The following is a 144,179-nucleotide window of genomic DNA, read 5'->3' as shown; positions in this document are numbered from 1 at the left end:
TTATGTGATTATTCATTGTTTGTGTTTAATCAACGAGGAGTTTACTTGATCTTACTTGCCTACGTGGATGATATTCTTCTTACCGGTAATAATGATAAACAAATGCAATGGTTGATCACGAAGCTCGGCACTTTGTTTTCTATGAAGGACTTAGGACCGTTAAGTTATTTCTTGGGTGTCGAGGTCACTTATTCTAGGTAGAATATGCATCTTACACAGTCCAAGTATGCGTTGGATTTGTTGAAATGCACAAAGTTTACTGATGTAAAACCTATTTCCACTCTTGTGCCTACGGGACATAAGCTAAGTCAGTATGATGGTGAACTTTATTCGAATCCAAAACAATATCAAACGGTTGTTGGAGCGTTGCAATACTTGACCATCACCAGGCCCAACCTTTCTTATGTTGTGAACCAGGTTTGCCAGTTCATGCATATGCCTCGGACTACACATTAGATGGCGGTTAAGAGGATCTTGCGTTATTTAAAGGCCACGTATGACCATAGTTTTGTCTATAAACCTGGAGATGTTCGATTAAATGCTTTCTCTGATGCTGATTATGCAGGAAATCCAGATACTCGTCATTCGACCGGTGGTTTTTGTATCTATTTGGGAACAAATTTAATTTCGTGGAGTTCAAAGAAACAAAAGACTGTTTCAAGATCAAGTACAGAGACCGAGTATAGGCAACTTGCTTATAATGCAGCTGAATTATCATGGTTAGGTAGCTTGTTTTGAGTTCTTCATATTTATCTTCTTCGGCCGCAGATATGGTGTGATAATGTTTCATCGATTGCTTTGGCTTCCAATCCTATGTTCCACGCATGAACAAAACACTTGGAAGTGGACTACCATTATGTATGAGAAAAGGTGGTACGCGGACAACTTTTGGTTCATTTTATTTGTTCCCAGGACCAGATTGCTGATTTGTTCACAAAGGGTCTATCTTCTTCTCGGTTCAAATGGTTAGTTTCCAAGCTTCCAGTGGTTGCTCGACCTGTTAGCTTGCGGGGGGATGTTAGACTAAGTCAATCTTATCAGAAACTCAGCTCCGAAACAAAATCTTTATAGGATAAGATTGCTAGGTCAGGTTTTAGTTTGAATAGTTCAAAGATAAGTTTGTTGTGATTTTGTATTTTGAATTCAAAGATCTCCGTGTAAATAGGGTATTCAAAACCCTACTTGTAATATGAAATTGATGTGCATAAATATATAGCAACCCATCATTATATGGGCATGCAACTGAGCTGAAAACCATAGTATTCTAAAGCTTTTACATAATCACCCACATACCATCTCAAAGTACTCTTTAACACATCTGTGGCACTCAGAATGCCTTTCCAAGCTATCAAATGATTTAGGAGGGTGTATTCAATTGAGAATTTGAGAGATTTCAATAGATTTATAAATCCATGGATTTTTATGGAGTCTAATTGATTTGTAGATATTCCATGTAAAATTTTAATTCATAGGGAGATGTGAGATTTGTGGATGCTTAAAATACACTACAAAATCTCTTCAATACCCTATAATTCCTTAACTTTTTCAAATTCTTTAAAATCAAATTCTAATTGAATACACCTGGAATGTTATAAACTTATTTAAAATTCTAATTGAATACACCTATATTTCTAAAGATTTTAATAAATTATCTTAAAATCTTGATTGAATACATATTAGATTTTAGAGAATCACTTAAAATTCCGATTGAATACGCTTAGATCCATTAAAAGAATTAAAATCCTTTAAAATCCTAATTGAATACAACCTGCTAAAGTCTACTTAATATCTCTCTCAAATGAAAACAAAATTGGAAGGCGGTCGTCAAAACACTAGTAACGACGTGTTTAAACGAAAATAGATTCACCTAGCCCAAACCAGAATCTAGAATATCAGACAGCACAGTAGTATGAAGTGTCAATTAAAACCCTAAATTTAAATGTGGAATCTCATCACACAGTAGTCAGCTCGTCAAAATCTACGGCCGCGATCAAAGCGCCAACAGATTATAAAAGCACCCGATTCCTCTGATTCCGCAGCCACACCTTTCACACTCTGCCATTTTCCTTCACCGTTCCGCTCCCTCCGCTGCGCTTCGCCTCGCCGCCGCCACCATGTGTGGGATTCTGGCAGTGTTCGGCTGCATCGACAACTCCCAGGCCAAGCGCTCCCGCATCATCGAACTCTCGCGCAGGTACGCATTTCCATTTCTTGCTTCTTCTTTTTTTTTTCCCCTGAATTTTGTTTGATTTCGCCTGGATGGATGAGAGATGGAGAAATGTTTGGGTGCGGATGAATGTATTGTAGGTTGAAGCATCGAGGTCCTGATTGGAGTGGATTGCACTGCCATGGAAATTGTTATCTTGCTCATCAACGGTTGGCGATTGTCGACCCTGCTTCTGGAGATCAGCCTCTTTACAACGAAGACAAGACCGTTGTTGTCACTGTACTCTTTCTCTCTCTCTAGCGTTGTGTTGTTGGTAATTTGTAAGCATTGCATGTTCTAGTCACAACCCTGTGATTTCGAACTTCGATTGATCTTGAAGTGGCTGCAACATTAGCCAGCTCAGATTTTTTGTAGTTTTTATTTTGATTTTTTATGTTGGATTGATTGTTGGAGCTGTGCGTTTAGGTTAATGGTGAGATATATAACCATAAGCAATTGAGAGAAAATCTGAAGTCGCATCAGTTCCGAACCGGCAGTGACTGTGAAGTGATTGCACATCTTGTAAGTAAATGAGCATTGCTATGAATCTGGTAATTAAATTACTTTATTTAAATTGGAATAGCAAAAATGGTTCCCTCTTGCATTAATTTATGTAAATTGTTTTCATATTTAACTACTAACGTTTATCTTTGGCAGTATGAAGAACACGGAGAAGAGTTTGTAGACATGTTGGACGGCATGTTTTCCTTTGTCCTCCTTGACACGAGAGACCAAAGTTTTATCGCAGCTCGAGATGCAATTGGTATCACCCCACTTTACATGGGCTGGGGTCTTGATGGTATGTACTGTGTCAGTTTCTAAGGCTTATTATTCACTCTCCTGTAACTCCATTTTGATCTCACTTTGCCCCATGTAACTCAAAAGTCACCACTTTACTCCTTGAAACTCGAAATTCACTCCACTTTGACTTGTGGACTCTCTCTTCTCCCTGAAACTCATAGGTCGCCTCCTAAACATACGTGGGACCCAACGCCCAATAAGACTATGCCACATGTGCAATAAATTTTATTATAAATCTCATTATGCGTTAACATTCAACAATCAGAGAATATAAGTTTAGAAGAAATTGAACAGATGAAAAAAATAAAAAATAAAATCATTAGCCTAGCGCACCCAAATCAACCCTAAGATATTAAAATTGAGTTCTGGGGGCAAAACGGAGCGAACTTTGAGTTTCAGGGAGTAAAGTGGACACTTTTGAGTTACATGGAGCAAATTGAGTTTAAAATCGAGGTTCAGGGGGTGTAACTAAAAATAAGCCTTTCTTAAACTCTTCTGACCAAAAAAGAAAATTACATATTATTTCCTAGACTGTTGCTTGATTATCATTATCATTTTTAAGCTTTGATTACCTCTCAGACGCACATTTAAGGAGTATATATCTTTTCGCAGGATCAATTTGGTTTGCTTCAGAAATGAAAGCTTTAAGTGATGATTGCGAAAGATTCATATCTTTTCCTCCTGGGCATATTTACTCTAGCAAGCAAGGTATGTATATGCCGAGCTCTTGTTAGTAGCAATGACTTTTATTGGTGAATCATATGAGATCTGCATACAGCCCTTTTATAATGTCCTTGTTCTATTTAAGAAAAAGGTAGAAGAAATGATTCTATTTACTTAAGGAAACTAAGACATTTTGCACATACTTGGAGGGGTAGGACATGTTTTTTTTATCTTATTACCTTAAAAAGGTTAAGTACTTGTGTACCGAGTGTTGTCTTTTTAGATTTGTATAACATGCATGCAAAATGTTGACCAAAACAAAATATGCATGTATAATTCTCAAGTTGTGGGCCTTTTAGATTTTGTATGCACTACTAATTTTATTAATCCATTTTATGTTTGCAGGAGAACTTAGAAGGTGGTACAATCCACCCTGGTTTTTGGAACAGACACCATCGGCTTCTTATGATCCCATAGTTTTACGTAAGGCTTTTGAGAAGGTATGCAATGAAGAACTTTACATTTCTGTTTTCTTCATTATGATTTATGAGTTAGTGGCAATATTTGTAAAGAATCAAAGTCCATTTTTGCCTTTTTTGTTTTTGTTTTGTTTTGAGAAGCATGTTACTTGGACAAATATACCTATCATATAAATTATTTCTTTCATTTACTCATAACCTTGTTCGTGCATTTGGTTATGCTATGCTGGGTGTGTTAAGATGGATCGAAAAAAAAAAGTGTATCATTTTTGTGTTATCCCTTCTCCCTAGTGGGGCCTCATGTCATAATATGAGTGTATTAGTTCATTTTAACTCAAGGCTAGGAATGGTTTTCAGATAAGTGGTTTGTACAGATGAATTTAAATCTATTTAAAACCAGGTAGTAGGTCAAATTGTCCTGCACATCTCACTCTTATACCACGTTTATTGTATATAATTTCTCATTTATCTTCTACTTCGATACGGAAATCTTGTAGGCTGTGGTGAAGAGACTTATGACAGACGTACCATTCGGTGTTCTTTTGTCTGGAGGACTGGACTCATCACTTGTTGCTGCTGTGGCTTGTCGCTATTTGGCTGATTCAGAAGCTGCATGTCAGTGGGGATCACAGTTACACACTTTTTGCATTGGCTTGGAGGTAATCTTTTTAGATTGTCAAAATTGGTGCTTACTCAGTGTAGTGCTATCTTGTTTAGATAGCTAAATGTGATGCCCTCTAAAGGTCCCCACCCCTTCCCCTTTTTTCCCTTGACAGCGTGGCTTGGTCAATTGGAGTACCACATCTGTTCACTTTGCGTACAAAAGATGTCCATTTAGATATGTTATATCTTCATGCTGCCAATCTGTTTTTTTATCCTTTTAAAAACTTGTACAGAACCTGATTTCCAGTTTGAAATAAGTATGTATTACACTTTGTAGTAAAAAAAATCAGAAAAGGGTGGGCTTAGTCCGTTTCTTATGCCTAATGACATAAAATCTCACTGATAAAAAGTTGTACACATTTATGTCTATAATGAGCAGTTGAGCCGTTAAGACGTTTATGATATCTGTATACTTGTATGGTTCATTAAAGTGGCAAGTTCAAAGAAATAAAAGGTCCTTGTTGTAGATGCTCAATCGTCTTTCCCATGTAAATTCTGGCACCTGAGAGATTTAGACACTTTATTGCAATCAATCTTTTACGAGGCTTTATCTAGTGATGGTTTTTCTCTACATTTAAATGCTACATTTTCAATCTTCAGAAATCACCAGATTTGAAGGCAGCGAGAGAAGTTGCAGAGTATCTTGGGACTCGTCATCATGAGTTTCACTTTACTGTCCAGGTAATTGACAAAGGATGCAAGATGAACATTTCTACTCAGGCTTAAGTTTATGTCTGAAATTTTGGAATGAGTTTATCTGTTTAGGGATTGAATTTTAAGGTTAATTTGCGATTCCAAAAATTTGTTATCCTTTGTATTTAATGATTTTGAATTGCTTATAATAGCCTTCACATTATTGGTATATTGATTAAAATTACAATATTGTGTTTATACCGATTTGTTTCTCCATAAAATTTTCTGTCTTTGTCTTTCTCTTCTTGTATTCATTTCTATACTTTTTTCCATTTTCTACATTAACTTTGTCCTGCATCCGTAATCTGAGGACAAAAATACGGATCTTCATTCCTAAGATTCAAACAAATAATTCATCTTTTTACTTTGATGTTTCAGGAAGGCATAGATGCACTTGAGGAAGTTATTTACCATACTGAAACATTTGATGTAACGACTATCAGAGCTAGCACTCCCATGTTTCTTATGTCTCGAAAAATTAAATCTTTGGGAGTAAAGATGGTTCTTTCTGGGGAAGGTTCAGATGAAATTTTTGGAGGTTACTTGTATTTCCATAAGGCACCAAACAAGGAGGAGTTTCACCAAGAAACATGTCAGAAGGTACCCCATGAAACCATCTCTACCCCTAGTTGTTTCTTTTCTGTTTCATTTGTCGCAAATGGTTATGTACTTTCAACATTTGTGAAAAAAAATTTCCTACTTATTTAATGGCCATTTTGACATTTTTTTCCCCTTCTTGAACTGTTGTAACTAATGGACAGATTAAAGCTCTTCATCTGTATGACTGTCTGAGGGCCAATAAATCAACTTCAGCTTGGGGTGTTGAGGCCCGTGTGCCCTTTTTAGATAAAGAGTTCATCAATATTGCCATGAACATTGATCCAGAATGGAAAATGGTATAGCACATATATCGCTGGTGTTTCCCTGTATTTTCCAAGTTTTTATGTAGCAGCTCGTGTATCATATACCAAGTCTACTACAATTATTTGGCATAGCGGCTTCCATCCATAAAACAAAGTTAAAGATTGCCTCAGTCTCATTGTATTCTTTAATTTTACACCCATTTTATTCATTCCTAGGTGCAAAACCTGTCATATTGGTTTGTTTCATTGTATGTAACAGAGAGTTTTGGTGGTCTCTGGTCACTCTTTTAGATTTATGTTCCTATAGTTGCACTTTCGAAATTTTTGGGATTATATTGATTATTATTTTTTCTTTCCCCTTACAAAATCAAACTAAAAGTTATCATTGGCTTCCTACAGCTAAATATTTGCACATTTAATTGCAGATCAGGCCTGGGAGAATTGAGAAGTGGCTCTTACGCAATGCATTTGACGATGATCAGAAGCCATATTTGCCAAAGGTCTGTAACTTTTGGTGTTTGTGTCAGTAATCGTGTTCTGCATGATACAAAATGTTCAATATGCAATATATATACACAAAATTTTCAAGTATGGATGGTGAGAGGCGGCCTCTCAGCAATGCATGGTTGGTTGACCAGCCACTCACACTCCGCAGTGTGGTGGTGCCCTATTTATGCAATATATAGCTAACTTGTTTGTACCTTGTGTTTTTTGTTATAGCACATATTGTACCGGCAGAAGGAACAGTTCAGTGATGGTGTTGGCTACAGTTGGATTGACGGCTTGAAAGATCATGCAAACAGTCAAGTAAGCATCACCTTAAGTTAGAGTTATCTTTTTGAACGGAAATCCGTTGTCATCTGTGTTTTCTGCCACTTGCCAGGTTATTAATTTGGACTGTTGATTAGGCATGTCCTTTCTGAATTTGTGCTCCATATCGAGAGTTTAACGACAGAACATGTCATTGCAGTTCAATTTAGAGTTCTGTCTGTACTTTGTTCCAAACCAGAGTCAGAAAACATTAGAGATACTTCTTTATCTGCATATAATTAATTAATCGTCTTTTGTTTCTTGTAACTGGACAGGTAACAGATTCAATGCTGAGCAATGCTAGCTTCGTTTACCCTGAAAACACTCCTACGACAAAAGAAGCATACTATTACCGGACAATATTTGAGAAATTCTTTCCAAAGGTGAGATACAAATTCTAAGAATAGCCAAGTAGGCTTGGCTACATGAAAGAGATTTATTCACTTGCTTTATCATTATATCTTGCTTCAATTTTTTTTTTTTTTTTTTTTTTTTTTTGTTTATCATGATGGAAGAGGTCGCACTTGGTGCGATGGCAAGTGTCTTCGCCCATAAGCGGTAGGTCTCGGGTTCGAGACTTGGGAGCAGCCTCTCCATAAATGGGGGTAAGGCTAGCCGACATTCACCTCTCCCAGACCCTGCGTAAAGCGGGAGCCTTGTGCACTGGGTACGACCGACCTTTTTATCATGATGGAGTTGGTGAAAGATTTCTCTGCACGCTTATTCTAGAACTAAACATGCCAATAGTATCTAATGAGAGTACGACGGGCATGCCATTTCTTTGCTCTCATCTTTAATCGTGCACCTTGATGAAAAATGGATAATGGTTGATGGAATTGACTATTTGCCATTTCTGAACAGAATGCTGCCAGATCGACAGTTCCGGGTGGTCCAAGTGTGGCGTGCAGTACAGCAAAAGCTGTGGAATGGGATGCAGAATGGTCAAAAAATCCTGATCCATCTGGCCGTGCTGCACTTGGTATTCATACAGCTGCATACGAGGAAGCAGGGGATGCAGAAAATGGAAATGTTCTTAGTGGCTCTAAAAAAGTACGAGAAGGGATTGTGGAGAAAGCTGCCGCGGTTGTTTGAATTCAACTCAATTTCAAAACTTACGGGTTCAGGTCTTAGCTGTAGTTAATTTGTCCAGGTCTTGGTTGGTATTGGTTTCTATTCTTACACGTCTAAAAGACCGTCTTAGTTGGTATTTGTTTTGCGTATAAGAAACACATTGTGAACCAGTATAGTATTTACAATGATTACTACCTAATCAAAATCGTCGTACAATGCTAAGGTCGTGTTTATGTACATCGAGTGACTTTTATGTAGAATCGTAATATACTCGCTGCTCCAGATAGCGTAATTAACCTTCTGGTCCCTCACCACCGGAGAAGAATGCCATTAATGAAGTAATAAATTAAAAAGAAATTAACCTCCAAAATTCCATATCTCAAGGAATAATTACTGAGGCAGGATGGATCTCCCAATATTAAGAACCTAAAATGCATACATGTTCACCCAATACCAATAGAGATTCAAGATGAATCCACTTCCACCGATTCCAGCCACCCCATCTCTATTCTCTAACCCATCCATCGATTCCACTGATTCCAGCCACCACACGGCTCAGGCACTGTACTCACTCCATGGTTTAGATTAGATAAGAAAATTACTAGAGAAGAAATGGGGCAGGGTAGGGCCGGATGTAATTGTGGGGCGGGGCAGGTTTAAAAGTTAGAAAGCATGGCCTCCCGAACCCCGCCCGTTTATAATATAAGCAAGGTTCTAAAAAATGCTAGGCGCTAGTCGGGCGGCGGACTAGCGCCTAGCGCCTAGGCGGCTAGGTGGCGCCTAGGCGGCTAGGTGGCGCCTAGGCGACCTAGGTGGATTTAGGTAAATTTTTTGTATATCTTGTAAATAAGTGCATATTGACACCTAAACAAAACTACTTGTATGGATAATAAAATAATGATAAAATGCAAATTAGGTACACTATTTCCATAAGTATTGGATGAACTTGTAGTAAATCCATCATTTGCAAATTAGATACACCATTTCCATAAGTATACCACCATGAAACCAAAAAAGAAAAAAGCATGCAATTAATAAAAAAAATTAAAAAAAACCTCCTAGGACCGCCTAGGACCGCCTAGCCCGCCTAGCTGCCCAGCCCGCCTAGGCCCAACCCGATTTTTCCTCCCGATTTGCCTAAAAACGCCTCGGTTGCTAGGCGCCCAGTGCCTAGGCGGCCACCTAGGGCGTTTTTTAGAACACTGAATATAAGTTATAACTAGTCTCTTGTTATATGTGTACGAGTGTGGCAATTTATTTTTTGACTTTTTATTTGAAAAAACAAAAAACAAAAATAATAATATATCTTAAAAAATAATAAATGTTGTAAAAATTATGAGAATGATTGAATGCCCACATGGGAATAGTAGTGAATAGTAGGGAATAGTTTGTTGTGTTATGCTTTTTCAAAAGTGGTTTATCACGGATGATTGTTTGATTTATCACGGGTGATTTTCATTCTCTATAAACCTACGGATGTGACTATAAATAGAGCACTATGCGGGTGATCAAGACAGCAACTGTGCGGGTGATCAAGACAACAACTGAAAGAGAAAAGAACTCAAAGCAATAATATCAATATCCCTCCCTTCCTCTTTTTACTTGCAATCCTTTTGTGTTATAGTTGTATATTTTGCACCCGCTTTGTCCTTGTCCTTAGCAAATGTTATCTCTCTAACTTTTGCCTATTTATAACACGTTATCAGCACGACTTTCTAACCCTAAATAGTTCTTATCTCCATTTGCTGAAAAATGCTTCCTCCAAGGATTTTACTATTATTCTTTCTCCTCTGCCTCACCTACTAGATGTACCCTCGCGAAGAACTACTAGCACCATGCCTGCTTCTAGTTTCAATATAACAATTACTTATATCTTTGATTTCTTGTTTGGTGTAGCTTCTGATTACTAACTCAGTGTTCATTTATGTTAATTTTACTGCGATTGAAGATGGTGCGGTATCATCGCCCATCTTGAACTGCATATTTAATTTTACTGCAATTTTAGGTGGTGTAATATAATCGTCCACACTGCTTTGCATATTTAAATTTTCCTGCTGCTTGAGTGGTGCGGAATCGCCCATTTTATACTATATTGTTTCAACGAGAGTGGTGCGGTACAATCACCCTTCTTATTAATCATGTAAAGCTTGAGCTTGAAGTTTCGAGTGCTTATCATTTTGACCTAAAGATCAAAACAAAAAATTTGTAAGAACCAGAAGTTCTAACACTATATTCCTCCAAAATACATATTATTGCAAGTTCTTACACATCTCATTTTTCTTTCAGAAAGAAAATGATGAACTTGGCAAAGCTTGATTTTGTTGCCCTAGACATTACTGGGAAAAACTACCTTACTTGGGCAATGGATACCAAGATCCATTTGGAGGCAGGGAATCTTGGAGAAACCATCAAGGAGGAAAACAGTGCATTCTCTCAAGATCGAGCAAAGGCCATGATCTTTATCCATTGCCACCTTGATGAAGGACTGAAGAGCGAATACCTAACGATTAAAGATCCATTAGTCCTCTGGAAGGCTTTGAGAAATAGATACAATCACCAGAAAACGATGATTCTTCCAAGGGCTCGTTATGAGTGGACTCACTTAAGGATCCAAGATTTCAAGTCGGTGGCTGAGTACAATTCTGCAATGTTCAGAATTAGCTCTTAGATGAAGCTCCGTGGGGAAACCATCACTAAGGAAGATATGCTAGAAAAGACTTTCAGTACCTTTCATGCCTCCAACGTGCTCATGCAGCAACAGTATAGAGAGCGAGACTTTATCGAGTACAATCAGCTGATATAGCAAAACAATCAGCTTCTGATGAAGAATCATCAGTCCCGACCTATTGGATCGACACCATTCCCAGAAGTGAATGTTGCTTCCCTTGAAGTGAATACTACATCCTCTTGTGGCAATAATTATAAACGAGGACGTGGCCACAAGCAAGGTCAGTGGAACTGGAAAAGCAAGAACCATGGTGTCCAGTTTCATAACCAGGTTCCAAGGCATAATTCAGGCCCGAGCTTTAAGAATGCAAATCGCCATAAAGGCAAAGGTCATATGAACACTCCTAGAAATCCTGAAAGATTTTGCCATAGGTGTGGTGGCAATGGGCACTGGGCACGTACCTGTCGTACCCCAAAACGTCTGGTGAACCTATATCAAGCCTCTCTCAAGAAGAAGGGTGTCGAAACCAATTTCCTCGACCAGGTTAAACAATGGATATACCTGATCCAGTGTTCGATTTATCAGAGCAGTTGAATATAACCCACCTAGATGTCTCAGACTTCATTGTGGAAAAAGGGAATGAAGTGTATCGGTCCGATTGAATCAATTCTATTTGATGTACTCTTATTATTCTAAAATTGTAGTCTAATGCTCGCATTTCAATTCAATAAAAGTGGCATTTCAATTTCCTTTTATTATGAATAAACTGTTTTTAATTGTGATTCCCTTACTCAGAGAGCATGGATAAAAATTATGGTTATTCTCAAAACAAGAGCAATGGCGAAGATATTTGTCTTGCAGACAGTGCAACCACGCATACAATACTTCGAGATTGAAAATATTTCTCAAGCTTGATGCTTACAAATGTAAAGGTAACAACAATATCAGGCTATTCAGATGTAATTGAAGGCTCATGAAAAGCCTAGATCATGTTACCAAATGGAACGATATTGTCCATACAAAATGCGTTGTACGCTACTCGATTTACTCGAAATTTGTTGAGTTTTAAAGACATACATTTAAATGGATACCACGTTGAAATGAGAAGTGCATAAAATATAGAATACCTATGCATTACCTCCAATGATACCTAGATGCGTATATTGGAGAAGTTGCGTGGTTTATCGAGTGGATTGTATTATACATACATAAAGACAATTGAAGCACATACTGTCATGAACCAGAAGTTCATTGATTAAAAAATTTATATGCTTTAGCATGACCGTCTGGGTCATCCAGGATCCACTGTGTTGCGAGAATCATTACCAACTCTAATAGACATCCATTATTGAGCAAACACATTGCTATCTCAAATGATAACCCTTGCAAGGCTTGTTCTCAAGGGAAGTTGGTAATTAGATCATCACAACTAAAGATTAATGATGAATCCCCATCATTTTTGCAAAGAATTCAAGGGGATATTTGTGGGTCTATTCAACCACCTTGTGGATCATTTCGATATTTTATGGTTTTGGTTGATGCATTTACCCGATGGTCACATGTTTGCCTCTTGTCTACTTGAAATGTAGCTTTTGCGAGACTTCTTGCTCAGATAATTAAGTTGCGAGCATAGTTCCCAGATTACCCCCATTAAGTCAATCCGACTTGATAACGCTGGTGAATTTACGTCTCAAACCTTTGATGATTACTGCATGGCACTAGACATTGATGTTGAACACCTTGTTCCTCATGTCCATACTCAAAATGGTTTAGTAGAAGCATTTATCAAGCAGTTTCAATTAATAGCTCGCACTCTACTTATGAAAACAAAATTGCCAATCTCTGCATGGGGACATGCCATCTTACATGCTGCATCATTGGTTCGATTGAGACCTATAGCCAACCACCAATACTCCTCAGTACAACTCATATTTGGCTATTAGCTAAACATTTCACATTTACGAGTTTTTGGTTGTGCTGTTTATGTGTGTTTGTACCATACTTGACCAATCCTGAAACTACTGAGCACCAGTCAAGGACCCAAAAGAGTTTCCCTCCAACCAAGAGGCCAATCACAGCGCGACACGTGTCGACATTAGAAGCCAATCATAGCGCGACACGTGTCAACATCAGAAGCCAATCACAACACGACACGTGTTAATGTCAGAATGAAACTAGAAACTCTCTTCTATAAATAGAGATCATTCTCTCACAATATTTTCGAAGGTCATTGGAACTAAATCATTCACTAGTACTCACTAAAGGAGAGCTTGAACCTATGTACTTGTGTAAACCCTTCACAATTAATGAGAACTCATCTACTCCGTGGACGTAGCCAATCTGGGTGAACCACGTACATCTTGTGTTTGCTTCCCTATCCCTATCCATTTACTTACTTATCCACACTATGACCGGAGCAATCTAGTGAAGGTCACAAACTTAACACTTTCTGTTGTACCAAAGTCCTCGTTGATTTTGTGCATCAACATTTGGCGCCGTCTGTGGGAACGACACTTATTCCCACTCTCTTCAGCTTTGCCAAGCTGGTTTCCACCATTCATATACTCTCTTTTGACCAGGCATTCCTCTCTAACATGGAGAGCGAAGGAAGCCACAACACACAGAATGACACCCCTCTTGCACCTAGTGCGAAGCAACAAAAGAAGAAAGGAAAGAGGGTTACTCTTCAAGCTAAAGTCGATGAGCTAGAAGCTTAGAACAACAAGATAGCAATGAAGAATGAGGTCCTCTAGGAGCAGTATGAGAAGCTATTTGAGACGCTCCACGAAACTAAGCATACTCAAACACGCGAGCATGTTGCCCCTGTGGACATCAACCATTATCTGGGTGCCCCCTAACACGGAGGGTCACCTCCATTCGACATAGGTATCCCTGATGAGGAGCGAGCTAATCATCAAAACATTGATCAACATGAGACTTTTCTTAACCCAGATGCTTCGACCCGAAGTAGAAGAAGTGAATGAAGACACCTCATTGCAGAAGGGTTGGAAGGATTGAAAGCCGTTTATCGTGACTGCTGAGACTTCCTAAAGCAACGTCGAGAGAATGCTCTCCACATATGCTCGAAGATCAATGACCCAAGGGTTTTTGAAAGACTCGGTCCCTTCCCACGACCCAGGCCATCTGCCAATCTAGGGAAGGAACGACAGGTCCCAGAGGAACATGAAGGTATAGGGGACTCTGAGGTATTCCGACAGACTCGCCCTAGAAGTCAGTATGGCGAGTCCAAGAAAAAACCACACGCCCTTGCTCAAACTTTCCTACTTCCAAGACGCGATGGAGACTTACGAAAGAAAATTCTAGTGGTACATGACTCCACTCAAGACCCCTTTGTCCTACAACTCTTTAAGGAAGTAAACAAGTTAAAGGCCGAACGTTAGGCCGAGATACCTGACTGGAACCAACCCAGGCCTGGTCTTCTCACAAGAATGATCTTCGACACCCCCTTCAAGCGAAGACAAAACAAAAGCTTGGTTTACAACTCTATACTGGAAGGGATGACCCAATTGAACACCTTAACCTCTTTGAGTCCACCATGGCATATCGGATGCACACCGACGAAGAGTGATGTCTCATCTTCCCCTCCACTCTCTCTGGCGGAGCTCTAAACTGGTATTGCTGTCTTCCACCTTAGACAGTAGACTCATTTGAGGAATTGAGGAAACTGTTTGTCTCTCAACACATCTTCTAGACTAATCATTTGCATTCTGCAGATGACTTGTACACTATTCGCCAGAAGCCGGATGAGTCATTACGAGAGTATGCCAGTCACTTCAGCCATGAGTATTCTCACTGCGCTGAGGCAGATGACAAGACCATCCTTAAGGCCTTCACGGCAGGCCTACGTGATTGTTTCTTCAAGTACATGATCAATGCCAACACTTGGAAGACTTATTCTGAGGTGATGGCATAGGCTTACAACCATGCCTCCGCCGAAGCAAGGACATACCAAGGGAACCCCCATATGGTTAACCCCTATCAACAAGTGGGAAGTGGAAGTCAAGTTCTACCAAGTGAGGAGATATTGGCCATTCAGACACCCATTGCATCATCTTCTGCCTCATTTAGCCACTCGCTAAGTCACCAAATGTATCTGTCTCTTGATAAGAGGAATGATTTTTACTCTCAGCAAGCCCATTATAACAAGAGGGATAAAAGTTCATATCAAGACAACCAGGGGTGAATGTACCGTCGACTATTATGACTATGGGGCCAAGCCTTACTCCTTCAAAGTGGAGGACTAGGTACTGAAGGAAATGCTATTATAAGAAGACATACACATTACAAATGTTTTGACTCTCAACCGCTTGAGATCTTTTGTCACATAGCCATTCTGAGTCTTTTGCGTTCCTAGCACTGGAACACTTGGTCTACGCTGACTTACCTTTATACTCCAACTCAGAGCTTCAACATGCGTACTTTGACATAAAGTATGTGATACTAAGTGTAACAACTAACATGGTTCACATATCAAAAACATGGATCCCTTCATGCATACCAAAACATTCATAAGCATCACTCATATTAATCAACATAAACATTATACATTCCAACACATTCATACATAAACGTCATACATTCCAACACATTCATACATAAACATAATACATTCCAACACATCCATACATAAGCCAATTGTGCTTCGAAAGGGTTCAACATACTTTGTGTCTCAGACATTTGTTACAAAGTGCCTCGACACCTTGCCCTTATTCTCACCAACCAGGTGATGAAATGTACAACCCGTGCTCTCCTTCATGCCACCAACCAGGTGATGAAATGTACAACCCGTACTTTAATATCATTTGGCAACTTGCCGCTCATGCCACCAACTATGTGAAGAAGGAACTCATCTTCGTGCCACCAACCAGGTGATGAAATGTACAACCCGTACTCTCCTTTGGCAACTTGCCACTCATGCCACCAACTAGGTGAAGAAGGAACTCATCTTCGTGCCACCAACCAGGTGATGAAATGTACAACCTGTACTCTCCTTCATGCCACCAACCAGGTGATGAAATGTACAACCAGTACTCTAATATCATTTGGCAACTTGCCATTCATGCCACCAACCAGGTGAAGAAGGAACTCATCTTCATACCACCAACCAGGTGATGAAATGTACACCCCGTACTCTCCTTCATGCCACCAACCAGGTGATGAAATATATAATCCGTACTCTAATATTATTTGGCAACTTGCCATTCATGCCACCAACCAGGTGAAGAAGGAACTCATCCTCGTGCCACCAACCAGGTGATGAAATGTGATGAAAGGTGATGAAGGAACTCACATTTGTACCACCAACCAAATGATGAAAGCAACGCACCATTCATTCCACCTACCAGAAGATGAGTGGTACAACTTGTACATGTGAACTCCTAGCATTCACAAATAATAAAAAACCCTCAAGCTTGACAAATCAACTAGGGGAACACTTATGCCCAACAAGAGTTATAGTCACCAACAAAGTCTTATTGCAAGCCAACAACAATTTCAGTGCATGGCATGCGAAGATCAAGCTATTCAGCCCTCTTGCATCTGCTTCAGACATTTCCCCTCTGTAACAATGCAAACACTACAACTCGTAGAAAGCTTCACACTGTTGATCAAGACAGTGTGAAGCAAAACCAATTTATGGTGCCAACAAAAACTTCATCAAAGGAGTTCAACCACAATTCTCAAAAGCTTCACACACTTTTGATCAAGACAGTGTGAAGCAAAACTAATTTATAGTGCCAACAAGAGCTTCATCAATGGAGGACAACCACAATTCTCAAAAGCTTCACACATTTTTGATCAAGACAGTGTGAAGAAAAACCAATTTATGGTGCCAACAAAAGCTTCATCAATGGAGGGCAACTACAATTCTCAAACATTCGAGGCAAATTCAAGACTGTTCAAAGCAAATTCAATTTATATGGTTCATCCAAACCTTCGACTACTACAAGGTGTGGCTTGCATCACAATCTCTTGCTCAACAGTGTGGAAGCAAAATTTGTTTATGTTGTCTCTCCCACATTTTCAAATTTCAACAAAGCTTCATCAATGGAGGACAACTACAAATTCTCAAAAGCTTCACACTATCTTGATCAAGATAGTGTGAAGCAAAATCAATTCGTGGTACCCAACAAAGCTTCACCAAAAAAGTTTCATCAACAAAAGCTTCATCAATGGAGGACAACTACAAATTCTCAAAAGCTTCACACTATCTTGATCAAGATAGTGTAAAGCAAAATCAATTCATGTTACCCAACAAAAGCTTCAACTCCAAAGCTTCACCTACAAAGCTTCAACTCCAAAGCTTCACCTACAAAAGCTTCACCCACAATAACTTCACCTACAAAAGCTTCACCCATAAAAGCTTCACCCACCACAAAAGCTTCACCCATCACAAAAGCTTCACCCATCACAAAAGCTTCACCAACAAAAGCTTCACCCACAAAAGTTTCTCCCACCACAAAAGCTTCACCCACAAAAGTTTCCCCCACCACAAAAGCTTCACCCACAAAAGCTTCCCCCACCACAAAAGCTTCACCAACAAAAGCTTCACCCACCACAAAAGCTTCACCTACAAAAGCTTCACACTATCTTGATCAAGATAGTGTGAAGCAAAATCAATTCATGATACCCAACAAAGTTTTAACCTCAAAGCTTCACCTATAAAGCTTAAAAAATATATATATATATATATATATATATATTTATACTTTCGGAAATTCAAAAATTCAAAAATTCAAAAATTCAGAAATTCAGAAATTCGAAAATTCAAAAATTCAAAAAAAAAAAAAAAAAAAAAAGCCTAGGACTCCTCTTCTTTGGGCCTAACAACTTTCATTACAAATATATATGAATGAGGAGTTTTGGGCTACCACTTAGAAAGGAAAATGGTGAAGTTTTGTTACTTTGGAAACTGGGCTACTAGCAAGACACCTCATCCGTCAACTCCCTCGACCGGAGACTTGGGGGACTCTTACCATACGCTACTGCACCTTGATACTTGGAAGTCTCATGACCACTCAGTGACTTGGATTTTTTCAAGTCTCCAATTGAGAAGTTTTCTTCACTCGGGAAATTAAGAGAGCACTACCTCAACCTACATGCTTCACTCACAAAGCTTCAACATACAAGATTCAACAAAAGGAAAAATTCAAAGAACTTAGTGAATAATGCCTTGGTGTATTTAACACAATACGTTGAAATGAAGCAAAACTTGTTTATTGATATCTCCGATAAGTTACAAATATGTACACATACATGAATCAAAATAAACAAACAAGAGGGAGCCTTCACAAAGGTTGCTCAGGAGAAGTCCCAGCAGTCGGCAAAGCCTCAGAAAGAGGAGGCACCAGAGGGTGATTATTCCGAGCCTCAGTACTAGGCAGAACCCCAGAAGGAGGAGGCACCGAAGGTTGATCATTTGGAGCTTCATTACGCGGTACAACCCCAGAAGACGAAGGCAATAAATGCCTTTGGAACAAACCCACAAACCTCTGATGATCAAGTAAAATCTGACCATCAGATTCCTGCAGCTGGTCGAGCTTCCTTTTCATGTTTGTAGCATAGTCATGTGCGAGCCTGTGCAACTGTTTATTCTCATGCTTAAGCCCTCTGATCTCCTGTTTGAAACTTATCACTTTTGCCGCCAATGATTCAACTTGGCGGGTTCGAGCAAATAGACATTGAGCCATATTAGACATAGAACCTGCACACTGAACACTGAGAGCTAGAGAATCCTTAACAACCAATTCATCAGACTGTTTGGAAAGTAGTCTGTTATCTTTAGGAGTGAGAAGGTTCCTGGCCACCACTTTAGCGGTCATATCATTCTTTATCACAGAGTCCCCAACGGTAAGAGGACCAGTAGGGGATAAGAAGGATGGGCGCCATATGTTGTCTTGAGAAGGCATGGCTACGTCTTCATTAAAGTTCAAGTTAAAATAACGGTCGGATGGGCCATACATTCTCAGAAATGATGAAGGAGAAATGAGGTGCAATAAATCTTTGAAGTAAGGGGAAAATTTTTACAAGCAATAACTCTTTGAATGTACTTCTTGCACACAATTGGTGCCCTTATAAAAGAAAGGGCAACAGGGCCGTTGGTTCAAAAATCGAAGAGGCACCACTCTCCGGATTCCGAAGAGGCACCACTTTTCACATGCAACATTAGCTCATCAGGTACCACAGATAACTTTGCCAAAGATCTCTGACAAAGTTTAAACACATAAATTTTGAAGGTCCAGCTACCCTACTATTACCCACAAGGGTAAAGGAACAGCACCGCTGCTTGATAACTAAAAAGTCCCAATGTGTGTCAACCTCTGTGCTCCGTGGCAAGGCAAACTGGCAAAAATGCCCAACCTTTACTCACATTCGAGAAAACACTCCCAACAAGATTGCTTGCTAAAAAATCGAAGAGGCACCGCCCTCTGAATCTCGAGAGCCAGACTCCCAACAGGATTACTTTCTCAAAAATTGAAGAGACACTGTTCACCGAATCTCAAGAGTCAGACTCCCAACAGGATTGTTTTCTCAAAAATCGAAGAGGCACCGCTCTCCGAATCTCGAGAGCCAGACTCCCAATAGGATTACGTGCTCAAAAATTGAAGAGGCACTGCCCTCTGAATCTCGAGAGCCAGACACCCAACATGATTACCTTCTCAAAAATCGAAGAGACACTGCTCTCCGAATCTCAAGAGTTAGACTCCCAACATGATTGCTTTCTGAAAAATTGAAGAGGCACCATTCTTTGAATCTCGAGAGCCAGATCCTCGACAGGATTGCTTGTTCGAAAACCGAAGAGGCACCACTCTCCGAACTTTGAGGGCCAGATTTCCTTGGATAAAGCTTGTCTGCTATCTTCACACGTAACATCAGCTTTCCAAATACTAAAAACCACTTTTTCAAAGTGCTCTGACAAAGTTAAAACACGTGAAGCTTGCAGCTTCCACTACATTGCTATGACTAAGAAGGGTAAATGAATAGCACTACTACTTGTTGTTAGAGAGACTCCTATATATGTCGACCTCCATCCTCTACAATCAGGCAGACCTGCAAATAAAAAAAATGCTGAACTTTTCTTCACATCCGAGAGGGCACTCTTAGCAGAGTCTCTCGAAATACTCAGCTTATTTTCTTCCCGATAATACCTCTGCAAACAAGCCACACCAGAGCAAGAGTATCTCATATCATCAAGGTTAAAAGCAAAAGTATCCCATATCATGCTTTTTTCCTGTCTTTTCCTTTGGCCTTATGCTTACTTGCAAGACAAGGAGAAAAAGGGCAATCAGTTAGCACTTGGAATCAAGCTTCCAATCAGGAACTGACTGCTTGTAACCCCTTACCTGATTACTTACCTGGCATTGCTCTCGAGTACTCATCTTCAACATCTTATGCTTCCAAAGAAGATACCACATGTGCCTGAGGAACAGATAGGGCAAGTGAGAAGGATACGAGGAAGCATGTGGAGACAAGCGTAACATAACATGTGTCGATATATCCACTACTTTGTCAACAACAAAAGTATCCCATATCATCAGGGTCGAACGTACTCTAGATTTGATGGACTTGTTTTGACCTTCAAATTCTTGAGTCGGCCTTATACTCTGGAGGAAACCAGAAAACCCTCCAACCCAGTTTAAGAATTAGCTTGTGGAAAGTTACTTCTTCAAAAGCAAAAATATCTCATATCATCTCTTCTCCATTTGCTTCTCTTTATCCTTGTTGCTGTTTACGACACAAGGAGAAGGAGAACAATCAACCGGAAGCCGAAGTCGAACCTTCAATCCAAGTTGCTTGCTTGGAAGTCTAATTGTTTACCTTGTCTGTTACCTCCTTCAGCAAATCTCCTAGCTCGGCGACTTGGGGGACTCCTACTATAAGGTTTGTATCGCACTTGACCAAGCCTAAAACTACAAGTAAGCTTCAAGTGAAATTGATACATTACCTTGTGCATCTTCATCGGTTAAAGATACCACCCCTGGATGGAGGAAAAGTACTTCCAGAGAAGATGCCACATCTACATATGAGATTGATAAGGCAAGTGAAAATGATACCATACTTTGGTACTTAGAAGTTTCGTGATTACTTAATAGCTTGGATCTTGCAAGTCCCCAACCGAGGAGCTTCCCTCACTCGGGAACTTAGGGGAGCACTGTTTGTACCATACTTGACCAATCTTGAAACTACTGAGCACCGGTCAACGTTATGCTATCAAGGACCCAGAAGAGTTTCCCTCCAACTAAGAGGCTAATCACTGCGCGACACGTGTCGACATCAGAAGCCAATCATAACGCAACACGTGTCAACAGCAGAAGCCAATCACAACACGACACGTGTCAATGTTAGGATGAAACTAGAAACTCTCTTCTATAAATAAAGATCATTCTCTCACAATATTTTCGAAGGTCATTGGTACTAAATCATTCACTAGTACTCACTAAAGGGGAGTTTGAACCTATGTACTTGTGTAAACCCTTCACAATTAATGAGAACTCCTCTACTCCGTGGACGTAGCCAATCTGGGTGAACCACGTACATTTTGTGTTTGCTTCCCTATCCCTATCCATTTACTTACTTATCCACACTATAAATTGAGCAATTTAGCGAAGGTCACAAACTTCACACTTTCTGTTGTACCAAAGTCCTCGTTGATTTTGTGCATCAACAATGTGCCTATTGCACTGCCACAACGCACTAAAATGGGACCTTAGCGCAAACTGGGAATTTATGTGGGTTTTGATTCACCATCTATCATTAGATATTTGGAACCCTTGACAGGTGATATGTTTACAGCTCGTTTTACTGGTTGTCACTTTGATGAGATAGTTTTCCCATCGTTAGGGGGAAAAAAGATTTTTCTAGAAGAACAACAAGAGCTGACATGGGTTGTACCTACCTTATCTCATTTTGATCCACGAAGCACTCAATGTGAAAATGAAGTGACAAAGATCGTTCACCTTCAAAATATTGCTAATCAAATGCCAGATGCATTTAATGATGCTATGAAAGTGACAAAATCACATATACCAGCTGCAAATGTGCCTGCAGAATTGATGTTCCTGTTGGACAAAATAAAGTCGCAGCAAATGATTCATCCAGTGCATGCCTGAAGCATGGTAAACCCCTGGGTTCAAAAGATTTAGCCCCTCGAACGAGAAAGATGAAGGCACAGTTAAATCTAAATGAAATCATTCAGGAAAAGAAAATGAATGACAAATCCACAATTCATGATTCTGAACTTTTAGAAAAAGAAAATGTCCTTGATGAGACACATGTCCCTGAAGAGACAGAAGTACATGAAAGCAAAGAAATCTCAATAAATTATGCATGTACTAACGAATTATGGGATCGGAATGAAATAATCATCGATGACATGTTAACATTCACAGTAGCTAGTGAAATCATATTAAACGATGATATTGAGCCCCGCTATGTTGATGAATGCAAATGGAGACAAGATTGGCTTAAGTGGAAAGATACAATCCAGGCAGAATTAAATTCCTTGGAAAGGCGAAATGTTTTTATACTTGTAGTCCAAACTCTGCCTGGTGTAAACCCCGTGGGTTACAACTGGGTATTCATAAGAAAACGCAATGAGAAAAACAAGATTGCAAGATATAAAGCACGACTCGTTGCACGAGGTTTTTCACAAAGACCTGAAATTGATTATGAGGAGACATACTCTCCTATAATGGACGCAATTACGTTTTGTTACTTAATAAGTTTAGTGGTTTCAGAAAAACTTGACATGCGACTTATGGATGTCATCATCGCGTATCTATATGGAGAATTAGATACTAACATGTATATGAAAGTCCTAGAAAGACTTAAGTTGCCTGAAACGACTAACGAACCATGAGGTATGCTCTCAATCAAATTAAGGCGATCATTATATAGGCTGAAGCAATTTGGACAAATGTGGTATAACCGTCTCAGTGAGTATTTGATCAAAGAAGGATATGCCAACAATGTCATTTGCCCTTGTGTGTTCATTAAGAAATCAAATTCTGGATTTGCTATAGTGGCAGTATATGTCGATGATATGAACCTAGTTGGAACCCTGAAGAGCTCAATAAAACTGCTGAGTATCTGAAAAGCGAATTTGAAACGAAAGACTTTGGAAAAACAAAATATTGTCTTGGCCTACAGATTGAGCATTGTGTTAATAGAATTTTGGTCCATCAAATAACTTACAATGAAAAAATCCTGAAGCGATTTGGCATGGACAAGGCTTATCCATTCAGCACACCAATAGTCGTTCATTCTTCGGACATTAAGAAAGTTCCATTCCATCCAAAAGAAGATGATGAAATGGTCCTTGGTCTAGAAGTACCATATTTGAGTGCAATAGGTGCTTTATTGTATTTAGCACAATGTACTTGACCAAATATAGCTTTTTCAGTCAACTTGTTAACAAGGTATAGCTCTGCTCTAACAATTCATCATTGGAAGGGAGTCAAAGATGTATTACGATACCTTTGTGGGACAATAAACATGGGCCTCTTCTACTCAAAGAAATCCACAAATGACCAGATTCTTGTTGGATATACAAATGATCAGCACAAAACCCGTTCACAAATTGGATATGTGTTCACTAATGGAGATACATCAATTTTATGGTGCTAAAAAAAGAAAACATTAGTTGTTACATCTTTCAATAGCTCGAAAATACTTTCTTTACATGAAGCAAGTCGTGAATGTTCTTGGTTAAGATCAATGATCCATCATATCCGGAATTCATGTGGTCTACCTTCAAAGACAAACACTGTAACTATTATTCATGAAGATAATGCAGGCTGTGTTGCCCAAATGAAGGAAGGATTCATCAAGGGCGATAAGACTAAACATATATCTCCAAAGTTTTTCAGTGCACATAAGCTTCAGAAGGCTAAAGTTATTGAAGTCAGACAAATCCGTTCCAATGAAAATCTGGCAGACCTGTTCATCAAATCTCTACCAAAATGCACGTTTCAGAAGCTAATGCAGGGTATCAGATTACGTCGGCTTACCAATCAGTTAACTTTGAAGAATGCGGAATCAAGAGGAGATACATGTCAGGGGGAGCATCCATGATACATGCCTGTTGTACTCTTTTTCCTTCGACTAGGATTTTTCCTACTAGTTTTTTCCTATCAGGGTTTTAACGAGGCAACATAAGCATGCTTAACACTATATCAACAATCCAGGTAAAGTTGTACTCTTTTTCCTTCGCTATGGTTTTTTCCCACTCGGTTTTTCCAAGCAAGGTTTAATGAGGCAACTGATGTTGATATGTGGGCATCCAAGCGGTATTGTTGTAAAAATTATGACAATGATTGAATGCCCACATGGGAATAGTAGTGAATAATAGGGAATAGTTTGTTGTTTTATGTTTTTTCAAAAGTGGTTTATCACGGATGATTGTTTGATTTATCATGGGTGATTTTCATTCTTTATAAACCTACGGATATGGCTCTATAAATAAAGAACTTCGCAGGTGATCAAGACAACAATTGAAAGAACTGAAAACAATAATATCAGTATTTCTCTCTTCCTCTTTTTACTTGCAATCCTTTTATGATATAGTTGTTAGAAGTATAAGATTGTAAGGCTAAGATGATGCCACATGTAAACAGATTAGCTTGTTTGTTATATCTGTTAGAAGAGTCGGTTAACTAGGACAATAAATACTCTCTCTTGTAATAGCTTCTTCATTAAGTAAGATATCAATTCAATCATATTTCTCTATCTCTATCTCTCTCTCTCTCTCTCTACATTCATATAAATTGAGATACTTGGTTAAAATGGTATCAAAGCCATTCTGATGTGTGGTGCAAGTATACTGACGAGGACGTCGGGCCCCTAAGGGGGGTGGATTGTAACATCCCACATTGACCAAAGGAGAGGGGGTGATGTGCCTTATATGTACATGCCCACTTCCATCTAGCACAAGGCCTTTTGGGAACTCACTGGCTTCAGGTTCCATCGAAACTCCGAAGTTAAGCGAGTTTGGGCAAGAACAATCCTAAGATGGGTGACCCACTGGGAAGTTCTCGTCTGAGTTCCCAGAAACAAAACCGTGAAGGCGTGGCCGAGGCCCAAAATGGACAATATTGTGCTACGGCGGAGTAAAGACTGGGATGTGACAGAATGGTATCAATCACCATTAAAGCTTGATCAGCTTCTTCGATCCTCTCTTTTGCTTCCGTTACAGGAAATTCTTTCTTCTTTTATCTTGTGGATGTATCAAGATTACCCAGTTCTTCATTCTTCGCTTTGAAAGTTTGTGCACACAAGGTGTTTGAGTCTTTTCCTCAGGCAGATTTCTCTACAAATTTTCGAAATGGTAACGGCGAATCAACTTTAAATCTTGCAATCACCGATCACTAGTTATTTGATAAGCTTCGTTGCAAGCTTTTTTGATCCTTAGTTCTTTGCTTCCACTACCTATTTTTTTCTTCTACGATCTTTCTGTGATTTCTTTTCTGAATTTTTGGGTTGTGATTCTTACCCATTTCTACCATCTGTTTTCTGCAAGTTCTTACACACTAAGTGTTTATTTTAAGTTCACTGCGAAAACTGATCAACATGGTTACTGCGAGTCAATTGCAGATCTTGCAATCACCGATTACGGGGTTAATTTCATCCATTTCAACATCGATTTCACTCAAGTTGGATGAGACCAACTACCTTTAATGGCACTTTCAGATGCAATTGATGCTTGAAGGTCATGGGATTATGGGGTTTGTTGATGGCACACATATGTGTCCTTTCCAATTTCCTTCTACCTATTCTGGAGATTCTGAGGTGATGAATAATGTCTTATCTTCAAGAACCGAGACAGATGAATACAAGGTCTGGAAAATGCATGATAGGACACTTATGCATCTCATTACTGCAACCTTATCCTTTTCTGCAATTTCTTGTGCTATTGGTAGCATAAGTGCAAGGGATTTATGGGTTAGGCTTCAAGAACAATTATTTATCGTGAGTAGGACTACAATCTTTCAAATGAAATCAAATCTTTATACCATCAAGAAGGGCACTGATTATGTGACTCAGTACCTGCAAAGAATCAAGGAAGCAAGAGAATTTCTTGCTGCTGCTGGAGTCACATTTGCAGATGAGGACATTGTTATTCTTGCTTTTAATGGCTTGCCATCAGAGTACAACACCTTTAGATGTGTGATTCGTGGCAGAGAAAATGTTATTTCTCTCAAAGATTTTCGATCCCAATTGCTTGCAGATGAAGCTTTTGTTAAAAACAATTCCTCAATGCTATGGTGGCACATGATCAAAGACAGGGTTCCAAAGACTCAGTAACTGCAAATTATGGTCATGGATCATTTGCATCAAATGGCTCTACACAAAATTTAGGTTTTCAAGGCAATGGTCATTCTAGTTTCTATGCTAGTCCTGGATGCAATTGAGGCAATGGACACAATCAATCCTTTTAATCAAAATCAAAGGGGCACATGCAAGTTTCAGTATAATCAAGGCCAAAGGTATTCTAATACTAAATGTGTTGTACATGATTTCACTTCACAGTTTAGTAATGGAGCTTCTTATTCTACAATCACTTGCCAATTGTGTGCTCAACAAGGTTATAGTGCACCTAATTATATTTACAGAATCACTGATTCACCTGAGCCATGTCAAATTTGTAATATAAGGAACCATAATGCTGTCACTTACTTGTACAAAATATATGACCTATTCATCTGCACCTCTAACAACTACTATGCTTACCAGTTTCACCGGACAAAACCAATTGTATGTAATCTATGCCATCTCACTTGTCTAATGTGGTGCGATGTGGTAAAGGTCAATTCCATTACAATAATGGTCCAACGTTTAATACATACAAGTTTTTTCCTCAGTTTTCACCAGGAGTTCTTGGCTCACCTCCATCTTCATATCCTAATTCACAGAAGGGTTATTTTGCTGCTCATTGTTGTCACATACTTAATACTCACTTTTCAGTTTCAGCCCCTGAATCATGTCAAAGTACATTGAAAATATCTCAAGGAATTCTTGGCTCTCATCCTCCACTGACAGAATATTATGAATATTGTTGGCCCAATGATGGATGTTTCAGTGGATGTAATCATGCTTATGGCAGGAAGAGAGATTATATTCCAATAGAATATGATGTGACTAACGACATGACTAGTGAAGGAGCTGGTAAGGAAAGAATAGAAAGCATGTTTGGTGAGAAGCTGGAAATGGTGGCAACAAAGAAAGCTATTTTGTCTATTGAGTTGTATGATTTACAAAACCACATTCACCATACTCCATTAATACCATCATTTCAGTGGTCAGATCATGAAATCAATGTATCAACTTCCTTGTGCCATTCTACAATTTACCTTCCATCACTCGAATCTGATCTTACCATCAAATCATCTGATGAAAAATTAACACGATTACCTTTGGGAAATTTAGAGACTGGTGGCATTCTTTTGGAGACAAGTAATGCCTTATCAGATATATTCTCTTATCACTGGCAAGAAGACTATGACAACATTGGAAAACTTGGTGAAATGCATACCTTGAGTAGGTTATGTGATGGTGTAAGTATTGTTGATCTTAAGCTAGCATATCATATGCTAATTACTGACAAAGGTGGAGGCCCCAAGTTTTTGTTCAGAAGCATTTATCTTGGATGTACTTTGAGAATGATTTCTTATTTCTTAATTGCTGGGTTGCTGAGTTAGCTTTTTAAGTTTGAATTTCTTGTTGCTATAATTAGATTACTTGTGCAAATGGTTGGAAGAATTCAATCGATCTTTCATGACATATCAAAATATGTTCTTCATGAATTGCACTAAGTCTAGAGATGTTGATCACAAAGGTAATACTACACTAATGTTCTTTGACAATCTGACTGCTTCAACCTCATGATTGGGTGCCCCAATCTTGAGTTTGAGGGGGGGGGGGTAGAATGTTAGAAGTATAAGATTGTAAGGCTGAGATGATGCCACATGTAAACAAATTAGCTTGTTTATTATACCTGTTAGAAGAGTCGGTTAACTAGGACTATAAATACTCTCTCTTGTAATAGCTTCTTCATTAAGCAAGATATCAATTCAATCATCTCTCTCTCTCTCTCTCTCTCTCTCTCTCTCTCTCTCTCTCTACATTCATATAAATTGAGATACTTGGGTAACAATAGTTACGAAACTAGACAATGTGATATTTTGCACCCGCTTTATCCTTATCCTTAGCAAATGTTATCTCTCTAACTTTTGCCTATTTATAACAATAAACTTAATTACTAAACACTCAGTGGGTTATTTTTATTTTTATTTTTATTTTTTATCTGAAATTTTGGAAAGGCAAATTTTAAAGTTAAGAATGTTTCACCATTGTTGGTTTCTCCCTATGAATGGATTGGATTGAATAAGGCAGGGGACTTAGGGGAGATCATGATATTTCAACTCCCCAGTTCAGAGGCTTCTCGTGCACACTCGACTCTCCCTCTGCCTGACTCGTCCTCTCCTCTCTCAGACCCAGCTCCGTCCACCGTTCATCCTTCGTCGTCCTGACTGGCTGACGCCTCTCGTCCATCTCTCAGATTCCCTGAACTCCGCTTCTCTTCTCCGACCACCAGGCACAACCATCATCTCCTCTCAAGTTTCAACTCCCGACTCCGACTACCTCCATCATCTCTTCTCTGTCCCGATTCCGACCACCACTAACCATCATCACCTCTCAACTGAAGTCGATAGCTCGAACCCTCCACTACCGAGTAAGGTATTCAGTTTTAATTTATATATGGATATGTTAGATAGGCAATGGGATGTGAGTGATGGATGGGTGTATGTTAGGGATATTTCTCTTTCTTGTGATATCAGTATAGGTTTTGCAGAAGGGGTATGGAACTATGGATGGGTGGACATGAGTGATGAGTTTTGGGAGGGTTAAGTAGTAGTAGGCAATGGGGCATTGGGGTAAAGGGGGATTTGGATTACTATCTCCTACTAGTAAGTAGTCAGGTTTAATTGGACACATTCTCTCGGGAACTGCTACTTTGGTCTCAAAGACGATTATAAGCACATACATTTTTCTTATCAAATTTATGTGATTTGGTCAGAGTCCACATTACCCAAGAGTTTATATAAAGGTAAGCTTTGATCCTTACCTTGCAATATTCTGTGATCCTTTCTAATATTGTTCACTTCCTGATTTATGTGTTTATGTGGTTGTGATTTATGTGTTTGATAGAGATTGTGATTTGTGTGGTTTCTGTGATCCTTTCTAATACTATTCACAATCGGAACTGCTAAAATTGAGTGGACATGTTGGACTAGTTAAGCTAATATAGATTATTGTTTGATGCTTATAGGTAAGATGATTATTTAATGCCTGGCAATTAGAGTAGAAAACAAAGCTTGATCCTCTCGCCTTTCACTTTCTCTGTGTTGCCCCTCCCTATTATTTATTTCTTGTTCTTTTCCTACAACTTTTATGCTTTTAGAACAATGGTTCTGTCTAAGCAAGAAAAATCTTGATGGACAATCTCTAAATTACTTGGGAAGTTGATGAGATTCTTATATTTCTTTCTCCTTCGCTCGTTGTTTTATTTATTTATTATTTTCTTTGTGTATTATCACATTTGTTCGTCTATGTTTGTTCTTGGGATGACCGGGCTTTAAAGCGGAGGCATAATTCTTTTTAGACTACTGTTCTGGTTTCTATTCCCTGACAAAGTTTTCATTTAGAGACTAAGAATAGCCATATAATTGCTTATGTTTCTGAACACACTTAGGTGGATACTTATTGAGAAGTAAAGAATGGATGAGACCATGAAGCAATTCCAAAAAAGCTTAATTGAACTCGAGACTGAAGCTGAGCATCTCCTCCTAGCTCGGAACCAGGTAATTTATACCTCTAGCTTCTCCTTTATAGGCTTGTATGTTTTACCATTAACAAAGATACATTTTGACAAGTAGCTGTGAAGTTGGAAAGTTTGCATTCAAGCACGACGTCAACGGTACATTTCATAAGTTTCAATAATGAATGATTAGATTAAAGGATTGGAAAGTTTCAATAACAAATGGTTTGATTAAATGATTGGAACCATAAGATTATTTTAGATATTGCAGCCCGTATGAAACTGTTTGGAAAAATTAATCTATTATAATTTAGTTACTTGTCGACATTAAAAAAAACCTTGTTACCCGGCTTAATTTTTCAAAATTCCTTTGGTCGGTTGGTCCCTTTCTAACTGATATATTTATGTTGGGTTTTGTTAAACCGTCATTCCCAGTAGTGTTTTTTTTTTAGGTCAACAGTCCCAGTGCAGTTGAGTGGCTTTATTATGTGAACTAATTCAGTTTTATTAAAGTTAGTATTCTATTGTGTCTTGTTAGTAATACAATGGAGATTTGGTGTTTTTTTATGATGGAAACGCAGATGGTTGAAAATGACAGGGTGAGGAATGGGAACAGAGAAGCACTTACATCTCTGAGGAAGATAGCTCAGACAACCAAAACTAGTGTTCCATCTCCTTTTGAATCAATAATGAAGGAGATTGGGGGGCCTCAATCAAGACCTCTGGTGAAGGAGGTATGCCCTACCTGTGGCAACCATGATTCAAATGAGCGCACTTGGATGATGTTCCCGGGAACTGATGTCTTTGCAAGGATTCCATTTCATGCTGCCCATACCATCTTGGAGACAGGTTTTCTCTCTGGCCGCTTTTTATTTTTCTTTTTATGCAACTAATTGGGACATATACCAACTGTATTATTAAGAAGTGCAGCTCTTTCACATATCAATATATTCATATAACCATGGATCACGAAGGATTAATGAATAATCTCGAGTGTTCACTGTAGTAGCCCTTGTGAGCAAAATGGGTTAAATAAACTTTTTAGGATCTTTAAACAAATTGGTTGAGCTATTTATGAATTCTTAAACCTTTGAAGCTCTAGTGTTTTGTTTAAAAGGCCTATAGATGTTCGTGAAGATGCCATCTTCCCTGATGCAACTTCTATTTATCTTACAAAAGGAAGCTATGCTTCAGATTACATTGGAAAATTTGAAATAAGATCAGAGGGATTTGTTCAGCATTAAGTTTTTGTTATTAACTCAGTTTCTCCTACTGAAAAGTTTCAAATTTTTAATGTGTCAGACTTTATAGTGTTCTTGCTTGTCAATCATAATTTCTCAAACTTAACCATTGACACTTCTTAGAGGAATTCATTCGAGTTTCTAGACGCTTCTTAGATGTTTGTGTTTTGCTGCGTTGCTGTCCTGTCACTTATTACTGCCAAAGTTGGGAAGTATGGCTCATGAACTCTCAGAATTCAAGAGTTGTCATCTGTGCCTTCTCATAAAAAATATATGTTTTTATAGATTTAAATAATTTTATAAGTCGAATGCTTTGTAGCTTCATTATTTACTTTTCAGAAGAAAAAAAAAAGAGAACTTTTTGCTATTGCCTTTGGGATGCAGAACAAGAGCAACTTGATTTAGACTCTAGAAGGTTGCAAGGCATTGTGAAGGAGAAATCCCTTGTGATTTCGGACAAAGGTGCCCTTGCTGACAAGATCTGTCCGGGTGTGCTGAAGTCCTTGGTAACCCTGTCAGACAAACCAAAGTGAGTTGTGCTTGATGTATTAGTAGTCAATTCTGTTATAACCTCACATCCACCCCCAAGTAAGGAGAAAAGGAATAAACGTTAATCACTCTGGCTATCATCACAGACAGAGCTCTGTGTAGGCTAGTGTTCATAATTTTTCCAGTGTAGCTCTAGTGCTGTTAACATGAGAATTTTCTTCGAAACAGGGATTGATTGGAATGGAAAAGCTAGCAATTGTCACTACTTGCGGAATAGGAAAAGTGTGATGTATCTTATTTAGATTTCACCTCCCTCTTACTTGTGTTATAAAAAGTTGTGATATGATGTGTGGTGTAAGCAAACTGTGTTTCTCTCGCTGCGGCGGAGGACAAGCGTGCTTGTCTTGGGAAGGAGAGGAACTGAACCGTGGATCACTTTGCAGGCAGAGAGGCACAAGAAATGGTGGGTTTTTTTTTCCTACACTTGTATTGTTGTTGAGTTGATTTCTCGTAGTTTTGTGGGCACTCTAGTATAACGCAATACAAACGTGATAGGTTATTAGCCGTCAATCCAGATGGATCTAACTATGAATCAACATCTGTTGAAAGTCTAAATTTGGTTGACGTAAAATACCGTAGCAGTGGCATTTTGTTTACGGAAGTCGTCATTGACACATCTTTCCTTAGCCACTCGCTCTATTTGAGAGTTTGTCTAGTACGGACCCGCTCATACCATGAACATGATAGTTGGAATATTCATTGGATTCTTGGCGTATTAGTCGTTGAATTCTTGGCGTATTAGTCATTGAATTGTTAGCGAAGAATCCAACAACAATGAATCTTAGTCGTAGTTTGAACCTGAGATCAATCCAACAACAATGAATCTTAGTCGTAGTTTGAACCTGAGATCCATTATCGTTGAAATTGTTATTGGATTCTTGCCTTATTAGTCATTGACTTTTTTGCTAATAATCTGACAGCCATGATTCATTTATAAAACTTTGCACTAAGAAAGTGGAACATAGCTGACAAGGGATTTGTGGGAACACCCTATACACTCATTGAATATTTATTGCAAGCATAGGTAAGCAAAAAGTATTAAAGGTTTTTTTTTTTAATTTTTAATTTTTATTTTCTATAGCTTGAGAAGGCATTCCACTAGAGCAGTTCACCGTGGGTTAATCCCCTAGGGGATTGGCTCTTTAATCCCCAAGGGTAACAATTTAGTACGCATGGCATTTAATGTAAAGTATAATTGATCAGATATGATTCAAGATGATAATCTAGAAGGATTATACTGTTATTTCTTTTGTTACTTGATTTTATGGCTTTAGGTAACCATTTATATAGGAGAAGAAAATTAATATCATTTTTTTCTTCTTTTTTTTTTTTGCCTTGTATTTAGGAAACTGTGTTTGTGTTGCTTTGTTATTGTCTTTGAGAGGAAGAGAGTTTTGTTTTTTAAAGATAATTTAACTTTGTACTTTGTAGTTCGATATAGATAGATGTTTGAATCTGTACTAGCAACCATTTGGACAGAATTGAAAACTTATTATAATTGTATCAATGTATATTTTCAAGAAACCATACTCAGGTTGTTGTCTTAGTTGACTTTGCAGATTATGGTCTTTTGTTTCAATTGATTTTATATTTTTTTCTTTCTTTTTGGGTTTGTATTGAGTGGACTTACTAGCATTTTGACCTTGTATATATTATTGGAAATCCTAGGGTACTTGTGACTTCCAAAAGAACAAATGGCAGCAAGAAAGAAAGCATTTTCAACAGTCTAAGAGGTTTTTGAGACGCATGGTGCCATAACTGACACACCCCGTCCCGAAGGAGGGCATGCTGGCCGTCACGTAAGAGTGACGTAATCATTTACACAATTTGGAAGCTTTAAAGATACAATTATTAAGATGTAACACCCGGGGGTGAGTCCTACTTTTGTGAATTCTGTCAGAACACCGTTGGATTCCTCGTGGCCACCAAAGCTCTGCTATCTTGAACCTGGAGAGGCGCAAAACAAAGTTGAGTGGGTCAGTAAAACAAAGTTTTTCGAAAACATTTCATTGAACAACATTTCTAACCCCTCGCTGTAAAACCTGTATAATTTCCCAGAAAATAGTATATATATAACCATATATAATCTCAAAACACAAATCACAAGTCTTTAATACTTTTCAAGAAAACATGACATGCTATGCATCAAAACATAATGAGGATGCAACATTATAACAGGTGAAATAAGGAATCAACCGGAGACTCTGCAGTTGGTCTTGTACGGTTAATTCTATAGCTCAATATCCAATCCAACTGGAGTCACCAGCTGTGACCTGTACGGCACTGCTCTGCACATAAATTGGAACTACCTGAAGTAGTCTGTACGATAAGAATTGTGTAATAATACGCTCTAGTGCTTCTCTCATCAACAACTGTATAATAATCTAAGTTCACCTACAAGTTGGAACCACCTCTCATGGTTTGTACGACATGCACCTACTTGGATCCAAGGTGAGCGTGTGGTGCGGGGTGAATAATATAAGCACTAACACCAGGGGTGCAGGTTATGAGCTCTCAACATAATTCACATCATCAATAAATCATATGAACAATATAAACTCACCTGATACTCACATGTGCGTCCATAACACCATTAACATATATATGCGTAAATTACTTATTCATATATTTCATATATATGTATGTATGGCATTTTAAAACATACTTTCATTTAAATTCAATTTCTGGGAAAATCAATAGTATATAGGTAAATACAGAAAATACTGCCCACTCACCTGGAGTTCGCCCTACAACTCCCTAGCACAACACATCAAGGCGTCATGATGATCGGCGCCTAGAACAATCATCAAATCAAACCTTAGAAATAATATCGATAGAATAAATAACTTATATAAAACACGTCACTACGCAGTTTGATCCGGAAGATCTGCAACTCAGATTTCCAATCCATAACTTCCAGAGGTCCACAATATATCTCTAGAACAACATCCTAAAATTTCCTTACCATCCAACGGTCGGATCTCAGTCAATTGTCAAAACCAAGTGACGGTTAACATTCTATTTTATGAACTTACAACTCCAATTCCTGAAGATCCGTAAATAGGATTCCCAATCTATAAGTTCCTATAATCCTCAAATATTACGTATTACAACGTATCAAAGTTTGGTGACGATCCAACGGTCGGATCGTCAATTCACATTTTCACCTAACCACGAATCATAACGAACTTAGGTTCAATTACTCAATTTACGTCAATCAATTATTAAACTGAACCTAGAACATTAAACACATGCTAAGAATGACATTGGTGGGTCACTAGCCATGCGTCGCCGCACGGGCCGCCGCGGGTGGCGGTTGGCCGCCCCAGCTCGCCGAAAAATCCAACTATCTTAAAAAATTACCAAAATTTACAAAAATGAAGATCTCAATGAATAGAGTAAACTTTATACCTGAGGCCAAGGCCAATTTGGCTTGGAAACACTTCAATTTCACCAAAATCCGTGCGGACCTAGAAATGGGTGAGTTCCAATTCGTCCTCAAATCAACTCCGCCGTCCCAACCAATGCTTGGGATTTGTTCTAGGCCTCAAGAGGAAGCTATGGGTGGTGGCAATTGGAAGAAATTGCTTCGGGATTGGGTGATTCGAAGACAAAGCCGCTGCACCCCTTTCTTGCGGTTTTCTCCATTTTCAAAGCCAAATCTCTCCAATTTTGAGATGGAATGGATAGAGGAAGCTCCTAGAGTGTTTCCCATGAGGTTTCTTGAAGCAATTCGCCAGAAAAACAGGTGAAAATCATCGAAAATCGGCATGGGTGCCGACCGGGTCAAGAACGGGCCAAGGGGATCCGGCCGATCCCCCACGCCACTCTCTCCCTCCTTTCCTCCTTTCTGGTTGGCCATCCTCTCCTTCTCCCTTCTCCTGATTCGCCAGCTCTCTCTGCTTTCTCTCCCGAAGCTCCGGCTCTCTTCCTCTGGTTGGGCAGTTCTGCCTAATCTCTTCTTCTTCCTTTCTTTCACCAGCCACGCACACACACACGTAACCTCCTTTCTTCTCATCCCAACCATCCATTTATTTCTTCATTAAATCTGGGCCGTCTACTTTCATAAAAGAAATTCCAGATTTTACTAAAATTATAATTCCTAAAATGCCCAAATTTCAAACGTTAATAACTTTTTCGTTATAACTCCAAATCACGAACCGTCTGCTCCCATGCTTCCATAGCGACGAGTACTACGAGAATATGTCAAGAAAACAAATCTTAGATGGCACGACATGATGATTAATCTCGAATAATGTGCGTGCCTCAAAGGGCATTTTTGTAAAATCCTTTATTAAAACTTTAAAAACTCTTAAAATCAGGGACGAGCTGTCACAATAACCCTTGAAACTCCACTTTTGGAATTGAGAGAAACTTTTACGGCAAAATATGGGAAAGATTGGGAATCGATTGATGATCTTCCCGAAGAGGTATTTCTCAGTTTCAACTGTTGTCAACTTGAGGGAAGTTTTGTTTTTATTTCCTGTAGTTAATTTCAATGTTTTTCTTGTCGTGACTCATACAAATGTAGTGTGAAGAGAGGCATGGGTTAAAGGTTTAACTTAGTTTGATTCTTAGCACACGCTCTATTTTAGCCAAAGATCACTCTTTTTGTACTTGGAGGTCTTTGATGATCTTTAGTATTTCCAAATATGGTACATTATTCCAACCAAGAACAGCATTCCCAAGAATAATAAATTTCAAGTAACAAACGAAATTCAATTAGTTAACAACAGTATAATCTTTCTTTATTATCATCTTGAATCACATCTAATAAATTATACTTTACATTAAATAACACAAACATAGTTCCCCAAATAAAGAGGTAAAAAAAAAAAATGCTAGAAATTTTCTCCTACATGTTGAATAAATGGTTACCTAAAGCCACAAAATCAAGTAACAAACGAAATTCAATCAATTAACAACATTATAATTCTTCTTGATTATCATCTTGAATCATACGTGATCATTATACTTTACATTATATGGCATGAGCATCGGATCTTACCATTGGAAGTCTTCCACTCTCATTGCTTTCTATTGTTATCTCCGCCATTGTCGAAGCTCAGAGGGGGAGAGAGAGAGAGAGAGACTATGTGAGGGGTCATAGCAGGGTTATGAGTTAGGGATTTTCTTTATGTGCGCTAGGGTTCCGCTTTCACATCGTTGAGAAAATAGGGCTTAGGGCACAAGGTGATTGGCCTGATATAATAAAACTGCAAGAGAGCTGGTAATGAGAGTGGAAGACTTCCAAAGGTAAGATTGTAGTACTCATGCCATTTATGTAACGTATAATTGATTGAATTTTGTTTGTTACTTGAAATTTATTTATTATTCTTAGAAATGTTGTCATTGGTTAAAATAATCTATCATCTTTCGAAATACTAAAAGATAATTGAAGACAACCAAGTACAAAAAGAGTGATCTTTGGCTAAAATAAAGCTTGTGCTAAAAATCAAACTGAGTTAAGCTTTTATCCCCACCACATTTTCACACTGCATTTGTATGAGACATGACCTAAAAAACATTGAAATTAACTACAAAAAAATAAGAACAAAACTCCACTTGAGTTTACAACAGTTGAAGCTGAGAAATACCTCTTCAAGAAGATCATAAATCTATTCCCAATCTTTTCCGTTGCCGTGAGGGTTTCTCTCAGTTCCAAGGGTGGAGTTTCAAGGGATGTGGCACCATGCATCTCAAAGAACTCTTGAACTGTTGACAATGCTTTCTTTCTTGCTGCCATTTGTTCTTTTAGGAAGTCACAACTACCCTAGGATGTCCAATAATATATACCAGGTCAGGATGCTAGTAAGTCCACTCAAAACAAAAGCCAAAATAATAATAATAATAATAATAATAATAATAATAATAATAAAATCATAAAATCAGTTGAAAAAAAATACCACAGTTTCCCAAATAAAAAGGTAACCAAAAAAAAAAAGGAATGACTTTAATTTTCTTCTCTTACATGTCGAATAAACGGTTACCTAAAGCAACAAAATCAAGTAACAAATGAAATTCAATCAATTAATGACAGTATAATCCTTCTTGATTATCATCATGAATCATATCTGATCAATTATAATTACACGAAATGGCATGAGTACCGGAATCTTACCTTTGGAAGTCTTCCACTCCCATTGTTTCTACTATTATCCCCACCATTGTCATAGCTTAGAGGGAGGGAGAGACTGTGTGAGGAGTTGTAGCCAGATTATAAGGTAGGATTTTCTATACGAGCGCTAGGGTTCCGCTTTCACAGCGTTGAGAAAATTGGGCTTCCGGCATAAGGTAATTGGCTTGATATAATAAAACTGGAAGAGAGCCATTTAATGTAATGAGAGTGGAAGACTTCCAAAGGTAACATTCCAGTACTTATGCCATTTAAAGTAAAGTATAATTAATCATATGTGATTCAAGATGATAATCAAGAAGGATTATACTATTGTTAAGTGATTGAATTTCGTTTGTTACTTTAAATTTATTATTCTTAGGAGTGGTGTTCTTGGTTAGAATAATCTATCATCTTTGGAAATACTTAAAGATCACCAAAGACATCCAAGTACAAACTTTTTGGTTGCATGATTGAACTTGCAATTCATGCTTATGAAATTCCGGTGTCGACACACACGCAAAGGACAAAATTGTCCAAGAAAATGAATAAATATGAATGGAACCAAGCCAATGTTTTTGAGGTTTCTGAGTGCATCACATAGTGATAGAAAAGAGAAATAGAGGGAAGCAAGAAGATAGAAAATTAGAGACATAACAGAAGACAAGGATGAACTTCGACACGTGAAGTTGTTTATTTATAGTGAAGTGCTATAAAAACTAGAGAAACTGAGATCCAAATTACCAAACATAAACATTAAAAGGCAACACCAAATGAAAATAAGATAAATCCCTGGTAAATAAAAGCATATATGATAGTTCATGAAAAGGGACCAAACGTGTTCCTGATCCGTAGCAAGTCATTCACCAAGTTGGAGTGCCTCCTTAAGCAATCTCTCAAAATTATTGTATGATGATCCTCCAACATCAATAGCTTCATCAGCTTTTATCTTCCATTCCTTTGCCTTTTCCCTCATCTTTATCCCTTCTTCTCCTTCCAGCATTTCCTTAACCAGTGCTTCAATTTCGTGGCGCTTCACATCAGGGCTCACCTCCATTCCAATCTCCCACGTTGTGCATGAGTACCGACAATTCGTTTGTTGCTCCGCAAAGAAAGGCCAGCAAATTACAGGCACACCATGAGATATAGTTTCAATGGTAGAATTCCAACCACTATGTGTTAGGAAAACCCCAACAGATGGATGAGCCAACACTTGGTCCTGTGCACACCAACCTGTAATATAACCCCTATCCTTAATCTCCTCCAAAAATTCCTCGGGCAAAATTGGTAAGTCGCCCTTTACCACGTCAGCCCTAACTATCCATAAAAATGGGTGCTTGCTATTTGCCAGCCCCCATGCAAACTCAATCAAATGCTGGTCTGTCATCATTGTTACGCTGCCATAATTGACGTACACAACTGAATTGGGTTTCTTTTTATCAAGCCATTCCAAACATTTTGTGTCTTCTTTCCATAAGCTTGAGTTAAGTGACTTGCTTTCGGGGAAATGCCTGCCAAGCAAATTAAGGGGGCCGATGGTGTATATGTTGGGGAACATTGTCAATATTACCTCTAACACTTCGTGTTCAAATTCGTCAAATGTGTTGAAGATGATTGCAGAAGAGTTCAAACAGTTAAGTGCTTCGGATCCCAAGTAATTAAACATTATGTCGTTGAGATCAGTAACTCTAATGAAACTCGGGATGTCCTTGAGCCGAACATTTTTCATACCTGGGATCCAATCAGTTGGTGTATCGAGTGTGCCATCATGCATGAAATTCTCATCTGAAATGCATGGAAGGTGAAGCATGGGTGATGATAGATAATTATGTTGACAGTTAGTTGATAAAATAAAATAAAATAAAATGACATCTCATAGGTTTATAGGTGATTGGTGCAAAATCCCATAATTTAATCCAACAATTATTTCAACTCGGGCAGGACTGACTCTTACAAAATTAAGATTGATTTTATTAAACCAAGTGATCACTACAAATTGATTAATCTTCCCCAATAACATAGCAGAAAAGATTTCTGAACAAAATTAACGCATTGATGTACCATATTTGGCAACATGTTTATTAGACTGGTCCGCTTCTATTAGTAGTGTGATGTGATGCTGGACTAGACCCAATCACACACTAGAAAACAGGACCAGAATCTATAAGCCCCATAAATTAATAATACATCAAAATGAACACAAGAATATAAAGGGTAACACAGGAAAGATCAAAGTGTCACAAATTATCTTATCCTTTGGACATGCTGGATTGCAGAGAAGATAAGAGGGAACACTGGAAAGACTAAAGCATCATCTTGGTAAACAAAGGAATATGCACTTGGAGAGGAAGGATGTGGATGATTTAACTCAAGTGTGTCATGATAATTTATGCATACAAAAATGTTCATATACATAAATAAACTGACTAACGACGAAAGCATGAAAAAAACAAATGGAAATTAAAGAAGTACCTTTGAACGGAATAATTCCACGTTTGACAAGTTCGCCGTATTGCAAGTACCCCATGAAGCCACAAGCAGAGGCCGTCCATAACGTGACCTCCGGAATGCCTAATTCTCTAGCAGCTTTGCTCCCAAAGGTCATGATACCATCTGCAACTATGCAAGTAACTTGTGGCACTTGAGATGAGGAATTGATCTTAGTCACCAGCTCTTTAAACGGACCAAGACAAGTTTTCTTAATGGAGTCACATAAAGCTGGAACATCTTGGGTTCCATCCTTATCCGAAGGAGGCAACCCGTCTGGTAAGGTCTCGAACACAAAATCCGATAGACCCTTAACGGAGTCGGGACCTTTTGACCGGATTAAACGGTTGTGGTTGAACTCGGTGTTGACAAAGGTTATGTGGAAGTCCCTTGAGTGAATAAGCTTGGCCAATTGCATCATGGGGTTAACATGGCCTTGTGCTGGGTATGGGACAAAAACTGCATGCCGTTTTTCGGTTGCTTGTTCTAATGGACTCATCTTCTGTCTTTCGTCTTTACCGAAAACTCGGAAAGTGCTCAGCTTCGAGGTCTTACTCTTGTGTAGTGAAAGCTAACCTTAATCCTGTGCTATTTATAGAAAATGTGTGTCAACCTTTTCTTTGGCACGTGAAACTGACTCTGGAACTATTTTGTATAATGCTTTTTCACTTTAGAGACGGTCTGATAATCAGTTTAGTTTTTTTTTTTTTTTTTTTTTAATGTAGTTTTGATATGAAAAATAATATATAATACATTTTTCTCCGCTTACACACCATTGGTCATAAATAAATAAAAAGTGTGTAAAAATAACTCCCTTTTCAAGTTTATAGCAAGAAATTTTTGCCAAACATCTAATTTTTGTTGAAAATTATTTTTGTCACAAGTTTATAGCAAGAAATTTTTGCCAAACATCTAATTTTTGTTGAAAATTATTTTTGTCACATCTACTAATTATCCTAAAAAGAGCCTACTAGTCTATTATCAATTTTTTTTATCTTAGCAGACTTTATAGAACATAATTCACATTTAAGTGGGATTCGGGTCTCATCATCAGGTTTACAACTTGTCCAGGTGGCATTTTCATAATGAGTATTTACACGTGTATTTATGGACCAATTGGACTAGAATGTCAAAGTCAGTTATATACATGGCGAAATTTTTCTTTGTGCGCGTAACACAAATGGTACATCATGTGTTATTATGTAAGTGGTGGAAAATTTTATTTTTTATGTTATTAATTTTTTTTAACATAAGAATCTCATCATTTATGTAGAGACACGTGATATATCATCCCGTGTTCCAAATGCATTGAAATTTTCATGTATTCATCTCAACTTCTTTTCTTCCCTTTCGCGGAAGCTAGGATCTGGATCAGCTCATCAATATTAATACCACTACTCTCTATAAGACGTATTACGTTATTGGTGTGGTCCTTTCCTCTTTTGTTTTTTTTTTTATATCCAACAAATCATTGAATACAGTCAATGAAAAAATCTAATCGATTGGCGTGTCCCTTTCCTTTTTGTTTTTCTTTTATTTTTATTTTTTATATATCCAACAAATTATTGAATACAGTCAATGAAAAATTCTAATTGATTTACGTGGTCCTCATTGAAGGGTATGTATTCCTACCAAGACTTTACGTACCAAACTACGAAAAGAATGAAAGGTTGTTAGATTATCCTTAATTGATCCAGAATCATCTTGGTACAGAATTGTAATTTTCAATTATAATTAGGGTAAGATTTTCTATTTTAAGAGGGATTGATATTACTTCATATATATTGTAATATTTTATACACATCAATACAAGAAGTCATAATTCTACATGATACAACTCATCTAGGTTTTCTATTGAGTTCATCGGCTTCTCCTTCACTTTCTGCTCTCATCCACCATATTAGGCTTAGGGGTAATTGGGCCTTGTCTTTTATTGTTGGAAAAAAGGGTGTAATTGCTATATTGAACCACATAAAAAACCAAAAAATAATTCATGCAATTATATATCAAAGTAATGCATACACATAAGTAACCATTGTTAAATGAAAATGACATAATGGATTAGAAAAAACCTAAAAATATGGTCTAGGCCAATGTTAGGCATTCTATTCTTGAGAAAAGTTTACGTCCACTATAGTGCTCATGGTTGATCGGTAGTTGTCTCTCAGAATACAACAACAACATCCTTGTAATAGTAGCACTCCAAATCGCAAGACTCCAATGAATCACAATTTTGTTGAAAACTCTCTCATATAGACTCAATGAGACTCTCTAATGTTTAGTGCACTCTTTCTACTGTTATCTCTACCATTGTCGGAGCACAATCGGAGAGAGAGACTACGTGAGGGGTTGTAGTCAGGTTCTGAGGTATGGTTTTTCTATATAAGCGCTAGGGTTCCGTTTTTGCTGAGTCGAGAAAATTGGGCTTAGGGCATAGATGGTGTGAAAATTAACTTGACACACAAATTAAACCCTATGGATGACAATTGTAGTATATGAGCAAATAGGGATCGTTCTAGACCGGGGATTAACTAGGGCTGCTAATCTACTCAAATTAAACTTTAAAACACTAAACTAGACTTAAAAACACAAGAATAGACTCTAATCTGACCTAAGACATTCAAATCTGCAAAACTTAGTGAAATTGACTCAATTCTAAACCTAACAAGTGATTTAGACGAAATTAACTCTTACTTTGACTCAAAAGATTAAAAGAAAACAGATTGTAACTTAACTAACTCAAAAAACACTTAAAAGACTCAAAACAGCACACTACTAACAATTAGACTCAAAACAGATTCTAGAGATGAACTTGGACGAATTTAAGACTAAACTAAGACTCAAACAATGTTTATGGACTAAACCTAACCTATATTGACTCAAAACACTCTAAAGAACCTAATTAGGACAGATTCTGACCTAATAACATAAAACAGAAAAGGGTGTTTGATTTGTTGACGAAATTGAATTAAAACTAAACAAATTGCAAATCAAGCAAACTAAAACGAAATTGAGATGAATTCAAGGGTGAAAAGCTAGTTAGAGGACCCTTATCCACACATGAACATATGCATATAATTTGATTCCCAGTTATGACTTCAACAAACTATGAATGTCAATGCTCCAAGTTTATTAGCTCCGCTTAAATTCACTTTCCGATTTCCCTAGATTCATTGGATTGAATGGAATACGCATTACAACCAAATTATTCCTCATCAAAGTCCCTAACTATGGAATACGCATGATAGAGACATTCAACAAAGATCATTAAGTTCAACGGAAATCATAAACATCGACTAGGCATTCATAACTATGGAATACGCATGTTAATCCAGCCTAGGGTTTACTTAACACAATCGTGACTAGCGACTTTTACTACTTATGAATATAAGTTAATAACGATTAGGTGAAACTCCCTTATATCCTAGCATCAAGTTTAGGCATGCAAATTAAGTGTCGACCCTCAACCCACATACATAAACATGTTATCAATCAAAACAGAAAAGTAAACCACATCTAAAGTTCATGAATTCATAACTAGAGTAAATCAAATCATAACCAACATATGTCCATGGCTTCAAATTCGCCTCTAACTAAAAAGAAATTAGTTCCACATGTTTAACATAATTGAACAGCAAGTTAAATTAAACATGCAAACAGAAACAAGAGAAGAAAGAACTCCAAACACTCCACTAGTTGCAGATTGCATGTGCAAGGTTTCTTCCTTCCTTTGGACTGCACGGCACTACTCCTCCTCTCCTTCAATGGTGGCGACACAAGGTGATTATGGTGGTGGGAAGGTGCGGCTATGGTGGATGAATGGTTACTTGGATGGAAGGTTGCGGCAAAGGTTGAATTTGGGCAGAAAGTTGGGAGTTTGGGGGTGGAATGCTGCGGCAAAGTCTTGGTATGAATTTCTGGCGTGAATGGTTGATATGGGAGGTGGTAGCCGGCCAAAGGATGTAAAAACACATATATATATAGGCACCACAAACCCTAAAGAAATCAGGTTAGACAATGGGCTAGGGTTTAGGTGCGGCTAGGGTTGAAAATCCACAAGGAATTAGGGTAAACAATCAGATTTTTGCATGGGAAAAGGCCTAGGGTGCGGCTGATTAAGTGGGCTAGGGTTAGGGCTTCTAGAATGCCTTGCAAGGCAAGGAAATAGGTGTTCTAGAAGGGGAAAGGTGTGGCTGATTAGTGGCTAGGGTTAGGGCTTCTAGAAAGCCCAAAACCAAGAAGAAATAAGCCCAACCCACGGCAAGGATGAGAAAATGTTCTAGAACCACTCTTCGTGTCTTTCAACGCTTAGGAACCTTCTAATGTTGCTAAAACGCAAGGCCATTTAGGTTTAGGAAAGATCAACCCAAAATGGAAACTTTTAGGCTTAGCTTTCCTACTTCAAGTAGGAAACCTCGTTTGAGTAGGAATCTTCGTTCTTCTCGGAATCCATCTTCAACTAGGAATCCCTCGTTGATTAGGAATCCTTCTTCAATTAGGACTTTTCCTCGGACTAGGAATCCTTCTTGTACTAGGAATCCTCAAATCTTCAACTCTTCAATTTCATCCAAACCTTGTGTTCCAAGCATGTACTTTTCAATCCAAGCTCACTTTTTGCTCCAAAAAGCTCCAAATTGCCATCTTTTATGTAATATGCCCTTTAAACCTGAAAACACATGAAAGTAGCTTAAAAGACTACCTTAACGAAGAAAACATAACCAAAATGCATAAGAACTAGCTAACTAAGGCGCATAAATATGCTCCTATCAATAGAGTAATTGGCTTGATACAATAAAACTGCAAGAGAGCCATTTAATGTAATGAGTGTGGAAGACTTCCAAATGTAAGATTCCAGTACTCATGCCATTTAATGTAAAGTATAATTGATCAAATATGTTTCAAGATGATAATGAAGAATTATTATATTGTTATAAATTTCGTTTGTTACTTGAAATCTATTATTCTAAGGAATGTTGTTCTTGGTTAGTATAATCTATCATCTTTGGAAATACTAAAAATCACCAAAGACATCCAAGTATGAAAAGAGTGAGCTAAAATAGAGTGTGTGCTAAGAATCAAACGGAGTTAAGCTTTTATCCACACCCACTCTTCACACTGCATTTGTGAGAGTGACGATAATAAATGACACACCTCGACCTAAATCAGGGCATGCTGGCCATCACGTGAGGGTGACGTAGCCATGTGCACAATGCGGAAACAATAGAGATATAAAGAATTACGAATAAACAAAAACCAAATCAACTAGAGTACTAGATAAGATAAGGTGCAAGTGCGAGATTAAGTGTGAAATACACAATCAGAGCATAAATAGCCTAAGTGCAGTCAGGCTGGACAAGTAATAATTATACAACATCCAAGGGTGATCCTACATTTATGATGTTCTGTCAGAACCACCGTCGAAATCCCTGTGAGCCATCAAAGCACTTCTACCTAAAACCTGGAGGGGCGCAAAACAGAAAGTGTGAGTGGGCAAAAACAAAGCTTTTCCAAAATCATTTCATTTCTCAAAAGTTCTAACCCCTCGCCATAAAACCTGTATAATTTCCTAGAAAAAAATATATATATATATATATAATAACAGAAATCATGCTCAGGATGAAAACCCATAGAAATATACCATGCCAAAGTATCTCAATGAAATGTCATAATTAATCTAGTTAAAATATATCAATTCCAGACATCATATCAGCCGGATCCACCTAACGTCACCTGCGTGGCTTAGTATATAGCTCATAACCAATCTCAATCATATCAAATCCTGCACACGAGTTAGAACCACCTAAAGTGGTATGTACGACAAGACTAGGTGTAAAATAAATATGCTCTAGTGCTACGATCATGTGAAGGCTGTGCAAATGATTGCGGGTCACCTACGAGTCGAAACCACGTAAGGTGGTATGTACAACAAGCCTGTGCACCTAACTTGGATCCAAGGTGAGCATATGGTGCGGGAGGTGAACATCACGTGAAGGACTGTGCCCTGACTTTGGGCAGGAGCACTAACACCAAGGTGTAGGTTTATGAGCTCTCAATACATCACATCATATCTCGCATAACTGACGTAATCTCATTTCTTTAATTTATGAACTTACCTGGCACTTACCTGTGCGTCCGCAACACTAATCATAATAATATGCAACTACTAATGCATAAATAAAATAGGCAGAGACTTTGAATGGCATTTCAAAACGTATAATCATTCAAATTTGTTTTCTGGAAAAAATCTCAAGTATATAGGTATATACGGAAAACCAAAAGCCCACTCATTGATATGTCGAAGGGTCGTAGCCCCTGAACCTCGATTGATGGCGCTCGTCCTCATGATAGGTCTCACCTATATGCGAAATAACTGAATAAACGTTATTTAAAGCACATATACAAAACTAGAAAATAACTTCTCATAAAATGCTCAAATGGTGTTTGAATATACCAACGTGATCTACTCAACACTACGAACATCCCCATATTTTTAGAAAAATTTTCTCAGTACCCACGCGCTTTCACGCACCGGTCAAGGCACGGTCAGATGTGCATGCACTTGCCTGGCACACCAAACGGATTCCCTAACGGCGTTAGGGAATATTCTATTAAATATAAGCACATACCGTTAATTATACCTGACGACGTTAATCACCGTTAGGAATATTCCGTCAAAGTTGACGGAATATTCGTCTTCTTCTCCGGCAAGTCACCAGATTCCATCACCGTCGCCGGAAACTGGGAAAATTTTCTAAACTTCATATCTTCGTCATTTCTGAACCAAAATTCATGAAACTTAAAACAAAATGAAGCTTACAACGAGTAGAACAAAACCTTACCAATTTTAATCCCTAAAATCCACGAGATCTTGCCGAAAAAAGGCACGATAATCTGGCCACCTCTGCAACTCGTTGAACGCAAGCCTCCCGACATCCAAAGTTACTCCTCGAGCTTCGTGAAGATGTTTTAAGGCTTCCTATGACCTTAAAACTTGCTGAAAGGTCCACATTTACGACTGCATGAACAATGCTCACGATCGGGGTTTTCTGGTTTTCGGGTTTTCGAAGGTTTCACGTCCAACTAAGGGTATGGATGAGCTTCTGAGCTCACAAAGAACACGAAGACCACCTTCATAGCCTTGATCCGTGACTGGAAGTGAAGGTTTGAAGTTTGTCTGTACAATTGTACGGAAATGGAAAGAAGTCCGAGAGAGGGAGGAGAGAGAGAGTCAACGGGTTGATTGGTTGTGAGTGTATGGTCCTAGTTTGGGCTACCAACCAAAACAAACAAAAGTTTAAGTTCTAATTGGGTCCAAAAACTTAGGAACTTAACATATTGGTCCACCTCTAAAAGCATGTCACACACAACACACCTCAACGTCCAAGAGCAAAATAGACATTTCACACTGACGATAAAATAATTCGAGATGGGCTGTGACAATAAAAACATTGAAATTAACTACAAAAAATAAATACAAAACTCCACTAAAGCTGACAATAGTTGAAATTGAGAAATACCTCTTCAGGAAGATCATAAATCAATTCCCAGTGTTCCCCATATTTTGCGATAAGTGTTTCTCTCAATTCCAGAGGTGGAGTTTCAAGGGTTGTGGCACCATCCATCTCGAAGACCTCTTGGACTGTGGAAAATGCTTTCTTTCTTCCTACCATTTGTTCTTTCGGAATGTCACAAGTACCCTAGGATTTCCAATAATATATACAAGGTCAGAAAACAAGTCCATGCAACACAAACCCAAAAAGAAAAAGAAAAAAAATCATAAAATCAGTTGAAACAAAAGACCATAATCTGCAAAGGCATGAGACAACAACCTGAATATGGTTTTTTGAAAATATACATTGACACAATTACAATAAGTTTCCAATTCTTTTCAAATGATCACTATTACATATTCAAACATCTATCCGTATCGAACAACAAAGTACAAAGTTAAATTATTTGAAGAAAAAAAAATCTCCTTTCCTCTCAAAGACAATAACAAAGTAATACAAACACAGTTTCTTAAATAAAAAGGTAAGAAAAAAGATAAGAAAATAATAATATTACTTTTCTTCTCCTACATGTTGAATAAATGGTTACATATAGCCACAAAAACAAGTAACAAACGAAATTCAATCAGTTAACAACAGTATAATCCTTCTTGATTATCATCTTGAATCATATTTGATCAATTATACTTTACAGTAAATGGCATGAGTACTGGAATCTTACATTTGGAAGTCTTCCACTCTCAATACTTTCTATTATTATCTACGCCATTGTCGGAGTTGAGAGGGAAATAAACATTGTATGAAGGGCTGTAGCCGGGTTCTGAGGTAGGGTTTTTTCTATATGAGCGCTAGGGTTTCGCAGTGTCAAGAAAATTGCTTAGGGCACAAGGTAATTGGAGTGATATCATAAAACTACGATTGCCATTTAATATAATGAGAGTGGAAGACTTCCAAAGGTAAGATTCCATTACTCATGCCATTGAATGTAAACTATAAACGATCACATATGATTTAAGATGATAACCAAGAAAGATTATAATGTTGTTAACCGATTCAATTTCATTTGTTACTTGAAATTTATTATTCTCAAGAATGCTATTCTTGGTTAGGATAATCTATCATCATTGGACATACTAAAAGATCACCAAAGACATCTACGTACAAAACGAGCGATCTTTGGCTAAAATAGAGCGTGTGCTAAGAATCAAACTAAGTTAAGTTTTATCCCCACGCTTTCTTCACACTGCAATTGTATGAGTCACGACAAGAAAAACATTGAAATTAGCTATGAAAAATAAAAACAAAACTTAATTTAAAGTTGAAAACAATTGAAATTGAGAAATACCTCTTCAAGAAGATCATAAATCGATTTCCACTCTTCCCCATATTTTTTGCAAGGGTTTCTCTCAATTCCAAAAGTGGAATTTCAAGGGTTGTGGCACCATACATGTTAAATACCTCTTTGACTATTGAAAATGCTTTCTTCCTTGCTGCCATTTGTTCCTTCGGGAGGTCACAAGTACCCTAGGATTTCCAATAATATATATAAGGTTAGAATGCTAGTAAGTCCACTCAGCACAAAACCAAAAAAATAAAAAATAAAAAAAAATCATAAAATCAGTTGAAACAAAAGACCATAGTCTGCAAAGGTAACTATGATAGCAAACTGGGTATGATTTCTTGAAATATACATTGACATAATTATAATGAGTTTTCAATTCTTTCCAAATGATCATTATTAGAGATTTAAACATTTATCTATATCGAACTACAAAGAAGAAAGTTAAATTATCTTAAAAAAAACTCCCTTCCTCTCAAAGATAATAAAAAGGTAACAAAAACACAGTTTCCCATATAAAAAGGTAAAAAAACAGAAGATAAGAAAATAATGATATTAATTTTCTTCTCTTACATATCGAATAAATGGTAGTACAAAGCCACAAAATCAAGTAACAAACAAAATTCAATTAGTTAACAGCAGTATAATTGACACACCCCGACCGAGATCGAGGCGTGCTGGCCGTCACGTGAGGGTGACATAGCCATGTGCACAGTGCATAAACGATAAGGATAATAAATATGCGAACAAATAAAAACCGAAAACTACTAATGTGCACTAATAAGCAGAAAGTGCTAGGAGTGAGATACAAGAGTAAATACTCCTAATCAGAGCATAAAAAGTCTAGGTGCAGTCTAGTAGGACAAGTATTGGTTATACAATACCAGAAGATATCCTACGAATATTTTATTCTATCAGAACCGCCGAGATCCTCAAAGTCACCAACAGCAAGTCAACTTAAAACCTGAAGAGGCGCAAACAGAAAACGTGAGTGGGCAAAAAACAAAGCTTTTCAAAATCATTTCATTTATCAAGTGCTCTAACCCCTCACCGTAAAACATGTATAATTTTTCTTAGAAATAGAATATAAATATATACATACATACATACATACATACATATATATATATATATATATATATATCAATTCAAATCATGCTTCACATATTCATAATCATGAGTATGCCATGCCAAGATAATAACAGAATAAGTAAAATAAATTCATGGAAAATAACACATTAGCCGGAACTCCTGTAAAAGTTTGTACAGCTGAATTCATAGCTCATTAGTCAAACTAGCCGAAGTCATTGCAAATGACCTATACAGCACTACACTGCACACGAGTCGGAACCACTGTAATGGTCTGTACGACAGGACTGGGTGTAATATAGTTCTGCTCAGTGTTACTCTATCATGATAACTGTGCGATAAATTGCTAGTCACCTACGAGTCGGAACCACCTATGATGGTCTGTACGACAAGACTATGCACCTAAATTGGATCAAATGTGAGCATAGGGTGCAGGATGTGACATTATAAACAGGCCTGGGCCATATCTCTGGCTAAATCACTAACCTCGGGGTGCAGGTTTATGAGCTCAATGTTTCTCAATTAATCACAACCGTTATTCACATTCACAATTCATAAACTCACCTGGGCTTACCTGAGCGTCCACAACACCACAATTATATATAATGCATCATATACTAATTCATATACTGAACATAAATTTATATGCATGGCATTTCAAGGCATACTTTCATTTAAACGCATTTTTTGGGAAAATATTAATTATATAAGTATATACTAAAAACCAAAAGCCCACTCACTGGTATGTTGAAGGGTCGTAGCTCCCGAGTCACCCTTAATTGTGCTCGTCCTTGGGATAAGTCTTCCCCATATGTGAAACAACTATAAAAACGTTAATTTAAAGCACATAACCAATACTAGCTAATAACTTCTCATACATTGCTCAAATGGGATGTTTGAATATACCAATGTGATCTACACAACCTCATGAACATCCCCATATTTTTAGAAAAAATTTCCGACCCCTCACGCGCCGCCCACGTGCTGGCACGTGCCTAGCACACTGACGGCGACAGTTAATGTCGTCAGGAATATTCCGTTAAAATATAGGATATTCCGTCTAAAAACTAACAGCGTTACCTTACGCCGTTAGCATATTCCGTCAAAACTGACGGAATATGCTTCTTCCTCCCTAACGAGTCACCAGACGCCGGCGACTGTTCACTGGTTTCTGGAAAAGTTTCTAACCCTAATTTCTCTCTCATTTTAACACCAAACTTCATGAAACTTGAACCATTTTGAATGTCTCACCAAGAAGAACAAAATCATACCTGAGTCGAGCCTTGAAACCACTAGAAACCCGCCGAAAAAAGCCTCGATATTCTGGTAAATCTTAAAACCCATCGTTCTCGATGATTTGACATCCAATTTCTTCCAACAAACCACTCCGAGCTTCGTGAGAACCTCCTAAAAAAACACACGATTTTACGATTGCATGAATAGTGACAAAAATCGAGTTAGGGTTTTCACGAGTTTTCGAAGAAGTTCTTACCTAAAAATGGTACCATTCAACTCGTATAAACCTCAGGAACACAATGGTGCCCTTTGAACCCTCAATCTGTGCGTGTATGGTTAGTTTTGAAGTTCGTCCGTATGTTTTGTGCGGATTTTTTGAAAAATCCGAGAAGGAGAGAGAGAAGGCACGGAAGAGAGGGAGAGTTTGTCTGTGTGTGTGTGGTCCACGTGGGTCACCAACCAAAACTAAAGAAAACACTTTGAGTCCTAAATGTTCCCAAAACTTAGGAAAAACTTAGAATTTGTCCAAATGAATTTAAACTTAAACCACACCATCATATAACTCAATTATATCTCAACGTCCAAAGGCAATTTAGTAACTTCCACGCCATCGATAATTTATTTTGGGAATGGCTGTGACAATCTACCTTCCTTATAAAAAAATTTGTCCTCGAAATTTATACCATCTTTACAATCCACTAATAATCATAAAATAGGCGTGGATACATCTCTCTCATCTGGTCATCTGTCTCCCAAGTAGCTTCTTCCATTGAATGATTTCTCCATAAGACTTTCACCAAATGCATTGTCTTATTCCTCATAACCTTATCTTTCCAATCCAAAATAGTCACTAGTTCCTCATCATAAGTCAAATCCGAATTAATTTCCAAAGGCTGAGGAGGAATCACATGTGAAGGATCTGAGATATAATGTCGAAGCATCAAAACATGGAATACATTATGCACTTTAGACAATTTTGAAGAAAACTCAAGCCTATAAGCAACTTGACCAACTCTTTCAGTGATCAAATACAGCTCGATGTATCTAGGACTTAACTTGCCTTTCTTTCCAAACCGCACAACACCTCTCCATGGTGATGACTTCAAAAACACCCAATCACCTACTTTATACCTCCGGTCAGTGGCATGCTTGTCTGCTAAGCTCTTTTGTCAATCCTGTGCCGCTTTCAGGTTAGACTTAATTACCTAAATATTCTGAGTAGTCTCCTCCACTATCTCAAGACCCATTAAAACTCTTTCACCAACCTCTGACCAGCATAATGGAGTTCGACAAGACTTGCCATAGAGTGCTTCAAATGGTGCCATACCAATACTCGAATGGTAACTGTTGTTGTAGATGAACTCCATCAAATCCAAACAATCATGCCAACCATCGCCAAACTGCAGCACTGAAGATCTCAACATATCCTCTAATGTCTAAATAGTCCTCTCAGATTGTCCATTTGTCTAAGGGTGATATGTTGTACTATAAAGTAATCTCGTACCAAAAGCTTCCTGGAATGCTATCCATAACTTAGAAGTAAATCTAGGGTCCCGGTCTGAGATAATATCAACTGGAACACCATGGTACTTCATAATCTTCGATATGAATAACTTAGCTAATCGGCTTAATGGATATTTTTCCCTCACTGGAATAAAGTGTGCTGACTTAGTAAGCCGATCAATTATCACCCAAATGCCGTCATAACCATTCTGTGTACGAGGAAGCTTGTACACAAAATCCATTGTAATATTTTCCTATTTCCACTATGGAATAGGAAGTGACTGCATCAACCCAAACGGCTTCTTCCTTTCAGCTTTAACCTGTTGGCAAATGGCACACCTATTCACATATTCAACAATTTCCCTTTTCATACCTAGCCAATAATAAAATGGGCGAATGGTATGATACATCTTGGTACCTCCTAGATGCATTGCATATGCCGAAATATGCGCTTCATCAAGGATTTCTTTCTTTAACTCTGCATTATTCGGCACATACATTCTGCTCTCTTGCATAAGCATGCCATTAGTTTCTCGATCTCTGAAATCTTTCTTTTTCCCCTGATTCCTTGCTTGAATTATTTCCTGGGTCTCTTCATTATTCATCTGTGCCTCGAGCACACGATCAATTAAGATTGGCCTGACTTGAAAATTAGCAAGTAAGGCTTCTTCTCTATCTTCCACTCCTAACTCCACTCAAGTGGACCTCAAATCCGCAAGAAAATGAACATGACAATCATAGATGGCATTAAGTCTAGCTGGAGTCTTCCTACTAAGTGCATCTGCCACTGCATTTGCACGACCAGGGTGATACTCGATTGTGCAATCATAATCACTAAGCAACTCAATCCACCTCCGCTGTTGAAGATTGAAATCTTTTTTAGTGAAAAGATACTAAAGACTCTTATGATCTGTGAAGATCTTACATTTCTCACCATAAAGATAATGTCTCGAAATCTTCAAAGCAAAAATGATAGCCGCTAACTCCAGATCATGAGTAGGGTAATTCTTCTCATGAGGTTTCAATTGTCTCGAAGCATAAGCAATCACCCTACCATCTTGCATCAATACACAACCCAGACCATTCAAAGAAGCATCACTGTAGACCTTGAAATTACCATTATCATTTGGGAGTGCTAAAACAGGTGCATGAGTGAGATAATACTTCAACTGCTGAAAACTTTGCTCATAATTATAATCCCACTTAAACTTAACATCCTTCTTGGTCAACCTTGTCAATGGTAAAGCAATCACTGAAAATTTCTTAACAAATCATCTATAATAGCCTGCAAGGCCAAGAAAACTATGTACCTCAGTGACGGTTCGAGGTTGTTCCCAATTCTCCACAGCTGCCACTTTTTAAAAATCCACTCGGATACCTTGAGCTGATATAATATGTCCCAAAAATGCCACTTGATCTATCAGAATTGGCATTTGCTAAACTTAGCATATAACTGGTGTTCCCTCAAACTTTTCAACACCAATTTAAGATGTCTAGCATGCTCTGCTCTAGTCTTAGAGTATACCAGAATATCGTCAATGAAAACAATAACAAACCTGTCTAAATATGGCTGGAATACTCGATTCATTCAATACATGAAAGCTGCTGGTGCATTAGTTAACCCAAATGGCATCACAAGAAACTCATAATGACCATATCGAGTCCTGAAAGCTGTTTTAGGGACATCTTCATTTCTAATCTTCAACTGGTAGTAACCAGACCTTAAGTCAATCTTAGAGAACACACAGGCACCTCGGAGTTGATCAAACAAATCATCTATACGAGGCAATGGATAACGGTTCTTAATTGTTACCTGATTCAATTGCCTGTAATCAATGCATAGCCTCAAGGTTTCGTCTTTCTTCCTCACAAGTAAAACTGAAGCTCCCCAAGGTGAAGTACTAGGTTGAATAAATCCTTTATCCACCAATTCCTGCAACTGAACTTTTAATTCCCTCAACTCAGTAGGAGCCATTCTATAAGGAGTCAAAGATATAGGATCCGTACCTGGAAGCAGATCAATAACGAACTCCATATCTCTGTCTGGCGGCAATCCAGGTAAATCGTCAGGGAACACATCCAGAAAAATGCCTGACCACATGCACATCCTCCACACTACTAGGAGCATTATCATTCAACACCACATGAGCCAAATATCCCTGACAACCTTTCGACAACAATCTTTTGGCTTTCATGGTAGAAATAACACCATACCTCACCCCGCTAGGCTCTCCTACAAATGTAACTTCAGGTAATCCGTAATCCAGGACGATGAAAGGTGACTGCCTTTCCATAACAATTTATTTTGGCACGATTATAATGTAACTAATTAGTGCTCAAAATCACATCAAAATCAACAATGTCTAACGGAATAAGATTAGCTGGCATAACAACATCCTCCACCATTACTGGACATCCTAGATATACCCGATCCACATAACATATCTCCCCTCTAGGCATAGAAAACTCTAAATCATATCCTAGAGGTGTAGGATGAGGTTGCGTCATTTGAGCAAATGCATGAGAAACAACAGAATGCGTAGCACCACAATCAATCAATACTCTAGCAAAATGACCAAGAATATTTAACGTACCGATGATTAAATTAGGATTGTTCTGAGCATCTTGCAGTGTCATGTTGTGGATACGTCCCTGATTCTGCTGTCGTCCACCACGACCTTTGCTAGCATGAATATCTCGCCCTTGTCTTGGCTGACCAGGCTGCCTCGAAGATCCTACACTGCTAGCAGCAATCTTTACCTGCTGGGGCTGTCCCCTTGGTACCACTGGGATCCACCTGCTGAGTGTGGCTGATATGGCATAGAACCTCCCTGATACTAAGGGTACCCACTATGATAATGAGGGTCTTGTGAGTACTGATACTGCCCTGTAACATAAGGAGCGGCGTCGCCCTGATAATGATAAGCACCTCCACAACCAGTCTGGCTATAACCATTAAATCCTGAAGTTTGCTGGGTCGACAAAGGTGGTGGTAATGAAGGCTGTTGGGGCCTTTGCTGATTCTAAGGGCAATGTGCAGCCTTATGCCCCATCTGTCCACAAGTATAGCATGCACTGCTGCCTCTCCTACACTCCCCAAAATGTCTATTATTACACTTGTGGCATAAAGGAGCACCTGAACCACTAAATCCCTCTGCCTCTGAAATCTCAGGCCTCCAGAAAATCTACCACCTCTCCTCTACACATTAGAGCTCAAACCTCCATTAGAAGAGCTGGAACTAACACCACTTCTCTTAAAATTCTGGGTCTTACAAGGTCCCTGAGATGATTGACCTTTACCTTTATCATCTCGCCTCTGGTTCATATTCTTTTCTTCTTCATCTTCACTTTCACTGGGCATGTTCTCTAAGTCCTCAATCCGCAGTAAAACCTCATAAAACTCCTGGTAAGTGGCATAAGGAGTTGATGCCATTTCTTCTTAGTACCTAACCTGAAGCGATGGAGCATCTCGACCAGATTAGCAGCAACCTCCGGATCATATCGAGACAAATCAGTGAACCTCTTGTAATACTCATTCGATGACATCTTTCCTTGTTTCAAATGCGTAAACTCTTGTTTTTTGCGATCAATATACTCAGGGGGAATAAACCTTTTACGAAACAACTGTTTAAACACTTCCCAATCTGCTACAACCTCTAGTGGCATCTGATGTGACTCTTGTCTCCACCAAGATGCAGGCTCCGGACCTAAAAACCAGGTAGTCGTCTCGACCCACCTATCATGAGGAAGATTCGCCTGACTCTGCATCACAAGGAAAGTCTTCTCGACATGATTAAGCCATTTCTCCGCTCCTTCATGTCTTTCATTTCCCATGAAATGATTAAGCTTCAAATTATACATAGTCTCAAGATGTGTCTTTTGAGGAGGACAGAGTGAAGACTGAATGGCATTAGCTATAGCTTCCCCTAACTGAGCAATATCAGGGAAACTAGGCTCAGCTGAGTGACGTGGCTCTCTACGTGGCAGCATAGTTCTAACAAAAGACACCACAATGATTAGATCATTCACAAGATATACAGGACCTTTAAACCTAGACTCTGATACTAAACTAGCACACCCCGACCGAGATCGAGGCGTGCTGGCCGTCACGTGAGGGTGACTTAGCCATGTGCACAGTGTGGAAACGATAAGGATAATAAATATGCGAACAAATAAAAACCAAAAGCTACTAATGTGCAATAATAAGTAGAAAGTGCTAGGAGTGAGATACAAGAGTAAATACTCCTAATCAAAGCATAGAAAGTCTAGGTGCAGTCCAGTAGGACAAGTACTAGTTATACAGTACCAGAAGATATCCTACGAATATTTTATTCTGTCAGAACCGCCAAGATCCTCAAAGCCACAAACAGAAGTCAACTTAAAACCTAGAGGGGCGCAAAACAAAAAACGTGAGTGAGCAAAAACAAAGATTTTCAAAATCATTTCATTTATCAAGTGCTTTAAGCCTTCGCCGTAAAACATGTATAATTTTTCCCATAAATAGAATATAAATATATATATATATATCAATTCAAATCATGCTTCACATATTCATAATAACAAAATAAGTAACTCAGGTGAAAATAAATTTATGAAAAATAACATATTAGCCGGAATCCCTATAGAAGTCTGTACGGCTGAATTCATAACTCATTAGTCAAACTAGCCGGAGTCACTGCGGCACTACACTACACACGAGTTGGAACCACTGTAATGGTCTGTATGACAGGACTGGGTGTAATATAGTTATGCTCAGTGCTACTCTCTCATGATAGATATGCGATAAATCGTTAGTCACCTACGAGTCGGAACCACCTATGATGGTCTGTATGACAAGAATGTGCACCTAGATTGGATTCAATGTGAGCATAGGGTGCGGGAGGTGACATTATAAACAGGCCTAGGCCATATCTCTGTCTAAATCACTAACACCAGGGGTGCAGGTTATGAGCTCAATGTTTCTCAATTAATCAACCGGGGGTGTAGGTTTATGAGCTTAATGTTTCTCAATTAATCATAACCGTTATTCACATTCACAATTCATAAACTCACCTAGGCTTACCTGAGCGTACACAACACCACAATTACATATATGCATCATATACTAATTCATATACTAAACATAGATTTATAAGTATGGCATTTCAAGGCATACTTTCATTTAAATGCATTTTCTGGGAAAATATCAAGTATATAAGTACATACTAAAAACCAAAAGCCCACTCACTGGTATGTCGAAGGTTCGTAGCCCCCGAGTCGCCCTTGACTGCGCTCATCCTCGGGATAAGTCTCCCCTATATGCGAAACAACTATAAAAACTTTAATTAAAAGCACATAACCAATACTAGCTAATAACTTCTCATACATTGCTCAAATGGGATGTTTTAATATACCAACGTACTCTACACAACCTCACGTACATGCTTATATTTTTAGAAAAATTTTCCGACCCCTCACGAGCAGGCCAAGGCACGGCCAAACAATCCACTCACGCGCTGGCACGTGCTTGGCACACTGACGGCGGCAGTTAATGCCGTCAGGAATATTCCGTTAAAATCTAGGATATGCCATCTAAAAACTAATGGCGTTACCTTAGCCATTAGCATATTCCGTCAAAACTGACGGAATATGCTTCTTCTTCCCTAACGAGTCACCGGATGCCGGCAACTATTCGCCGAATTTTTGAAAAGTTTCTAACCCTAATTTCTCTCTCATTTTAACACCAAACTTCATGAAACTTGAACCATTTTGAAGATCTCACCAAGACGAACAAAATCATACATGAGTCGAGCCCTAAAATCACCAGAAACCCGCCGGAAAAAGCCTTGATATTCCGGTAAATCTTAAAACCTGTCGTTCTCGATGATTTGACGTCTAATTTCTTCCAACGAATCACTCCGAGCTTCGTGAGAACCTCCTAAAGCTTCCTGTGAGCTTGAAATCCTCAAAAACACACGATTTTATGATTGCATGAATAGTGACAAAAATCGGGTTAGGGTTTTCATGAGTTTTCGAAGAAGTTCTTACCTAAAAATGGTACCATTCAACTCGTATGAAACTTAGGAACACAATTGTGCCCTTTGAACCCTCAATATGTGCGTGTATGGTTGGTTTTGAAGTTCGTCCGTACGTTTTGTGCAGATTTTTTGAAAAAATCCGAAAGGGAGGAGAGAGAGAAGGCATGGGAGAGAGGGAGAGTTTGTGTGTGTGTGTGGGGGGGGTCCACGTGGGTCACCAACCAAAACTAAAGAAAACACTTTGAGTCCTAAGTGTTCCAAAACTTAGGAAAGATTTAGAATTTGTCCAAATAAATTTAAACTTAAACCACACCACCACATAACTCAATTATATCTCAACATCCAAAGGTAATTTAGTAACTTCCACGCCATCGATAATTTATTTCGGGACGGGCTGTGACAATAATCCTTCTTGATTGTCATCTTGAATCATATCTGATCAATTATACTTTACATTAAATGGCATGAGTACTGGAATCTTATCTTTGGAAGTCTTCCACTCTCATTGCTTTCTACTTTTATCTATGCCATTGTTGGAGCTTAGAGGGGGAGAAAGACTATGTGAGGTATTGTAGCCGGGTTCTAAGGTAGGGTTTTTCTATATGAGAGCTTCGGTTCCGCTTTCGCAGCGTCGAGAAAATTGGGCTTAGGGCACATGGTAAATGGCATGATATAGTAAAACTGCAAAACTGTCATTTAATGTAGTGAAATTGGAAGACTTCCAAAGTTACGATTCCAGTACTCATGCCATCTAATGTAAAGTATAATTGATCACATATGATTCAAGATGATAATCAAGAAGGATTATATTGTTGTTATCATTGGCTAAAATAGAGCATGTGATAAGAATCGAACGAAGTTAAGCTTTTATCCTTACTCCCTCTTCACATTGCATTGTATGAGTCACGACAATGAAAACATTGAAATTAACTATGAAAAATAAAAAAATAAAAACTCCACTTACTTTGACAACAGTTGAAGTTGAGAAATATCTCTTCATGAAGATTGTAAATTGACTCCCAATGTTGCCCATATTTTGCCGTAAGCGTTTCTCTTAATTCCAAAAGTGGACTTTCAAGGGCTGTGGCACCATGCATCTCAAAGACCTATTGGATTGTTGAAAATACTTTCTTTCTTGCTGCCATTTGTTCTTTCAGGAAGTTACAAGTACACTAGGATTTCTAGTCATATATACTAGGTCAGAATGATAGTAAGTCCACTTAGCACTGTCACGCCTCGAATCCGGGGTCAGTAATAAAAACTCGAACCTGAATCTGAAACGTGAGTTAAAAGCTCAATAAATTAAAGGAAATTAAAACGGGTTGGAAAATAAATTTTTTCTTATAAAATAACTCATGATTCTTAAACAAATCAAGAACTCTTTAAAATTCTACAGTAAAAAGATGAATAAACATTTTATTCTCACAACTAATTCGATCTCATCTTGCCTACCTTTTTGAATGTCTAGTTCGTAAACCTACATAACAATAGAGGGATGAGCTTCAATAGCTCAGTAGAGACATAACATTATCACAGTAAATAGACAATATTAAATTAGGTGTCATGAAATCATATGGCCAAATATCAAATTATTATTGATAACAATGCATGAATGCAATGCAATGCAACCTCTTCAACTATTCCGATTAACTAATATAATAAAACACGCGGACCTGCACGTCCCATACCGTGCATTTTACCACTACAATGGTGGTTTGAATATTCTATTATACAAATTAACCCCCATAAGATATCCCGAGTTCATAAACCTCTTTTGTTAGTCATCTTATCTAATTCATTGATCTCCAGCCCACATCAACAATTTATCTCGCCGATATCCTATTCTAATGTGCATACCGGGCTCGCCTGGGACCAAGGAAGAAAAAATCGATAATATCGGCGAAATATCGCCGATATTATCGTTTTTTTGGAGATCCGAAATTTTTTTTACTATCCAAATGATTTTCGTCAAAATATCGCAATATTATCGATAATATCACGATATTTTTAAAATTATCGATAATATCGCAATATAATATTCAAAAATATTTAAAAATGTTGAAAATCTCAACATATACTACACTTGATCAAAGCCCCCAAAGGCTAACCAAGACATGCTTTCTCACCATGTGAATGTGCCTTTTATAGGCGTTCTTGGCTTGCTCACTGCCCTTGCTGGGCGATGTGGGACTCGACCAAGGAAGAAAATAGGAATTTCGGCCGAAAATCCACACCCACTTTAAACGGCCATAACTTTGTCAAAACTCAACACAATCAAGCAAGACAAAAACAAAAGTTGTAGCACTCGAAGAGACGAAGAGAATGGAACCTCACACGACATCTGAATCATCGTGGTTTGGCCGGAAAATGCCTCGAAAGTCACTGAGGTCGCCGGAAACTGGGTAAGATTCAAATGAGTATAACGTTTTCAATACTCAACGAAATTGAGTGAAACAAAAATGAAAGTTGTACTACTCGACGAGACGAAGAGATTGATACCTTGCACGCCGGCCAAATCGCCGTGGTTTGGCCGGAAATTTCCTCAAAAGCCACTGAGATCGCCGGAAACTGGGTAAGATTCAAATGAGTATAACTTTTTCAATACGCAATGAAATTGAGTGAAACAAAAAGGAAAGTTGTAGCCCTCGAAGAGACGAAGAGAATGGTACCTCACAAGACATCTGAATCGTTGTGTTTTGGCCGGAAATTTCCTCGAAAGCCACTGAGGTCGCCGGAAACTGGGTAAGATTCAAATGAGTATAACTTTTTCAATACTCAACGAAATTGAGTGAAACAAAAAGAACAGTTGTACTACTCGACGAGACGAAGAGATTGATACCTTGCACGCCGGCCAACTCGCCGTGGTTTGGCCGGAAAACCAAAACGTATTGCCTCAAGGGCTGGTACATGTGAACTTATGACTCCAACTAGGTAAGAGCCAGATCTAATTTGGGGCCTTCTATCCTATATTTGTGGACAACCATCAAATGCTAAAGATTAAACAAACATAATATGTTCTACTGCTTAGCAAAAAAAGCTACAAACCCTTTGCTTATCAACAAAAAAAAGACAAGTCCTTGCACTAGATATACTTTCAAATTACGTTGAGTAGCAACCTGATATATGTATTCGGACGAATTATAAAACAATTGACACACTCCTGACTTCCAAAATTCAATTCTTTTACTTTATATAAACTTGAAAAAACATAATCGGCATCCAAATTAAAGTTTAGTCTTATTCAATGTATTGATTTTCAATCGTTAATTGATATACTATAATTTGGAACTTCAACGCCTAGACGCATGCTTATGTGTAAGAAATTTAAAGTGTCAAATTCGGCACATTATTCTTCATCATTTTATTCACTTCCCTTTTTTTTTTTAATATCCTAAATAAAACCTCCAAATATTGTACTAATTCATTATATATAAATGATTATGGTGTGTTTAGACTTCTTTCATTAATTACTACATATTTTCTACACTCACAATGTTTGTCAGCTCACTATATAATCAACTTGATAATGTTAAATCCATCATGCAATGCATTTCTTTCCAATTTTTTGTGATAAACTAATAGATAATTGACTAAATAAACATCCTACAAAGTTTCAATAAAAATTTCCAAGTTTTTCTTACAATTTCCGTGGTTTCCATGTAATTTTTATCGATATCGATATTTTACCGATATTTCCATCGATATTTCCGTGTTTTCGGACTACCGATATTTCCGATATTACCGATATTTTCTTCCTTGCCTGGGACCTAGTTCACAATGAATAGATTCAACTACACAAAAGATCCTTTCCAATTACCCTCATTTCCAAACCAATGTCAACACTAAAGTTCCAACCACATCAACATGAATGATGCACAAATAATGTCATTCCATCTTTCACATATATCACAGTATATTCTCAACGAATAACATTTCAGCAATAATTCCATAACCAATAACAAGTGAACACTCAACTGAAGCAATTAGCCAATTAATATCCAACCACATTAATCAATAAAAAAATCAAGAATATTATAACATTTCACGAAATAACTAAACTCTGACGTATTTTCCCTACTTGAATTCCAAAGCTAAACTAAAAATCTACATCACTACCGAAATAACTAAACTCTACGTACTTAAACAAGCTTCTTGATCATGTCTAAATACCATGTATTTCTTCCACTCTTATCTTTTCTAATCTCTCTCATTATATATAAATATATAAAAATATAGACATAAATATTTATATATACACACACACACATTTTTTTGCATGGTTTCCTGAATTGCACAACTTATCCTTTTCCTATTGATCCTAGGAATCTCGTGATCGTGATCGTTCATCATACATCGTGCGGTCAATTTTTGTTAGGTACTATTTATATTAAATTTTAAATTTTAAATTTTAAAATAATTTATAACTACACGATATACAATAAACAGTCACGATCACGCGATCCTCATAAAAAAGATCCGACAAAGATCATTTTCCGGATTAACTTGACAACTATTCAGAATGGGATAAAGAAAATGGATGGAACACTCAAGAAATTGACGCATGGCTATGTAGTATTAGGATTCGACACTTGGTATACATGTGTCATCATAATACGAATGCTGGAGGCTTATCACAATGTTTGCAGGAGGTGTACTAACCTAATGCAAATGCATGAAACTGTAGATATCTATACCACTAGGGTTTAATTTATATAAAGACATATAAAGAGGCACAAGTCAAATTGACCATTCAAACTTGTTAATATCCATACGTGTAAAAAGAGGCACATATCAAATTGGCCATTCAAACTTTCAGTACGTATACGTGTAAACAAAGGTCGCCTCCTACTTATATTTGTTTAGCAATTTGGCTACCTTATCTACTCACTTTCCACCTAGTATACTACTAACATGACGAATGTCTTTGGACTGGCATGTTGGCTAATCCCACGTGGAAAACTTAGCAACTCAGGTGCTGCTATGTGTCATCAATTCATGGGTCCAGCTGTAAATTCATAACAATTCCTACTATCTTCATAAAAAGACCTTTTCGATAAATAGTTTCCAAATAATAAATTCTTGCAGCCTCACAAGCACAAAGTACAAACCCAAAAAGTAAAAAAAAAAATACCATAAAATCAGTTGAAACAAAAGATAATAATTTGCAAGGGCAATTGAGATAGCAACTTGAGTATGGTTTCTTGAAAATATACATTGGCACAATTATAATAAGTTTTCAATTCTTTTCAAATTATATAATAAATTTAATTATTTTTATAAGATATATAATAAATTTACTTTAATCTACATAGACCTGTGCCTAGGTGTTAGACCTTAGTCCGGTGTTCGACTAGTATCTAGCGTCTTTTAGAACCTTGTCATGATCCATTATAAAATTTTGCAGTGCAACATAGCTGACAAAGTATTTGGTGTACAATAAGAGAGGCTAGATTGCAAGGTATTTTGCACTTGTAAACTCTTATTTGTTGTATCATTGGCAAGGACCATATATAATGATGTTGTACAATGCTAAGGTGTTGTTTATGTACATCGAGTAACTTTTATGTAGAATCATAATATACTCGCTGCTCCAGATACCGTAATTAACCTTTTGTTAAGGTGAAGATACAACCACCATCACCATCAGAGAAGAATGCGAACTAAATTAAGCATTCACCATCGGCAAATCCCAGGTGACTCCATACGGCTTAGAGCGACTACTTCCTCATACTTGGTAGCATATACAAAGCCCCATAACTGCATTCATTACACAAAAGCATATGCATTTGTAACATTTTCATCTGTTGAATCGTTCAGTGAAAATTTGTACACACCTCAACTTGTTTAACCTCAAAGTCTTCCGAGTGTGCAAGACAAGGTTTCTGAGCATGAACTCGACCCAGTCAATCTGAAACCAAAAAAGCAACAATTAAACAAAATTGCAAATGCATATAATTCACTTTTTGAAGAAGGCTTGCTCAATGCAATGTTCTATTAAGGTAAACAAAAATATTATTAGAAGAATCGAAGGCAAAATTCTCACAGCTCACTGTCCAAATATAGCGCAAACTCAGGCCAGGCCAAAGCATACTTCTTCTGTATAGGGTTGTCAGTGATAAGCTATGCCGCCATGTGCTGCAGGACCCGAGGAATACATTTGTGTGATGTTGCATTAGGCATGAGGTTGAGGAAGGCAGACAAAGTGGGCAGCTTTGCTCCGAAATGACTGAGGCCTACCTACCCATCTCTTCCTTTGTTTTTTTGAACGACACCCATCTCTTCCTTTGACCTCTATAATCTATACAACCAATCAACCATCGTCACTATCAATCATCCCACGGACTCCATTGATTTTCCCAATTTCTTGTTTTTCTTTTTCGGCCAGTTGGTCAAAGTGTCGATCAAAAAAGAAGGAAAGCTTTGAGCTTTATCAAACAGAGAAATGGGGTTTTTTAAAGGAGTGGGGATTCTCGTCGGATCCTTTTTGTGAGGATTCCGGAGATTCTCAAATCACATCTGTATATCGTGCAGTTAGAAATTATTATAAATTTTTTTATTTAAAATTTAATATAAACAATACCTAACGAAAACTGGTCAAAGATGATCCGGCGAGGATCCTCTCACTTTTTAGAGATGGGAAGAAGAAAGAGCGACGTCCAAGCAATAAAAAAAATGTGGAAGGTCATGGGTTTAATGCTCCGAGCTAATAAGTTTGTTTGATTGTTGCTATTGTGGCTATGGAAGAGATAGATAACAATGACTTTCCATCAATTGTTCCCTTTTTTAAAAAAAAAATTTATATAATAGTTTGGAATAACAAGAAGGAATTCATGTCCCAATGGATAAAGGCGAATTTCAATGAAAGTCACGCGTCTGGGTTCGGTCCCTGAAGGAGTCGATTCTCTTCGTTTTATTTTCATGTTTTTGGAAGAGGATCCTCTTCGGATTCACTTTGTGGGGATCCTAGGGATCCTCACATCCTAGCCGTTCGTAGTATATCGTACGGTCAGTTTTCATCAGGTACTATTTGTGTTTAACTTTAAATAATAAAAAAAATCAAATGATTTTTTACCATACGATGCACAATGAATTACTAAGATGTGAGGATCCCTATGATCCCCACAATTTGGATCTGGATGGGATCCAAATCCCATGTTTTTATGCTTCCTTACATACGCAGCATTTCGTTGATCTGAAAATCATCAGATTCTATGGGCACACCGCGCACGTGGCAGACAACTATTTGTAATTTCTACTCATCAAGTCGGCACAAAGCAAAAGAATAGAAAAAAAAAAAAAAAACATGTCAAAATCAAAACGCACAGACAATATAGTCAGATGAACAAATAGGCGAATATATGATGTTACACAGATCATATTTTTTATTTTTTAAATTATTAAAAAGAAGGAATTTGGATTCTATCCGGATCCTCACATTCTATCTGGTCATCATATATCATGTGACCATAAATTATTTAAAATTATTATTTAAAATTAAACATAAATAGTACCTAACGAAAGTTGATCTCACGATGTACAATGAGTGAATAAGATGTGAGGATCTCTAAAGAATCCTGAGAAGATCCTCATCCAAAACAAAGTTCAATTATTAACCCATACATCATGATATTTACAAATATAATTTAAAAAGATGAATATTCTAGCATTTTTTTTATACTTTTTTATACTTTATAAATGTGCGTTTTTTGATGTGAAAAAAGAAAAAGACGAGAGAAAAACATGTAAACTGTTGTGGCCTTTTTTATCTGACAAGGGAAGGAAGGCCAGCAGCACAGAGAGAAAATATAGAGAGATATGTGTTTGTAGGGTTGTAGAGGAATGTGTTATTCCTCATACGCAGTGTCTTTATTTATAGTAATAAGAGAGAGAAGAAATCCTTCATCCCCAAGGAATACAAGTCCATATAGGAAAGAATAACTAGAATCAATTCTAAGCTAGGATTTACACAATCACACTTAAACTAGAAGTTTACAACACTCTCCCTTGAGTGTGTAAATACTCAAGAAGATTCGGCATCATGTAGAGGTTTGAGGAAGTCGACTCGTCGGCACTGATTATGGGAACACGCTATTCTCAACAAGGTAGGAACTTGCATAAGGAAGTAAGTCTCAAAAAAAAACCCTATGCCTATGGTAAAAACCCAAGTAAGGATAAAATCCATAATTTAAGGAAAATGCGTGAGTAATGCAAAGTCAAATGAAACATCTACAGGACGTCATCAGGGATATGATCAACCCAAGGTGGGTGCCTCGTTAAAACCTAGTTAGGTAGCAAAAACCTAGTGGGAAAAATGCTCTTAATCTTAAGAATTAGAGTACATTAAGATCAAGCGAGTATACTTCAAGATACTACCCCTGAGTTTGACACAATTCCAAAGAGAATTAGCAATGTTACAACTCAGAAAGTTTACGCATACAAATTTAGCTTCTAAAACGTCGTCTTCGGTAGTGATTTGGTGAAGAGGTCGGCCAGATTGTCTTGTGAACGGATTTGCGTGACTTTAATCTTCTGATGCTCTTGTTGTTGATGTGAGAAGAAGAACTTTGGTGCAATGTGCTTGGTGTTGTCTCCATTGATGTAACCCTTCTTGAGATGTTCAATGCATGTTGCATTGTCCTCATAGATCGTTATCGGGACATCAACAACGAGGTAAAGATCGTAGGAGCATCAAATATGGCCCACAACTGCTCTCAACCAAAAGCATTCTAGAGTTGGTTCATATAAGGTGAGAATTTCAGGATGGTTAGACGAAGTGGCAAATAAGGTCTCTTTATTTGACCTCTAAGAGATTGCGGTGCCTCCAACGGTAAAGCCATAACCCGTTTGAGAGGTCACCTTGTGTAGATCAAATAAGTATCCTGCGTCGGCATAACCAACAAGGAAGGAATCAACTCGAGATAATGATGATGTGGCATCACTCGAGGATCCATATGGATAAAACAAGCCAAAAGATTGGTGCATTACTATATCTTGCCAAATGATGATGTGCCCTTAAGGTAGCGGAAAATGTCTTTAACACCAGTCCAGTGTCCACATGTTGGTGCATTAATATATCTTGCCAAAAGATTGACAGTGAAGGAGATGTTAAGTCTAGTGCATTGAGCTAAGTACAATAAAGCGCCTATCACACTTAGATAAGGAACTTCAGGCTCCAAAATCTCTTCATCATCCTCATTCGGACGAAATGGATCTTGTTTTGCATTAAGCGATCGAATAACCATATGAATACTCGAAGGCTTCGCTTTATCCTCGTTAAAGCGGCATAACACCTTATGGGTGTAGTTCGTTTGATGTACTAAGATTCCATCTGAATGGTGCTCTATCTTGAGACCAACACAGTATTGAGTCTTTCCTAGATCTTTCATCTCAAATTCCGACTTCAGGTGCGTGACAGTTCTCGCAAGCTCTTCAGGAGTTCCGATGAGATTCATGTCATCGATATATACTGAAACTATCGTAAAACCGGAATGTGACTTATTAATAAACGCACACGGGCATAGTTCATTGTTCACATATCCCTGACTAGTCAAATACTTACTCAGACGGTTATATCACATTTTTCCTGATTGCTTCAAACTGTAGAGTGAACGCCAAAGCTGAATTGATAGTGTGTTTTGGGGTTTAGAAATATTTGATCTAGTCAATGTAAGTCATTTGGGAACTTTTAAATAAATTTTCGTATCAAGATCCCCAGAGAGATACGCAGTTACTACGTCCATCAGCTGCATACTCAGATTTTCGTAAACTACCAAACTGATAAGGTAGTGAAAAGTAATCACATCCATAACGGGTGAATAAGTTCTGTCATAGTCAATCACAATGTGTTATGAGAAGCCTTGTGCAACAAGACGAGCTTTGTAAAGCACACTTTCGTTCTTCTCATTACGCTTCCGAACGAAAACCCACTTGTAGCCAACGGACTTCACATGTGGAGGAGCAAAAGCTATAGGTCCAAACACCTTACGTTTCGCAAGTGATTCGAGTTTGACTTGGATTGCTTGTTTCCAATTTGACCAATCGGTTCTACATCGACATGATCTCAGTAGCTATTGCATATGCTAATACATCATCGATGATTATCTCATTTTTTACACCAAACATCATTTAAGCTAGCATAATAGACCGAAATCTCACGATTCTCATGAGGTGGATTTGTCTCTTCAAGGACGCTTTCGTAATCTAGAATTTCCTCATGAGTTGGATAGAATAAGTAAGCGACAGTCAAATTCACAGTAGGCTCTTCAGGTGCCTGTATTGTGGGTTTCCTCTTCCGGGGGTGTGAATCCTTTGAACCAAGTGGTCTACCACACTTTTGTATAAGGGCCAATGATTGGCTAGCTGTTAATGTACATGGATCAGCCAAAGTGGTGTCCCGAGCCTCCATGAGGGAAATCTATCGTATATTTGGTACATCCATCTTTGCAAGTACATTTGCAGCTGTAATATGTGATCTTGTCACTCACACTAAATCGATGAAAGCATTTGGCATGCTCTGAGCTATGCTTTGAATATCTAAATAAGACAAAGTAGGAGTCATCTACGATAATTTGTGTCGTTCATCACAAATGTTGACGTTCTTATCTCCCCTTCATGACAGGAAGACTATCTCATAGAAGTGACAATCCGTGAAAATAGCGGTAAACAGATCGCCTGTCAAAGGTTTTAAGTAACGAATAATCGAAGGAGAATCATATCCGACATAGATTCCCATCATTCGCTGAGGCCCCATTTTTGTACTTAAGGGCGGCGAAATCGACACATAGACCTCACAACAAAAAACGCGCAGATGCGATATGTCGAGTTCATATCCGATAACCAACTGAATGGCACTATATGGTTAGGTTGCAATAGGTCTCAGGCGAACCAACATGGCTGTGTGCAATATTGCATGGCCCCAAGCAGCGATCGAGAGCTTGGTACATATGACCAACGATCGAGCAATCATTTGTAAGCGCTTAATGAATGCCTCTGCCAAGTCATTCTGGGTGTGAACATAGGGTACATGATGTTCAACTTCAACCCCAACAGACATGCAATGGTTATCAAAAGTTTTAGATGTGAATTCTCCAGCATTCTCTAATCGAATATATTTGATCAGATAATCAAGATGGTGAGCCCTGAGCTTGATAACCAAAGCCAACAGTTTAGAGAATGCAGCATTCCTTATGGACAACAAGCACACGTGTTACCAACGTGTGGAAACGTCAACCAAAACCATAAAATATCTAAATGGTTTGTAGGGAGGGTGAATTGGTCCACAAATGCCCCCCTGAATCCTCTGTAGAAAAATAGGAGGATTCGAACAAATCATGTCATAAGAAGGCTTAATAATAAGCTTTCCTATATAACAGGTTTGACATGTGATTCCTTGAATCGAACCTAAACTTCAAGTTAGTGGATGCCTGTGTGATGATTTGAGGATACGGCGTATCACTATTCATCCAGGGTGTCCTAAATGATCATGCTAAAGTGTAATTTCGTGCACGGTCCAGAGGTAAGGCTGGCCACATGTGGCTTTCTATGGGGCGTATGGTCGTAGTATACAGACAACTCAAGATATGCTGCACCTTCTCTAGAATACGCTTCTGGCCATATTCCTAGGAAGTTATGAACATAAATTCAACTTTGTTTTCTACATAGGTTTCAGCGTGGTAATTATTATCTCTAATGTCCTTAAAACTCAACAACATTCTTCCGGAACGCGGAGAATAGAGTGCTTCATCAATGGTCAAAATTGTACCATTGGACAATATTATACGTGCCTTACCGTATCCTTCAATCAGGTTGGATGGACCTGAGAATGTTGTCAGAGGTGCATTCTTAGGTATGAAGTTGGTGAAATAGATGCGTTCACGCAAAATGGTGTGCGTGGTTACACTATCTGCCAAACAACTAACTTTCCCACTAGTCATACCTAGAATGAAAATTAATTTGAATTGGTCACTTGCATAAAAGTTCTAAAAAACAAATATCATTCAAAATAATTTAAGTATTCAAGGATGGTAATTAATTAAAAAACTTAATATCCAAAGACAAATCACCAACAAATAATCCAAACATAAAGGAAAATTGTTCAAAATTAACCAAAAACACAAGGGGGGTTCGGCCACTAGGTGGAATTCGGCCCCAATGTCGAAATTTCAACTAGAAAAATAGTTTATGTCTAAGATTCTAATCTTCCATAAGGGTAACGACCTCTTGAAAGTCAAAAACCTCCATCTTGGTACTCTCTGGTTCATGCACTTGCATAAAGTTTGATTCAAACTTTTTACGACGAGAATGATATCCAGCTACAACCTTCTGGGGAGCTCGGAAAACACGGGACCAATGGTCCTTTGAACCACAGCGATATCACATATTTGCATCCATGGTTTTGGCTGCTTTGCCTTTATTCTTGAAGTTTGGGGCCTTGGGAGCGAGGTTAGGGCGCTTCTAGGCTTTGTTTCCTCCCTTAGTTGGGCTTTGGTTCTGTTGACCTTGTCGGGGTGGCTTCTGGCCGCCCCTACCACACCTATTTGGCGTTTTGGGCGTTGGTTCGTGCTATAATGTGCTTCAGGCACAACAGTCACCCCAGTAGGTTGAGCTTGATGATTTTTCATCAATCACTTATTCTTCTTTTCAGCGAGAAGTAAAATAGAGATCAAATCCGAAAACATAGTGAACTTCTGAACCCTATATTGTTGTTGTAGACAATATTAGTGGCAAAGAAGGTTGAATAGGTTTTCTCCAAGAGATCTTCTTCGGTCAAGGTCTCGTTACAGAACTTGAGAAGTGATCGGATTCAATAAACTTCATAATTATATTCATTCACAAACTTAAATTCTTGGAAGCGCAAATTTTGCTAGTTATGTCTTGCTTCAAGCAAGAAGATGTCTTTTTGTGATCAAAACGATCAGCCAAAGCGACCCATAGTGATCGTGGATCTTCCTCAGCAAGGTACTTGGTCCGCAATGTGTCATGAATATGTCTTCAGATGAAGATCATGGCAGTGGCTTTCTTAGCTTCGCCAACCGGATTGTCTGTCTCATCTTCAATGGCGGGACGCAAATTCTTTGCAGTGAGATGGAACTTCACATCTTAGACCCACTTGAGGTAGTTTCTTCCAAAGACCTCCAAAGCAGTGAAGTCGAGTTTGTTCAAATTCGACATGTTCCCATCACAAAGTAGATAGACAAGATGTGGTTAGTGTGTTTGTATCATACTTGACTAATCCCGAAACTACTGAGCACCGGTCAATGTTATACCGTCAAGGACCCAGAAGAGTTTCCCTCCAACCAGGAGGCCAATCACAGCGCGACACGTGTCAACATCAGAAGCCAATCATAGCGCGACACGTGTCAACATCAGAAGTCAATCACAACACGACACGTGTCAATGTCAGAATGAAACTAAAAACTCTCTTCTATAAATAGAGATCATTCTCTCACAATATTTTCCTAATGTCATTTGTACTAAATCATTCACTAGTACTCACTAAAAGAGAGCTTGAACCTATGTACTTGTGTAAACCCTTCACAATTAATGAGAACTCTTCTACTCCGTGGACGTAGCCAATCTGGGTGAACCATGTACATCTTGTGTTTGCTTCCTTGTCTCTATCTATTTACATACTTATCCACACTAGTGACCGGAGCAATCTAGCGGAGGTCACAAACTTAACATTTTCTGTTGTACCAAAGTTCTCACTGATTTTGTGCATCAACATAGTGTAATGGAGAAAAAAATCAATTCATTCACATAGGAGTAGAACATTTAGGTTCTAATAGACATGTATTGGTTTAAATTTACATGAAAAAACTTCGGGTTTTCATGGGTGATGTTTTTAAGGAAAACTTCAGGTTTTCTAAAAAGGCATGTTTTCAAAATAATTATGAACTTCAGGTTCATATGTTCTTACAGATAAACACAAATATATATACATAAATACGCAACAAGAAAATATGCAAATAGAACTTCAGATCTATAATTATAATTGAATTAATTATTTGGACTTTGGGCCAAATTTAAAGTGTGGGTGAAAAAAATATAAAATCCAAATTGTCTAAAAAAAATAAACAATTAAGCTTGGGGCCCAAAAACATGGGCCAAAGCCCACGGGTGGGATGAGCAAATTGAAACATGCGGCCCAGACCCAAAAATTAGGTTGGGTTGGACATGAGTTGATCAGGCCCTCAATAAAATGGTTGGGCTGCAAGCCTAATAGCAGCAAAATGGGCTGCAAGAAGGCTAGGCCCAAACTGGGGTGCTGATTAAGCATGGTGCGGTGCAGGTTCACCAATGCACCAACTGTAGGTTAGGATCCAGGGTATCACAGACATGTGGGACACCATAGCACTCGAGCATGTGGGACATTGCAGGCATGTGCGATCCGGTGCATGGGCTCGACTTTCTACCCTCTTGCATAGCCTAAGACAAAATGTAGATAATTATGTGGCTTCGACCCCAACAGTAGGTCTTTTGTTGGTGAAGTTGATGGCAGCACATGTGGCACAACACATAGTGCACTTATAAGGTCGAAGTTCTAAACCTCCAACTTTGCATGCTTTCAACGAGTAGCTATCAAGATCCATCAATGTTTTCGCTAATGCCCTTCATATTTCTTCGGGCAGTTGCAATGCTTCTTCCATGCTAAAGCGCAAAGGTACACCTTTTATTTGTTGAGGAATCTCTTCTTGCTTATTGGTAGAATCACTTTCACTTGAAGGTTTTTCCCTCTCAACTATGTAACAAGTGACTGTGATTAGACTGTGTTTAAGGAAGCTTTTGAGAAAGTACTCTTGCAGGGCCACTGGAGCTCGCGGCTTCCAAACCTTAGGTTATTCTCTACGTGTTGGCTTTGTCATCCTTGAGGCAGCTCTTGGCTAGGTCTTCGCAGCATGATGGTGATGACTTCCTTCTTGCCCTACCTTCCTTGCATGAGCAACTTACGGTCGTCATTAACGTGCCTTCCTTCGTCTCACCAACGTCCATCCTTCATCATCATTAGCTAACAAGCCATTAGGGAGGTCCATGTTACTAAAGTAGCTTGCTTCGTTCGTGGTGTTTGCTTTTTTCACGTGAAGCACTTCATGTTTCCTCTTTGATGACTATGGCCGAGGCTTGACTGGCAATACACAAAAAGGCACCGAATCAAATGATCCAAACACAATGCTTATCATGTTTACCGTTACGACCTCCTCAAGATTTAGCTCGATTTTTCCTTCCCGAGCAAGTTTTATGATCAACTCGTTTAGCACAAAGCACTTGTCTATTGAATGACTGATGATGCGATGGTACTTGCAGTATTTTGGATCATTCACCTAGTTCATTTCTTCCAGTCATTTACACTCAGGCAGCTTAATCACCTCTTTGTCGAGCAAATCTTCCAACATAGCAGCCACATTAGAGTCAGAGAATGGGTAGGTCTTTTCTTCAAGCTTCTACAAGTTGCGCTTACGCCTCTCCTGGTCACGAAAAGGTTCATTCCATTTCACTTCCTTTTTCTTGTCTCTTGAAGAGATCTTGACGTGAGTTGTGTCTCGTGTAGAAATTTTGATGAGTGCTACGTTGACCGTCATTGCTTCCTTGGTGGGTTTCCTAGCAGCCTTCTCCCCCTTTAGCCGAAAAACTTTGTCCTTCTTGTAGTCGGTGATCAACCCTTTCTTTCCATGGATGGCGATGCTTAACTCCATGTCATGGGTGCGGGTAGATAACTCTTTGAAAGTTCAAGGCTTAATACGTTGAAGAATGTAATGTAATCCCCAATGCATGCCTTGTACACATATCTTGATGAAAGAGATCTCCAAGAGTCTATCTTTATAGTCAAGACTTATAGTGTGTCATTGGTTGATGTAGTCAACGACTGGCTCATCCTAGAGTGCGCCATTGGTTGATGTAGTCAACGATTGGCTCATCTTTCTAATGTTTTATACTTGTGAGCTCCATCATGCTGACAGTGCGACGAGTACTATATAAACGGTTCAAAAACTTCCGCTCCAATTGCTCCTAGCTATTGATGGACTCGAGCTCTAGGTCCGTGTACCAATCAAACGCATTCCTGTTCAAATAGCGGATAAACTACTTCGAGAGGTAGTCTCCCTTAGTTTCCGCATTGTTGCAAGTCTCAACAAAATGAGCGACGTGCTGCTTTGGGTTTCTTTTTCCATCAAATTGCATAAACTTATGTGGCTGGTACCCCATCGGCTTTCACAAGCCATCAATCCGTCTGGTATATGGCTTCGAATACAGTAGTGTATCCGGCGAAGTGACTCCCACATGTGCTCTGATGGTGTTCGCGATCATGTCCTTGAGTTGCTGGATGGAAAGAGAGCCCATCGATGTAGCTTCAGTCTCCGGTTTCTGCTTGTCTCTGGCCTTGTTTGCTTGACTCTTCTCTTTCTCACCAGACTTCTGGTCATTCTGATTCTTCCTTGGGTCAGGACCAACTCTTTCATCATGATACGCCTCCAACTTGTCCATGCCCATAGCAATCTACAAGTCTTTTTCTTTGAAAGTTTTGGTCATTTTTACAATCGCCTTATTCATTTGAGCCAGCTGTTCTTCAATGAAGGTAGCGCAAGTGGTCATGACTTGCACAACCAACCAAAGGATGTGACTCTCTTCTAGACATCGAGGATGTTGGCGAAGTCTCCGTGCAGCGATTGCTGGTTGGTGATCTGTAGTAAGCTCCCAAGCTTGAGTCCGCGTTTGAAGCTGGTGACAATGAGGGTTCTGGTGAACCCTTTGACGTGAGTGAACCTTGCTTACTGCTCTAAGGTGTCCTCGTGCGTGCCACAGTAGCATGCTTCGATGTGCCCAATGATGTCAGGCTGATGATGGGCTCATGTATCTGACGCTCCCCTTGTTCCCTTAGTGGCACCAACTTTGAAGTGGCATGTTGAAGAATGGTGAATGCCTTTGCCTTGCTTCAAGTTGTGATGCTAATGGATTCTCCGCTCGATGCAGAAGTACTCAAGCTCTTTCCCTTGGTTGCGAGAACGACTTGTCTTTTCTTTGATGCCATTGCGTTTGAAGTGTGCTTGGATGTGTTGACTTCCAAACGGAGAAAGAGATGAGAAATAGAGATAATGCCCACCAAGCGTGCCAAAATTGTAAACACGAAAATCTTACCACAAATGAAATAAGAACACGTATACAAAGTAAATATTTGTATTAATCAATTTGTAAGGTTACCATCTCTTTACAACTTGATCCTCTGATTCGATCTCCAAAACGTGTAGATGTGTAGCGATGACCTGATCTTGGATGAATGAAGGCCGCAAGGTTTTGGCTCTTAGCAATGGAGGAATCGGCACATGTAGGGGTGCTTGGTGGTTCTTCACAGGATTTGACAAAGAACATGAATGATTTTTCGAGTCTTCTTGAGTGTTTGAGTGTTTGGGGGTTTGAGTGCTTAAGAGCTGCAGAATTTCAAAGCTACAGTGTCTGGGTGTGAAATGATTTTTGGACCATTCTTTGTCTTAGAGCCTCACATTTATAGACTTTCCAAGCCTTGACTACGAATGAATTTGGCCTTGATTGTGGGTTTGATTAATTGACGAAAGAATCAAGACTTGATTTTTTGGCCAGTTCGTGATTTAACTCCATCAATTAGCATTTGATTTAATTAAAATCAAATAATACCTTTCTGCCAAGTGTTGACATGTGTCCTTGATGACTCATCCGATTTTGTTGAGTCACACGCCATGTGTACAATTTGTGCGACACATGGTGCATGCCACGTATACCTTGACACGTCGAAACTTTAATACATTGGTGAACATTTATTTCACCGAAATTTCGATGTCTACAAAACCGTTAATTTATTTAATTTATATAAAATTGTTAAATTTTTTTATAAAGACAATATTTCCTTATACAACAATATATATAAAAACAAAGGCTTAACTGTCAAAATGGTCCCTGTGTTTTACTCTATTGCCCAATTTAGTCCCCGTGTTTTCAATTTAGCCAAATTGGTCCCTGTGTTTACATCGGTTAGCCAATTCAAGACATTTCGTTAAAAGACTGGTAAATTTGACATGTGTCAGGCACATGAGAGGACAAAAATGTAATTTTATGTACACCTACTAAACAGATACAATGTCTATCTTTAGAAATTTACGCTTCGGTCAATTCACTTGAGTACTATGCGATTTAGGACATTTCAATTTTAACCGTCTTTTCACAGATTGTGGCTAATAGATGTAAACACATGGACAAGTTTTAATCAAATTAAAAACATAGGGACTAAATTGGCCGATAGAGTAAAACACTTGGACCATTTTGACATTTTGTATCAAACGCGTCATCTACAAAATTTGAAGACCTCTCATTTCAAAAAAAAATAAAAAATAAAAAGTTGCAAAATTTTTCCTTTTTTCCTATTAAATACCATTTCAGTCCCATAATTTCCTACTTTAGTTACAACTCAATTCTCTCTCTTTCTTCCGATATAAAAGAATCATATTTCTTTCTCTACCATACATTTTGCCATATCGCATGCAACGTGCCAATGCGGCAGTTCTAGTGCGTCACCCTGGAATTGTAAAATTACTATAAAAGCATGACTCGTTGTAAATACTACCCTCTCCGCAAGCTGCATTTGTGTCACATCTCGACTCCCCCATAGCATAATATTGTCCGTTTTGGGCCACGCCTTCACAAATTTGTTTATGGGCAAGAGAACCTCACTACCCAAAACGCACCATGCTAGGAAGAGAGGGGCAAGTACGTCAGGGACCAACCCTTACCCCGCCAATGTGGGATACTACAATCCCCCCTTAGGGAGACCGACGTCCTCGTCGGCACATCTAAAATGAATGGTGAGTCTGCTTCTGATACCAAAATGACACACCCCGACACGGAATGTCCACTTGGACTCCGAATCGAGTCTAACTCACGTCCACGCGTTCGTGATGACGAGTACTAATTACATACGAAACTAGGAAAAGAAACCACAGTCGAAAACAACGTCCACGTCAGATTCCACTTTTTCCCCAAAAAGGGAAAAATTGTCAAAACACACCATTGAAAAAGAAATTCCAGTTAAAATTAGGGATGGGTTGTCACAATTTGAGTACAAAAAGTGCATATACATACATTGTATATTTTATATATATGTACATATCTCTTTTTTTGTCACACTGCACTACCAAACACCATCATTTATTTCAATGAAAATCACAAATTATTGACTAGTGTGGTTTGTCCTGATGATCAGGAATTTCTCTTCAATATACTTCGTTTTGGGTCAAACCCTCCACTTTTTCTTACTATAGAATAGAAATATCGTTTGTATTAAAAAAAAAAAAACATTATTGACCGGCATTTCAGTAATTTTTGTTTATTTATTTATCATATTATCCATTCTTAATTCTTAAAATACGAATAACTCACATATAAAATTGTGATTTGTCGATAAAAAAGCATGACTGATTGATTACAGAGAGAGAAAGAGGTAAGAAAATGTTTCCAAATGCATGTAATTACTAAGTATAGTAGTCAGATTAACAAGACTGTATTTAGTCTATATAAAGGCCAAGCTCCACACTCTCGTATATATCATCACTCTCTTCTTCTTCTTCTTGCATACAAAAACACAGAGAGAGGGAGAGAGAGTGGCGAGTTGCAGAGTGCCAGATGTGGTTCCTTCTCCAGTGGAAGACGCTGAGCAGCTCAGGAAAGCTTTTGCAGGTCTCTTCTAACATGACACACTCATATTTTAATCCAATCATTCCAATTCCATATCATTAATTAATTAAATGCAATTAGATGTTTAGTTAATATCACTTTTGCTATCTGATCAACCAAACTTTGATCCATCCATCCATCCATCCATATGATTCAAATTCTACTTTGTTTAACTTTGCAATTATCTTCTTTTTCTTTTCTGGGTTGGTAATCTAATATGACAGATTGATAGAGATATGATCATGGTGAATTTCTTTCTGATTGGTTATCTTAAAATTCAATCACCTCAATTGGCATCATTTTTGGTGCATGTCAAAGTTTAGATCTGGATCGTTTACTATTCATTCACTGATCTTGTACATGTTCAATTTAAGTTAAAGTGTTTGATCTACTTCTTGCATATTCTTTACTGTTCAAGTATGTGTTTTTTTGGATTCTAAGGACAATGAGGTAGGGTTTTTCTAGACGAGTGCTAGGGTTCCACTTTCGCAGCATGAGAAAATTGGGCTGACGGCACAGGGTAATTGGCTTGAAATAATAAAACTGAGAGAGAGAGAGAGAGAGAGAGAGAGAGAGAGAGAGGGGTCCATTTTCTTATTTAGTTGGTCGGTGCGTGATTTGATCATGCAACTTTAATCTCCGGCTGGCGTGTATTTGGGCCTTGGCCCCAGATCAAAATTGGAGAATTAAATTTGGGGAAGCTTTTTGGGCCTTAAAATGAGATGAATTGTGTGATCCACGTAGGGATGGCAACGGGATGGATTGGGTTCGGATGTGTCATCCTCATAACCAAACCCAGCTTTTACAATTTTGTTACTTAAGGCCTTGGTTGGCAATTTGATTGTACTTACTATTTCAGTCCGATAGAATAAATAGTCATCCGATATTACTGGCTAAATTAGTCGAACGTTCGGTGTAATATACTTAATTTAGTTTGATACTCTATCGAATAAGAAAGACTTAAAAATATTATTATTTTAAAGAGAACATTTGATGATTGATGAACATGGAACAATGGTGAATTTACCAACTCCAGCTTTTTACAGCATATCCTTGGATATGTTCTCCAGATCTTGTTGCAGCCAAATCAGCACCTGCACCCAGCATGCTTGATATTCCAGATGGCAGGAGTCTATAAAATAAATTAAATGCACTTTCAATTTCCCCTTGTTGAATATAACCTGCAACGTACAGATAATAACCAATTCACCAAAAAGCTCAAGAAGTCGGGAAAAATCGTCCAACCCATTTCTTCAACTGGGTTCAAATTTTCAACATAACTAACTCAGGATCTTTACAATTCTTGCCAAAAAAACCCAACCAAATTGATTTTTTTTTTTCAAATGATTCGACCCATACCAGAAAAACAAACCGGGTAGGTAGTGTTCTTCTGGCAGGGGAAATGGCACACATGCAAGATCAATTTTTTTTTTTTTTCAGATATGAAAACTGACAAACCTTACATTTTAACTAGAAGGCAAAATTATAATAAATTACAAAATTAGGGAGAACAATAACCAAATTCAATCAATTGAAAGAAATTTGCAAGAAAAATAGAAGGAGGGTTGGAGAGAGAGAGAAATAGAAGCAGAAGAGCGGAACAAAGAGGAGGATGAAGAGGAGGAGGGCACAACAACCTGGGATTCAGATTAAAGAGCAAGCGATGCAAGAGGGACAGAGATAGCGAGAGGGGTGAGTTTTCTACTTGACCAAATAATCCCGTGGTTCTGGGATGTATAATTAAGCGGGTGTCAGCCAGATAAAATAGGTTGGGCCGGCCTATTAATACGGTAACTAGACATGGCAATTCCTAACACGACACGACACGAAATTAATAGATGTTTGGGTCAACACGATAATGAATCGGATTGTTATCGGGTAACCCGATAAGTACCTGTTAAGATAACGGGTTGATTCGGGTATACACATAAATAACACGATACATGATAAGCAGAAAATTAATTTTATAATTTTATAACCATAAAAAAATACTATAATAATGATATATATATATATATATATATATATTAATTTAACAATTTTATACCCCTAAAAACTATAATATATATTAAATTAACTATAATAATTATAATAATTATATATACTATAATAATTATACCCCCAAAATATTAACTATAATAATTATATATATATATTAAATTTTAAATTAAATTTTATAAAAACTATAATAATTAATAATTACTATGCATCCATTGATTCCATAATTCCATTCCATTCATGCCGCACCCTTTGAAGAAAAAGGGAGGGAAGATGAAAATTATAAGAAAAGCTGAAAATGAAACAAAAAAAAAGAGGGAAAGATGGGTAGGCTGCTGCCCTTTGAAGAAAAAGAAGGGAGGGAAAAATGAAAATTATAAGAAAAGCTAAAAAGGAAACAAAAAAGAGAGGGAAAAATGAAAATTAATAAAAGTGGAGAGAAATTTTATTTTTTTTAAGTTATTAACTTTTTATCACACATATGACATGTCCCACTATTTTTATAATGACACGTGACGTACTACTCTGTGTACCGGTCAATTATACGTACAAATAAATAGATTTAAATCTACTTAATAAATATATATATATACACACACCATTGAACTTGATGGGATACGAATAATACAAAACTAATTTCAATGATCAGCAAAAAATCGCAAAAAACAAACATTCAGAGATTAAGTAACCAAACAAAACTTTTCGATGGTTATAAAACGAAAAATCACGATTTAACGGTTATTTTAACTCCGATTTTGATTATTTTTTATAGCTACACTCCTTAATCCTATATTAATACAATGAATGAAATCGATCTTCAATTTAAAATATTTACACTAGTGGATACCACAAAATCTTATGTTATACTTAATGAAAGTATGAATAAACTCTTAAGTATTAGTGAATCTATTGTTATAGTGGGATACTCATTCTACAAAATTAGTTTCAATGATCCAACCGTCAAACATGTTTGTATATACTTCGAGATCGCATACGCCAAAAATTACAAAAAACAAATATTCAGAGATAAAGTAACGGGACAAAACTTTCTGACGGTTATAAACAAAAAATCATGATTTAATGATTATTTTAACTCCGATTTTGATGATTTTTAACAACTACACTCCTTGATCCTATATGAATACAATGAATGAAATCGATCTTCAATTTAAAATATTTACACTAGTGGATACCACAAAATCTTATGTTATGCTTAATGAAAGTATGAATAAACTCTTAAGTATTAGTGAATCTATTGTTTTGATGGGATACTCATTCTACGAAACTAGTTTCAATGATCCAACCGTCAAACATGTTTATATATACTTCGAGATCGCATACGCCAAAAATTGCAAAAAGCAAACATTCAGAGATAAAGTAACGGGACAAAACCTTTCGACGGTTATAAACGAAAAATCACGACTTAACGGTTATTTTAACTCCGATTTTGATGATTTTTTACAGCTACACTCCTTGACCCCATATGAATACAATGAATGAATTCGATCTTCAATTTAAAATATTTACACTAGTGAAAGTATGAATAAACTCTTAAGTATTAGTGAATCTATTGTTTTGATGGGATACTCATTCTACGAAACTAGTTTCAATGATCCAACCGTCAACACATGTTTGTATATACTTCAAGATCACATACACCAAAAATTGAAAAAAAACAAACATTCAGAGATAAAGTAACGGGACAAAACTTTTCGACGATTATAAACGAAAAATCACGACTTAACGGTTATTTTAACTCCGATTTTGATGATTTTTTACAGCTACACTCCTTGACCCCATATGAATACAATGAACGACTTAACGGTTATTTTAACCCCGATTTTGATGATTTTTTACAGCTACACTCCTTGACCCCATATGAATACAATGAATGAATTTGATCTTCAATTTAAAATATTTACACTAGTGCATACCACAAAATCTTATGTTATACTTAATGAAAGTATGAATAAACTCTTAAGTATTAGTGAATCTATTGTTTTGATCAAGGAAGAAAATATCGGTGATATCGGAAATATCGGTAGTCCGAAAACACGGAAATATCGATGGAAATATCGGTAAAATATCGATATCGATAAAAATTACATGGAAACCACGGAAATTGTAAGAAAAACTTGGAAATTTGTATTGAAACTTTGTAGGATGTTTATTTAGTCAATTATCTATTAGTTTATCACAAAAAATTGGAAGGAAATGCATTGCATGATGGATTTAACATTATCAAGTTGATTATATAGCGATCTGACAAACATTATGAGTGTAGAAAATATGTAGTAATTAATGAAAGAAGTCTAAACACACCATAATCATTTATATATAATGAATTAGTACAATATTTTACACTTTAGTACCACATAGAGTTCCTATGAGGTTCAAATTTGTCACTATCTTCATCATCTCTATGTGTAGAATGAGTGTATTGTGAAGAGTAGTTATCAAATGATAAATCCCCAAAATAGTTTTGCATGTAATTGTTAATATGCCACCCATATGGATCCGAGATTGGTTGAGGTTGTCCATAAGAAAAATCATTTGAAGATTGAGGCTGGGATTGATTCCATGAGTCGCTCGATTCCATCCCAACAGGAATGGGATATGAAGGGTAGGGAAATGGTTGGTTATGAGTATAACCATAGTTACTACTTCCCAATCCAAAAGAGTCTGAAGTTCTAGATAACGAGTCATCTTCTTGACTTGACAAAATCCCTTTGCCTCTTTATCTGTGAGTATAGTCCTTCCCTATGGCACCAATTCCTGGTCCTGCCCGCCTACTGCCATGGTCATCATCTTGTGTTGCATGCGTGAAGTTTGCCTCACCAGTGAAGGGGCTCATATATCCGGGAGGTGGTGGTCCATAATAGTTTCCATATCCACCACCACTACCTCCAGCTCCACTACCTCCAGCTCCACTATTTCCTTCATCATTCCCACCTCCGGTGGTAGGTGAGTCTCCTGATCTTGTACTAGAGCTATCATTAGTATCAGCACGATGTTGTGGTTGTGTAGGATTGGAAAAAGGTGGAATTCCAGTGTTGCTTGGCATTGGGTGCAAAAGTTCTTCGAAAGAGTCAGCGCTGCTAGATCCCACCTCCTCCTCTAATACTCTTTCTACATTTATCCCTTCATTACGTGCTTCTTCAGCAACTCTGGGAGCTGGGTTGCCTTCATCATCATCTAAATGAAGAGGTCTAATCCATTGAAAAAGTTGGTTACCCTCCGTATCATCATCTTCACCAACAATATCAAACACATCTAGTGGGTCACCACGGTCGACATGATCGATTTCTGCTTCCTTATCTCGAATTTGAAGCTTCATGTTGTAGTAGCAATAAACTAATTTTTCCAAGCTACTATGAGCCAACTTATTTCTTTGCTTTGTATGGATGAGTGCAAATGTGCTCCAATTTCTTTCACAAGCTGATGAGGAAGCTGTTTGTGATAATACTTTTATTGCTAACTTTCTCACAGTTGGTGCATCGGTCCCATACATGATCCACCATTCAGCTACAATGAAAAATAATGTTGATAAGCCTAATAACTCCAACAAATTCTATTATAAACTTATAGTGAAATATGTTTATACTCACTAGGAGACATATTTGTTCGAGCAGCAACTGATGTTGGTTCTCCAAATGTTCTTCTTGCATCTTTAAACCATGTTAGCTGAATACAATAAATTGTGTTAGTTTAATCCAACAAAGTAATTATTATAATTTAAGTAATTGTGTACCTCATTTCCAAATTGGCCAACTGCTGGTGATGCAGGGTCTAATTTAGAGTATACATTATGTACAGCACGTATAAGGGTACCATCATCTCCAACACCGGGTCTGTATTGGTATCGGGGATTCAAATAATATGCTGTTCAAAGAAACACATACTCTAATAAGATAAATAATACTTATGCAACTAAAGAAATGAATTGCAAATTATGACATAATTTATATCTGCTGCATGCAAATCGTGGTATAATGTTTTATACCATCGGTCTTCAATTATTTTTACGACCCACCTTGCACCATGTTTTCTTTCCAATTCATCCTTCACTACACGCATCAACTCATATACAGCCCCCATAGTAGGATACACTTCTGTGTCAACGATCCGTAAAACTTTGTAAAGAGGTTCAAACACTTGACACACATGTTCTGTTTGACTCCAAAAAGCATGATCAAGCACTATACTTTCCACCAAACGACCTGTATTTGAGCGGCTAAAATTGTGGTTGGCCCAATCATCACTGGTGAATAGTTGCTTCAACCTTGCTTTCTTCTTGAGTAGGCTGTTTAATGCAATATAGTTGGTGGTGAATCGAGTGGTAGCTGGACGAATAATTTCTCCTCTGCAAAATTCACGCATCTTTGCCAACAACCAACCGTGATTGTAAATATAATTAGTGATCGTTCTAGCTCTTTTGACCACAGTAGCAACATTCTCTCTCTTCCCCATTGCCTCAAACATAAGATCAATACAATGTGCTGCACATGATGTCCAAAACACATTATGATGCTTCATTAACTTTTTTCCAGCTTTGACAAATGCAGAACCGTTGTCGGTCACGACTTGGACAACATTATGCTCTCCCACCTCCATGATTACATCCCTCAATAATTTGTAAATATATTTGTAATTCTTTATATGGTCTGAAGCATCAACAGACTTCAAAAAAATTGTCTTGCCCTTGGAATATACCATGAAGTTGATGATAGATAATCTGGTCGGGCCGGTCCATCCGTCACACATGATTGTGCAACCATTAGTTTCCCACTTTGACCTTAACTTGTTAACATACTCGCCAATGTCTTTATACATATCCAAATATTTGTTTCTTATCTCATAGGGAGTGGGAGGTTGTACTCCAACACCGGCCTGTTGACATCCCACTACCATATTTTTGAAATGATGTGATGAAGCCTTCGCAGCAGGGACATTTTCATAGATAAAGAACTTGCTAATTAGATGCCCCATTCCCTCCTTCACATTACCTCCCTTGAAATAACTCCAAACACTCTTTTGACGTGCGTTGGATGACTTATATAAACTTGGGGCTATTGGTGGTGTTGGTTGTGATTCTCTAAGACTGCCTCCCCGTCTCATTTGTGCACCACCACTTGTCCCGGAACCTTGTCCCCTATTAGGAATTTTATGAAGGTGTTCTCTTTCCCATGCTGACTGTTTGGAGGCACGTAATGCTTGTTTCAAACTGCGTCGTTCTTCAGGTCCTATGTCATCATCACATTCGTCCTCATCGTCATCATCATCACTGTCAACCGTTTGGCCATAGACTTCTCCCCGTAGCTCAGCTCGAATATTTTCCATTCCTTGTGTCATCTTTTCCTTCTGCTGTTTTTTATTTTTTAATAATGTGCTGATGAATGCCTTCACTTCTGGGGGGACATTATCGCATCGTTGGACATTTTTTGATGGATCTAATCCACTAAGATGATACTTCTGTCGTGTCACTCCGCCACTCTTCATTACCCGACCACAATATTTGCAAATTGTGCCATGTTTGTTTCCGTCTATTGGGTCTCCATGTTCCCAAGCTGGATCACGTTTACTTGACATCTTAAATGTACCTATATTTATTTTTCATTAAAATTAGACAATTATTTTTTGATAAAAATAAGAGAACCTAAATAATAAAGTTATTCTACAGAAGAATTAAATACAAAGTAAAGAAAATGATTGTAAAAAGTTAAGTAATTATACAAATAATATGGAATAATAAAACCTAATATTAATGAATAATAATCCAATTTGATAATAATTCAATTTAATGAATAATAATCCAATTTGATAAAAAAAAATCCTAATATAAAACATGGTGATGAATAATAATCCAATTTGATAATAATAATCCAATTTGATAATAATCCAATTTAATGAATAATCCACCAATTTGATAAAAAAAAATTCCTAAATTAAAACATGGTGATGAATAATAATCCAATTTGATAATAATAATCCAATTTGATAATAATCCAATTTAATGAATAATCCACCAATTTGATAAAAAAATTATCCTAAATTAAAACATGGTGATGAATAATAATCCAATTTGATAATAATAATCCAATTTGATAATAATCCAATTTAATGAATAATCCACCAATTTGATAAAAAAATTATCCTAATATAAAACATGGTGATGAATAATAATCCAATTTGATAATAATCCAATTTAATGAATAATCCACCAATTTGATAAAAAAATTATCCTAATATAAAACATGGTGATGAATAATAATCCAATTTGATAATAATCAAATTTAATGAATAATCCACCAATTTGATAAAAAAATTATCCTAATATAAAACATGGTGATGAATAATAATCCAATTTGATAATAATCCAATTTAATGAATAATCCACCAATTTGATAAAAAAATTATCCTAATATAAAACATGGTGATGAATAATAATCCAATTTGATAATAATCAAATTTAATGAATAATCCACCAATTTGATAAAAAAAATTCCTAATATAAAAGAATAATAATCCAATTTGATAATAAAAAAACCTAATATAAAAGAATAATAATCCAATTTGATAATAAAAAAATCTAATATTAAAGAATAATAATCCAATTTGATAATAAAAAAACCTAATATTAATGAATAATAATCCAATTTGATAATGAAGATGGTAAGAGAAATAAAATAATAAATAATATTAAACATATTAAAATTATCCTAGGGAATAATTATACAACATTACTTAATTACTTAAAACAATTAATATTAACATTACTTAATTGCTTACAAAAATTAACATGCAAGTATTAATTACTTAAAAAGATTCACATACGAGTCCACACAAATTTGTTTGTTGTTGTATAAATTACAATAATATAAATTTAAGTTTGTAAACTTACCTTAAATATTGAAGCCTTTGTGTTCAAGCTTTGGAATGGATCTGGAATGACTTTGAAAATGGTAAGGAAAATAAAATAATAAATAACATTAAACATATTAAAATTATCCTAGGGAATAATTATACAACATTACTTAATTACTTAAAACAATTAATATTAACATTACTTAATTACTTACAAAAATTAACATAATTAACATGCAAGTAATTACTTAAAAAAATTAACATACGAGTGCACACAAATTTATTTGTTTTTGTATAAATTACAATAATATAAATTTAAGTTTGTAAACTTACCTTAAATATGGAAGCCTTTGTGTTGCTTGGCTTTGGAAAGGATCTGGAATGGTTTTGAAAATGGTATGGGAAGAAGAATGTAAGTTAAAATTCAGTGAATGCCTCTGATGATGAAAGAATGTAAGTATATAACAGACATTGACACTGTTTTGCATGTGAAAGACTGTCACACGCTTTCATTATTAAAGCAGTAGTATTTGTTGTGCATGTTCTGAAATTGCAAAAAGTTCTTTGGATCATTGGATCAGAGAGGTAGACATAGGTTTGGAATGATTTGGTTTTGAATAATTTGGAGCATTGGATGCTTTTTTTTCTTAGACACCATCACTCAGACAGTCAAAAAGACTGAAGAACTCACACTCCACCACACACACACTTCGAGACCCCCCCCCACCACACCACACACGCACACCACACACGTACACCACACACGGAGGTCTCTCTCTCGATCTTTCATTTCCCACTCCACTACCATATTCTCGAATCCTCTCAGTCTCTCTCTTCTCTCTTCTCTCTCTGAGGTCGGTCTGAGCCTTCGTTCTCACCGAGAAGTTCTCAGTCTTCTCCCTCCCTTCCCCCTTCTCCAGTTCTTCCACACACACACAGAGACATCATCTCTCGAATCTCGATCCTCCTCGTCCGTGTCTCCGTGTCTCCGTGTCTCCCTGTCTCCCTCTTCTCCTCCCATCTCACCCGCCCTAAACTCAGCCGTCGACACCACTCCATAACCGTCCGTGTCTCCGTGTCTCCCTGTCTCCCTCTGTCTCCGTAGTCCAAGCCGTCGACACCACTGAGGAGCACGAACTTGTCCCAGCCGTCTTGGATTCGTGAGGAAGACGATGTTCCAGGCTCCTACTTCTCTTCTTCCCCTCTATTACTTTAAATTTTTGTACAGATTTCAATTTTTCTGCATGTTGCACCTTTGTTGTACTGAAATTGATTTTAGGGATTTAGGAATTAGGGTTTCTATTTTTGTACAGATTGCGATTTATCTGCATGTTGCTTGATTTTTGTACTGAAATAGATTTTAGGGATTTAGGAATTAGGGATTCAGTTCAGTTGCTTTGAATCCGAATTTGGGGATTTAGGGAATCGGTTCATTTGCTTTGAATTTTGTACTGAAATCGTTCTTCTCGGAATCCTGTATTGTAGATTCAGTTCATTTGCTTTGATTTAGCATTTGGGGATTTAGGGTTTCAGATTATTTGCTCCGGCCGTGTTCTCCGATGAGTCCATACCAAATATCGCGATAGTTTCGAAAATATCGCGATATTATCGATATTATCGATAATATCGCGATATTCTGCCGAAAACAAGTTGGATAGTTACTAAAATATCGGGGTCCCAAAAAAACGATAATATCGGCGATATTTCGCCGATATTATCGATATTTTCTACTGTGATCCTATATGAATATAATGAATGAATTCGATCTTCAATTTAAAATATTTACACTAGTGGATACAAAAAAAATCATATATTATACTTAATGAAAGTATGAATAAATTTTTAAGTGTTAGTGAATCTATTGTTTTGATGAGATACACGCATTCTACGAAACTAGTTTCAACGATCCAACCATCAAACATGTTTATATATGCTTCGAGATCGCGTACGCCAAAAATTGCAAAAAACAAACATTTAGAGATCAAGTAACGGGACAAAACTTTTCGACGGTTATAAAACGAAAAATCACGATTTAACGGTTATTGTAACTCCGATTTTGATGATTTTTTACAGCTACACTCCTTGACCCTATATGAATACAAAGAATGCATTTGATCTTCAATTTAAAATATTTACACTAGTGGATATCACAAAATCTTATGTTATACTTAACAAAAGTATGAATAGACTATAATAATTATATATATATATATATATATATATATATTAATTTAACAATTTTATACCCCTAAAAACTATAATAATTATATATATATTAAATTAAATTAAAAAATTGATGACTATTGGATCGGCTAAGATCAAGCCAAAGTTCCAATACAATTTCATGATGATCGATGTAAATCGAGGATTTTGTAAATTGAGGTTTAAACTTTTGAAAAAGACTTCACAACCTTGAAAACAATTTTTCATTTTGCATATCCTTGCACATTTAATATTTGTAATATATTAGTAGTGTATGTATTATTTTTTTATTAGACACTTATTTTCGAGTGTAAATGTAGTACTTAAACGACAAATGTGTTTTAATATTTTGAAGTAATATTTATGTGGCAATGTGTGGTATGTGCAAATTTAAGAAAAAAAAATATTTTTCTTAACGGGTCATAACGGGTCGGGTCACTTTACCCGTTGGGTAAAGTGACCCGACCTGTTAAGGACCCGTTAAGATAACGGGTGTGACACGACCCGACCCGTTATGATAACAGGTGTTACACGAAAACGACACGAACACGACAGACAGACACGACCCGTTTGCCAGGCCTAACGGTAACTATTTAATACATATGGACACCAAACATCCAACTTCGTATTATTAGTCATATCCGGTGTGTTATATGGCGTCCCAAACAAGGCCTAAGTTGGCCATATAAATAGAAGTATTAGTCATGTTGCTTTCTTCTTGTTTTGGCTAACACTTAATTATATTGCTTTCTTCTTAATTTTCCGTCTTGGTGTGTTGGTTTTCTTTCTAGTGTGATTTATGTGTGAAGTCGTGGAGTAGTTTGATTTGATGGATCTAGTAGATCATTTGAGGCTAAAATCTTCATTTTTTTTACTGGAAATTTGAAGGACAGGTGATGAGTTTTTTCTTCTTCAATTTTTTTTGTAGAATTGTAGGAATATTTTTCAGAACATATCACACGGAATACGTTTTGTCATAACGCAACCAAGTTTTATTTAAAAAAAATAAATACACAACACAAGTTAATAGTGGAATGATATAACATGTAAGATTATGAGATAATATTTCTAGTATCTGCAAGGAAAACTTAGGCATCAAACTATCTTTAATTATGAAACAGAAAACGTGATTAATCATGATTTGCTTAAATTCCTCAAGTAATTATCAACGGGTTTAGGAACTAGAACCAAGATTACCAAGAATACCAAATGTAGGCGTAGACTCTTGTAACAAGTTAGATGAGAATATAGAGCCCAAAACTAGACATATTAGTGGTCGATATTTACACCCCAAAACTCGCTCGATAGCTCTGCTGCTCTGCTGCTTACAGCGCACTTGTATTGTTGTTGAGTTTTTAAGAATTCAATAGCTGCTGGTCCCTCGTTCTATCTTTCTTGCCTTAGGTGTTGGCAAGTTCGCTTTTCCAACAAATTTGTTGAGTTGATTTCTCTTGTAGTTTTGTGGGCACTCTAAACAAATATAAAAGCAATACAAGAGTTGGATCTAACTAAGAATCAACATCCATTGAAGGTCTAAATTTGGTTGACGAAGGTACCGTAGCAGTGGCATTTTGTTTCATGGAAGTGGTCTTTAACACATCCTTGGCCGCTCTATACGAGAGTTTGTCTAGTATGGACCGGCCCGTAGCGTGAATCAGATTCATGATCGTTAGAATATTCATTGGATTTTTGACGTAATATTATTGAATTCTTAGTGAAGAATCCAACAACGATTAATCTTAGCCATAATTTGAACCTGAGATCAATTTTCGTTGAAATAGTAATCAGATTCTTGGCTTATTAGTCATTGACTTTTTATCTAATATTCCAAATTCAATGGCTATGATCCATTTATAAAATTTTGCACTTAGAAAGTGGAACATAGCTGACAAGGTATTTGGTGTACAATAAGAGAGAGGCTAGAAGGCTGAGGCCTACCCATATCATCCCTTGACCTCTATAATCTATACAACCAATCAACCATCATCTCACTGACTCCATTGATTTCCTTTTTCCGCCAATCGGTCAAAGTGTCGATCAAAAAAGAAGAAAGCTTTGAGCTTTATCTGAAACAGAGAAAAGGGTCTTTTAGAGATGGGTAGCTAGCACTTAGCTATTTTGGCCCTCTGGGAGGAGCTTGCTAACCGGCGCGACTCAGGTAAACAAATAAATTTACATAATACTTTGAAAAACACAAGGGACCCAATGGATAAGGCGATTTTCTACAAAAATCAGAAGACATCCTGGGTTCGATCCCGATTGAAATCAAATCTCTTCTCATTATTTTTTTATATTTTATGATTTCCTTACATACGCGGCGTTTCGTTGATCTGACGCGTCATCAGATTTTATGGCCACACCGCACACGTGGCAGACAGCTATTTGTAATTTTCTACTCGGCCGGCAGAAAGCAAAATAACAGAAAATAAAAAACAAGTCCAAATCAAAACGCGGAGACAATAAAATCAGATGGATGGATGGATAGAGAGATATATGATGTTAGACAGATTTTATGCTTTTTTATATATGTATATATATTTTTGAATTCTTAAAAATAAGTTTCAATTATTAACCGATACATCATCTTATTTACAAATATATTTAAAAAGATGAATATTTTATAATTTTTTCTAGACTTTCTTATACTTTATAAATGTGTGTGTGTGTGTTTTTTTTAATGTGAAAAAGGAAAAAGACAAGAGAGAGAGTAATATGTATAAATATTATCCACACCGAATACAGATAATGCTCATCATTCTGATCAACATTTGTCAATAAGTGACATTAAACAAATGATTACAAAGCACACTTTAATTTTGTTTTTAAATTTTTTAATGTACACCAACTACTTTAGAGAAAGAACAAAGAAGAAAGCAATAAAAGCAATAAAAGCAAGAAGTGATTATTTTCTTTAGGTTTTTTAGCTAAAATAATCTTTAAAAGTTGTATAACTCATCATTTTGGTCCCTGAGATTTGAAATCAATAGAAACAGTTTTTGAGTTTATCCACCATTAATCATTTTGGTCATTCTATGCAAAAAAATCTCTATTAAATAAGATTAAAATGACAAAATTACCCTCAATTTTTGTCAAATAATTTGGCCTATTGTTTGTTAAATTGAGGGTAATTTTGTCATTTTGGTCCTTATTTAATATAATTTTTCACGAAAGGACCAAAATGATTGATGGTGGACAAATTCAGGAATCACTTCTATTGATTTCAAATCTCAGGGACCAAAGTGATGAGTTGTGCAAATTTCAGAGAACATTTTGGCTAAAAAAACCTTTTCTTTAAGATCTAAAGATTATTTAGTCATTTCAGAGGTGTCCAACAAATTAATGGTTATAAGAACAACCATTGTTACGATAAATCATTAATTAATTTAATTTATATTAATTAAATAAATATTTTTAATAAAGGTAATATTCTTGTATGTAACAATATATTAAAAAATAAATTAGTATCGAACTCATCATTTACAAAATTTGAAGATCTCTTATTTAAAAAAAAAATTGCAACAATTTCCTTTTCTCTTATTAAATTCCATTTAAGTCCCATATTTTCCTACTTTAATTACAGCTCAATTCTCTCTTTCTTCCGATAAAAGAATCATATTTCTTTCTCCGCCGTACATTTTGCCATATCGCATTGCGCCAGGATAGGAAGGTGCCTACCTAAAAAAGATACAACGAACCAATGCCCGGATTTGTAAAATTTCTTTTAAACCATGACTTCTTGTGGTACTACCCTCTCCCACACGTTGCATTTGAACACAAAATGTGTACATATACATACATACGTTGTATATATTATATATTTATATATTTAGCTATCTATCTATCCATTTATCTATCTGTCTATCTTTTTCTGTCACTGCACTACCAAACACCATTATTTTATTTCACGTAAATCACAAATTATTAATGGTGGTTTGTCCTGATGATCAGAAGTTTCTCTTCAATATACTTCGTATTGGGTCAAGCTCCATTTTATCTTATTTTAGTTTAGAATAGAAATATTGTTTGTATTAAAAAAGTTAAAAAATTATTGACCAGCATTCGAATAATTTTTGTTTATTATTTATTGCCTTATTCATTCTCAATTTTACGTTGACGGTAATGAAATAAACAACATCATTAATCCAGACATATACAAAAATTATTCGTCTAAATACGAATAACTCACATATAAAATTGTGATTTGTCGATAAAAAAAAGTATGACTGATTGATTACAGAGAGAGAAACTGGTAAGAAAAAGTTTCAAAATGCATGTAATTACTAAATATACTAATATGGTAGTCAGATTAGCAGGACTGTCATTAAGTCTATATAAAAGACCAAGCTCCGCACTCTCTGTATCTTCACTCCTCTTCTTCTTACATACAAAAACAGACAGAGAGAAAGAATGGCGAGTTGCAGGGTGCCAGATGTGGTTCCTTCTCCAGTGGAAGACGTTGAGCAGCTCAGGAAAGCTTTTGCAGGTCGCTTCTAACACTCATCACACACTCATATTTTAATCCAATCATTCCAATTCCATATCATTAATTAATTAAATGCAAATAGATGTTTAGTTAACATCACTTTTGCTATCTGATCATCCAAACTTTGATCCATCCATCCATCCATATGATTCAAATTCTACTTTGTTTAACTTTGCAATTATCTTCTTTTTCTTTTCTGGGTTGGTAATCTAATATGACAGAGTGAAAGAGACATGATCATGGTGAATTTCTTTCTGTTTGGTTATCTTAAAATTCAATCACCTCAATTGGCATCATTTTTGGTGCATGTCAAAGTTTAGATCTGGATCTTTCACTATTCATTCACCGATTAACTTGTACTTGATGATGATGATGATGATGATGATGATGTTCAATTTAAGTTAAAATGTTTGATCTGCTTCTTACATATTCTTTACTGTTTAAGTATGTGTTTTTCTGGATTCTAAGCACAATGAGGTTTTAAGTTGTAACCTTTCTACAATTCATTACGCTAATCATCATGATCGATCGCTTGGTCTTTGATTTTTCTTTTTATTCAATTTGTTTGGCTTCAGTTTTTGTTGGATCGAAATAATATCACCATAATCTTGATCTGACTTGTGCTCTCTGGATTGTATTACTAATAAACACAAAATGGGGATTACACTTTTGCTCATTTTTCACTCGTTGCCTCCAATCTTATTCGAAATATCTTTGGTTATGTGAATGTGAGATCGTATCATTGATAAATATATCCATGTGCAATAGATGAAGAAGATTGAATACTTATTGGCATCTTAAGTCATTGTCATGGTTGTATTCTGAAAATTAAATCTTCATTGCTGCGAAATTGAATACATGTTTTCATATAATTGTCTCAAAGAGATTGTGATTCTCTGATTACAGTAGAGGAGAGGTGATCTATAAAGAGAGTTGCATGCTTCTATTTATATTAAAACCATTGCTTACTATCCCCAAATGTTTGGTCCCTCGAATAATTAGCTGCTTGTCAGGCCGAAAGAAAAGAAAGATTACTTACCTGCTTTGGTTGTTTGTGTGCAGGATGGGGCACAAATGAGGGATTGATCATATCCATTCTGACTCACAGGAATGCAGCTCAGAGAAAATTGATTCAGCAGACATACGCCGAAACCTATGGGGAAGATCTTCTCAAGTCGTTGGACAAAGAACTCTCAAGTGATTTTGAGGTCTGAATTTGATGCATTATTTCTCAAAGTTTAATATACGTGAAATATTTGCCGAAATAAGTATTTAGCAGGCCATCAGAGTTTCTGGTGCACCTCCTTTCAAGATAATTAAAGTTACAAGTACTTTTCAATTTATAGATTATGCAATGCACCTGATGATCCCTGCCATTTGTGCCTGAATTGTCATTTGCCACCCTGGTCTAATCCAGGGTTATAATATGTCGATTAAGTTGTCAAGAAAAACTTAAAATGCTATTGTTTTCTAGTTCTGTTTTTGTTTTTGTTTTGGTTATTTGGTTCAGTAAAACTTCTGATTGTGCTGTTTTTCCTATTTTGTTTCATAACCAGAGGGCTGTGGTGCTGTGGACTCTGGCTCCTGCTGAGAGAGATGCATTTTTGGCTAATGAATCTACGAAGTTGTTGACTAAAAACTATTGGATACTCTTGGAAATAGCTACAACTAGGTCTTCACATGACCTGTACCAGGTAAAGCTGGCGTATCATGCCCGTTACAAGAAATCCCTTGAAGAGGATGTGGCATATCATACATCTGGAGATGTCCGCAAGGTAAAACCTTAAACTTCCATGGTCATTAGTACCCTGATTGTTCCCTAAAAGGTCAAGTTGGTTCGTTGAACTCTATCTTCTTTACTTTCTATTTTGTTCAAATTCTTGTATTCGAATTAATTTCTTCACACATCGTCAACTACATAGCTTTTGTTTTAATTTCTTTTTTGTAGTTTGTTTTCAGAACTTGACCTGTTTTTTCTGCCTAGAATTGTTTTCTCTACTTTCCTTCGGTTGCAGTTTCTGCAATGCGTGTCAAAATGTCTTAAATAAAAAGTGTTAACTATGTTGCAGCTTTTGGTTCCTCTTTTGAGCACTTTCCGATACGAGGGAGATGATATTAACGTGCCCTTGTCAAAGAAAGAAGCTAAGATACTTCATGAGAAAATCTCAGACAAAGCCTACAATGATGAGGAGCTCATCAGGATCCTCACTACCAGGAGCAAAGCACAGCTGAATGCAACCCTCAATCAGTACAACAACGAGTTTGGAAACGCCATTAACAAGGTACTGTAAACAACTATAAACATCTGTATGGAATACATGTACTGTCACGAGGGCCGGGAATTCGAGTTGAAAAATTCATAAGGTTTATGTTTTGAGCATTTCCTTTACTATCAAACAGTTGTGTGACCATTACATGTCCGATATGCAGGATTTGAAGGCTGACAAAGATGATGAGTTCCTCAAACTACTAAGACAAACAATCAAAAGCTTGACCTTCCCTGAGAAATACTTTGAGAAGGTTCTTCGACTGGGCATCAACAAGCTTGGGACAGAGGAAGGGGCGCTTACTAGAGTTATTACCACCCGGGCAGAGGTTGACTTGCAGCGCATCAAAGAAGAATACTACCGGAGGAACAGCGTTCATTTGGACCACGCAATTGTCAAGGACACTTCCGGAGACTATGAGAAGTTTCTTGTGGAACTGGTTGGACATGCAGATGCTTGAGTAATGCTGCTGCTGATCCCATAAGGGTTACAAACTCGGTGGATGTTATTCTCTATGAGTTATCTATCTTTGCTTAAGTGTGGTTTTTATGTATTTATTTCCTCTGGTTTTGTGTGGAGTTTGTTGAATAAATCTTGCTAGTACGTTGAAAGTAAGGATCGTGGATGGATTTTTGTTTTGTATGTTCTTGTTTCTGGCTAAACGAGTTTTTATTTATTTAATTGGATAAATTACAAAAAACTATCTCAACTATTGGTGTCATGACATTTTCTTACCTTATCCTTTAAAATTGACAATGTTATACCTCATCTTACGAATTTGTGCTAATGTCAGACCTCCGTCAGTTTTTCTGTTAATTTCTCTGTTAAATGCTGACGTGGCCAGAGAAGGGACCCACTCACTAATCCAATTGGATTAGAAAATAATTAAATATATTTTTAATAATAAAATATTCAAAAATTAAAAAAAATTAAAAATTAAAAAACTAAAAACAATTAAAAAATGGCCCAAGGGATCCGACCTTCCCTTTCCTCCACCCTCACGAACCCTTTTTCTTTTTCTCTTCGACAGCCACCAAACCCTTCCTCATCCCCTAACCTTCCTCCACCACCCTCTCTCTCTTCTCTCTCTAGGATGCGGTCTCCCTCCTCCGTCCCTCTCCCCACTCGCACTCATCCTTCCCTCACCACCACCTCCCAACCCGACCCATCCCTCCCCTAGTCCCTCCATACTCAAGCTTCCTTCACCACCCTCACTTGATGCCTAGCTCGCCGCTGGGAAGCTCGATCCGGAGGAATTGAATCTCGTTGAAATTCTTCAAGACTTGGGTCGGGGAGTGGTGGGTGACGCTGGATTGGTTGAGGCTATTGTTGTCGGCGGCGAAAGAATCTGGGTCATCGACGAAGAGAGCGGAGTGGGACCCATTCGAAGATCGCTGGTTAGGTCCCAGGAACTGGCCGAGCGCCTGCAGAGGCTTGACAATGCCGCTTAAGACAAGGCGGACCAGAACTCCATCCCTTTCTTCTCCAATGAATCCACCAACCCAATCCTTCTTGTCTCCGGCTACCCCACCTCAACCTCTCTCTGCTCCAGCGAATGTCCTTCCCTTCTCCAATGAAACCCAACATCTCTCGTACAGACCTCGTCATCCCATCTTCCAATTTATCGATAGGGATGGCAACGGATCGGTTTGGGGACGGAAATGCTATATCCATCCCCATAACCATATCCATAACCGCAAATTAACCATCGGGTATTATCCATAACCATACCCACCGGATAACGGATTTCCCATCGGTTAACGGTTATATCCATCTTCATTAATATAAAATATATATTTGCCCAATTGACGCATGATAATTTAGTAAATATTAATTTCGTCATTAAATATTTGATGTATAAAATCATTTAATTAATGGATCTTGTGGAACATAAAAATTAAAGCTAAACATTGATAATGTTGGTTGATCTTTGATATCTCGCATAAATACTATTAAATTCTCATAGATTTTGATTCATATCAAAACTTTTGAACCTTGCCACAAAATAAAACTCACACAATGTAATTTTTGTATTCTCAAGGTAATGAATTTTGTTGATGCACAAAATCGGAGGTCTTGGAACAACGTAAATCCGACCGTGAATCTGCAGAAATGTAAATAACACAAGATGTATCGTGGTTCACCCCAAGGTTTGGGCTACGTCCACACTGATTATGTATTTATTTTGAGGGAATAGAGAGGGAGAGGGTGAAAGCTTTTGAGAGCTTCTGAGGATGAGAGAGGGGATCTCAGGCCTAGGAATTGGCCTCCGAGAGTGAGAGTGAGGCCCTCCTCAATTGTGAGGGTGAGGGGTCCTTTTATAGAATAAGGACTCCTCACTTATTACATATCTGCCCCTTCCTTTATCCCATAATTACATTTAAGTCCCCTGAGTATTTGTACGAGATCTAAATACGAGGCCCTAAATATGGTATAAACAGTAGTCCCCCAAGTCTTCAGTCAAGAGAGTCTTTTGGCTGGAGACTTGAAATTCAGTCCATGTGTGGGCCGAAGTAACTAGATGTCGTCTAGAACTAATGCTTGATATGAGGCGGTGCCCAATCTGAAATGATGCTCAACTAGAAGTAGCACATGTTGCGAGGCCGTTCTGCTTGTAGCTTGTGTTGCCTTGGTTGGCTCGGCTTGTGGCGTTTCAAGGTGAGGGAGTCCCTTTTATAGAATAAGGGCTCTCTCCTCAATACATAAGTGATGGGTTAGAGTTGATGCTCGCAGTGAGACAGTTGCTCAGTAGACGGCGATGCTCTCTAATGGTGGTGAGGGAGTCCATTTTATAGAATAAGGGCTCGCTCCTCAATACATAAATCATGGGTGATCTTTCAATGAAAGTGAGGGAGTCCCTTTTATAGAATAAGGGTTCGCTCCTTAATACATAAATAATGGGCTAGAGTCCCCCAAGTATTTTTCATGAGGCCCAGTTGAGGCCCAATATATGGTACATAATGTAGTCCCCCAAGTCTTCGGTCAATAGAGTCTGTTGGCTGGAGACTTCAAATTGAATCCATGTATGGGCCGAAGTGGCGGTTGTTCGGAGGCGGTATTTGTATACCCTGCACTGAAGCTTTGTAGGTGAAGCTTTGTAGGTGAAGCTTTGCAAGTGAAGCTTTGAAGCTAGAGCTCTGTAAATGAAGCTTTTAAAGCTAGAGCTTTTGTAAATGAAGCTTTTGAAGCTAGAGCTCTGTAAATGAAGTCTTTGAAAGCTAGAGCTTTTGTAAATGAAGCTTTTGAAGCTAGAGCTCTGTAAATGAAGTCTTTGAAGCTAGAGCTCTGTAAATGAAGTCTTTGAAGCTGATTGACATGAGTGATGCTCATGCATGTTTATGTTGATTGACATGAGTGATGCTCATGGATGTTGTCATGAGTGATGCTCATGAATGTTAACATGAGTGATGCTCATGAATGTTGACATGAATGATGGTCATGAATGTTTATGTATGATTGTCATGAGTGATGCTCATGAATGTTTATGTATGAATGACATGAGTAGTGCTCATGTATAATTTGGAGTACTAGGCGTACTTTTGATCACCTGGTTGGTGTTATTTTGGGCTTATGGGCCTTCGCCCTCCACAACATTCCAGTCCAACCCATTATTTTTTTTTTTTTTTTTTTTTTTTTTTTTTTTTTTTTACCCTCTGATGGGGTTTATACATATGTGTCCGAAAGATAAGGAAAATAAATTACATCATTCTGGTGGGGTGTTTATTCCATGCTTTTGCAGTGTTTTTCTGCTGCACTCTCTTTGGTTCTTTATCTGGCAGACATAAGGAATCATAATAATAGGAAGATCGTTTGCTTTTCTTCTTTTCTCTTTTCCTTTTCTGTTTTTCCTTTTGCTTTCTCTTTTCTGCTTTGTTCCCCCTTGCTTTTTTGCTTTTTTTCTTGATCTCTGCACCTTTGTTGCTCTAGCCTTGCTTGAACCGACTTGGTGATAGCTTGCATCTCTCTCCTTTGCTTTTTCCTTTATCTCAGTGGGTAGCCATATTTTCTGCTTTGCTCTTTTCCACCGCAAATCTCATGTTGAAAGGGTAGCCATGCTTTCTGCTTTGCTCTTTTACTTTGCTTTGCTTTTGCTTTCCACTTTAATTATTCAATTGCTGGTTCTTGGTGGAGAAAATAGAGGCGGTGGAAAAGCAGTCAAAGTCTTGGAACAATTGGTCCATTCTCCTATTCCCCGCAACTTCACCGTCTGATCGTCGCATGATGTGTAAAGCTCCGCTAGTTGATCTCGGCTTCCCCCACCAACACCCAAGTTGATTCTGGCCTGCATCGCCAACACCACCTCCTTCATTGCCACGTCAGCATCCATTTTGTTCCTTAGCAGGATCTCTCCTATCTGGGTCGGCGTGAGTACCCCGCCCGACCTCACACACCAGTCTACTGCTTCGAAGAGTGGGTGGGCATCGAGCCTCAAGTAATTCTTTGCCAGCTGCCGGAAGGTGAGGGGACCGCATGTACCGAGGCTGACGTGGACGTCCATGCGTTCGCAGTGCAGCAGTGCCGTGTCGTTCATCTCCGCAGCAAGACCAGTGGCCGTCAGTGAAGTTGAGTAACCTCGACAGCGTCACTCTCCCTCCGCTGTTTTGCTCGTCGTTATTTTCGAGGACAAAAGATTCCTCGCATGTGTCACGGATCGTCATTGCTGCAATCTGGTTTCGGGATTTTGGCTTGTGCTTGCTGATCATCTCCGTCTACTACAATTTCTGCGCTCAAAGCTGGTACTGGAGCATCATGGCGGCTGGTGTTTGCGGCGGAGAGCTGAAGCGCAGATCTTGGAGAGGAGATGGTGTGGAGAAAATGACGAGGAGCACATGTGTGGGGTTCGTGGTGGCGAATCCGAGAGAGGACGAAGATGATGGTCCTTGTTAATGGGCTCCGGGAGGTGGGTGCGGGCCTGGGTATATGTCTGGGCTCGCAGCTGCTGAAGCCTGAATCTTTTGGTTTGGATCTGCTGAGGCGTGATGGGTGTTGAAGCTGGAGAGGTGTCAGATCCGGATCATCGGGCGAGTTGGGCCGGGTTAACGAGTCAGCAGGCTCGAAGGTGGAGGGAACGTCTAAGAGAGACGGAGGGAGAAGCTGAGACCGTGCAGCAGAGAGATGAAGAGATGGGATTGGGAACAATTGGTCCATTCTCCTATTCCCCGCAACTTCACCGTCTGATCGTCGCATGATGTGTAAAGCTCCGCTAGTTGATCTCGGCTTCCCCCACCAACACCCAAGTTGATTCTGGCCTGCATCGCCAACACCACCTCCTTCATTGCCACGTCAGCATCCATTTTGTTCCTTAGCAGGATCTCTCCTATCTGGGTCGGCGTGAGTACCCCGCCCGACCTCACACACCAGTCTACTGCTTCGAAGAGTGGGTGGGCATCGAGCCTCAAGTAATTCTTTGCCAGCTGCCGGAAGGTGAGGGGACCGTATGTACCGAGGCTGACGTGGACGTCCATGCATTCGCAGTGCAGCAGTGCCGTGTCGTTCATCTCCGCAGCAAGACCAGTGGCCGTTAGTGAAGTTGAGTAACCCCGACAGCGTCACTCTCCCTCCGCTGTTTTGCTCGTCGTTATTTTCGAGGACAAAAGATTCCTCGCATGTGTCACGGATCGTCATTGCTGCAATCTGGTTTCGGGATTTTGGCTTGTGCTTGCTAATCATCTCCGTCTACTACAATTTCTGCGCTCAAAGCTGGTACTGGAGCATCATGGCGGCTGGTGTTTGCGGCGGAGAGCTGAAGCGCAGATCTTGGAGAGGAGATGGTGTGGAGAAAATGACGAGGAGCACATGTGTGGGGTTCGTGGTGGCGAATTCGAGAGAGGACGGAGATGATGGTCCTTGTTAATGGGCTCCGGGAGGTGGGTGCGGGCCTGGGTATATGTCTGGGCTCGCAGCTGCTGAAGCCTGAATCTTTTGGTTTGGATCTGCTGAGGCGTGATGGGTGTTGAAGCTGGAGAGGTGTCAGATCCGGATCATCGGGCGAGTTGGGCCGGGTTAACGAGTCAGCAGGCTTGAAGGTGGAGGGAACGTCTAAGAGAGACGGAGGGAGAAGCTGAGACCGTGCAGCAGAGAGATGAAGAGATGGGATTGGCTTTTCTTTTTTTTTTTCTTTTTTTTTGTATCTCAGAGAGATAGAGAGAATGATCTGATGGAGAGTTGTGATTTTTGTTGGGAAAAACGGGAGAGTGTCGGTGCACTCACAGAGAGACGCAGAGATCTGATGAAAATGAGATGATGGTTTGATGGGTTTTTTCTGGGTTCTTTTTGCAGATACACGGGGAAGATTGTGAAGGTTTCACGGTGGTGTGATGAAAGATTGAAAGAGAACCGATGTAACTTTTCGTGTCGATTCCCACAGACGGCGCCAAATGTTGATGCACAAAACCGGAGGTCTTGGAACAACGTAAATCCGACCGTGAATCTGCAGAAATGTAAATAACACAAGATGTATCGTGGTTCACCCCAAGGTTTGGGCTACGTCCACACTGATTATGTATTTATTTTGAGGGAATAGAGAGGGAGAGGGTGAAAGCTTCTGAGAGCTTCTGAGGATGAGAGAGGGGATCTCAGGCCTAGGAATTGGCCTCCGAGAGTGAGAGTGAGGCCCTCCTCAATTGTGAGGGTGAGGGGTCCTTTTATAGAATAAGGACTCCTCACTTATTACATATCTGCCCTTTCCTTTATCCCATAATTACATTTAAGTCCCCTGAGTATTTGTACGAGATCTAAATACGAGGCCCTAAATATGGTATAAACAAATTTGGTGAATAATGAAATACATATATATACATATAATCATATTATATATTATTCGGTTCGGATTCGGGTACGGATATGGATTGGGGACCCCTATAACCATATCCAAAACCATAACCGAATAATATTTACGGTTTTTCCCCATACCCAAAATATACCAGAATTTCCATACCCAAATCCAATCTATTCGGATGGTTATCCACGGTTATCGGGTTTAACGGTTAGAATTGCCATCCATATTTATCGATCTCCTGGTCATCTCACCCCCTCCATCTGACAAATCTGAAGCTGTCGTCGGCCATCCCAAGATGCGAGGCCATCCCCCATGACAAACTCGAAGTCGCCTTCCAGGCCGTCAAGCTCTAGATCGCCGATCGAGTAGTTTTGCCGGTCGAAAACTCTCTCGATGAGGACCCAGAGGTCTGCAATTTGACAAACCTCAAGGAATGGCTGAGGCTGCACCGCGCCGTTTTAGAGGGAGGGAAGGTGAAAAAATTAGGGAGATCGGCCTCCTCCAGGTGCTCATGGAAGGTTTGTTGATGATGACCTCTCTACAACTCATAGGCTGCAAGCCCTGCCACTCCTTCAAGGTATCCAAAAAAATTTTGAATTTCGAATTTCTATGAAATTTTAGAACTTTTTGCTTCTGGGTTGTGTTTTTGGTGTGGATTTGTTATTGAATTTTTATTTTTTTTTAATTTTTATGTGGATTTGTTATTGAATTTAATGGTTTGGGGGGGGGCAGATCTGGGTTTGCATGTAATGTGCTATGAAATTTTGATGAATTTTGTAATTTTTAAAGTCTTGAAGGTTACATGGTGTTGTTTCATGTTCAGGTGAAGGAAATTTGGTTATGTTTAAGGAGGATGAGGAAGTGGCGGGAAACAACGCAGTAGCGGCCGAGGGTTTTGACATCAACTATCTTGTTGAAGACGGGGATGAGGATGAGTCAGGGTGGGATCTGGGTTTGGGTTGGGGGGAAGATGGGAGAAGATAAAGAGAAGAGAGAGAGAAAGGTTGGTGTGGGTGGGAGAAAGGAAGGCCCGCATCCCTAGGCATTTTTTATTTGTTTAGTTTTTAATTTTTTTTAATTTTTGAATATTTAATTATTAAAAAATATTTATTATTTTTTAATCCAGTTGGATTAGTGAGTAGGTCTCGTCTCTAGCCACATCAGCATTTAACAGAGAAATTAATAGAAAAACTAACGGATGTCTGACATTGGCACAAATTCGTAAGATGAGGTATGACATTGTCAATTTTAAAAGATGAGTGTCAATTTTAAAAGATGAGGTATGAAAGTGTCATGATACCAATAGTTGAGGTAGTTTTTTGTCATTTACCCTATTTAATTTTTTGTTTGTTCAATATTTTTAATGTTTCATTTTCTCTTTTGTTTTCCCATTTCTTCCGTGTCATTGTCAAGGTTTCAAAAGACGTCAATTGCTAGTCGGGCAGTAGGTTGGGGCCTAGCGCCTAGGCGGCAAGGTAGGGCTTAGGTAGGGGCCTAGGCGGATTTAAGTACATTTATTTTTTATATTTTTTTTAGTACAACGATATATTTTACACTAAGGGGAGGGGGAGTTCGGCTAAAGCCACACAATGGGCAACCTAATTTGGTATCGAATTTGACATCCACGAGAAGTACATTTATTATATATTGTATAAATAAGTGTCTGTTTATACTTAAAAACACATGCATAATCATATTGGGATACATAAATTGCAAAATAAAATGAAATAAATTATAAAGTGTTAAAATATATTGAAACAGAGGGAACAAGCATATAATGAGTGTTCTTGCAAGTATTCAACAAGTCTCTTACATTTTATTGAGAAATTATAATGCAAAATGAAAGTTATAGATCTTCTATCTAAATCAGAATCGCGACCTAAGCGGATGTCTAGGCAGGTTTATATGGGCTAGGCAGATGCCTAAGCGGGTCTAGACATAATTTCTTAATTTTCAAACGCCTAGGGACTAATCAGAACAGTGGTTAGCCACCTAACATCTAGACAGGAATTTTTAGAATAGTGGTCATTGTAAAGCTTTCTTTCTTTCTTTCTTTAGATCGATAGGGAGGGATGACTACAATGGGTTATAATTAGTGTGAGTTTAGGGTTCGATTCCCTCTAATTTAACAAAAATAACCTCACTAGTTTAGTAAATGAATGTCATCTCCAACTGAAAGGGCTATATATAGCTCCGTCTAGAATTATAGCCCTGTAAAAAATTATTTTTTAATGAACAATACTAGGCCATATTATATATCATCTCCAACCAAAAGGGCTAAATATAGCCCCTTAATAATTTATTAGTTTTAAGTTTACTCTTTGCATTTATTAAGTACTTCTTATATCATATGAAAAAAAGGTTATTGAGACATGATTTTTTAAGGTGGATAGAATGTGAAAATGGATTAAAATGAGTCAAGATAATAATGATTAAGTAGAATCATGTTTTTCAATTAAAATACCTATAATATGCGGTCTGTATTTGAACTTTTCCAAATCATGTTTTCTAATTAAGTGAAATATGGCCAAATCAGGCCTTTTTTTTTTTGGTCAAAGAAACTTCATTAACAAGTAACAACACAACAAAATTACACAAGATGAGGCCCAATTACATACAACATAAAAGACCCAAAAAACAAACGGAAAAAAAAAAACCCAAAACTGTTGCAAGCCTAATTAACTTAAATGTATTTAGAACTAGAGGGAGAGGGCCGGCGACAAGAAAGAGAGATGTAATTATGAGGTCTGTGTTGTATCACTCTATTGTGCCTTTATTTATAGTAGTAGGATAGGTTAAAGCCTTACCCTAATAGGATTACAACTCTAATATGATAATATCTACTAAAGGGAATATTCTAAGATATCCTAAATACACTAGGATTTACATGATCATATTCCTAATCTAATAAGAATGCAACACTTCTCCTTGAGTGTGTAATTACTCAAACAAAACTTCGCATCATGTCTTTAGCAGTTGAGGTAGAACGGTTGATGAAGTCGTCGACACAACAGACGAATATGAGTCTCAAATTTAAAGAAACTATGCATTGATGGAAAAACTCACATAACCTTGCTAAAACCTAAGGTAGGTAAAACCCCATAAACTAAGGAGAAGGTGAGAAATATGCATAATGTCTAAAACAAACATCAAACAGGACGAAAGTAGTGAACTCAACGAAGTATGATCATCCCAGAATGGGTGCCTCATCAAAACCTTATTAGGTAGCAAAAACCTAGTGGGAAAAATGCTCCTAATCGTGGGAAAAAAAGTTCATTAAGATCACATGAGTATGCTTCTGGATACTCCCTCTGAGTTAGACATAGCTTCCAAATAAGAGAACTACAAGCAATTTAACTTAGATAATTTAAGCATACCTATTTCTTGGACGAGCTTCTGAAAATTAGACTTGGGCAATGACTTGGTGAAGAGATCGGCCAGGTTGTCCTGAGAACGGATTTGCTTGACTTTAATGTTCTGATGTTGTTGTTGCTGGTGAAAGTAAAAGAACTTCTGCGCTATATGCTTGGTGTTGTCTCCCTTGATGTATCCCCTTTTTAATTGCTCGATATATGTTACATTGTCTTCAAAGATCGTTGTAGGAAGGTCAACGACGAAAGTAAAACCACTATGCTTCGAATATGTTCCATAACTACTCTCAACCAAAAACACTCACGTGAGGCTTCATGCAAGGCGAGAATGTCAACATGGTTCGAAGAAGTCGCAACTAATGTTTTCTTGGTAAACCTCCAAGACATAGCTCGTTTGAGAACGTGCCCTATGCGGGTTAGACAGATAACTAGCATCTGTATAACCAACGAGGCGGGAATTAACCTGAGGACCAAGGGGGCGGCATCTCATCTCGAGGATTAATGGGTGTAGAACAAGCCCAAATCCGTCGTATCTTTGAGGTAGCAAAAAATGTCTTTAACACCATTCCAATGTCTACGTGTAGGCACGTTGCTATATCTAGCAAAAAGATTAACAACAAAGGAGATGTCGGGTCTAGTGTATTGAGCCATGTACAATAAAGCACTAATTGCACTCATGTATGGAACTTCAGGCTCCAAAATCTCTTCCTCATCCTCTTCAGGAAAGAAGGGATCTCGTTTAGCATCTAGATTTTGAATGACCACATGAGTACTCAAAGGCTTCGCTTTATCCTCATTAAAAGGTCGCAACACCTTTTGGGAGTAGTTCGATTGATGTACTAGGATTCCATCAGAACAATTCTCGATCTCCAGGCCGAGACAAAATCGAATTTTCCAAGATCTTTCATCTCAAATTCTGATTTCAAGTGAACAACAATTTCTTCAACCTCTACAAGAGTTTTGACGTGGTTCATGTCGTCGACATAAACTGCAACGATCGCAAATCCAGAATGTGACTTTTTGATGAACACGTATGAGCATAGTTTGTTGTTCACATAACCCTGACTTGTCAAATATTCACTCAGTCGGTTATACCACATCCGCCCGAATTGTTTCAATCGGTAGAGTGATCTCCTCAATCTAATCAAGAGGGTGTTCCATGGTCTAGAACTATTTGAGCCAGTCAATGTAGATTTCTGTACCTATATCCCTATAGAAATACGCTGTTACCACGTCCATAAGTTGCATATTTAGTTTTTCGGAAACTACCAAACTGATAAGGTAGTGGAATGTTATGATGTCCATTATGGGGGAATACGTCTCCTCATAGTCAATCCCAGGGCATTGAGAGAAGCCTTGCACTACCAAGCATGATTTATATCACATTATTTTATTTTTCTCATTACGTTTCCTCACGAAAACCCACTTGTAGCCCACGGGCTTCATATGTGGTGGAGTAGGAGCTACGGGCCTAAACACCTTGCGTTTTGCAAGAAAATCGAGTTCGACCTAGATTGCTTGTTTCTAGTTTAACCAATCGGTTCTACGTCGACATTCATCAATGGAATATGGTTCAATGTCATCGCTAAGCATGATGTCGGTAGCAATTATATACGCGAATGCATCATCGAGAATCATCTCATTCTGATTCCATTCCTCATCAATAATGCTTAATGGACCAAAATCTCGCGATTCTCAGGAGGCCGGTTTGTCTCAACTAAGACATCACCGTAATCTAGAATAATCTCATGCGTTGGAACAAATGAGTAAGCGGTGGTCAGATTCAGATTAGGGTTACTAGTTTGTACCGTTTTCCTCTTCTAGAGTTGTGAATCCTTTGAACCAAGGGGTCTGCCACCGTTCAAGGTAGGAGCAGATGATTGGTAAGCCGCGACTGTACCGAGCCGTGTGGGAGGTGCGCCTGCCCCACCTTCGGGGACGGTTCAGCCTTCCAAGGCGGTGTTGCGATGTACGTTAAGTACGTCCATCCTTGTAGGTACGTTTGTAGGAGGTATATGTGATCTCATCACATTTGCAAGATCAGTAAAAGCATCTGGCATTCTTTGAGCAATGCTCTGAAGATCTAGAATACGACGCACTTCAGTTTCAGACTAGGCAGTGTGGGGATCTAAAAGAGACAAAGTGTGAGTAATCCACGACAACTCGTAGCGTTCTACAGGAACGTTATGTTCTTGTCTCCCCCTAATGACGGGAAAACTGTCTCATCAAAGTGATAATCTGCAAAACGTGTGGTAAAGATATCTCCTATTAAGGGCTCTAAGTAGCAAATAATTGGTGACGAGTCATAACCAACATAGATTCCCATTCTTCTCTGAGGATCCATTTTGGTACGTAGTGGCGGCACTATTGGCACATAGACTGTGCATCTAAACACATGTAAATGCGAGATGTTAGGCTCATATTCAATAACCAACTGTAACGGTGAATGAGGTTGGGTAGTGATGGGCCTCAGGTGGACCAACATAGTTGCGTGCAATATTGCATGGCCCCAGGCAGATATCGGGAATTCGGTTCATATAATCAAAGTTTGAGCTATCATTTGAAGGCGCTTTATGAAAGCTTCTGCCAGGTCATTTTAGGTGTGAACATGGGGTACAGGATGTTCAACTTCAATCCCAACAGACATGCAATAATCGTAAAAAGTCTGTGACGTAAACTTTCCAGCATTATCCAGTCGAATTGACTTAATCGGATAATTAAATTTGCGTGATACCACTACCAGCCAGACAACTAACTTCCCTACTAGTCATATATAGAAATAAATTAATTGAATCTGTCACATGCATAAATATAATTCCAGTCATTCAATTAATCAATCGAGAAATAATATCCATAAAAATAATTATCCATAATTCAAAACAAACCAAAAACCAAACAAATAATTCCAAGGACTTAGAAAAATTGTCCAAAAATTTAAACCATAAACTTAGAAAAATAGGGGGGGGGGTTCAAGTTCGACATGTTCCTAAAACAGAGGGTACCAAAAAAAACGTGGTTAGTCATATGGAAAACCATAGACATACATTGTAGAACATTCGGGTTCTATAGATATGTATTGGTTTAATTTTAGTATGAAAGCTACAGGTTTCATGTGGTATGTTTCGAATGAAAACTTCAAGTTTCAATGGCACTAAAATCAAAACTACAGGCTCGATTTTAGTTATGAATGTCTAGTTCATATATAAGGGTATCTGCAAGAACACATAATACAATATACAACTAAGTGTAGTGGATTTGTGGATTGCTTCAGGAACCCAAGTGTGAGTGCGTCGGGACTACGAAAGAACCCACAAGCAACAAAGGCAACAAGGCCTAGTAGAGGCAAGAAGGTGGTGAGAACACCTGAGCATCGATAAAATCCGACGCTCTACACATCTTCCTCCTAAACAGGAATCTCGAAGATTCGCATTTGCGGTGTTGATTAGTGGAAGTCAATCCAGAGTGAGAGATCCATGGAGGAGTAAGCCAACCTCACTTAGACCATCTCCAATCCTGGCCTAAAACCTAAAAATATTTAGCCTAAGAAATTTAGGTTTTAGCCTATAAACAGCTTTTTTACTCCAACCTTTCGGGCCTAAAATTTTAGCCCCGGATTATTAAGGAATGAATTTAGGCTATTTTTTTTTTATCTCTTACATTAACTTTTTTTTTTTTGAAAAAAAAATTATGTATACTATCGTAATTTAATTTTATGAACATTTTAATCTAAAAATATTTAAATTCCGATAAATATTGAAAAATCACTAAATCGACACATGAAACTTACCAAACTTTCAACTTTAATTAATAGAAACAATAATTAAAGTGTGGAATAATGAGTACAATAATTATTGAAGGCATCTAGATTAATAGAAACAATAATTAATACGCACGACAATTAATAAAGTACATAAACTCAATACAAACGACAATTAATAAATCACATAAACTTAATACAATCGAAAATTCATAAACTACGTAAACTTAATAATGATATCCACCATCTTGATTTGGTGATGGACTTAATGGTGGACTTGGGATATAGCCTTGAGATGAATTATCATCTTGAAATATACTCCTTCTGGCATCCCTTAGCAAAATTTCCCTTTGCTTACCACGTAAGTACTTCCTCTCTGGAGTGTATTTGTTGAGGTCCTCCATCATCAAATTTATTTTGAACCTCTCTTGCTCCCTATCCCCTTCTTCCTTCATTTGCAAACGCATTTGGCCCGCTTCTTCTTGGTGAGCGCAATGGTTTCGCTCAATTTTACAGTTCCAATAGCAATGTGTCCACTCATCGGATCTTGGGACTTCCCTTTTCTCTTCGCTTTCTTTTTCTTATCTCTTCCCGGGGGCCTTGCAAAAGAAGAAGTTGGGGTCATTTGTTCAACACCTTCATTGACACCTTCATTCGCATCTTCATTGAAATCATTTGGGGGCGAGGCTTCACTATGAAATAATCTTCCCTATTGTTGGTCTGCATTGGTTCCCCACCTCAGACAATCCTTGAGGACATTCCAAGCATGATGCAACTTAAAAGCTTGATTTTTTGGTGTAGTTCTTGTCTTGTAAATTGACTTTGTTAGTTGAAAAATATTATTATGTACATGACAAATAAAATATCAACAAAGAAACTCACAATTTCTGAGAACCTCCTTCCACTAGGCATGTCAACCGTGGTTCTCTCCAAGCTTCCCTTCTACAAAGTGCATGCTTTGTTGATAATCTTCCATCGATCATAAACACCATCAGCTTCCCTTCGACCGGCGTTGGAGTTTTCATGGAACTTATCAAAGATTTTACCCCACAAAACCTTTTTATTTTGATTCATGCTGACGGCACCATCTTCGCTAATAGAAATCCATGTCAAACATAAAGCAATATCTTCATCAAAAGTCCAATTACGACCTCTAACATGCTCTTTTGCCATCTTGAAAAATTTGGAAATGAGAAGAAATGGTAGAAAGAAAAATCGGAAGAATTGTAGGAGAAAAGTGAGTTTTGTGTGGATGTTTGAACAAATACATAGGTATTTATAGAGTTTTTTTGGTGAATTTTGAGTTAAATAATTTTTTTTTAATTATTTTAGTCGTTGGATTCTTTTTTTTTTACCGTTATATTTGAATGCATTCGATCTAAGCCGTTGGTTTCAATAAATATATAAATATAAAACTAAAAAAAAAAACACTTAAACGTGGACCGTTGGATTAACCAATGGTCTAATTAACACAGCTGTTGGATTGAAAAAGGTAGCCTAACGGCTACAGACAGCTAATGACAGCCGAGGGACATGCCCACGTGGGTGGGGTCCGCCTCGGCTGAGTCTCTAGCGCGTCTGCGCGTGGAGCGAGTCAAGCTGGCGTCTGGGCTTCACAGCCTCGGTTTCAGGCTCATCGGCTGGGGTCAACTCCAGTTTGTGGCCTAAACTTGGGCCGATATTTGGCCTTGGCCCCGGGATGAGTTTTAGGTTTTAGGTTAGTTTTAGGACATGGGTTGGGTTGGGTTGGGTTTTTAGGGGTGGGGGGAAGGGAATTATAGGTTATAGCCCAGGGTTGGAGTGAGTCTTAGGAGGAAACCCCTCACTCTGGAGAGAAAAACTTCTTAGCAGACCATGATTTTCCTCATGTGTTTTGAGGTTCATGTGTCCAATCAGATGCCAAGGAACCCCAGAAGGCATTGGTGCTAGGCTCCACAATTGGGCTGTTAGGCGGGCTCAACATACTTAGCCCAATAGCCTTTCGGCTAACATTTGGCTTGGTGGGTCTCAACTTTTTTTAGCCCAGTCCTTTATTAGAATTGAGTTTTGTGGCATTTTGGGCTAAAACTTAGCCTATAACCCTATAATAGCCATCTCCACTGGTGATGGCCTAAAATTTCGTAGTTTACAGCCAATCTATGAAGACCTTGAACAATTGCTCTTGAGAACTCGATGGCAAATCCTTTTAGGAGAGAAACTTTCATTTCACGTCCCCACGCCACCGGGTGTATACACACCACACCAATGAGGACTGAGGAGTGCTTCATTGACTTGGTATTTTCCATTTTCTTTTAGCAGAGTCTAACAAGCTAGAGTTAAATTGTAAACTTTCTTCAAATAATTAAAATGGAAAATTACCTTCCGCATCCTTATTTTCTCCTTCTGCACTCTAAACTTTCTATCACGGATTTCTTCATTTATTCAATCCAATCACTAGGACGAAAAAGGAAGGAGCAGTGCGTGGGGAGAAAAAAGTAGGAAAATCATTTCCCTTAAAATCAACTTAAATTACGGAGTTATCCACCTTTTTCGATCCGAAAAACAGGGTCTCAACCAGATTTTCTTGACGTCGATGACTGGACCTAGCAAATAGAAGAAGAGTTTGAAAATTCTTAAATTATCATCTATTTTGTAAACGAAATAGGTCCTGAAACAAGTAAACGCAAGCTTGAAACGACTGAGATAACCATGCTTGAAATAACCCAATCAGCCAAACCCTCCAGCAATTTTTCCGACGACATTTCATGCCCTACCCATAATGTAAATGTATAGTTACAACTCAGTCTCACATCCACAGCTCCAAAATCCTAGAGATCAAAGATGCTCATCTCATCAGGGTTTAACATGTCAGTACAAAGTTCACTATGGAAAATCATACTATGGGACCGACTTTATTTGAAGATAAAGGAAAGTAACAAGTCAGGGATTATGAGTTACACCAAGGCGATGCTGCTTTCTCCACCGGGGGGCTTACGAACACCACCCAGATAGTCTCTGGATGATGCCTTTCCATCAGCAAAGATGTTGCTGCCATTCATCTCTCTCAGCTTAGCCGTGCTCAGGGGCTTTTCAGCAGATCCTGGAGGAACATCTCCCTTAAATATATCATTCCCCGTCAGCTCCGCAAACTTCTGGTTATGTATTTTCCTTGGAGTCTTGGAAACAGGTTCCTCACTGAACATAATATTACTCTGACCTCCAGCAGGCTGTGTCACAAAAAGTAAATTTCAACACTAGAATTCAAGAAATGTTACTTCGCAAGATAGTCCAGCATTATTCGGCAGAGTAATAAATATATACTTGGATTACAGGAAAGTGTTCACCAGCAGACTATCTTTCTAGTTTCTAGGCTATCAATTTTGAACCCTCGGTCCAATTAATTCTTTTTGGAATGTATGGTCCAAACTAACAGTCTCATCGCTAACATGCCAGACGACTATTTGACAAAAGACCCTAAACAGGAGAACCCTCAATTGCACAGCTCAAAACCAAAATTACGGAAGTCCAATTTATCTAGTGTTGCATTTCCTAATTAATTAATTATCATAACTAAAGCTGCGGAATGAAAATATGAATGAAAACATTCATTCACAAAAACGAAAAAGAATCAGTGAACTCACATTGGAAACTTTGACAGAGGTGCGCAGATTTCGGGGTGCAGGTTCCCCCATGTCTCTGGTTTGTCTAGTTTGCAGGGTGTGAGCAGCAGCCAATGATCGAGGCAAGACTTCAGGAGGAGGGCCAAAGATGTCATTTCCAGTGAGTTCCTTGGACTTGGCATTTGATACGCTCTTCTTGGATTTTGAATCTGAGTCGGACTGCAATGTCCCACTCAATTCACGCTGCTTGGCAACCTCAGGAACAGTGACAGGCTTCTTGGGCGTGACATGTTCATCAACACTGAATGAGATTTGACTGACTCCATTGAGTGCTTGCTGATAAATACGAAGCCCCGTTTTGTTACTAGCATCATTAGATTCTGGTGCAGCATCCTTGCCTGACCCAGCTGCAAATATACCATTTCCAGTAATCTCCTTCAATTTATGGCCTGAACAAGGCTTCCTGTACCGCATTTCGTCTGGGTTTTAGATTTACACTACAATATTGGTGATTAACCATATACTCAAAAGCAGTGATTTCTTGCGGGATCTAAGATAGGTAAATTTTGAAAAAGAGAAACGAAATTATTGGGTTTCATTGCATGCATTTGTAGACCATACACTAAATAAAGATCACATCAATCAAGCATACGTGGGTTAGGCTAGTCGGCCAAGCCAGTGCCACCGTCTCGTAGATTAGAGCAATTTAGAATATCGTCTTATCACAAGAGATAAATTAAGATCACATGCATATAAAACAATCAAAGTTGATATTTTTCTGATCAGAAAACAGAAATGCTTGTAGCCTTGATTCAGCAGTTTGAGCAGGTTAATGGGCCAGCCATTAGCAGAAAATTACAGTAACGAAGCATGCATTACTAAATTAGTAGCTGGATCTGAGCTGAGAGAAGAGATCTTACTGTTTGTTGAGGCTCTGAGCTTCTTCATCAGTGATCTGACCGCCATGGAGCACCTTGCTGATTCCATCGGACGGCTGAAATGCACCGCTTGAGCTTAATTATTTCTCAATACATCACCACCAAGAAAGAAAACAAGAAGAAATTGACATTTGACTACTAAGTAGGTGTTCAAAGTGGAAGGTAAAGCAACCTGATGAGAGCGGTGGGCGGAGGAGGCGGTGGCCGGAGAGTCGGAGTGTGGGACCTCTTTCCACGTCAGCATATCGGCAGTGTCTCTGCGAGGCTTTCTCGGTGCTGTTCTCTCCATTGTTTTCGGCCTCACTCTCTTCCTCTGTCCCTCTTCCCCGTTTGGCTTTTGGATGATTAGAAAATAGCAGATAATAAATAAATAAACAAAAAATGTTATTGACATTAAAAAGAAAAGGAACTTTAACGAAAAGCACCTGGTACTGTTCATTTTAACGAAAAATCACATTTTTACACTAAAAAGTCAATCCTGGTACTATTCACTTTACCCTTTATTTTGTCCTTATAATTAAAACTCAAAGTTTTCAAACCATTTTCATTAGTTTTCCAAAAAGAAAAAGGTAAATTACGTCTTAATCTCTCAAGTTTCATTCACTTGCCGTTGCAATCTCATCTAATATCTTTAAACATTTTAATGTCATAAATTTATTATTATTTTATTACAATTTCATATCTCAAAAGATTTTAGGTAAAACAAAAAACTAAAAGCAAATGGTCATTTATTACAGTAATAAAAAAAATTTAAACCATTACATGACGGTATGAATTTAAATTCAAATAATGACTAATTTAACCTCTAATCTATGACAAATATAAGAAATTAAAAAACCCGAGCCGAAAAAAAAAAAAACACCAAAACTAATAAAAAAATTAGATAAAACCGAACGAAAGTAAATAGTAATTTTAATTTGATTTTCGGTTTCGATAAAAAAAAAGGAAGCGATTGAAACCTGACTAAAACCTGTCAGAGTTTGATGGCTGTTTTAGTTTCATTGACCGGTGAGACCCAATTCATTCAGTGTGTATGCAGTTGTAGTAAAGGGTCATTGAAGCTACCTCTTGAAGCCCAACAATGGCTCTCTTCTCAGCTCTGCAACCATTCGCCTGGTACTCCTGCAACTCTCACTCCATGGATATGGCCTTTCTCCTTCGTGGGCTTTCTTCAAATGGGTTGAATCACTTCCCACTTTCAACCACTCCTTGCATTGCTCTTGGACTATGATTCACATCCTCACCAAGCACACCCCCTTCAATCCTGCACACCAACTGCTTGAGAAAATTTCCCTTAAGAATTTCTTGTCCTCTCCCTCGGTTTTGAATGCTTTGGTTCAGACCCATGACGACCCTGATGTGAATTCACATGTTTTGAGCTGGCTTGTGATCTTTTATGCTAATTCTAAGATGACCCAAGATGCGATTCAGGTTTTGGGGCACATGAGGGTTCATGGGTTTAAGCCCCCCTTGCACGCTTGTACTGTCTTGTTGAGTTCTTTGGTTAAAGATAGGTTGACGAACATGGTGTGGAAAGTTTACCAGAATATGATCAAGGCCGGGATGTTCATTTGTACAATGTGTTGATTCATGCTTGTTGCAAGTCTGGGGGGTGTAGAGAAGGCAGAGAGTTTGCTGAGTGAGATGGAATTCAAGTGTGTCTTTCCTGATCTTTTCACATACAATACGTTGATATCACTGTATTCTAAAAGGGGTATGCACTATGAAGCTTTGTCTGTTAGAGATAGAATGGAAAGAGCAGGAGTTACCCCTGATATGGTGACGTACAATTCACTTATGTATGCGTTTTGTAGAGAAGGTAGGATGAGGTAGGCTGTAAGACTTTTCCGTGAAATCAAAGGTGCTACTCCGAACCATATAACTTACCTCACATTAATTGATGGGTATTGTAGAGTGAATGACCTGGAAGAATCTTTAAGATTGTGTGAGGTAATGAAGGCCAAGGGACTCTATCCAGGAGTTGTTAATTATAATTCAATTCTTCGCAAGTTGTACGAAGAAAGCAGGATGAGGGATGCAAATAAACTTTTGAATGAGATGAGTGAAAGGAATGTTGAACCTGACAATGTCACATGTAACACATTGATTAATGCTTATTGTAAGATACAAGATATGAGGTCTGGTGTCAATGTGAAGGATAGGATGTTGGCAGCTGGACTGCAGCTGGATGAGTTTACATATAAAGCACTTGTTAATGGATTTTGCAAGGTTCTGGAGATGGACAGTGCTAAAGATATTTTATTTGCCATGCTTGATGTGGGAATTTATGCTAGTTATTGCCCCTATACATGGATTATAGATGGTTACTGTAACCAAGAGAATGAAGCAGTTATAAGAGTTCCAGATGAGAAGGTTATGTAAACAAGAAAGGGTTGATAGTGCTGAAAAGGTTTTCAGTCTTATGCAAGAGAAAGGTATATCAGGAGACAGTGTAATATATACTAGTCTTGCATATGCTTACTTGAAAGCAGGAAAGTCGAGTGTAGTTTCAGCGATGTTAGACGAAATGTACAAGTGGAGGTTGATGGTTACACGCAAGATCTATAGATCTTTCAGTGCTTCTTATGCCAGTGATTATGATATACGCTTATTTTGGGATCATATGATTGAGAGGCCGAATGTCAAAAAATGTTATTATTAAGGAAGTGCCACAAACATAAATGAACGATGCAGATGTTGCTGCGAGTTTGATTATAGGCTCAATGTTTTCATGCTATAACACAAACCTCTCTGCCTCTCTTAAAGGTGTTGGAGACTGTTATTGACTTGTGGCACCGGAAGGTATATGGATTCCTGGAGAAGCTAAGAGACAGTGATAAGTGCTTGTAGCATAGTAATTTTTCTTGTAAGTCAGGCTTTTTATTGTCTCTCAAAAATTGATGACCAAGTAAGTGTGTGACATTTTATCATATGCTTTAGTGGGATTTCAATCAGGAAATGGTCTCGTAATGCCTCTTTTATCTATTGGAATGGTTCTATACTCCCATCTAGATCTACTTTACAGATATACTGATTTTGCTCGTGGTTTAATCATGTTGGGGGGGGGGGGGGGGGGTTAAATTATACTCGGAAAGCATCTGTTTGGGCTGTTCTGTGGAGATGTGCATCCTTCCATGAGTGGGACAATTGACTTGCATTTTCCAAAGCATCAAGTCGAGGTGTAGGCTGAACAGAAAAATATGTGGAATGGGGGTCTTCAAAATCATGTGACAGATGATTTGTATGTAAGTGCTGAAGACCAAGTAGTTTAAGAATCCATCATGCTGCAGTTTTAAACTGAAACTACTTCAGCGCTTCTGGTTTGGCACATGCGAAGCTCAAGCGATGAATTCTAGCTACATTGTTTATAGGTTAGTGATATTTCTATATCTTTCATTTTCTTCTATCCGTTAGAAATAAATTTAGAAAGAAAATTAGAATCGGAATCTTATGAACTGGGATTGGCTCAGCCGTTTTTGTTTCTGATTGCCAAACAAATAAATAGAGAATATTGCACAACAAATAACATAACCTGGTTACAGTAGTTGTTTTTTTCTTGGTCTGAGGTCTTATTAGTCATTGCTGTTACTGATATGTTGAACAAGACTTGTGCCAAGCTAAAACCGTTTAAGGAAAAAAGTTCTTTAGAGAACACTCCGTAGGAAAAGCTCTGTGTTTTGGCACAAAGTTTTTGAAGCACAAGGTCACAACCTAGGTTTGAGTCAATATTTCCACAGTTGCCTAGACTCCAGTAATATTTTGTAATTGATGGAACAATTCGCTTACATTATATATTTTCTCAAATGCCTTTTTGGATCTTTCATTTTTTCTCAGGATCGTCTGATTCATATACACAGTTACAAAGATAAATTTCGACAATCACTTCAGTCCTAGATAAAAAGGGTCAGTGTGATACTAGTAGGAAAACAAAAAAAAACCACAAAGAATGTTTACACCAACCAAAATCCCTCTTAGTGCGCACACACCAATTATTTTTGTGCCTAAAAACCCTCTAGCGCAGCTGCTAGTGCAAAAATTTCATAATCCGAACAAATGCAACCGTGACCATGACCACTTTCACAACCACACTCATCCCATCTTTTCAACCTCCTGTTTCTTTGCCTCTTTTTCTCCATTTCCACATGATCTGCTTGAACTTGAATCTTGATTCCTACTTGCAGTTTAGGCGGTTTGACACCTTCTAGAGCATGCGCAGTTGTTGGAAGCACCGTGACCCACTGGTCCAACTCCATGCTTGGTGATTCAAGGATGTCCTTCCACGGAACCTCTGCCCTGCCCAAGAGTTGTGACCCTCCAATCCTGCCAAAAACCGGCACAGTGCTCCTCCAGCGGAGCTCGAAAACCACACTTTCTTGCTGTAGGGTGTTGTCCATGGAGCGCATCTCGGTTCCAGAGCACTCCAAAGAGACAGACTCATTCCAAACGTGGTTGGACTTGGCGGAGATTTCTCTAGTGTTGAGCATAATTCTTCTGTTGTTTCCTGCTGAAAGAGAGTATCGAACAAAGAGGTTTCCTGTGGTCTTGAATTCGATGTTTTTTGCTTGCATAACCTTCAGTTCACAGCTAAGGGAAGAAAAGTTTGAAGGAGTCATTGTATGTGTTTGAGAGTTGTAGATAGATAAAGAGAGTGCTGATGGATGCTTTGGTGAAGGGAAGGTGGGTTATATATAGTGTATGGGATATTGGAGGGAAGGTGGAATTGCTTTTTGAGGAAGCTGCTTTTACTCATTAAAGTAATACTAATAATGTGCAAGATCAATGTGCAAGATCATAAATGGAGTATTATAAATTTTAGTGTTATCTGCTTCATATTGGGGAATCATGAGAGATTGAGTGGAAGATTATGATGAGTTATTTTAAGCCCCTTGAGATTCTTGAAGAGCTGGATTTCATATAAACGACCCTTGCTACTACTTGCTACTTGCAACACTAGGATTGGCTTACACTACAGTGCTTTTGGACCTGCCACATGTACATGCAAATATATAAATTATGGAATGTGCTTGTGCTATATGCTATGTGGTTTGTTCTTCCACTGCAAGATCATTTTGATTTCTTCATCAGACCCTGCATCGTTCTTCTGGGATTTGCTAATAAATTGATCATAACTTACCTTTTTACATGGGAATACTTTGATCCACAACTTATGTTTTGTTTTTGCACCTCTAGACTCATGATTTGTAAAGAGACCGTTTGAGTACCATTCTGTTTTCTGTTTTCAATTTCAGTTCAACATTTTTTTTTTGTTTGAAAAGTTGAAATGCGTTCGGTAACTGCTTGCAGTTATAAAAAAAAAATGTCTGAAAGCTACAAGCCTGTTTGATAATTATTTGGTTTGTTATGATTTTTTGTTTGAGATATTGAAAAAGTATATTGTTGAAATGAGAAATGAATAAGAGCGGACGAAATATAGAGGGAGATATGTAAAAGAAATGTATAAGGGTACAAAAAAAGAAAACAAGAAACCTAAAATTAATTCAAGTTTGCTTTCACTTTTAGTTTTCATCCATTTTTCTTTATTTCTTTTCCTCCATCCCATTACCATTCTTCATTTCTCTCCTTTTATACTTTCCACATATTTCAAACACAAAAACAAAAAGTATAAAAACTAAAGGGAGTTTCTGAACTTTATTCTTTGTATAAGAGTGGGTTTGATTGTGAGTTTGTGTCGTGTCCGAGTTACTGTGTTTAATATAACACCATGCTTCCAAGCTTAACAACCAATTTGAGATTGATACACATTTGACCCACTATGTGATGGTCCCACGTGAAGGAGGCATTTCATATAAAGCCCCCACTTTTTCTACCGTTTTGTTCTAATCGCTAGATGCAAGTTGAGAGAAAGCATTGGTGTGGTTAAGAGTGGACTGACCCATCTCTTAGAATATCCAACATTGATTTGATTTGATAAGTGAATTTTCTCCAAAAAGATAGATAATATATAAACTATAAGTGGTCTCAAACTCACATATTTTCAATGTTTGATCCTAGACTCTTGCCATTGGTTATGGACAACTTTAAAGATCGCCTTAGATTGTCTTAAATTGGGTTTGACACTAGCTAGAAACTTATGGTGCTAAATATTTATCTATATACAATATACAAATCTACAACTAGAAAAATAAAGCACCATAACACTTGAGTGGGCAAATAAAAACTTGAACAAAATCGAGTATGCAAGAAGATTTAACTTTACAACGCACAAGGCTTGATTAAAGATAGTATTGAAAATACTGACTGACCAGGATCGCCACTTTACTTGGTTATATAATGAATAGGTTTAACACAAAGAAGATTCCAGTTGTTCATCCTTTGGATTTTAAGATAACAGTATCTTATCCACCTTTGGATTTTAAGGTCCGTGGGAATGTAGTACCTTGGCTCAAACAGTTCGAATCATCTTTTGCTCGTTCAAGCTTAGTTCATAAGTGAAAAGAGACGGGCTTGAACAAAGTATTAGGCTGGTTAGAAAATTTAGCCAAGCTTAAGTTTTATTATGTTCGGCTAGTAAAGCTCGTGAACCATTGCGCCTGATTTTTCTACTTCACTTAGGTTTTGTCTCTTTAGGTATTCCAAGCAAGGTTTTATTAGGGCATTTATCATTGGTTGGTGGACATCCAAGAGGGAGTGTTGCAAATACTATTAATTATGTGGTTGTCCACATGGAGCCAATGTGTAATATGTAATTTATGGAGCCAATGTGTAATATGTAATTTGTTAGTACTCAGTCTATGTAAGTCCTTAGCCTATAAATAGGCACCTTCATTTGCGGACCTACTGTTTGGACCTAAAATAACAGTTTGGGCTAAGATGGGTTGACCCGAGTTGAAAATGCCACAATCCTTGCCCCAGTAAATATCCTTCGCCAATGGGCTTTTAGCCCAAAATGGGGTTAGTTCGGCCGAGTCCTCATGGAAATAGGATTGTGAGAGGATTAAGTACAGGTGTAGCTCGGTCGAGTCCTATGCAAACTAAAATTGCCAAGAAACAGAATAAACCTTGGATAAATATGAACCATCCCAGCGATCAGAGTGCCTACGTGATCAGATAAAAATGAATAGGTTGCATAATTGGATCAAATGCAAATCCTAGTTAGAGTCAAAGAGGGCGAGACTGGATGAATTTTTTGCTAAGAAGGAAATTAAAGAGATAAGTGGAATATTCAAGTAAATGCTGATGTAAACACAGTCCCATACTGACTCTGCCTTGACAGGCTTGTTTATTATGGAAGCCTCGCCTATAAGTAGAGAAGGCCCTGCAATGTTGAAAGTCCCTTCAACTCAACATACAAACACCTCATACTTTCTACGCGAAACATTCTCACAACCTTGAGAAACAAATACTAATTATCCTAAATCCCTCCCCTCCTGGCCAACACATTTAGTTTGTTGGAACATCACTGGGTTGGCAACTAGCAACATATTCAGTTTGTTAGAATATCACTGAAGTCATAGAACTAATTGCTCTAGAACCTTTAGGTCGTCGAAACAACACTACTTCTAGTTTAGTCGGTTATATATCCAAGTCTTTTCCATCGAAGAATCTTGGATTCTTTCGCCAAAAGAGGTCGTTTTATTAGCTTCCTAGCAAAATGAAGTGTTATATGATTGGTTACTCTCAGGTGTATTTTGTAGTTCGGCGTTCAGATGGTCGAACCATGTTCACCATAAAAAATATCATCTCCTTTAAGTACCTATTAGCCTGATACTGATTCGACGCACTTATATTCTCACGAATATAGCCGAGGCAGTCGAACTTGGTGTAGAAGATCCTAAACTTTGCAGTGAACTAGGCAACCTTTCTACAACCCAAGGTCGAGACGTGTTTCTTCCTTGGCCATAGTTGCTCAAGTGTAGAAGTCAGCAGAGCACTCGACACTACCACCACATCTATTCTACTCGCCCCATAAAACTTGGTTGCGAATTGGCACAGCCAAATTCACAAGAAGATCCTAGTTAACTCATAATTACTTACCCTACCCGCCATGTAGGTTTTATAATTTTTAGGGTTGACTCGACATTTTAACACACTCGGTGGGACCATTGCTAAGATAACTACAGAGTTCCATAGTCTTAATTAATGAGATTCATGTCATCGACATAGATTGCAAATCTAGCAGGTTTAGAATACTTACGCAAGGGCATTGTTTATTCTTGCATTTCTAACTGATCAAATAATCACTTACGAGTATATAACATCCACCTCGTTTGCTTCAATTTGTAAAGTGAATGCCACAAATGGGTTTAAAGGGTGTTTCGTGGTCTAGAACTATTTGAACCAATCTGTGTAATTCTTCGAAAATTACATGTAAATCTCCGTATTCCTATACCCATGGAGAAAGGCTAACAACATTCATACTGTTGCAATCAACCATAGGGCGTATGAGAGAAAACTTGCACCATAAGGCATGTATTACATCGCACTATTTCATTCATATCATTACACTTTCTTTCCCACTTGTAACACAACAATGTTGCCTTGGGAAGCGTAGGAACAATAGGTCCAAACACTCTTTGATAAGGAATCTAATTCAATCTAGATTTGAATTTCAACAATCAATTCTACGTTGTCATTAATTGATATTGTCGTTTTTCATTTACGTCAGTAGCTACAATATAAGTGAAACATCATCGATGCTTTAATCTGATGGGACCCTTTCATAAAATAATAATAATAATACATCTGTTATGAATTATGAATTTAGATATTGCATGACCATTAGGGATGAATTTGTCTGCTTTAATAAATAACATTTAAGCTCTCATCATGTTTTCGAGTGTGTCATTTCATTTTCTTTGTTTTCTTGGCCATAAATGAGGAACCTTGTATTGATTATCCTTATTTATGGAAAGTACTCCATAACATTTGAATAGCTTAAAGATCATTTATTTTAACTGCTCTGATTTCTTTGTTTGGATGAGTTAGGGAAGTTGGTTATATTTTATTGACACTTACTTTTCCATTTGGAGCATGGAATTTGATTCAAAAGCATGAGTTAGGGAAGTTGGTAAATTGTTTATGTTCTTTGAAATTTTCCATAATTATGAGTGTGCACTGCACATTGGTTAATTTTTTTTTAAATTTAAACCAAGAAGTTTGCAAGCTTGTAGCAATTGACCACGTTGGGATTACATTAGCGGACATCAGATGGGTCAAGATGTTGAGTAAAGTCTCCATCATCCCGGATGGTGCTGATAGAAAGCTCCGGGCGCCAGGGCCAGAAAGTCCAGGCTGGATTGTAAGAAGTGGGCGACCCGTTTTTGTATTCCTATGAGAAGCTCTAATATCAATATTTTTTCTAATAAACCTTCAAACATGTGTTTTCTTTTATATTAGCTTATTTTGTATCATAATTTTCCGCAATCATCTCTGGATGCTGATAGACTAATATCAAACTGTTAAATTTGTTTATACCATACTTAGAGCCTTCGTATTTAGATCTCGTATAAATACTCGGGGGACTCAAATGTAATTATGTAATAAAGGAAGGGGCAAATATGTAATAAGTGAGGAGCCCTTACTCTATAAAAGGACTCCTCACTCTCCTCATTGGGGAGGCCAATTCTTAGGCCACACCCTCACCCTCTCAGAGCTCTCATCCTCATAGAGAAGCTCCCTCTCTCCTTCACAATCTCCTCAGAGAAATACAATAATCAGTGTGGACGTAGCCCAAACATTGGGGTGAACCACGATACATCTTGTGTTATTTACTTTCTTGCAGATTCACGGTCGGATTTACGTTGTTCCAAGACCCCTCCGGTTTTGTGCATCAACATTTGGTGCCGTCTGTGGGAAACGACACAAAAAATCATGTCGGTTCTGTTTCATTTTTTCACCTCCGCCGTGAATCTGCAAAATTTGCAAAAAACACTAAACCTAGAATCCGTCCCTCTCCGAAATCCAAAGTTTCAACACAGCTGGATCCAGCCGCAATGAGAAAACCCAAATCGAAGTGCTCCTGCAAGCAAAAGGACCTTTTAGAGCTCTAGGAAATCGAGCTTCTAAATTCATGGATCGAATCCCAGAAACCCGATTGTGGCTCCAACCCCATGTCTCTCCCCGCCTTGCCCTCCGACGCCCCAGTCGGCTGTCTCGGTGACACCTTCTATTCTCCATACGCCGGCACCACCAGATTTGAGCAGCTGCCCGTCTCTAAGAAGACAAAGGACGCCCTGCGCCAGTGCAAGTACGTTGAAATGACAGATTCACTTTTCAGTTGGTCGGGCTCTGAGTTTTCTCTCTCTCTCCAAACCGACGTAATGTTCCGATTGCCGGTTTGCTTCTTAGACGTACGATGGACGTGCATGAGTTGGGGTTTCTGGGGTTTTTTTCGATCGTTTCTGATCGTTGATCAGTCTCTGTTTAATGGGTTATTCGTATCTGTTTGTTCTGACCTCTGGGTTTCTTGTTTAAACACTGTTAATTCTGAGGATCCTATCATGGATAACAATAAAGATGTTGGCAGCGACTTTGACTCTTATGTCATTGCGGGCTGGCAGCGCTTGTGGAGGCGATTGAGGATGGGTCGGTGAAGGGAAATGAGTTTGTGGTGTTGGCACTGTTGCAGCTGTGCACTGAGAGTGTGAGGAATAGAGGTTTACTTGTGAGAGAATCTGGAATGATCAAAAGCAGAAAGCAGAAAAACAAAAGCAATCAAGTGAGCTACGGCACAAAAGCAAAAGAGAGAGGCGCAGGGGAAAACCAAGCAGAAGATAAGCTGTCTTACAACAATTCCATTATTATTCCACTTTGGCGTTGTCTGCCATCTGCCAAAAGAGAAAAGAGAAAGAAATGGAATGGGAAAAGCAAAAGCAAAGCAGAAAAACAAAAGCAAGGAATAAACACCCACACTGCAAAAGCAAGGAATAAACACCCCACCAGAATGATGTGATTTACTTTTCTAATCTTTGAATGATGTAATTTACTTTTCTTACTTTGTGGAGACATCTATATAAACCCCATCAGAGGGTAATAAAAAAAAAAAAGAAAAAGGCAAGCCCAAAATAATGGGCTAGAATGTTGTGTGGAGGGTGAAGGCCCATATGCCTAAAAGAGCCAGGCCCTCTATTATCACCAACCAGGTGATTACCACCAACCAGGTGATCAAAAGTACGCCCAGTACTCCAAAATTATTCGGCACCTTGCCGTTATTATCACCAACCAGGTGATCAAAAGTACGCTCAGTACTCCAAAATTATTCGGCACCCTACCGCTATTATCACCAACCAGGTGATCAAAATTATGCCCAGTACTCCAAAATTATTCGGCAGCCTGCCGCTATTATCACCAACTAGGTGATCAAAAGTACGTCCAGTACTCCAAAAATATACTTAAGCATCACTCATGTCAATCATACATAAACATTCATGAGCATCACTCATGTCAATCATACATAAACATTCATGACCATCATTCATGTCAACATTCATGAGCATCACTTATGTCAACATCCATGAGCATCACTTATGTCAATCAACATAAACATTCATGAGCATCACTCATGTCAATCAGCTTCGAAAGCTTCATTTACAAAGCTCTAGCTTCAAAAGCTTAATTTACCAAAGCTCCAGCTTCGAAAGATTCATTTACAGAGCTCTAGCTTCAAAAGCTTCATTTACAAAAGCTCCAGCTTCGAAAGCTTCATTTTCAGAGCTCTAGCTTCAAAGCTTCACTTGCAAAGCTTCACCTACAAAGCTTTAGTGCAGGGTATACAAATACCGCATCTGAACAGCTGCCATTTCGGCCCATACATGGATTCAATTTGAAGTCTCCAGCCAACAAACTCTATTGACTAAAGACTTGGGGGACTACTTTATGTACCATATATTGGGCCTCATGAAAAATACTTGGGGGACTTAGCCCATTATTTATGTACTGAGGAGCGAGCCCTTATTCTATAAAAGGGACTCCCTCACTTTCATTAGAAAACACCCATCGCTTATGTATTGAGGAGCGAGTCCTTATTTTATAAAAGGGACTCCCTCCTCTTCATTAGAAAGCATCGCCGCCAGCTGAGCAACCGCCTTGACGCGAGCATCACTCCTAGCCCATCATTTATGTATTGAGGAGCGAGCCCTTATTCTATAAAAGGGACTCCCTCACTTTCATTAGAAAGCACCCATCACTTATGTACTGAGGAGCGAGCCCTTATTTTATAAAAGGGACTCCATCCTCTTCATTAGAGAGCATCGTCGCCAGCTGAGCAACCGCCTCGCCGCGAGCATCAACTCTAGCCCATCATTTATGTATTGAGGAGCGAGCCCTTATTCTATAAAAGAGACTCCCTCACCATCATTAGAAAGCATTAACTCTAGCCCATCATTTATGTATTGAGGAACGAGCTCTTATTCTATAAAAGGGACTCCCTCACCTTCAACGTCACAAGCTGAGCCAACGAAGGCAACATAAGCCACAAGCAGAGCAGCCTCGCAACATATGCTACTTCTAGTTGAGCATCATTTCAGATTGAGCACCGCTTCATATCGAGTATCAGTCCTAGACGACATCTAGTTACTTCGGCCCACACATGGACTGAATTTCAAGTCTTCAGCCAAAAGACTCTTTTGACTGAAGACTTGGGGGACAACTGTTTATACCATACTTAGGGCCTTCGTATTTAGATCTCGTATAAATACTCGGGGGACTTAAATGTAATTATGTAATAAGGGAAGGGGCAAATTTGTAATAAGTAAGGAGCCCTTATTCTATAAAAGGACTCCTCACTCTCCTCATTGGGGGAGACTAATTCTTAGGCCACACCCTCACCCTCTCAGAGCTCTCATCCTCATAGAGAAGCTCCCTCTCTCCCTCACAATCTCCTCAGAGAAATACAATAATTAGTGTGGACGTAGCCCAAACATTGGGGTGAACCACAATGTATCTTGTGTTATTTACTTTTTTGCAGATTCACGGTCGGATTTACGTTGTTCCAAGACCCCTCCGGTTTTGTGCATCAACAAAATCTATAATTTCTTAAGTACTTTGGATTTTATTTCTATTTTCGATTGTGAAACAAATAAAGATTTCAGTCATTTGACAACAAAAAAATTTGTGGGTGTCTTCGCACAAAACTTGACCATTTGAAATTTCAATCATTTACTTAGTTTCACGTTTGCTATTTAATTGATTTTTCATTTCTCTGGGTAGGGAATAGTCTAGTTGATACGAAGGAGGAGGGGAAGACATCTGCAATTAGTTGAATACGAATCTACCTGTATATAACCAATACTATCATTTTAAACGATCTTAAAATCCGTAGTATCGCCCATACTTTTTTGCTAGTATAAGCTACTGAACTACACTTTTAGACCTAAATTTCAGAACCCCAAATAAATTTTTGCTGAATTGTTTGACACTTTGAAGGTTTCCACTCCTCTTCTGATGCCATCATTGACTATATGGATGCTTTTTCCAAGTTCAGAAAATTCATAATCAATATAGGGTGCCAAAATTGGCGGTGTACGTAAACAATTAAAAATGTGCGTCCGGCCTCAGTGGACCATGTTGAACAACAATAGAACCGGAAAAGGATTCTCGCCATATCCTTTTTGTAAAGTGACACACCCCGATCGGAGTCTAGACGTGTTGGTCGTCAAGTAAGGGTGACGTAACCAAGTGCGAACAGAAGTGATACTTATAAACAGAAGGGTGAGTGGGCAAAAACAAAGCTTTAGAAAAACACATTTATCTTTATGAACATAATAACCCCTCTCCGTAAAGCCCGTATAATTTCCAGGAAATAGTAATATGCACGTATATAAAAACAATGTTCAAGAGCAGTGAAAACAGAATTATGCCATGTCATAACGTTCAGCACTAAAATATGTAAGCCAGGTGAAACGTCGATATAAATTAGCATGCCAGCTGGAGTCACCTAACGTGACCTGTACAACTAGATCTATAGCTCATCAACATATGTTTGCACACGAGTTGGAGTCACGTAATGTGACATGTACAACAGGCTGGGTGTAAATAAGTACACTTAAGTGCTACGATCACATGAAACCTATGCGATAGATCGCGGGTCACCCACGAGTCGGAACCACCTATTATGGTCTGTATGACAGGCTAACACCAAAACTTGGATCTAAGGTGAGCGTGCGGTGCGGGAGGTGAACAATCACGTGAAAGCTGTGCCCTGGCCTCGAGCAGGAGCACTAACACCGGGGTGCAGCATAATAAGCTCTAAATGCATAAATGCATAGCAATATGCAATGCAACAAGACCCATCACATGCTAACTCATCTGAAGCTTACCTGAGCCTCCGCAGCATCAATTAGTATAATTCACAATTCATACTAATGCAACAATATAGTAAAAAGCGGTATAGACATGGCATACAAGACATAAATTCATTTAAAAATATTTTTGGAAATCATAAAGCATTTATATATATATATATATATATATAGAGAGAGAGAGAGAGAGAGAGAGAGAGAGAGAGAGAGAGAGAGAAAACAAATGCTTGCTCACTGATAAGAAGCAGGATCGTAGCCCCCTAGCCTTGCTTGTCCACGCTCATCCTCGGGGTACGTCTCACCTATATGCGAAATAACCAATTTAACATTAATTCGATAGCACATAAACAAAATCTAGGATTAATTCCTCATACGTTGCTCAAATGGGACGTTTGAATATGCCAACGTGATCTACTCGACAACACGAACACCCTCATATTTTTAGAAATTTTTTTGGATGTCGGATGCGCCCTCACGTGATGGCCAGCACGTCTCAACTCCGGTCGGGGTGTGTCATAAAGAAAAATTTCATTGTGATCGGAATACAGGTGGTACATTACGTGTTTTTATATATATATAGTGAAAAAGTATATTTTTTTTAAGTTTCCCACCATTTGTATAATGACACGTGGTGTACCATTCCGTGTTCTGGTCACATTGAAAACTTTTTCCTTTCCTTGAGGATTCGGGGGATCCCTTTATCATGATCGTACATCGTGCAGTCAGTTTTCGTTAAGTACTATTTATATTTAATTTTAAATTTTAAATTTTAAACAATTTCTGACGATGTATGATGAATTATTATGATCATGGGATTCTTCGGATCCCTAGAAAAAAGATCGGATCCTTTTCCAATAGAACCAAAATACATTGATGTCATGAAGCATCAATCCAAGTAATTTCAGAATATTAAAACAGAAAATAGCAGGTTTTTGCTGTATTTTATATTAAAATATTGAAGCAATTGGATCAACCATTTCCCAGCTGAACCTGCATCAGATCAAACAAGTTGAAATTTCTCTTTGTTTCTTGCGTTTCTTCATGTTTTCTCAATATCAAAGACCTCCCTCTCTAATCAAGAGCGGTGGTTTCCTCTTTCTCTTTCTCTTTCTCTTTCTCTTTTTCTTTCTATCAGCTGTTTGGCTCATCTTTTGTTATCCATTCTCTCACACTGAAAATCTTATCCCACAACTACAACATGAATTACCACAACAACATCAGCACGAGCACCCTCTTCCTAACAAAACCCACCACCGCCACGACGGCGACATTAGAACAAGCAATTCACAATTGACTACAGCTGCCACTTGCGACAAAAACATTTCAGTGTACGTATACAATTTGCCGGCAGAGTTCAACTTCGGCCTCCTTGATCACTGCCACAACCTAAACGTGCACACGGACATGTGTCCCCATGTGGCAAACTCCGGACTCGGCCAGCCACTTTTCAACAACAGCGGCGGCTGGTTCGCCACCAACCAGTTCACAGCTGAGATGATTTTCCACGCACGCGTCGAAAACCATCCCTGTCGCACGTGGGATCCCGCACGTGCTACCCTCTTCTACGTACCTTACTACGGCGGCCTTCACGTTTCGAACAAGTTCCGCGAACGGAACCTGACGGCTCGAGATGAGCTGGACGTCAGTCTCGTTGACTTTATTCAATCCCAGCCTTGGTGGCAAAAGCATAATGGTAAGGACCATTTTATGGCCCTAGGGAGGATCGTACGGGATTTTACCCGGAACAGCGGCGACCGCGACTATGGAGCCGGCCGTCTTCTAAATTTTCCGGCTGTAAAAACCATGTCGTTCTTGATCATAGAAAGACATCCGAGCAATGGGACAAACCAGTACGGTATACCCTACCCTTCTTATTTTCACCCGTCCACGTGGCGGGAAATGATAAGGTGGCAGAACAAGGTGAGGAGATTCAAGCGACCCTACTTGTTTTCCTTCATTGGCGCGCCCCGAAGGAAGGCGGCAATTAGGAACCAATTTATAAGGCAATGCGGTGAGTCGGCTCGCTGCAATCTCTTGAACTGCGGGACGCCGGACGGGCGTAGCAAGTGCAGGCAGCCAAGTGAGGTGCTGAGGGTGATGACGGAGTCCAGGTTCTGCTTGCAAGCACCGGGTGACTCGTTCACACGGCGGTCGACGTTTGACTCGGTGCTTGCGGGTTGCATACCTGTTTTCTTCTCGCCCCACTCGGCGTACACGCAGTATGCGTGGTTTTTACCGGAGGATAGAAGCTCCTACTCGGTTTACATAGATGAGAAGAGCAAAGCAGCTAGAAGAATAGAGAAGGAGCTCATGAAAGTTTCGAGCAAGAAGGTGATGATGATGCGTGAAAAGCTTATAGATTTAATCCCAAGTCTCACGTATGCTCACCCCAATGGGACTAATTTTGGGTTTGGGGATGCAGTTGATGTTGCACTTGTATCATTGGCCAAGCATGTCAATATAATCATTATCTGATTGTTGAGTTATTACTGGTAGTGGTAAAGGAGTTATTTCATCTGCGATGTAACTAAGAAATTTATGGGGACAATTTTATTTGGGGAAGGATTAAGGATTAATACCCCTCACTTGTATAACAAGCTTTAAAACTAATTTTGACCTCTTTATTGAAGTTGTTTACAAGTTTGGACAATGCTAGGCATTTTTTCTATTTGTCTTTTTTACTTATCTTTTCTACTCACCAAGTGAATCGTACAACTGTGTATTTTTCTTTAATGTAATGAGATTATTTATATTAAGCAAGGTCGACACACCCCGATCCGGAATGTCCACTAGGACTCCGAATCGAGCTGTGCTGGCTGACACCTGGAAGGTGACGAAGCCATAAAGTGTGATAATGTATAAAACGTGAATAAATTAAAACGTAAAAGTCCCTAACTACACGAGTGCGCGGTGAGTGGATATGGACACATTTCACGAGTGATATAGAGAATAGGTATAGTGTAGTAAGGTGAGATAATGATCATACCATCACAAGAAAACATCTGTACCAAAAAGTGCCACGAATCCTCGTCGATATAGAACTTTGCTACTAGAACCTGGAAGGGTACAAAAATAGAAAATGTGAGTGAGTGAAACAAAACTTTTCAAACCAATTCCTACTACCAAAGGCAGTAGCCCCTCACCATAATACCTGTATAATTTCCCGGAAATAACAGGCGTGACTATAAATTAATACCATAACCAAAATAATAGTCTCATAATTATATAGTGTCAAATATCTCAATAAGAATAAGTACTCAGGTGAAATAAATCAGTATGAAATGGCATATTAGCCTGATCCACCTATAGTGGCCTGTATGGCTGAATTAATAGCTCATTAACATGCTAGCCGGAGTCACCTCACGTGACCTGTACGACTTATCCATATCTCATCAATCAAGGCTAGCTCATAATTCGGAGTCAACTCTAGGGACCTGTACGACTTATCCATATCTCATCACATATGCTAGCTCATCACATATCTCATCATATATGCTAGCTCATCATATATTTCATCATATATGCTAGCTCATCACATATTTCATCATATATGCTAGCTCATCACATATTTCATCATATATGCTAGCTCATCACATATCTCATCATATATGCTAGCTTATCACATATCTCATTATATATGCTAGCTCATCACATATGTCATCATATATGATAGCTCCTCACATATCTCATCATATATGCTAGCTCGTCACATATTTCATCATATATGCTAGCTCATCACATATCTCATCATCATATATGCTAGCTCGTCACATATCTCATCATATATGCTAGCTCGTCACATATTTCATCATATATGCTAGCTCATCACATATCTCATCATCATATATGCTAGCTCGTCACATATTTCATCATATATGCTAGCTCATCACATATTTCATCATATATGCTAGCTCATAAGTCAGAGTCACCTCTAGTGACTTGTACGACTTATCCATAGCTCAATAAGTATACCTGCACACGAGTCGGAACCACCTAAAATGGTCTGTACGACAGGACTGGGTGTAAATAAATACGCTCAAGTGCTACGATCATGTGAAGACTGTGCGAATAATCGCAGGTCACCTACGAGTCGGAACCACCTATAGTGGTCTGTACGACAAGACTGTGCACCTATCTTTTATCCAAGGTGAGCGTAAGGTGTGGGAGGTGAACATCACATGAAGGACTGTGCCCTGGCCACGGGTCGAAGCACTAACACCGGGGTGCAGGTTTATGAGCTCTAACTGTATCTATTGTCACATATACGATTCATGGGCAACCTGTACGACATTGTCGGAGTTGCCTATCATTGCAACCTACACGACAAGGTTGGAGTTGCCTAAACATACATGTAGTCATACCATAACCCCATCATTTCAACTAATACCATAAACTCACCTGAACTTACCTGGGTGTCCTACGTTCACATTTGCACTTCAAAGCGTTCATAATAATTGTGTGCAGGTAATATACATATAGATAAACCACGATGAAATCTGATGTTCAACCACGTTATAGCATGTCCAATGATATACATACATACATACATACATATATATATATATTATGTGGCATAAAATTGCATGAACTATAACGCCCTACTCCCGAATGATTTATTTTCGGGAATAATTATCGTTGACAAGCCCAACTAGGCATTAGTTTAATTAATTATCATTACTTATGCTTCCTTACTTCAAATTCTTGATTCTTTACACATTGATTTATGACCAATATTTAACCATCAAATCACAAGGTTAAATCTCATATTTTCCACCAATGTCTCTCACACTGTTCAATTCCCTAAACAAGGCTATTGTCTCAATTATTGTATGGCTGCATCTAACGTCTCATTAGACTGCCTACGTACCCTAAATAGGGATCAAGCCATCCGTAGTTCATACTAGTACTTCAAAGCATTCACAGTAGTTATATGAAATAATCAATTTATAAACATTTGTGGAGATGTCAATCTTATATACGTATATATATGATAGAAGAGAAAAGACCTACTCACCTTAGGTCCACGCTACTCCTTCGCTCGAACATTGGGACATCATGAACTATCGTCGCCTGCGGCCAATTATCAAATGATATCAAATGACATCTCAATGTTCTTACCAATAGAGCATATAATTTACATAAAACATATCCTCAAGGACCTTCAAGAATAATTTGAGACCCATTGACTATCGACGATTGGGTCCACAATCCTGCAAAACTCGATCCGGAAGATCCACATCACGGATTTCCAATTCGTAAATTCTCATGATACATAATATGCTTCTAGAACAACATACTTAAGTTTCATTATGATCTAACGGTTGGATATCCGCCAATTTCCAAAACTGATTAGCGGTTAATGTTTTATTTTATGAACTTACAAATCCAATTTGGGAAGATCTGTATGTCGGATTTCCAATCCATAAGTTCCTACATTCTTCAAATATTACGTAATACAATGTAACAAAGTTTGGTGATGATCTAACAGTCGGATCGTTGATTCACCTGAATACCTAATAACGTATCGTAGAGAATTTAGGTTCTAACAATCAACCTATGTCATTCAAATATCAAAACTGAATTCAAGACATTTAACATAGCCTAAAAATAGCATTGCCGGAGAATTCAACTATTTCTAAAAATTCTCAAAAATTACGGAAATGAAGATCTCGAAGAGTAGAGCAAACTTTATACCTGCGGCCAAGGCCAATTTGGCTTGGAAAGTCTCTAATTTCACGAAAACCCATAGGAACCCTAGTTTTTGGGTATTTTCAATTCGACTCCATGGATGCTCCGACGCCTCTACCATCACTTGGGCTTTGTTCCTGAGGTTGATGGGAGCCTATTGGTAGTGACCATTGGCTCAGTTAGCTTCACAATTTGTGGATTGCCGCCAAACACCCACACGCACCACCGATGCCTTTCTCCTTAATCTAAGGTCAAATTGTATGAATTTAGGGGTAGAAATGGTAGAGAAAAGGCTAAGGAGGTGTTTCTAGGTGATGGTTTGGCTTAATTCACCGAAATTTGACCGGGAAACCATCTGTTTCTATGGTTCCCGTCAGCCGGGTCACACAGGTCAAGGAAGACCCGTTTTGGGTTCCCTTATTTTCTTCTACCCTCCTTTCCCTCCTAGTTATTCTCTCCCATTCGTCACTCTCCCTCTCTTCTCATTTCTGATTAGGCAGTACCCATCTCTTTCGTTGCCATCAGGCAGCCATCCCCCTTCCTTCTTCTTCTTTTATTTTCTCCCACAACCCTTTACATAAAAAAATAATATAATAATAAGAAATGAATAAGATAATAAATAACAATCCTTACCAACGTACTTTTGGAATATGGTAAGGTAATAGTTCATACGCGTCATGAACTAACGATCAACGAAAATCAATACCCTCGCCTCTAGGGTATTCTTGTAAATTTCACATTTTAAGATTTATAAAATAATAAAATTTGAGACGGGTTGTCACAATCAACCCACCTTAAAGAATTTTGTCCCCGAAATTTAAAATCATTGTTATACCACACTCGAAAATAGGAGTATAAGATATACATACGTAAAGCAGAAATCAATTTAGAACGTTTGTGCTAAAGGGAAAATAACATTCCGTCGCGGTCAAAATGTAACTATTCCTCTTTCATGTTTCCAGGCTTATACTTTCTTCCTTCCAATATATATAGTGGTATGACACTCGTATAATTAAAATAATGTAGTAAGAAGATAGTTGCACGAACAAATCAAAGTCCAAAATGAAAATGGACCTCGCCAAACATTCGTCGTGTCACGAATTCCGCTAATGAGTCCGAACCATAGCTAACTAGTAAATATTGCCGAAAATGAGCGGTCTTGCCTACTTGCTTAGTGAATCTAACATTCGACCATTGTCATTTAAACCTACAGCCCGTAACATCGATAACTTATCGTCATCTCAACAACTAGTGAGAAGTTCCTGAGGATACCAAAATATCATTTTGTTCATCCTGAACAGTTTGTCCCTATTCGAAATGATATGGGAAATAGACTAGTGACTCAAAATCAATCCAATTACCTTTAATACCAGGAGGTGAATTTGAGAGCACAAACATAACTGACGCAGACTAAAATATCAAGGAGTTGAAAATTTTCAAAAATGAATTACGCCGGAAGACTGAACAATTCTGTTATTGCCTCATACCAAGAAGTAGAAAGGTCGAATTTCAGAATGAACTAACAAGGTTTCTTGATGATCGAAAAGTAACACCACAATTTATTAAAACTACCAGGGACCAAAAGTAATTTCCCCAAAATGTTCTTCCATTGATTGCTACCACTTTAGAACCATCGTTGCGTAAGACCGTTCTAGAGTATTGACAATAATAGACTTTGCAGGAATTCTAATAGGTGATATTCGAACAGATACTACCAAAAATCAAAACTAGTTGAAATTTCCAATCTCAAAAGGATCAATACTAACGGCGGAAGAATAATGATAGAAGTATTTGGTAAGAAGTGTAACACGTGACACGATGAAATATAAATACACCAAGATGATAATCTTGTTGGGTTTCTGATTGGTTGAACTTGTATAAAGATCTAGAAGCAGCTTTCTCATAAGGGCATCATCCTCCAAAAGTAATCAGAGAAGAAACTGTGGTTATCCAGTTTGTTTGGTTTTTATTTCCTCAACATCCTTCTACTCCAATCGAAGGTGAGGTGTCTAAACTGAAAATTCTCTTCAATCACCTCAAGTGGAGTCTCAATTTTTAATTTCTGTTTTATTTCCACATTTGATCATGTCACAAAAGAAAACTTTTAGATCACGTCCCACAGATAAGTTAACAACATTCCACTTTTATCTTAGTTGTTTTCACAAGTGTCTTGTTGTTGGAATTTCAACGCCCATTTTAAGAAAAATAAATCATCGCCAATACTTTAAGCCTCGAGATTGGAAGAATACTGCTTTCTACTTAAGTACAACTACCACTAATTAAAACACCACATGAGCGTAACATTGGTTCAGCATTAGGATTATTGATTTTCACATTTTCTATACATACAAAATACCTCGAACTGATAGGGTATAATGATACTTCCCAACTCCATTCATATAACAAAATGATTATAATCATTTGAATTATTTCTTGGTGGTCAACGGTAACTCCATATCGATACTTGTATTTTCCAATTAAAATGAACTAGGACCAGCTGGAAGTGTTCAAAAGTAAGTATGTCATTTTCGTACAACCGGAAGATACACTATAGTGCACTCATAGCTACTGATTAAATTCTTCTACTGCCACTAACAAAAACTTATTCCTTTCCAAAAATAAGTGTATTTAAGAAGTTCTAAGGTTGATAAAGATTTTAGACATGTTCTCCACAGAGAAATGTCAGTCGATTTTCCAAGCAAAGATGATAATTGTTAACCTTAAATCAAGGATAAAATAGTTCATTCTAAATGGTTCTATACATTGATGAGACTACTATGGATTTAACAAGCTTCACGAGAAAATTCTGAGTTTCAAAATTTGTTACATAGACCACCACCTTGAAATAGCATTTGTGCGAAAAGATGCAAGAAAACTAATGTAGTACGAAGAAAAGAAATGGTGGCATTCTCCCGGATATTGCCAATGAATCAAAACTATTTTTGATTTCTACTCTCAAAAGGTTTAATAATGACAGTTAACAATAGTGATTAGATTGACCCATAAATCCCTGCCGATACACCAATAATAATATATTAACCCCATGTTAGGGTCGTCAACTATTCTCAATCCCACACCTTTCCTTAGCAGATAGTTCTTTGCTTATACTCTAGAGACACTCGCCAAAATGATCTTCTAAAGATCATCATGTCGTCAAATTTGCCCAAAACTTATGAACAACTAACATATTTTCCGTATTCGACGAGGTGGCAAGATTCAAACATTAGACTCGAGAACCAAGAATGCTCACATCACGTGTGTGATGAAAACAATACTGCCCAACTTATGCTCTGATACCAAACTGACACACCCCGACCCGGGATGTCCACTAGGACTTCGAATCGAGTTGTGCTCGCAGACACCTGGAAGGTGACGAAGACATAAAATGTGATAATGTATAAAATGTGAATAAATTAAAACCTAAAAGTCCCTAAGTACACGAGTGCGCAGTGAGTGGATCTGGACCCATTTCATGCATGATACAGAGCATAGGTATAGTGTAGTAAAGTGAGACAATGATCTTACCATCACAAGAAAACATCTGTATCGAAAAGTCCCACGAATCTTCGTCGATACGGAACTCTGCTGCTAGAACCTGGAGGGGTAAACATAATAGAAAATATGAGTGAGTGAAACAAAACTTTTCAAACCAATTCCAACTACCAAAGGCAGTAGCCCTCACCGTAATACTTGTATAATTTTCCGGAAATAACAAGCATGACAATAAATCAATACCATAACCAAAATAATAGTCTCACAATTATACAGTGTCAAATATCTCAATAAGAACAACTACTCAGGTGAAATAAATCAATATGAAATGGCATATTAGCCGGATCCACCTATAGTGGCCTGTACGGTTGAATTAACAGCTCATCAACATGCTAGCCGAAGTCACCTCACGTGAACTGTATGACTGATCCATATCTCATCAATCAAGGCTAGCTCATAAGTCGAAGTCACCTATAGTGACATGTACGATTTATCCATATCTCATCACATATGCTTGCTCATCACATATCTCATCATATATGCTAGCTCATCATATATTTCATCCTATATGCTAGCTCGTCACATATCACATCATATATGCTAGCTCATCACACATCTCATCATATATGCTAGCTTGTCACATATCTAATCATATATGCTAGCTCGTCACATATCACATCATATATGCTAGCTCCTCACATATCTCATCATATATACTAGCTCGTCACACATCTCATCATATATGCTAGCTCGTCACACATCTCATCATATATGCTAGCTCATCACATATCACATCATATATGCTAGCTCCTCACATATCTCATCATATATGCTAGCTCATCACATATCTCATCATATATGCTAGCTCATCACATATCTCATCATATATGCTAGCTCATCACATATCTCATCATATATGCTAGCTCCTCACATATCTCAGCATATATGCTAGCTCCTCACATATCTCATCATATATTCTAGCTCCTCACATATCTCATCATATATGCTAGCTCATCACATATCTCATCATATATGCTAGCTCATCACATATCTCATCATATATGCAAGCTCATCACATATTTCATCATATATGCTAGCTCATCACATATGTCATCATACATGCTAGCTCCTCACATATGCTAGCTCATTACATATTTCATCATATATCCTAACTCATCACATATGTCATCATATATGCTAGCTCCTCACATATCTCATCATATATGCTAGCTCATCACATGTCTCATCACATATGCTAGCTCATCACATATCTCATCGTATATGGTAGCTCATCACATATGTCATCATATATGATAGCTCCTCGCATATCTCATCATATATGATAGCTCCTCGCATATCTCATCATATATGCTAGCTCATCATATATCTCATCATATATGCTAGCTCATCACAAATTTCATCATATATGCTAGCTCATAAGTCAGAGTCACCTCTAGTGACATGTACGACTTATCCATAGCTCAATAAGTATACCTACACACAAGTCGGAACCACCTAAAATGGTCTGTACGACAGGACTGGGTGTAAATAAATACACTTAAGTGCTACGATCATGTGAAGACTGTGCGAATAATCGCGGGTCACCTACGAGTCGGAACCACCTATAGTGGTCTGTACGACGGGACTGTGCACCTACCTTGTATCCAAGGTGAGCGTAAGGTGTGAGAGGTGAACATTACGTGAAAGACTGTGCCCTAGCCACGGGTTGGAGCACTAACACCGGGGTGCAGGTTTATGAGCTCTAACTGTATCTATTGTCACATATACGATTCATGGGAAACCTGTATGACAGTGTCAGAATTGCCTATCATTGCAACCTACACGACAAGGTTGGAGTTGCATAAACATACATGTAGTCATACCATAACCCCATCATTTCAACTAATACCATAAACTCACTTGAACTTACTTGGGTGTCCTACGTTCACCTTTGCATTTCAAAGTGTTTATAATAATTGTGTGCAGGTAATATACATATAGATAAACCACGATGAAATCTGATGCTCAACAACGTTATTGCATTTCCAATTATATATATATATATATATATATAATGTGGCATAAAAATGCATGAACTATAACGCCTTACTTCCAAATTATTTATTTTTGGGAATAATTATCGGTGACAAGCCCAACTAGACACTAGTTTAATTAATTATCATTACTTACACTTCCTTACTTCAAATTCTTGATTCTTTACACATTGATTTATGACCAATATTTAACCACCAAATCATAAGGTTAAATCTCATATTTTCCACCAATGTCTTTCACACTGTTTAATGCCTTAAACAAGGCTATTGTCTCAACTATTGTATGGTTGCATCTAACGACTTGTAGGACTGCCTATGTACCCTAAACAGGGATCAAGTCATCCGTAGTTCATACTAGTACTTCAAAGCATTCACACTAGTTATATGAAATAATCAATTTATAAACGTTTATGGAGATGTCAATCTTATCTACGTATATATATGATAGAAGAGAAAAGACCTACTCACCTTAGGTTCGCACTACGACTCCCTCGCACGAACATCGAGACATCACGAACTATCGTCGCCTGCGGCCAATTATCAAATCACGTCTCAAAGTTCTTACCGATAGAGCACATAATTTACATAAAACATATCCTCATGGACATTTAAGAATAATTTGAGACCCATTGACTAAGAGTCAACCGTCAATCGAAATTTGGCCGGGAAGCCATCTGTTTCTATGGTTGTCGTCGGCCGAGTCACAAGGGTCAAGAAAGACCCGTTTTGGGTTCCCTCATTTTCTTCTTCCCTCCTTTCCTTCCTGGTTCTTCTCTCTCATTCGTCACTCTCCCTCTCTCCTCAGTTCTTATTGGGCAGTGCCCATCTCCTTCCTCTCCCTCTCTTTCGTTGCCATTCGACAGCCATCCCCCTTCCTCCATCTTCTTCTTCTATTTTCTCCCACATCCCTTTACATAAAAAAAATATAATAATAAGAAATGAATAAGATAATAAATAACAATCCTTACCAACGTACTTTTGGAATACGGTAAGGTAATAGTTCATAAGCATCATGAACTAACGATCAACGAAAATCAATACCCTCGCCTCTAGTGTATTCTCGTAAATTTCACATTTTAAGATTTATAAAATAATAAATTTTGGGACGGGTTGTCACAAAGGTTCTAAAAGACGCTAGGCACTAGTCGGGCGGCGTACTAGACGGATTTAAGTAAATCTATTGTATTTCGTGTAAATATGTGTTTGTTTATACTTAAAATATGTATAATTTCATCATAAACTAGAAAATAGAATGACATATATATTATGAAGTATTGGAACATAATGAAAACATGGGGAGCAAACATATAATATGTGTTTATTTAAATGTTCAATAAGTCTCTTACAATTTATTGGAAATAATAAAATGCAAAAGGAAAGTTATCTATTTTCTATCTAAGTGAGTTACAACCTAGGTAGGTGTCTAGTGGGTCTAGGCGGGCGCCTTAGCATGTCTAGGCACCATTTCTTAATTTCTAAACACCTAGCCATTAATCTGGGCGGTGGCTAGCCACCTAGCGCCTAGGCGGCGCTAGGTGGGGATTTTTAGAACAGTGATATTAAGAAAAGAAGAAGTTGTGGTAAGTGAAACACTAGTTCAGCCATAATAATTTAGTATCTATGGATGTAAATTTCCGCCATATCTTGCCTTGATGAAAATGCACCTGCAAAATAGTAACATTTTCGATTAAGACCAAAGGCCTCGCGCCCATGATGTATGGAAGGGGCTTTAGCCGAAGAATCTTTGATGCCAAAGTTAGAATTTTGAAGAGACTGTATTTAGGAGTTTATGGGTAGCAAATAGCTTAGCATTTTATTAGGATAAGATGGGTAATTATAGGAGAGTGGCCGACCCTTTGCGTGGAGACTGGCCGGCCATATTTGGTGATAATAGGTGAATAATTGTAAGATATTATGTGAAATAATATCTTGCAATTAACATGGCAATTATTCTTAATTTAATTAGGAAGTTTTGGGAGTTACCTTTTGAATAACATCAATAACGGATTGATGAGGAGTGATGAGAAGAATATGAAATAAATTCCACATTGATCACCTTGGACACTTCTTTGATTGAGTCGTTATTGTCCATTGCATGCGCCTCAAGGGTAGTCTTGTCTTTTTAACCCGAAAGTCCATGTGTCGCCTTCATGATTTTTTGGATTATTTTTGGCTCTACAAATGCCCTTTCACATGTTGGGCTGGTCGTAGGAAATGGCAGTAAGCGTAGAGATCTCCAACTGCTTAGGGAAACATAAGATCGTTTCCTAAATTCATTCAGACTCCCACTTTGACTTGTGTTTGTACCATACTTAGGGCCTCCGTATTTAGACCTCGTATAAATACTAGGGGGACTCAAGTGTAATTATGTAATAAATGGAGGGGCAAATATGTAATAAGTGAAGAGCCCTTATTCTATAAAAAGGCCTCCTCACCCTCACAAACCTCAAGCCTGACTCTCACCCTCAGAGGCTCTCACCCTCTCATCCTCTCACAAACAGAGAAATACAATATCAGTGTGGACGTAGCCTAAACATTGGGGTGAACCACGATACATCTTGTGTTCTTTACTTTCTTGCAGATTCACGGTCGGATTTACGTTGTTTCAAGACCCCTTCGGTTTTGTACATCAACATTTGGCGCCGTCTATGGGAATCGACACAAAAAACTATGTCGGTTCTCTTTCATTTTTTCACCTCCGCCGTGAATCTGCAAAATCACAAAAACCCAAGAAACCAGTCCCATCTCTCTCTCCTCTCTTAGTCAGTCGCACACAGAAACCAATTTGCAAACCCAAAGAAAACGTTTCCTCTATTTCCTCTGCTTTCTCCTACTTCCTTTTTCACCATTAAAATCATGGTTGTTGAAGCCCGGCATCTCAATATCTTCCCTTATATTTGTGGGAAACCACCATTTATGCCGACCTTGAATTCGAGGCATTCTCTTCCGCCCTCGAATTCCTTCCAGAATGTCCCCCATGAGGACAACTTTATTCTTGTCTTCTTCGTACCCGGCTTCGCCGTTAACCAACTACAAAAACTGCGACCCTTTCTCTTTTCTCGGCAAGGACATCTCTCTGCACGTGTAGCAGCAGCAGTTCGACGTCGACCGTCTCATTTCCCAACACATGGAGAAGGTAAGATTGGATGTCAAGGAGAAGAAGAAGCGGCAGGCACGGCGAATAATGGAGGCGATTGAGGTCGGGATGGCAAAGCGGCTGAGGGCTAAAGAGGAAGAGATTGAAAAAATGGGGAAGCTGAATTGGGCGCTGGTTAAGTCGTTGTGCGTAGAGAACCAAATATGGCACAACCTAGCTCAGACCAACGAAGCCACTGTCAATGCCCTCTGCACCAACCTCGAGCAGGTCCTGGCTCACCAGGCCAAGGACGACGACAACCGGCAGAACAACGCCAATGCCGCTGCACTCATGGACAATGCCCAATTATGCTGTGGAAGCAGCGATGGGGACGAGGGTCGAAACGATGAAGTCGGGGAGTTAGACAGGTGGCGCACTGTCTACTAGTGTTAACACTGCGAATGGGCATGGCGGGGATAGGTTAAGACCTTCTCGAAAGGGTGCTGTCGAGACTACCAACATATGCCTTCTTCCGCCTTACTTCGATGTGCAAAAGATGGAAATCAAGTGCATCTTCTCCCAGTTTTAAGCTTGCCTCCATCACCACCAATGAAGATCTTGACAACATGGTCGAAGAATATGATCGCACCGCCTCCACCTCCCCCCACAAACCCTCCCGCCTCCGACTGTTCCTCTTCTTCATGAAACCCGAAACCACCGCGTCGATGGGTGTTCTGCTCAACGACGCAAAGGCGTCGAAAGTCTTAGTTCGTCGACGCGCTGAACGGGTCGGGTCTTCCAAGAAACCTATCAGATTCTGCCACTA

General features: G+C 38.2%; 12 protein-coding genes, 3 long non-coding RNA genes and 1 pseudogene across 18 annotated transcripts; 7 read left to right on the top strand and 9 right to left on the bottom strand.

Moving 5' to 3' along the window:
• The first annotated feature begins 1,879 nt into the window (after positions 1–1,879).
• Positions 1,880–8,486, top strand: LOC103432594 (asparagine synthetase [glutamine-hydrolyzing] 2). Its single transcript, XM_008370826.4, has 14 exons — positions 1,880–2,194; positions 2,308–2,446; positions 2,633–2,728; positions 2,864–3,005; positions 3,620–3,715; positions 4,076–4,170; positions 4,647–4,808; positions 5,413–5,493; positions 5,884–6,105; positions 6,267–6,401; positions 6,794–6,868; positions 7,089–7,175; positions 7,454–7,561; positions 8,040–8,486. The coding sequence occupies exons 1-14, from the start codon at positions 2,115–2,117 to the stop codon at positions 8,268–8,270; spliced, it is 1,749 nt and encodes a 582-aa protein (XP_008369048.2). The 5' UTR covers positions 1,880–2,114; the 3' UTR covers positions 8,271–8,486.
• Positions 8,487–10,542: 2,056 nt separating this feature from the next.
• LOC139195814 (uncharacterized) lies at positions 10,543–10,917 on the top strand. The gene has a single exon (XM_070821488.1). The coding sequence runs from the start codon at positions 10,543–10,545 to the stop codon at positions 10,915–10,917; it is 375 nt and encodes a 124-aa protein (XP_070677589.1).
• A 17,292-nt stretch (positions 10,918–28,209) lies between these two features.
• On the top strand, positions 28,210–33,642 carry LOC103410321 (uncharacterized). 3 transcript variants are annotated; one of them, XR_011581730.1, is made up of 6 exons: positions 28,215–28,671; positions 29,687–29,795; positions 30,334–30,601; positions 31,378–31,522; positions 31,711–31,945; positions 33,211–33,642. XR_011581730.1 is itself a non-coding variant. In XM_029106412.2 (5 exons), exons 2-5 carry the CDS (start codon positions 29,712–29,714, stop codon positions 31,715–31,717), a joined length of 504 nt encoding a protein of 167 aa, XP_028962245.1. In that variant the 5' UTR covers positions 28,210–28,666; positions 29,687–29,711; the 3' UTR covers positions 31,718–32,097. The 3 variants fall into 3 exon arrangements, 2 of the variants coding, with proteins under 2 accessions (XP_028962245.1, XP_028962220.1); XM_029106412.2 differs by lacking the exon at positions 33,211–33,642 and having other exon boundaries at positions 28,210–28,666; positions 31,711–32,097; XM_029106387.2 differs by lacking the exon at positions 33,211–33,642 and having other exon boundaries at positions 31,711–32,097.
• LOC139196629 (uncharacterized) lies at positions 33,277–35,269 on the bottom strand. The gene is made up of 2 exons (XR_011581731.1): positions 34,278–35,269; positions 33,277–33,489 (listed from the first exon to the last, which is right to left on the bottom strand). It is a non-coding gene; the product is annotated as an uncharacterized lncRNA (long non-coding RNA).
• Positions 35,270–35,511: 242 nt separating this feature from the next.
• LOC103408172 (linamarin synthase 2-like) lies at positions 35,512–40,693 on the bottom strand. Of its 2 annotated transcripts, XR_011581722.1 has the most exons (4): positions 40,130–40,693; positions 38,496–39,442; positions 37,140–37,315; positions 35,512–37,059 (listed from the first exon to the last, which is right to left on the bottom strand). XR_011581722.1 is itself a non-coding variant. In XM_029106285.2 (2 exons), the coding sequence occupies exons 1-2, from the start codon at positions 40,641–40,643 to the stop codon at positions 38,517–38,519; spliced, it is 1,440 nt and encodes a 479-aa protein (XP_028962118.1). In that variant the 5' UTR covers positions 40,644–40,693; the 3' UTR covers positions 38,203–38,516. The 2 variants fall into 2 exon arrangements, 1 of the variants encoding a protein (XP_028962118.1); XM_029106285.2 differs by lacking the exons at positions 35,512–37,059; positions 37,140–37,315 and having other exon boundaries at positions 38,203–39,442.
• Positions 40,694–53,082: 12,389 nt separating this feature from the next.
• On the bottom strand, positions 53,083–56,809 carry LOC139195800 (uncharacterized). The gene is made up of 8 exons (XM_070821455.1): positions 56,309–56,809; positions 56,039–56,222; positions 55,580–55,906; positions 54,633–54,910; positions 54,130–54,203; positions 53,869–54,049; positions 53,548–53,676; positions 53,083–53,139 (listed from the first exon to the last, which is right to left on the bottom strand). The coding sequence occupies exons 1-8, from the start codon at positions 56,807–56,809 to the stop codon at positions 53,083–53,085; spliced, it is 1,731 nt and encodes a 576-aa protein (XP_070677556.1).
• Positions 56,810–64,283: 7,474 nt separating this feature from the next.
• LOC114826544 (uncharacterized) lies at positions 64,284–65,288 on the bottom strand. Its single transcript, XR_011580866.1, has 2 exons — positions 64,880–65,288; positions 64,284–64,744 (listed from the first exon to the last, which is right to left on the bottom strand). It is a non-coding gene; the product is annotated as an uncharacterized lncRNA (long non-coding RNA).
• A 2,532-nt stretch (positions 65,289–67,820) lies between these two features.
• Positions 67,821–68,288, bottom strand: LOC139195788 (uncharacterized mitochondrial protein AtMg00810-like). Its single transcript, XM_070821428.1, has one exon. It carries the CDS (start codon positions 68,286–68,288, stop codon positions 67,821–67,823), a length of 468 nt encoding a protein of 155 aa, XP_070677529.1.
• An 11,190-nt stretch (positions 68,289–79,478) lies between these two features.
• On the bottom strand, positions 79,479–80,285 carry LOC114826195 (uncharacterized). Its single transcript, XR_003775121.2, has 2 exons — positions 80,166–80,285; positions 79,479–79,709 (listed from the first exon to the last, which is right to left on the bottom strand). It is a non-coding gene; the product is annotated as an uncharacterized lncRNA (long non-coding RNA).
• A 2,978-nt stretch (positions 80,286–83,263) lies between these two features.
• On the bottom strand, positions 83,264–84,378 carry LOC139195778 (uncharacterized). Its single transcript, XM_070821389.1, has 3 exons — positions 84,278–84,378; positions 84,135–84,210; positions 83,264–84,051 (listed from the first exon to the last, which is right to left on the bottom strand). The coding sequence occupies exons 2-3, from the start codon at positions 84,142–84,144 to the stop codon at positions 83,264–83,266; spliced, it is 798 nt and encodes a 265-aa protein (XP_070677490.1). The 5' UTR covers positions 84,145–84,210; positions 84,278–84,378.
• A 9,044-nt stretch (positions 84,379–93,422) lies between these two features.
• LOC114826190 (annexin D2-like) lies at positions 93,423–97,051 on the top strand. The gene is made up of 5 exons (XM_029106251.2): positions 93,423–94,075; positions 95,138–95,283; positions 95,632–95,850; positions 96,145–96,357; positions 96,506–97,051. Exons 1-5 carry the CDS (start codon positions 94,000–94,002, stop codon positions 96,800–96,802), a joined length of 951 nt encoding a protein of 316 aa, XP_028962084.1. The 5' UTR covers positions 93,423–93,999; the 3' UTR covers positions 96,803–97,051.
• A 15,806-nt stretch (positions 97,052–112,857) lies between these two features.
• LOC103432653 (uncharacterized) lies at positions 112,858–115,152 on the bottom strand. The gene is made up of 4 exons (XM_008370860.4): positions 114,958–115,152; positions 114,768–114,841; positions 113,869–114,310; positions 112,858–113,454 (listed from the first exon to the last, which is right to left on the bottom strand). Exons 1-4 carry the CDS (start codon positions 115,072–115,074, stop codon positions 113,182–113,184), a joined length of 906 nt encoding a protein of 301 aa, XP_008369082.2. The 5' UTR covers positions 115,075–115,152; the 3' UTR covers positions 112,858–113,181.
• A 692-nt stretch (positions 115,153–115,844) lies between these two features.
• Positions 115,845–119,934, top strand: LOC103432699 (pentatricopeptide repeat-containing protein At5g38730-like; annotated as a pseudogene).
• LOC103432651 (uncharacterized) lies at positions 118,787–119,398 on the bottom strand. The gene has a single exon (XM_017330559.1). The coding sequence runs from the start codon at positions 119,396–119,398 to the stop codon at positions 118,787–118,789; it is 612 nt and encodes a 203-aa protein (XP_017186048.1).
• A 9,904-nt stretch (positions 119,935–129,838) lies between the features above and the next one.
• Positions 129,839–131,558, top strand: LOC103419174 (probable xyloglucan galactosyltransferase GT17). Its single transcript, XM_029105634.2, has one exon. It carries the CDS (start codon positions 130,085–130,087, stop codon positions 131,516–131,518), a length of 1,434 nt encoding a protein of 477 aa, XP_028961467.2. The 5' UTR covers positions 129,839–130,084; the 3' UTR covers positions 131,519–131,558.
• An 11,846-nt stretch (positions 131,559–143,404) lies between these two features.
• On the top strand, positions 143,405–143,800 carry LOC103408175 (probable BOI-related E3 ubiquitin-protein ligase 2). Its single transcript, XM_008347040.2, has one exon. It carries the CDS (start codon positions 143,405–143,407, stop codon positions 143,798–143,800), a length of 396 nt encoding a protein of 131 aa, XP_008345262.2.
• The last annotated feature ends 379 nt before the right edge of the window (positions 143,801–144,179 follow it).

This window comes from Malus domestica, chromosome 01 (assembly GCF_042453785.1).
Source record: "Malus domestica chromosome 01, GDT2T_hap1".
NCBI classification, from domain to species: domain Eukaryota; kingdom Viridiplantae; phylum Streptophyta; class Magnoliopsida; order Rosales; family Rosaceae; genus Malus; species Malus domestica.
This window is presented reverse-complemented; position numbering and strand designations above follow the sequence as displayed.

Coding starts and splice junctions, on each gene's coding strand:
- LOC103432594 (XM_008370826.4), top strand. CDS start 2,115: ATGTGTGGGATTCTGGCAGTGTTCGGCTGCATCGACAACTCCCAGGCC. Junction 2,195..2,307: donor ATCATCGAACTCTCGCGCAG/GTACGCATTTCC, acceptor AATGTATTGTAG/GTTGAAGCATCGAGGTCCTG. Junction 4,171..4,646: donor TACGTAAGGCTTTTGAGAAG/GTATGCAATGAA, acceptor GAAATCTTGTAG/GCTGTGGTGAAGAGACTTAT.
- LOC139195814 (XM_070821488.1), top strand. CDS start 10,543: ATGATGAACTTGGCAAAGCTTGATTTTGTTGCCCTAGACATTACTGGG.
- LOC103410321 (XM_029106412.2), top strand. CDS start 29,712: ATGGATGAGACCATGAAGCAATTCCAAAAAAGCTTAATTGAACTCGAG. Junction 29,796..30,333: donor TCCTCCTAGCTCGGAACCAG/GTAATTTATACC, acceptor ATGGAAACGCAG/ATGGTTGAAAATGACAGGGT. Junction 30,602..31,377: donor CCATACCATCTTGGAGACAG/GTTTTCTCTCTG, acceptor TTTGGGATGCAG/AACAAGAGCAACTTGATTTA.
- LOC103408172 (XM_029106285.2), bottom strand. CDS start 40,643: ATGAGTCCATTAGAACAAGCAACCGAAAAACGGCATGCAGTTTTTGTC. Junction 39,443..40,129: donor TGGAATTATTCCGTTCAAAG/GTACTTCTTTAA, acceptor CATGCATTTCAG/ATGAGAATTTCATGCATGAT.
- LOC139195800 (XM_070821455.1), bottom strand. CDS start 56,809: ATGCTGCCACGTAGAGAGCCACGTCACTCAGCTGAGCCTAGTTTCCCT. Junction 55,907..56,038: donor TTCCAGCTCTTCTAATGGAG/GTTTGAGCTCTA, acceptor TGGGGAGTGTAG/GAGAGGCAGCAGTGCATGCT. Junction 54,911..55,579: donor CAAGGGGACAGCCCCAGCAG/GTAAAGATTGCT, acceptor GCATGTGGTCAG/GCATTTTTCTGGATGTGTTC.
- LOC139195788 (XM_070821428.1), bottom strand. CDS start 68,288: ATGAATCTCATCGGAACTCCTGAAGAGCTTGCGAGAACTGTCACGCAC.
- LOC114826190 (XM_029106251.2), top strand. CDS start 94,000: ATGGCGAGTTGCAGGGTGCCAGATGTGGTTCCTTCTCCAGTGGAAGAC. Junction 95,284..95,631: donor AACTCTCAAGTGATTTTGAG/GTCTGAATTTGA, acceptor TTTCATAACCAG/AGGGCTGTGGTGCTGTGGAC. Junction 95,851..96,144: donor CATCTGGAGATGTCCGCAAG/GTAAAACCTTAA, acceptor ACTATGTTGCAG/CTTTTGGTTCCTCTTTTGAG.
- LOC103432653 (XM_008370860.4), bottom strand. CDS start 115,074: ATGGAGAGAACAGCACCGAGAAAGCCTCGCAGAGACACTGCCGATATG. Junction 114,842..114,957: donor CCGCCCACCGCTCTCATCAG/GTTGCTTTACCT, acceptor GGTGCATTTCAG/CCGTCCGATGGAATCAGCAA. Junction 114,311..114,767: donor GCTCAGAGCCTCAACAAACA/GTAAGATCTCTT, acceptor AATGCGGTACAG/GAAGCCTTGTTCAGGCCATA.
- LOC103432651 (XM_017330559.1), bottom strand. CDS start 119,398: ATGACTCCTTCAAACTTTTCTTCCCTTAGCTGTGAACTGAAGGTTATG.
- LOC103419174 (XM_029105634.2), top strand. CDS start 130,085: ATGTTTTCTCAATATCAAAGACCTCCCTCTCTAATCAAGAGCGGTGGT.
- LOC103408175 (XM_008347040.2), top strand. CDS start 143,405: ATGGAGAAGGTAAGATTGGATGTCAAGGAGAAGAAGAAGCGGCAGGCA.